At 43.9% G+C, this 129,158-nt stretch overlaps 2 protein-coding genes across 6 annotated transcripts; one reads left to right on the top strand and one right to left on the bottom strand.

Moving 5' to 3' along the window:
* Positions 1-17,917: 17,917 nt before the first annotated feature.
* armt1 (acidic residue methyltransferase 1) lies at positions 17,918-40,462 on the bottom strand. Of its 4 annotated transcripts, none has more exons than XM_067989362.1 (5): positions 40,338-40,462; positions 32,088-32,193; positions 25,742-25,983; positions 21,112-21,277; positions 17,918-19,054 (listed from the first exon to the last, which is right to left on the bottom strand). In XM_067989362.1, exons 1-5 carry the CDS (start codon positions 40,424-40,426, stop codon positions 18,278-18,280), a joined length of 1,380 nt encoding a protein of 459 aa, XP_067845463.1. In that variant the 5' UTR covers positions 40,427-40,462; the 3' UTR covers positions 17,918-18,277. The 4 variants fall into 4 exon arrangements, with proteins under 4 accessions (XP_067845463.1, XP_067845464.1, XP_067845466.1 ...); XM_067989363.1 differs by having other exon boundaries at positions 40,370-40,457; XM_067989365.1 differs by lacking the exon at positions 40,338-40,462 and adding an exon at positions 35,453-35,561 and having other exon boundaries at positions 25,742-25,892.
* Positions 40,463-40,494: 32 nt separating this feature from the next.
* On the top strand, positions 40,495-116,055 carry rmnd1 (required for meiotic nuclear division 1 homolog). Of its 2 annotated transcripts, XM_067989367.1 has the most exons (13): positions 40,495-40,655; positions 45,241-45,377; positions 47,080-47,508; positions 70,118-70,226; positions 72,121-72,196; positions 91,409-91,448; positions 92,444-92,544; positions 97,870-97,976; positions 98,840-98,904; positions 100,670-100,746; positions 102,090-102,210; positions 111,632-111,748; positions 114,822-116,055. In XM_067989367.1, exons 3-13 carry the CDS (start codon positions 47,098-47,100, stop codon positions 114,852-114,854), a joined length of 1,257 nt encoding a protein of 418 aa, XP_067845468.1. In that variant the 5' UTR covers positions 40,495-40,655; positions 45,241-45,377; positions 47,080-47,097; the 3' UTR covers positions 114,855-116,055. The 2 variants fall into 2 exon arrangements, with proteins under 2 accessions (XP_067845468.1, XP_067845467.1); XM_067989366.1 differs by lacking the exon at positions 45,241-45,377.
* The last annotated feature ends 13,103 nt before the right edge of the window (positions 116,056-129,158 follow it).

Here is a 129,158-nt window from a genome sequence, read left to right as displayed (position 1 = left end):
GCAATGAGGCTGACTTCCCATCCAGGGTATAGGAATCAGGAGTAGGCCATTCATCTCATTGAGCCTGTTCTGCCATTTTGATAGCCATGGAAGATTTATCTTTTTAATCACAGTTCCCTGCCTTTTCTCCATGGAGTGATTCCATAGTGTTCTTAGTTGGAAGCAACATTTGCAGAGAATGCATCAGAGGAAATCGTAAGTGCACAGTCTATAATTTTCTGCCTATCTTTAATGCAGCTGCATCCAGGTTCCAGCCATAATTACCCCTCATATTCCTTGAAGGCCGGTCCTGCAGTCTAAGCATATGGAGTTGTGCATAATTTCACAGATGCATCAGTAGCATTTAAGTTATCCAAATAGTAGTATTAATTTCATTCTATTGGGGTTTTTTTATTCATAGTTATTTGAAGAAAAGCTGGAGGACAAATGTCAAAAGCTTTATTCAGGCAAAATTTATTTGACTTTTTTAAAAATAGAGAGGCTGTGTGTGTATGTGTGTGTGTGAGAGAGAGAGAGAGAGAGAAAAAATATGACAGACTGTATAAGTTACAGATATATTTTAAGTAGGGAACATACCAATTAAAAGTGAGGAAGAGGCAAGAAAACTGCCACTGAGAAACTACTAAGGACTTGTGAAAACAGCCAAACCTGTATGAGCAGTCAGCAGAACCTACCAACAAAAATATAAAAGAAGTGAACCAATCAAGTCATTCATAGGATCATAGAAAATTTACGGCACAAGAGGAGGCCATTCGGCTCATCATGTCCGTGCCGGCCAAAAATGAGCCACCCAGCCTAATCCCACTTTCCAGCACTTGGTCCATAGCCATGTAGGTTACAGCACTTCAGGTGCACATCCAGGTACTTTTTCAATGAGTTGGGGATTTCTGTCTCTACCACCCTTTCAGGCAGTGAGTTCCAGACCCTCACCACCCTCTGGGTGAAAAAAATTGTCCTCAGCTCCCCTCTAATCCTTCTACCAATCACTTTAATCTATGCCCCCTGGTTATTGACCTCTCTGCTAAGGGAAATAGGTCCTTCCTATCCACTCTATCTAGGCCCCACATAATTTTGCACAGTTCAATTAAATCACCCCTCAGCCTCCTCTGTTCCGAGGAAAACAACCCCAGCCTATCCAATCTTTCTTCATAGCTAAAATTCTCTAGTCCTGACAATATCCTCGTAAATCTCCTCTGCACCCTCTCTAGTGCAATCACATTTTTCCTGTAATGTGGTGACCAGAACTGTACACAGTACTCAAGTTGCAGCCTAACTAGTGTTTTATACAGTTCCAGCATAGCCTCCCTGCTCTTATATTCTATGCCTCGGCTAATAAAGGAAAGTATTCCATATGCCTTCTTAACCACCTTGTCTATGTGTCCTGCTACCTTCAGCGATCTGTGGACTTTTTTTATTCGTTCATGGGATGTGGGCATCGCTCACAAGGCCAGCATTTATTACCCATCCCTAATTGCCCTTGAGAAGGTGGTGGCGAGCCATCTTCTTGAACTGCTGCAGTCCATGTGGTGAAGGTTCTCCCACAGTGCTGTTAGGTAGGGAGTTCCAGGATTTTGACCCAGCGACGATGTGAGGGAACGGTGATATATTTCCAAGTCGGGATGGTGTGTGACTTGGAGGAGAACGTGCAGGTGGTGTTGTTACCATGTGCCTGCTGCCCTTGTCCTTCTAAGTGGTAGAGGTCGTGGGTTTGGGAGGTGCTGTCAAAGAAACCGTGGCAAGTTGCTGCAGTGCATCTTGTGGATGATACACACTGCAGCCACGGTGCGCCACTGGTGAAGGCTGTGAATGTTTAGGGTGGTGGAGATGGTCATTGCCTGGCACTTGTCTGGCGCGAATGTTTGCCACTTATCAGCCCAAGCCTGGATGTTGTCCAGGTCTTGCTGCATGCAGGCACGGAATACTTCATTATTTGAGGAGTTGCGAATGGAACTGAACACTGCAATCATCAGCAAACATCCCCATTTTTGACCTTATGATGGAGGGAAGGTCACTGATGAAGCAGCTGAAGGTGGTTGGGCCTAGACACTGCCCTGAGGAACTCCTGCAGCAATGTCCTCGGGCTGAGATGATTGGCCTCCAACAGCCACTTGGACATGCACTCCAAGGTCCCTTTGTTCCTCTACACCTCTCAGTATCCTCCCATTTATTGTGTATTCCCTTACCATGTTTGCCTCCCCAAATGCATTACCTCACATTTCTCTGGATTGAATTCCATTTGCTACTTTTCTGCCCACCTGACCTGTTCGCTGCTATCTACAGTCTACAGCTTTCCTCCTCACTATCAAACACATGGCCAATTTTTGTATCATCTGCAAACTTCTTAATCATGCCCCCTACATTTAAGTCCAAATCATTAATATATACTACCAAAAGCAAGGGACCTGGTACTAGGCCCTGCGGAACCCCACTGGAACATCCTTCCAGTCACAAAAATACCCGTCGACCATTACCCTTTGCTTCCTGCCACTGAGCCAATTTTGGATCCAACTTGCCACTTTCCCTTGGATCCCATGGGCTTGTACTTTTTTGACCAGTCTGCCCTGTGGGACCTTGTCAAAAGCCTTGCTAAAATCCATGTAGACTACATGAAATGCACTACCCTCATCTACCCTCCTTGTTACCTCCTCAAAAAATTCAATCAAGTTAGTCAGACATGACTTTCCCTTAACAAATCTATGCTGACTATCCTTGATTAACCTGTGCCTTTTTAAGTGATGGTCCCTCAGAATTGATTCCAATAATTTGCCCACCACCGATGTTAGACTGACTGGCCTGTAATTACATGGTCTATCCTTCGCTCCCTTTTTAAACAACAGTAGAACGTTAGCAGTCCTCCAATCCTCCGGCATCACGCCTGCATCCAGTGAGGATTGGAAAATGATGCTCAGAGCCTCCTCTATTTCCTCCCTTGCTTCTTTTAATAGCCTGGGATTCATTTCATCCAGCCCTGGTGATTTATCTACTTTCAAAGATGCTAATCCACTTAATACTTCCTCTCTCACTATGTTTATCCCATCCAATATTTCACACTCCTCCTGCTTAACCATAATGTCTGCGTCGTCCCTCTCTTTTGGGAAAGCATTCAAAATGCTTTTTGAAAAAAAAAATTGACCGCAATTATTTTTCAGTAACTGAAATATCTGAAGTCCGACATAATAGTTTTAAACAAAATAAAAACATTAAAAAAGACATATTTCATAACATGATTAAATTTACCCATCAAATTATCTTTTGCATATTTTACTATCTTCGTTAAAGTTTTTACTTGAGGGCCTCAGCTTCTTCAAAAAGCTTGGGCATAGATTTCATGGGACAGGTTTTCTTCCCAAGTGGAAGTTCAGCAGGATAGGACTTCGTCCTGCCTCAGTGGTCCTCTCCTACTGATTTCCCAGAGTCAGGGTCATTTAAATATTTTAGGAATCCCATCTCCATGAGGTGCCCAGCTCTATGCGTTGCGGGAGGGGGGGGTGGGAGGAGACAATCTCTGCAGCAGCCTTGGGCACCAGCTGCAGTGATACTAGTCACCTGCCTCTGGGCAACTGAAGAAAGCCTCAAATTTAGCATAAAACTCACAAGGCTGAGGGAATGCAATTGATTACCCCACAATTAATTGCTCCCACTGGGGAGACTTTGGGCTCTATTTTAGCACCCGCTATCGGGTGCGTTCCTGGCGGGGGGGTTCCGAAAATCAGGGAATCCCGGAGCGGGTCGGGAGCCCGACTCCAACCCGCCCACTTCCGGGTTCCCCAGAAACGCGCTGACGTGCGCGCGCAGCCCCCGCATGTGGGACTCCCGCAGGCAATTAAAGCCAGTGGGGTGCCACTTGAGACTATTTACATTGCTATTTCAGGTCATTAATAGACCTGATTAAGGGAATATGTGAGGAGGAGTGGGATTTTAGAGATAACTGAGACTGTTTCCCATACTGGGGAAAACACTCCCAGTTGAAATGGACGTGTTGCAGCTGTCAGCCTGTGGCAGCTGCAAAGATCCATTTGACAGGTGGGGGGGGTGGGGGAGACCCTCACTCATTGCAGGAGGCCACTCTGTCACTTGGGACAAAGTTTGGCCTCCACCACCCTCCTCCTGACAATCAAATTCACCAACTTGCACACTTACCCCAGGGTCCAGAGACATGTACCTACCTTGCGGACCCCCTCAGATGTACATCTTCCGGATGGGGGCCGCCGTAGCTGCAGTCATGACCTCCTCGGAGGACGAACAGCATCACGAGCCTCACCGGCCAAGCCGTCCACCTCTGACACGTGGGGCTCCACAACACAGTGCTGTGACACATCCACCTGCACAGCAGGAGGGAGGGCAACCGCAGAGAGAGATGCGTCGCAGGGGGCACTACCCTCGCCACAGGGTCCACAGACCGAGGCTCAGCTTCCTGGACCTCTCTGAGCAGCAGTGCACACGGAGGCTCAGAGTCACTCGACATGTAGTCGTGGACATCTGCAGCCTCCTTCATGCCGAGCTGCTCCGGGCTGGCCCGAGCACCATCTTCTTACCTGTCGCTGTCAAAGTCACCACTGCCCTCAACAACTTCTCCTCCGCATCCTTCCAGGGTGCCACCGGGGACATCGCCGACGTCTCCACAAAAGAGCCCTGCAAATATACCTACACCACTCTGCAGTGACACAATGGGTGTCATCAGTTGTGGGTCTTCATTGTGATCCTCAGGAAAGGGCATTATTGCACAAACCAGACAAGATTCGCAAAGACGTGGCAGTAGTGGTGCCAATATAATATGTAATGTGAGTTGGTCAGAAATTCAATATAAGTAAAAACCATGACAAACCCTCAAACACCCTTGTGCACCCCCTTCATGCTCACGACACGTTTGCCTTACGCTGCCTACTGCACATATGTGATGCATGCCCTGTGGCTGCAGCACAGGTAGTGGCAGGTTGAGTGAGGCTGACTGTGAAAGAGATGCATGAGAGGGTGAGTATGAGATAGAGCCATGAGATTGTATGAGGATTGGGTTGAGTGGTAGTGGCGGGATGAGTACTGGCGAGGTGAGTAAGTGCAGGTAAGATGAGGATGAGGTTTGAGTGGGTGTGAAGGGTGATGTGACAGAGTAGTGTTGGCAGTGCAGAAGGAGATGTGGGGTGGGGGCGGTGATGTGGCAGACGGAGTGTAGGGGAATGAGTAAGTGTACTCACTTTGGCTGACCTACTTAGGTCATTGCAGCGCCTCCTGCACTGTATGCAGGTGGGCGATATGTTGGTGGTGCAGGTGACTTCCTCTGCCACCTCGAGCCAGGCCTTCCTGGTGGCAGAGGCAGGCCGCTTCTTCCCGCCCGCCGGGGAAAAGATCTCTGTCCTCCCCCTCCTCCTCACATTGTGGATGCCCTAACTATAATCTTTCAAAGTTCTCTAGATTCAGGAACTGTCCCTCTAGATTGGAAAATTGCACATGTCACTCCGCTTTTTAAGAAAGGAGAGAGAGGGAAACCGGGGAATTATAGACCAGTTAGCCTAACATCTGTTGTGGGGAAAATGCTGGAGTCTATAATTAAGGATAAGGTGACTGAACACCTCGAGAATTTTCAGTTAATCAGAGAGAGCCAGCATGGATTTGTGAAAGGTAGGTCGTGCCTGACAAACCTGATTGAATTTTTTGAAGAGGTGACTAAAGTAGTGGACAGGGGAATGTCAATGGATGTTATTTATATGGACTTCCAGAAGGCATTTGATAAGGTCCCACATAAGAGACTGTTAGCTAAGATAGAAGCCCATGGAATCGAGGGAAAAGTACGGACTTGGTTAGGAAGTTGGCTGAGCGAAAGGCAACAGAGAGTAGGGATAATGGGTAGGTACTCACATTGGCAGGATGTGACTAGTGGAGTCCTGCAGGGATCTGTCTTGGGGCCTCAATTATTCACAATATTTATTAACGACTTAGATGAAGGCATAGAAAGTCTCATATCTAAGTTTGCCGATGACACAAAGATTGGTGGCAATGTAAGCAGTGTAGATGTAAACATAAAATTACAAAGGGATATTGATAGATTAGGTGAATGGGCAAAACTGTGGCAAATGGAATTCAATGTAGACAAATGTGAGGTCATCCACTTTGGATCAAAAAAGGATAGAACAGGGTACTTTCTAAATGGTAAAAAGTTAAAAACAGTGGATGTCCAAAGGGATTTAGGGGTTCAGGTACATAGATCATTGAAATGTCATGAACAGGTGCATAAAATAATCAAGAAGGCAAATGGAATGTTGGCCTTTATATCGAGAGGACTGGAGTACAAGGGGGCAGAAGTTATGCTGCAGCGATACAAAACCCTGGTTAGACTGCACCTGGAGTACTGTGAGCAGTTCTGGGCACCGCACCTTCGGAAGGACATATTGGCCTTGGAGGGAGTGCAGTGTAGGTTTACTAGAATGATACCCGGACTTCAAGGGTTAAGTTACGAGGAGAGATTACACAAATTGGGGTTGTATTCTCTAGAGTTTCAAAGGTTAAGGGGTGATCTGATCGAAGTTTATAAGATATTAAGGGGAACAGATAGGGTGGATAGAGAGAAACTATTTCCGCTGGTTGAGGATTTTAGGAGTAGGGGGCACAGTCTAAAAATTAGAGCCAGACCTTTCAGGAGCGAGATTAGAAAACATTTCTACACACAAAGGGTTGTAGAAGTTTGGAACTCTCTTCCGCAAACGGCAATTGATACTAGCTCAATTGCTAAATTTAAATGTGAGATAGATAGCTTTTTGGCAACCAAAGGTATTAAGGGATATGGGCCAAAGGCAGGTATATGGAGTTAGATCAGAGATCAGCCATGATCTTATCAAATGGCGGAGCAGGCACGAGGGGCTGAATGGCCTACTCCTGTTCCTATGTCTTCCTATGTCTCACCCCATCTAATGATACCTGGAGTGAGGTGTCATTAAACCTGGGAGCAGCCTTTTCCCTGGGCTGCTCCATGCTGTATTTTTTCCTATTTGTTGCAGCATCTGTCAGTGGAGGACTGCCCCTCTAAATCGAGGTCCTCCAACTGACAGACCTTACTGCACATGTGCAGTCTGCCCGACGCGCAGATCAGCAGCGGGGAACCCAGAACAAGAGGTAAGTGGATCCAATTAGGCTGCAATCGCGCGCGGGGCAGACTGATTTCGCCGGGTGCCTTACCCACACGCCCAACAGCCCCCTCCCCGCCGCGAACCCGCAGCCCTGGCAATATCGTGCCCTTTATATCCCCTTCCCACCAATCCCATAACAACGATGTGCCCCAGGAACACCCGATGGCACAAATGACAAGAAATCCGTCTTTTCCTGCTCCCCACCCCAAGGTGACTTTGAGCCAATCATCAAAGCACAGCATTGAAATCATAACAGCAAACATTTTATATCACTGGAAGTAACTGTTACACAACAAGAAATGTGCACCATAGGTACATCCACAATGCAACATCAGGGCAACTGGTTTATGGTAACGGAATGTGTCAAATTCCATTTATATTTTATGGTATTCTGGGGTTTTTACATGTAGTTTGGAGATCAAATTTCACTGCGCTCCATTTATATAACGCTTTTAACATAGTAAAATTTCCAAAGGCACTTCACAGGAGCGTTTTCAGACAAAATTTGACACCGAGCCACATAAGGAGAGATTAGGACAGGTGACCAAAGGCTTGGTCAAAGAGGTAGGTTTTAAGGAGCGTCTTAAAGGAAGAGAGGTAGAGAGGCGGAGAGGTTTAGGGAAGGAATTCTAGAATTTAGGTCCTAGACAGCTGAAGGCACGGCTGCTAATGGAGGAGCAATGGAAATCGGGGATGTACAAGAGGCCAGAATTGGAGGAACACAGGGTTCTCAGGGTGATCTTGATTATTATTCTGTGTTCCTTTACCTATGTATGTGATTCTTACCTCTCACACTTTAAGACCCGCACAGGCACACAGGAAAAAGATATGCAACATGCTGCACATTGGACATGTGGAGTATGTAGGTATGTGGAGTTTAGCAGTAGTAGAGACTGGGTTGTGGGGTTTTGGATTCTTTATTAGAAGGTGGTTCTGAGGTAATTTTGAGGGGAAACCTGGGGTAGCAAATGCTGGATGATTGTTGGGTCCTGGAGTCTGGGAGCACCAGGAGGAAGTTCCTGGACTGAGGGAGCACTGTGGAATAGGATACTCGAGCCTAGGTGCACATAGGGTGCAGCAACACTAGTGGGGGCTGCAACCAAACTCTGGTAACATTGAGGTGGGATCTGGAGATCTATTGACTTTTTCAAAACCTTTCATAATTTTGAAAACCTCTAGTAGGTCTCTTAACTTTCTCTGTTGCATGAAAAAGCCCCAATTTTTCTAGCATTTTTTTCATGGCTCTGAAAACCTTCCTATAATGGGATGCCCAGAACTTCCAACCACAACTTAACCACCTGTCTACCCACTCCATTAATCTAAGGCCTACTGCAATCTTCCTCAGTTTGCCACACCCCTTAATTTGTATTAGCAAACCATAATAACATTTCTCTTCTTCCTTATATACATGGGGGAAAAAAAGAACTCCCAACAGAGATTGCTGGGGCATTCTACTCGCTATACCCTGCCATTCAAAAAGCATCCATTTATCCCTACTCTTTACTTTCAATCCCCGAGCCATCATTCAAAAATTAAGGCACGTAAAATTAAAGGGAAAGAAGTCTCTTATGTGGAATCTTATCAAACACCTTCTGAAAACCCTTATATAACATCCACTGCATTTCCCTTTATACATTTGAAGTTTCCACAAAAGTTTAAATTGTCAAGCACAACCTTGTGCTGAATGGCCCTTAAGTATTCATTAATTTCATCCCATACTATGGAAAGCAGAAATCTACCCCCAACAAACTAGCTTATAATTTCCTGACATCCCTTTTCTTGAACAGAGGTGCAACATTTTCCATCCTCCAGCTCTTTGGAATTGTTCCCATTTCCAAAGACTTTTTAGAAAACTACAGTAAGTGCTTTTGCGATCTTTTTTCCAGTCATTCTGCTATTCAGGGATGCATACCCACCTGGGGCTGACAGCTTTTCAATGTTTACTTCCATTAACAGGAACTTGATAAAACAAGTGCACTTAGGAGATAATAGTCTCACTCCTTAGTTAACCAATAGGATAGTCTCTGCAGGATTTATGTAGGCTCATATGTAGTCATATTTTGCCTCAGTGCGCTACTGCTGGACAAAACTGAACTAACTAAAAATCGACAGTACTGAAACATTTATGATCAAGATTTCTTTTTGATCTAAGAACACTCTCTGTCCTGATAAGATTTACAGGACACACTATTTACCAAAACAATCCAGATACCAGTCAAATAATAATCAAGACATGTTCTAGTCAGAGACTGTCATTTAACTTTTGCAATGTAAATCGAACATACTAAGGATTCATTATCCCCCTCAAAGGATTACTGTAGCTGTCGCCTCTCAAGCCAATAAGTTAGATTATTAATGAATGAATAACTTTTGAGTGTGGTATTTTGAAATCCTGTTTAATCTAAAGATGTCTCATCGAGTTGGACTCACCTCCTTGTTTACATTTAGCACTCAGCCATTCTGTCTGGCGTCGCCTCCATTCACTGTCAGCCTGTAGAATAGCTGCTGTCATTGTGCCTTGCATTCTCCCTGGTTTGCTTGCATGCAATCAAACCTGAAGTCTCTTGACCACGATCATATGTTTCACACATGACAACCGAACAAGTCAATGAGAATGATACCATAATAACAAACACACGCTCCTCCAATTCTGGCCTCTTGAACAAACCCGATTTCCTTCAGTCCACCATTGGCAGCCATGCCGTCAGCTGTCTAGGTGTCAAATTTTGTCTGATTACACTCCTGTGAAGTGCTTTAGGAGGTTTACAATGTTAAAGGCTTTATATAAATGCAAGTTGTTGTTGTTGTATCAAAATAACAACATTTGCATAAAAAAACATCTGCTATCCGAACATTGGGCTGGAGAGGCATTCATGGAGCCCTCAGGAACATTAGGAGACCAACAAATCATTCGGAGTTAGGAAAGAGATTAATAAGCAGGACCTCAAAGGTAGTAATCTCCGATTTACTCCCGGTGCCACGTGCTAGCAAGTATAGAAATAGGAGGAGAGAGCAGATGAATGCATGGCTAGAGAGATGGTGCAGGAGTGGGGGGGGGGGGGGGGGGGGCTTTAGATTCCTGGAGCTTTGGGACCAGTTCTGGGGGAGGTGGGACCTGTACAGGCCAGACGGGTTGCACCTCAACCGAGCTGGGACCAATGTCCTCCCGGGGAGGTTCGCTAGTGCTGTGGGGGTTAAACTAATTTGGCAGGGGAATGGGCACCAGAGTGAAGCACTGGAAAGGAGAAACAAGGGGCACAAAGGATCAAGAGAGAAAGCTAGCACTTGAGCAAGAAATAGTATGGTGTTAGATGGGATCAGACTAAGAGAGAGTACGAGAAAGTCTAAAACTGGTTTGCAGTGCATGTGTGTAAACGCACGAAGCGTGATAAACAAGGTTGTTGAGCTGCAGGCGCAAATAGCACATGGGAATACGATGTCCTGGCGATAATGGAGACCTGGCTCAAAAAAGGGCAGGATTGGGTACTAAATATTCCTGGATACAAGGTGTTTAGGAAAGATAGGGAAGGAAAGGAGGGGGGAGTGGCAGTATTGATTAAGGAGAATATTGCAGTGCTGGAAAGAGAGGATGTCCTGGAGGAGTCAAGGACAGAATCTATTTGGTTAGAGTTAAGAAACAATAGAGGTGCCATTACACTACTGGGTGTATTCTATAGGCCGCCAACTAGTGGGAAGGACATAGAGGAGCAAATTTGCAGGGAAATTACAGAGAGCTGCAAAAGCTATAGAGTAGTGATAACGGGGAACTTCAACTATCCTAATATAGACTAGGATAATAAGAATAATAAGGGGCAAAGAGGGGGAGGAATTTTTGAAGTGTGTTCAGGAGAACTTTCTTGACCAGTACATTTCCAGCCCAACGAGGAAGGAGGCATTGCTGGACTTGGTTCTGGGGAATGAGAAGGGCCAAGTGGAGCAAGTGTCAGTGGGGGAACATTTAGCGATCATAGTATCATAAGATTTAGAATAGCATCATAAGGTTTAGAATAGCTATGGAAAAGGACATGGACCACTCTAAAGTAAAAATACTCAATCGGAGGAGGGCCAATTTCAGTGGGATGAGAACAGATCTGGCCCAGGTAAATTGGAATCAAAGATTGGCAGGCAAAACTGTAATTGAAAAGTGGGCGGCCTTTAAAGAGGAGATCGTTCGGTAAGTCTAGGTATATTCCCACAAGGGAGAAAGGTAAGGCAACTAAAGCCAGAGCTCCCTGGATGACAGAAGAGTTAGAGAGTAAGATGAAGCGAAAAAAAGGAGCGTATGACAGATGTCAGGTTGATAACATAAGTGAGAACCAGGCAGAATATAGAAAGTTTAGAGGGGAAGTGAAAAAGGAAGTAAGAGGGGCAAAGAGAAAGTATGAGACTAGACTGGCGGAAAACATAAAAGAGAATCCAAAAGTCTTCTACAGGCATGTAAACAGTAAACGGGTAGTAAGAGGAGGGGTGGGCCAACTAGGGACCAGAAAGGAAATCTACTAATGGAAGCAGGGGGCCTGGCCAAAGTACTAAATGAGTACTTTGCATCTGTCTTTACCAAGGAAGAAAATGCTGCCAGAGTCTCAGTAAAGGAAGATATAGTTGAGATACTGAATGGACTAAAAATTGATGAAGAAGAGATACTAGAAAGAATAGCTGTATTTAAAGTAGATAAGTTGCTCGGTCCAGATGCGACGCATCCTGGGTTGCTGAGGGAAGTACGGGTGGAAATTGCGGAGGTACTGGCTATAATCTTCCAAACATCGTTAGATACAGGAATGGTGCCAGAGGACTGGAGAATTGCAAATCCCCTTGTTCAAAAAAAGGGTGCAAGGATAAACCCAGCAACTATAGGCCAGTCAGTTTAACCTCAGTGGCGGGGAAACATTTAGAAACAACAATCTGGGACAGAATTGAGAGTCACTTGGACGAGTGTGGATTGATTAGGGAAAGCCAGCATGGATTTGTCAAAGGCAAATCGTGTTTAACTAACCTGATAGAGTTTTTTGATTAGGCAACAGAGAGGGTAGATGAGGGCAATGCAGTTGATGTGGTGCATATGGACTTTCAAAAGGCGTTTGATAAAGTGCCGCATGGTAGGTTTGTCATCAAGATTGCGGCCCATGGAATAAAGGGGGCAGTAGTGACATGGATACAGAAGTGGCTACGGGACAGGAAACAGAGTAGTGGTGAACGGTTGTTTTTCAGAATGGAGGGAGGAATACAGTGGTGTTCCCCGGGGTCGGAGCTGGGACCACTGCTTTTCTTGATATATATTAATGACTTGGACTTGGGTGTACAGGCACAATTTCAAAATTTGCAGATGACACAAAACTTGGAAGGGTAGTGAACAGTGAGGAGCATAGACTTCAAGAGGATATAGACAGGCTGTGGCATGGGCGGACACATAGCAGATGAAATTTAACGCAGAAAGATGTGAAGTGATGCATTTTGGTCGGAAAAATTAGGAGAGGCAATACAAACTAAATGCCACAATTCTAAAAGGGGTAAAGGAACAGAGAGATTTGGGGGTATATGTACACAAATGATTGAAGGTGGCAGGGCAGGTTGAGAAAGCGGTTAAAAAAGCATACGGGATCCTGGGCTTTATAAATAGAGGCATAGAGTACAAAAGTAAGGAAGTCATGATGAACACCTTTATAAAATACTGGTTGAGCCACAACTGGAGTATTGTGTCCAGTTCTGGGCACCGCGCTTTAGGAAAGATGTGAAGGCTTTACAGAGGGTGCAGAAGAGATTTACTAGAATGATTCTAGGGATAAGGGACTTCAGTTACGTGGATAGACTGAACAGAGAAGGGTGTGAGGAGATTTGATAGAGGTATTCAAAATCATGAAGGGTCTAGACAGAGTAGGTAGAAATAATCTGTTCCCATTGGCAGAAGGGTCAAGAACCAGAGGGCATAGATTTAAGGTGATTGGCAAAAGAACCAAAGGTGACATGAGGAAAAACTTTTTTACACAGCAAGTGGTTAGGATCTGGAATGCACTGCCCTAGTGGGTGTTGGAGGCAGATTCAATCATAGCCTTCTAAAAGGAACTGGATTAAGTACTCAAAAGGAAAATAATTTCAGAGCTACGGGGATAGGGCGGGGGGAGTGGGACTAGCTGTATTGATCTTGCATAGAACAGGTGCAGACTCGATGGGCCAAATCACCTCCTTTCGTGCTGTAACCTTTCTATGATTCTATGATTGGAAGTCCAGAAATGCAGCAACATCGAAAGCTGAGACCCCTAAAACAGGGCCATATCCTGAAAATCTAAGTTCATTAAATTAACATTTAAAGAAAATGGGGGGAAAAACACAAGTGAACGTTTACCACTCTCCAGTTATTTGGCACAGTTCCCATTGCTAAAACATTTTTGGAAAATTAAGGCTAGTGCCTTTGCTATTTGGGGATGCATACCATCTGGGCCTAGCGTTTTTCAACTTTTAGTCCTATTAACAAGAATGTGAGAGAAAATCAGTGAATTTCAGAGACAGATAATATTCTGACTTCTTAGTGAACCAGGGTAGCCTGAGGGATTTACACTTAAGAGTCATGTTTAGCCTCCATGTCCCAGCACTGGACAAAACTGAACTAAAAGTTGGCAGTACTAGAAGATTTATGTTAGAAAATTATGAACGTATACATTATATGTGAAAATCTGTTCACTTTAAAATTATTAATTCAGGGAAGACAGCACAAAGCAAATAAAAAGGAAAGCTTTCCTTTGGAAATGAACAGCTAGAATTAATGTGTCAATTGCAGTTAACTCTCAGCTGATGACAGAATCCATTTTTAGGATCAAGTCCGACCCATTTTACACAGCAGAAATATGGGTTGGATCGGTCAGGTCAAAAAGCATGCAGGGATAAGTCAGGCTGGCAGGCATTTCTAAAAAAAAATCTGTGAATATCACTACCGTTGGCCTGGAATTTTGAAACAATGGGGCTCGATATGAAGTTGAAGGCTGTCCACTTTAAGCAGCCGATCCTTTTATCACTGAAGAATGAAAGTTATTTTAAATATTTTTACCAAGCTTAAAAATGGCAGCTAATTGCCACAGGCTTCAAACTCCTTGAGTCGTTAAAAGTGCTGAAATGCTCAGCTACAAGGATCCATGCTCTGGAAAAAGAACAGACCCCTGAGAGGGTGACAAACCTGTGTGTGCAAAAAGTATTTTAAGATGGAACAGGAGTGTTTATGTTACATTTTGAGATTTTTCTCAGAATTGTTGAGGGTTTTTTGCGTGTATTATGATATAAATTTATTTTTTAGGTCTATATAGTGGGGTGGATAGGAACCCAACAAGCCTACCAAAACAATTTTCTTTTTAAATTCAGCAATTTGTATGGATGCTGTTTCAGGGATCTGATTGGTTCCATTTTTCTGAATTCTTAATTTTGCCCTTTTCCAGAGGAACTGAAATGTTTTAAATAAGAGTCAACAATGATACTTCGTGCGACAGTTGAAGCCATTAATTAAAAACTCCGAGCAAACGGTATCTTTTGGGGGTGAGGTTTTGTTTGTGTTGCAGCAAGGGGACTCGTGTTAGTGCTGGGGCCAGAGGCAAATTTACAAGACACTTTAATGTCAGAGTCAGTCAGTTAGCCAGGTATGGACTTGTTCAAGGTCTAGGTCATTGAAGGCTTGAATGGTGGGTGCAGCCTTTGTGGTGCACTGCTACAACAATGAGTTTCAAGGAGTACTCATGTGCAGCAAGGAAGAAGAAAAAAATCTTCGATAATCATGTAAATAACTGAGAAAATGGTTTTGGGGAGGGAGGAGGGACAAAGTACTTGGGGGTAGAAATTGGTACAATTGTGCGATGATTCAGCCTGCGTCCAATCCACGCGGTGTTGGTCCCATTGCTAAATTCATGGAGCCCTTTTTTTAGGCATCCTGGGCGGACTCTTAAAACAGGCATTAGGCCCATTAATTATGTAAATTAGGGACCCAACCCCTGTTGAAGGACTCTATCCACAAATTAGTCGGCGATTAGCAGGGCAGGTGTCGGGCTGAAAATGGGCCCAGACCAAAATCTATCCTTTTGCATCCTAAGCAAATACTGCAAATGCACTGTGGGAGATAGAGCAAAATAAATGTATAATAATGTAAATAGCTGATGATTTTGTAGTTCTTCCTGAAAATCATTGGTGCAGCTATGCAGCAGCATGGTTTTCCTCACTTTCAAGACTCCAATGGCCAAGATCTGAACAGATAGTCTTCAGCTATGGGTCTGCCTACTGACTTGTGCTGCAATGTTCAGAAGGGAAAAACAAAAGTAATTCTACCATAAGCTAGTCTTGTAGTCAGTGAGTAGCTTTACAAATATTAGATCTGAGAGACCATGGGGGAAAAATTGGATAAGGATCCGTTTCGTGCGGGGGTAGCGCGATGCACTGGTACCCCGCGCCCGATGGACCCTTCACAGGCAGGACGCAAGTTTGGACTCACCCGAGGACTTACCTGCAATCAGCCTTCCTTTCCCGGCCTTGCATGTGGAATTACTGCAATTTGCACTTTCCACTACCAGAGGGAGCTCAATCTCTTAAAGGGAGGATGTTTCTTAGAAATCTTTTAACGGTAGCTGGTACCTGTTATTTGCTGAAAATAACAGTCTACTGTCTGCACAGAGATCAGATATCACACATGTAAAACACAGATGCAGGTCCCATCCCTATGTTTACACACTGATGAGTTATGTTTAAACAATGAATAAAGGTTGCGCACTACTAAATCCCACATCCTCCAATCTGCACGCCAGACTGGCTCACCAATCTGCTGATCTGAGTTGGTACCAGGCCTGCGAGAGTGCATGCACCAAGGTTCTCTGCTGATGCACTAGAGACCTTGGGTGCAAGAGGTGGACAGAAGGAGGGACATCCTATATCCGTGGAGGGTAGGAAGGGCAAGAGGCCCTCCAGTCATATACTCAAAAGGCAGTGCGAGGCAGCGGGGGACAAAGTCAATGCCAGGCGCACAGCATCATGGACATGGCTGCAGTGCAGGAAGAAGTTCAGTGCTTTGCATGAGTGGTCAAGGTGAATGAGATCAACTGTCAAGTGGCATCTCCTACCAACTGCACCACGCACTACACCCCCCCATCACCCACATACCAATAAACTCTTTCCATCAGTACTCAACTCTTCCTATCAGATGCTTCCTCTCACCCTTACACATTACCACTGTGTCAAGCCGCCCACCCACAAGTCACAGGCCACACACACTGGCAGCTATTCAACCATGACAGGCACATTACCCAGACACACGTCCTGCTTTCTTGCAGAAGGTGGCGCATATCAAGAGGCAGCAAGTGGCAGTGCCATTTAGCCCCTCGAGCCTGTTCTGCCATTCAATGAGATCATGGTGAACCTGTGACCTAACTCCATAAAACCATCTTAGCCCCATATCCCTTAATACCCTTGGTTCACAGAAATCTATCAATCTCAGATTTAACATTCACAATTGAGCTAGCATCAACTGCCGTCTGCAGATGAGCGTTCTAAACGTCTCCCACCCTTTGCGTGTAGAAGCATTTCCTAACTTCACTCCTGCACGTCCTGGCTCTAAATGTTAGGCTATGTCCCCGTGTCCTAGTATTCAAGTCTGGGAGACCTCCAAAAACAGTTATAAATGTCTCGCCAGCCAGAAGCAATAATCCAGCCACTAACCTGTAAATCCTGAACGGTCCCTTTAAATAGCGCTGGTGGGGGGTCCTCCAGGCACTCTAAGACACATTCAGATGGTCGGGATTAAGACTGTACGTTGAGTTGAGCGATAAGTCCCAAAATGGTGTCTATCAATTTAAATCAGCGTTGCGCACTGATTGAAGCCATTAATTCCCTACTTTACATGATTCCAGCGTTCGTTATCTTGCACCTGCGCTAACTCCTATACCAAGATGGTGTCTGGCGCATGTCACGCAGGAAACATGCGTGCGCATCCAAGACACCATCTTGGATGTCGGAGAGGCCATGTAGCACCGAAACAACGGGCGCTACACGGCCCAATTTAGCGCCCCATGTATCTTGCAATATCAGTAAGGTCTCATTTGACTTGTGCCAATCATGTGATATATTGCTTCGGTGAATTTGCTGTATTATAGTGATGGGTAAGCCACTGTCACGTTTAAATAGATATATTAAATAATTTAACACATGACCCGTGACCCAAACAATTCTCAGACCTTCAGCTTGGCACAAGCAGTGTGACAGAGTAATTTTAACCTAACTCACCCCATGAGTAACTGACATGATCAGATCAGCCACCTGTTTTACACACAGCCTGATTTTATTTTCCATTGAAGTCAGTAGAATTCCTTGGACTTAAGAGAGCGGAGATGAGGGCCATACCAGGTGAAACGACCAAGGTGAGAGAGACTAATGGTTTTAATGGGGGCAAGGACATTAAGCATGATTGAGCAAATCGTTAGCTGCATAAATGTCGAGTTAATGGAGGGCCAAAGGCTAAATAATTGGAAGTTTGAAAGTGCCGTTGTAAGTGACTTGGGGGAAGAGTTTTTTTTCCAGGAGTGGACACAGACAGAAGTGGAGTTGGGAGGGGGAGGGGGGATGTAAGTGGAGAGGGATACAAGGAAGTGATCAGGGATGGCCTTATCTGTAATTGACTCGATGGGAGTAGAGAGGCCATTTAGATAGCAAGGTCAAGGAGGAGGCTGTGAATATGGGTAGGGGAGTTTATATGGAGCTGGTACACATTTCACTCCAATATTATTTGGATAATTGCTAGTGAGCTGCAACTGCATCTGATAAAAAGGCTTGAATTGAAAGCATTAAGATATGTCAACCATTTTAATCATGAATGAACATGTAATTCACAAGTAACTGGTAATTGACATTAAGGTGATCCATTGTTAATTTTATATTAGCAACATTAGGGCAGCATTTCACTTTTACATAAAGATGTTTTGTTTTCTGCAGATTAATGTTCTGGTGGATTTTGCCATCATTTCCAACCAATATTCCTGCAACCAACCCCCCTCAAAAAAAATTATAGAAAGCTTAGACCATCAATCATGCTTAAGATCAGTATGTATTTTGTAAACATTAAAACAGCATGCTAACTGTTACAGAGGAGCCCCATAATCCAGCCAAATAGACTTGGCAATACCATGTAAGTAGATTTGTAATAGTTATTTTTGGTAGGGGTTACTAAACTGAATAATGGCATAACGTCCAATGGTCATCCATTCAGGATCAGAGACCGCCAGCTGCTCACCTTGTCCAGGCTTTAAGCCAACTTGAATATCAGCTTTTAGTGTTCGCAAGCTACAAAGTGGCGCAGGTTGAAACTCACGTAGAGCAGTATCAAAAGAAACAGTATAGCTCCACTTCCTGTCTCCTGTTAGTTTCCTATAGTTCAGGTCTCCCTTAAAAAAGATTAAGTTTGACTTCTGTAGTTCAGCATACAGATCATCTGCAACCAGAGGCATGTCACAAAACTCGTTGGGGAGGGTCCAGAAAGGGTGATCATGATAAATCCAAACACCTTTTTTCATATTCTTCTCCCACACCACACCACACCTGGACATTGGCATGTGATTGGCTGTCTGCATCTTCTTCAGTATCCAATCAAAATCTCTCTTGGTTGTATCAGAAACAAACCAAGGTATGCTCTTGCCATGAAAGTGAATCTCATCAGCTAGTCGAGAGGTTATGAGAAAATCTGCTAGTATCAAGTCGGTCACCAGCTCAAATCCAGAATTGTCAAGGACAATATCTACTCGGGTGCATGCAGTTTCTGAGTTTTTGTTTTTCTTATTATTAATGAGGAGTTCCCAAACAAATTCAGAATCATCTATCAAGATGAAAGGCTTCAATGATTCCAGGGAAACTAAAGGATTGAACTTCTGGGAGTTGTCCTGGCCAGCAGAAATGGACAGGTCACATCTGTTTCCCCACAATGCAACCTAGATTTTAAAAAATCATAAACTATCAAGATTATCTTTTCGCATCACAGGGAATTAAAATTTTGACAGAGGTCCAGAATGACTCCAGAAACCTTATTTTCCATATTGAGAAATATCTACTTCCTGCCCAAGATTATGAGAACAAATAGAAATAATACAGTGCAAGGCATTCACTCGATCCTTGATTTTATATATAGTGCAACTCAACAAAAGCAGTTGATGGATTTTATATCATGTGCTAAGTTTTTTTTAAATCTGAATTTTGCAATAAGAAAAGGTTCAGAAAAAACTCTCCATTTTGAACAATGCAGATTTGCTGCTGACTACTTATTGATGTGTAAATCATAAAACTGTATATGGGCATTCTACTTAGCCCAATCCTTTTGAAAAAATGATTATAACTGGACTTTGGAGACCTTAAAAGAGCATTGTTTGAAACTCTCCCCTACAGATAACATTCCCGAGTGACATAAAAACCAAAGCATTCCATAGAAGGGTGTCCAAACTGTAGCTGGTGGGTCACATGTGGCCCAAAAGCCATGGTAATCTGACTCTTGAAACCCAAGTAAATCAGTCATTTTTGTGTTTAGATTTCATATTTGCTGGTTTGTCCTGTTTGAATTTTCTGGACCTGGGGGTTTACAAAATGCTGCGTTAAGCACTGTTGGATAAACCCCAACTCAAAACACCAAGATCTGTAGTATCAGCAACTCCAGATACACATAAATTAATGGGAACATCGAGGCTCCTTGGAATGCACCAATGCAGGCCATGAAGACAAACTGCCACAGAGTATTTAATCAATTTTGATACTTACCTATACAGCTTTCAATCTCATTTGTAACACAATGTGTTATTCAACAAACATCTTTTAAGAAGGATCAATAGATACATCAACTATTCATGATTTCAAATGGAAATTAAAGGGTAAAATGTCTCTCGCTGAATTCCCACGTAATTCCCCCAAATTACAAAAGAAGATAGATGCCAGTATTGTGCATCTATAATTTATCCATTGTTAGTGTTTTAAACAACCAGGGAGCTGACATTTTGTGCGGAAATTTCCCGCTATCTGACAATATGAAGTTCAACTCCACAGACATCAGCAATAGGAACAATGGGCTGAAGGCCACAGTCTTCATTTGTCAAATGAGTGACTGCAATTGTCTTATGAAATACAAAGTGGATTTTTAAAATTTCAAATACAAACTAAAAATGATTCAGAACTTTTGGTGTAAAACATTTTAATTGCTGTAACTTGGTGTTTCCCCGTCTGTTTTCGCACTGTGGATATTTTTTCTCTTTTTTTGATCTGCCTGTACCATCCCTGACAGGCGACTTGAGCATTGAGGCAGGGGAGGTCTGTCTGATCCCTGCTAAGCAAGTGACCAGTAATACATTAATAATTACATAGTTACTGCGCACTAAGGAGATGTCTGTAAATGGATGTACACTGATGGACACAATCTTTATGATTGATAAAGACACATCTCCACTGTTTCCCTTCATCTCAGGAAACCAATAAGAATGACCCCAAGTGTACAAAGATTAGAGATACTGTAATCCAATGGGTAGCTGTAATGCCCCTGCAATTACACTAACGGTAACTTCACAAATACTCAAACACTAATATCATGGCTTCCCCTGAACAGCTGCTTCTGAGGACACAACTGCTCTTAATTCTTTTTGTGATATCTCCAATGCCCCAGTTACACTGCAGGCTTGGTGTCGGTGTAGTCCTGTTTATGACAACTGTGTATTAAAATGAAACTCAGAAGCTGATACAGGCGGGACATTTTACATTGGAACCATCTAGTGCATACTGAATGGAATCAAGGAAATACTAGAATATTTTTCTTCTGTATTGCTTAAAAAACTTCATCTTGCTTTTCTTGTGTGGCAATGAGCAACGATACCAGGGGCAGTAATCCCAAGTGAATTATGGGTCAACTGTTGTACTGTACAGTCTAATATCAGCACTTTTGCACAGCTAACTACAACCCTAATGGTAACCACACAAATATAAATGAGCACAGCACTTTTTTTTTAAGGCCTACCTGCATGAGCAGCAGAAACTCAGCTTTGAGTTGAGCATCATTAAAACCCTCTATTTTCTCATTTAGTTCCTGAAGGAAGGTGCAAATAGCAATAATAGCCTGCTGTGATGCGACAAAACTTTGGGTCTTTGCTTCACTAAATACATCAAAATCACACATGGGAGGACTGCAAATCAGAAAAGAGAAAATGAAATTAAGTTACAGAATTTACACTTTGAAGTCCAAAGATTCCTTGGTATTTAACATCACCGGTACTAGTTGATCTTTTGCAGTACTGTTCACAGCCGAAAATAAAAACTTACACTTATATAGCACCTTTAACGTAGAAAAATGTCCCACGGCGCTTCACAGAAACACAATCAGACAAAAATTAATACTGAGCCAAAGAAGGAGATATTAGAATGGGTGACTAAAAGTTTGGTCAAGGAGGTAGGTTTTAAGGGGGGGGTCTTAAAGGAGGGGCAATAGGTGAAGAGGCAGAAAGTTTAGGGAGGGAATTCCAGAGCCTAGACAACCGAAGACATGGACACCAATAGTGGGACACAGGGAGTGGGAGATGCACAAGAGGCCAAAGATGAAGGAACTCAAGAGTTCTCAGCGGGTTGTAGAGCTGGAAGAGATTTCAAAGATAAGAAGGGGAGAGGCCATGAAGGGATTTTAACACAAGGATGAGAATTTTGAATTGGAGGTTTTCATTATACTCGTGGATCTCCTGTGGCACTGCTCACAAAGAAAGAACTGCATTTATATGGCACCTTATCACATCCTCAGGACATTCTGGAGGGGGAGGGTGAACAGCCAGTTGTCGTGGTGCATATAGGCACCAACGATATAGGTAAAAAACAGGATGAGGTCCTACAAGCTGAATTTAGGGAGTTAGGAGTTAAACTAAAGAGTAGGACCTCAAAGGTAGTAATCTCAGGATTGCTACCAGTGCCACGGGCAAGTCAGAGTAGGAATGACAGGATAGCTAAGATGAATACGTGGCTTGAGAGATGGTGCAAGAGGGAGGGATTCAAATTCCTGGGCCATTGGAACCGGTTCTGGGGGAGGTGGGACCAGTACAAATTGGACGGTCTGCATCTGGGCAGGACTGGAACCAATGTCCTAGGGGGAGTGTTTGCCAGTGCTGTTGGGGAGGGTTTAAACTAATGTGGCAGGGGGATGGGATCCGATGCAGGAAGTCAGTGGGAAATAAAATGGTGACAGAAACAAAAGGCAGTAAGGGAGAGTGTACAGAACATGACCGGACAGATGGTCTGAGAAAGCAGGGCAAAGACCAAGGGAAGTCTAGATTAAACTGCATTTATTTCAATGCAAGAAGTCTGATGGGCAAGGCAGATGAACTCAGGGCATGGATGGGTACATGGGACTGGGATGTTATAGCTATTACTGAAACATGGATAAGGGAGGGGCAGGACTGGCAGCTCAATGTTCCAGGGTACAGATGCTATAGGAAAGATAGAGCAGGAGGTAAGAGAGGAGGGGGAGTTGCGTTCTTGATTAGGGAGAACATCACGGCAGTAGTGAGAGGGGATATATCCGAGGGTTCGCCCACTGAGTCTATATGGGTAGAACTGAAAAATAAGAAGGGAGAGATCACTTTGATAGGATTGTACTACAGACCCCCAAATAGTCAACGGGAAATTGAGGAGCAAATATGTAAGGAGATTACAGACAGCTGCAAGAAAAATAGGGTGGTAATAGTAGGGGACTTTAACTTTCCCAACATTGACTGGGACAGCCATAGCATTAGGGGCTTGGATGGAGAGAAATTTGTTGAGTGTATTCAGGAGGAATTTCTCATTCAGTATGTGGATAGCCCGACTAGAGAGGGGGCAAAACTTGACCTCCTCTTGGGAAATAAGGAAGGGCAGGTGACAGAAGTGTTGGTGAGGGATCACTTTGGGACAAGTGATCATAATTCCATTAGTTTTAAGATAGCTATGGAGAAGGATAGGTCTGGCCCAAAAGTTAAAATTCTAAATTGGGGAAAGGCCAATTTTGATGGTATTAGACAGGAACTTTCAGAAGTTGATTGGGAGAGTCTGTTGGCAGGCAAAGGGACGTCTGGTAAGTGGGAGGCTTTCAAAAGTGTGTTAACCAGGGTTCAGGGTAAGCACATTCCTTATAAAGTGAAGGGCAAGGCTGGTAGAAGTAGGGAACCTTGGATGACTCGGGAGATTGAGGCACTAGTCAAAAAGAAGAAGGAGGCATATGACATGCATAGGCAGCTGGGATCAAGTGGATCCCTTGAAGAGTATAGAGATTGCCGGAGTAGAGTTAAGAGAGAAATCAGGAGGGCAAAAAGGGGATATGAGATTGCTTTGGCAGATCAGGCAAAGGTGAATCCAAAGAGCTTCTACAAATACATAAAGGGCAAAAGGGTAACTAGGGAGAGAGTAGGGCCTCTTAAGGATCAACAAGGTCATCTATGTGCGGAACCACAAGAAATGGGTGAGATCCTGAATGAATATTTCACATCGGTATTTACGGTTGAGAAAGGCATGGATGTTAGGGAACTTGGGGAAATAAATAGTGATGTCTTGAGGAGTGTACATATTACAGAGAGGGAGGTGCTGGAAGTCTTAACGCGCATCAAGGTAGATAAATCTCCGGGACCTGATGAAATGTATCCCAGGACGTTATGGGAGGTTAGGGAGGAAATTGCGGGTCCCCTAGCAGAGATATTTGAATCATCCACCGCTACAGGTGAGGTGCCTGAAGATTGGAGGGTAGCAAATGTTGTGCCTTTGTTTAAGAAGGGCGGCAGGGAAAAGCCTGGGAACTACAGACCAGTGAGCCTGACATCTGTAGTGGGTAAGTTGTTAGAGGGTATTCTGAGGGACAGGATCTACAGGCATTTGGAGAGGCAGGGACTAATTAGGAACAGTCAGCATGGTTTTGTGAGAGGAAAATCATGTCTCACGAATTTGATTGAGTTTTTTGAAGGGGTAACCAAGAAGATAGATGAGGGCTGTGCAGTAGACGTGGTCTACATGGACTTCAGCAAAGCATTTGACAAGGTACCGCATGGTAGGTTGTTACATAAGGTTAAATCTCATGGGATCCAAGGTGAGGTAGCCAATTGGATACAAAATTGGCTTGACGACAGAAGACAGAGGGTGGTTGTAGAGGGTTGTTTTTCAAACTGGATGCCTGTGTCCAGCGGTGTGCCTCAGGGATCGGTGCTGGGTTCGCTGTTATTTGTTATTTATATTAATGATTTGGATGAGAATTTAGGAGGCATGGTTAGTAAGTTTGCAGATGACATCAAGATTGGTGGCATTGTGGACAGTGAAGAAGGTTATCTGGGATTGCAACGGGATCTTGATCAATTGGGCCAGTGGGCCGATGAATGGCAGATGGAGTTTAATTTAGATAAATGTGAGGTGATGCATTTTGGTAGATCGAATCGGGCCAGGACCTACTCCGTTAATGGTAGGGCGTTGGGGAGAGTTATAGAACAAAGAGATCAAGGAGTACAGATTCATAGCTCCTTGAAAGTGGAGTCACAGGTGGATAGGGTGGTGAAGAAGGCATTCGGCATGCTTGGTTTCATTGGTCAGAACATTGAATGCAGGAGTTGGGATGTCTTGTTGAAGTTGTACAGGGCATTGGTGAGGCCACACTTGGAGTACTGTGTACAGTTCTGGTCACCCTATTATAGAAAGGATATTATTAAACTAGAAAGAGTGCAGAAAAGATTTACTAGGATGCTACCGGGACTTGATGGTTTGACTTACAGGGAGAGGTTAGACAGACTGGGACTTTTTTCCCTGGAGAGTAGGAGGTTAAGGGGTGATCTTATAGAAGTCTATAAAATAATGAGGGGCATAGATAAGGTCGATAGTCAAAATCTTTTCCCAAAGGTAGGGGAGTCTATAACGAGGGGGCATAGATTTAAGGTGAGAGGGGAGAGATACAAAAGGGTCCAGAGGGGCAATTTTTTCACTCAAAGGGTGGTGAGTGCCTGGAACGAGCTGCCAGAGGCAGTAGAAGAGGCGGGTACAATTTTGTCTTTTAAAAAGCATTTGGACAGTTACATGGGTAAGATGGGTATAGAGGGATATGGGCCAAGTGCAGGAAATTGGGACTAGCCTAGTGGTATAAACTGGGCGACATGGACATGTTGGGCCGAAGGGCCTGTTTCCATGTTGTAACTTCTATGATTCTATGATTCTATGATCCCAAAGGTCTTCACAATCAATGAATTATAGGGGGCACAATATCAAAATTTGAAAATGGGGAGCATGGTTAAGAGAATGGGACATGACTTCAGGAGGCTATAGACAGGTTAGTAGATTGGGTAGATGGATGTCAGGTGAAATTTAATGCATAGAAAGGCAAGGTGATACATTTTGGGAAGAAAAGAGCACACAGACTCAATAGTAAAACTTTAAAAGAAGTAGAGGAGCAGGGAGACTTAGGGGTTCAGATACACAAACCTTTAAAAGTGGGAGGACAAGTTGATAAAACTATTTTTAAAAGTATTGCAAAGACATATAAATGCAAGTTCATTCTTCTAATATTTATATTCTAGACACAATTTCTTTCAATGCAAATTTATGATCCAATTAGACTTTTTTTAAAAGTTTTTAATTTCTTTTTAACAAATTGTTTCACTCACTTGAGCTGCAGTGATTCATGAATCCTACGGTACATGTAACACTCCATGTACAACCAGGGTGATTTAAACCAGCTGGGGTTTTCCTCTGTATCCAGTCGAGCCTGTTGCTGATCTAGGTACTTATTCCACTGGGCAGCATCAGGTAATCCATCTGTAAGAGGTAGTGCCGACTTGTCAGTTTGCAGCTCATTTCGTAACTTAGACATGAGGGAGATGGCTCTCTTTTCTGCCTCAACACCTTCCTAGAAAAATATGCAGCATCTTAGGTTTTTTCAGACAAAGTCATCACAAATTAACATGTTATTCTTTGTGAAATATATTATATATTTAACAAAATAAAAAAAATTCTAAATTTTGATGATACTTTAAAAACTTTAAAGCAATTAATACACATAATTTGTTCCCCATTTCTAGCAAAACCTGATCATTACACACAAAAATGAGGTGATAACTTAAGATGATGGTACATGGGTTCTACTGCTATAGGTAACCAGTTACAAATGAATCTCATAATATTGTAATAGAGAAACAACATTCAGCCCATCAAGTCTGTGTTGGTTTTTTTTTCTCAATGAGCCACGCAGTCTAATCTCACCGGTTTGCTTCCCATACCCTTCAATAGTCCTCTTTTTAAACCAATGAATTCCTTTTTTTTAAAACTTTACTTAAGTGCTGCATTAGTGCTCATCCATTATTCCTATTGGAATACTTAGGATTATTGGCTGCAGGGATTTCCTGATATTAGGGAAGGGCAAGTAAGAGACTTCTGTACCCAAAACCCACGATTCCACCTATTTAAAATGTCAGCTTGGCTCAGTGGTAACACCAACAGGAGTCAGGTGATGGGTTCAAGCCCCACTACAACAACTGAGCAAAAAACCTTGGCTGACCCCATAGTACAGTACTAAGGGAGTGCTGCAATGTTAGAGGTGCCATGTTGCAGAGGAGACATTAAACCGAGGGCCTGTCTGCTTGCTCAAATGGATGTAAAAAATCCCATGGCACTATTTAACAGCAGAGTATCCTGGCTAACATTCATAGAAACATAATAACAGGAGAGGTCATTCAGCCCCTCAAGTCCGTTCCACCATTCAATTAGATCATGGCTGACCTGTACCTCAACTCCATTTACCTGCCTTTCCTTCTTATACCTAACAAAAATTTATCAATCTTAGTCTTGAAAATTTCAATTGACCCAGCATCCACAGCCTTTTGGGAGAATCAAGTTCCAGATTTCCATTACCTTTTGTATGAAAAAGGGTGCAACCTGTCCTCTTAATTTGACCCTTTAAGCTCTGGTATCATTCTGGTGAATCTGTGCTGTAACCCTCCTAAGGCCAGTATATCTTTCCTGAGGTTCGGTGCCCAACACTGAATGTAGTACTCTGGATGGGACCTGACCATGGTTCTATACAACTGAAGCATCACTTCCACACTATTGAATTCCAATCCCCTTGAGATGAAGCCAACATTCCATTAGCCTTTTTGATTGCTTTTTATACCTGTGCACTAGCTTTTAGTGATTTATTTACATGGACACCTAAATCCCTTTGCTCCTCCACAGCTCCTAGATCATTAAGAAAATATTCTGATTTGTCTTTCTCAGATCCAAAGTGGATAACCTCACACTTCCCCTCATTGAACTCCATCTGCTATAGTTTTGCCCACTCACTTAGTCTGTCTATGTCCCTTTGTTACTTCCCCTCCCATCCACACAACTTACTGTGTCTTCTAACTTGGATGTACAACTCTCTATTCCTTCATCCAAGTCATTGATATATATGGTGAAAAGCTGAGGCCCCATTACAGATCCCTGGGGGACAACACTTGTCACATTTCACCAATCAGAGAAAGAATCCTTTATCCCTGCGCTCTGTCTCCTAACTGTCAACCAATTCATCTCAACCAAAACAGATAGTCTGGTCATTCATCTCTTTACAGGGTGGTGAGAATTTGGAACTCACTGCTACATGGAGTGGTTGAAGCAGATAGCATTGATGCATTTAAGGGGAGGTTTGATGCATACATGAGGGAGAAAGGAAGAGGGGTATGGGGGCAGGGTGGAAAAAGTAATCAGAGACGCTCATATGGAATATAAACACCAATATGGACCGAACGGCCTGATCCTGTGCTGTAGATTCTATGTAATCTCATTTTGCTGTTTGTAGGACCTTGCTGTGCATTGGAACATCCTTTACAAGGACACAAACCTGAATTGGTTTACATGTAACTACAAATGAAACATGGCTAAACAGATAGTCCTATGTTCAACTGTGGCCACAAACTGCCCGTGTGCATTTGTCCAGCGACTAACAGTAAAGCCTAATGCATCTTCCAGCTCCATGGTACACCTGCCCGATCCGGTCAAAGGCCCTTTCCTGTCCTATCGGTTTGGGTACAGGAAGCCCAGCCACAGCCTAATAATTTCCATGATGTGGAGATGCCGGTGATGGACTGGGGTGGACAAATGTAAGGAATCTTACAACACCAGGTTATAGTCCAACAAATTTATTTTAAAATCACAAGCTTTCGGAGATTATCTCCTTCGTCAGATGATTGAATGAAAAGGTTCTCAAATCGCATATCTTATACGATGTTGGGACAGCATCACACCAATCAAAAGGTGTCGTTGTTATTCAAACAGGCCAGTCACGGAGAACAGCACGTCCCAGTACACTCGATATACATTGTGTCTTTTACACAGGCAGGCAGAAAGAAACTTAAAATGGCAGAGAGAGAGAGAGAGAGAATTTTAAAAAACATATAAATTTTTTCCCCCTTTTTGCTGGTGGGGTTACGTGTAGCGTGACATGAACCCAAGATCCCGGTTGAGGCCGTCCTCATGGGTGCGGAACTTGGCTATCAACTTCTGCTCGACGATTTTGCGTTGTCGTGTGTCTCGAAGGCCGCCTTGGAGAACGCTTACCCGAAGATCGGTGGCTGAATGTCCTTGACTGCTAAAGTGTTCCCCGACTGGGCGGGAACCCTCCTGTTTGGCGATTGTTGCGCGGTGTCCGTTCATCCGTTGCCGCAGCGTCTGCATGGTCTCGCCAATGTACCATGCTCCGGGGCATCCTTTCCTGCAACGTATGAGGTAAACAACGTTGGCCGAGTCACAGGAGTATGAACCATGTACCTGGTGGGTGGTGTCCTCTCGTGTGATGGTGGTATCCGTGTCGATGATCTGGCATGTCTTGCAGAGGTTGCCGTGGCAGGGTTGTGTGGTGTCGTGGACGCTGTTCTCCTGAAAACTGGGTAACTTGCTGCGAACGATGGTCTGTTTGAGGTTGGGTGGCTGTTTAAAGGCGAGCAGTGGAGGCGTGGGGATGGCCTTAGCGAGGTGTTCGTCGTCATCGATGACATGTTGAAGGCTGCGGAGAACATGGTGTAGTTTCTCCGCTCCAGGGAAGTACTGGACGACGAAGGGTACTCTGTTGGTTGCGTCCCGTGTTTGTCTTCTGAGGAGGTCTATGCGATTCTTCGCTGTGGCCCGTCGGAACTGTCGATCGACAAGTCGAGCGTCATATCCCGTTCTTACGAGGGCGTCTTTCAGCGTCTGTAGGTGTCCATCGCGTTCCTCCTCGTCTGAGCAGATCCTGTGTATTCGTAGGGCCTGTCCATAGGGGATGGCCTCTTTGACGTGGTTGGGGTGGAAGCTGGAAAAGTGGAGCATCGTGAGGTTGTCCGTGGGCTTGCGGTAGAGTGAGGTGCTGAGGTGCCCGTCTTTGATGGAGATTTGTGTGTCCAAGAAAGAAACCGATTCTGAGGAGTAGTCCATGGTGAGTTTGATGGTGGGATGGAACTTGTTGATGTTATCGTGTAGTCTCTTCAGTGATTCTTCGCCGTGGGTCCATAGGAAGAAAATGTCGTCGATGTATCTGGTGTATAGTGTTGGTTGGAGGTCCTGTGCAGTGAAGAAGTCGTGCTCGAACTTGTGCATGAAAATGTTGGCGTATTGGGGTGCGAATTTGGTCCCCATGGCTGTTCCGTGTGTTTGGGTAAAGAACTGGTTATTGAAGGTGAAGACATTGTGATCCAGGATGAAGCGGATGAGTTGTAGGATGGCGTCTGGAGATTGGCTGTTGTTGGTGTTGAGTACTGAGGCTGTTGCAGCGATGCCGTCAGCGTGGGGGATACTGGTGTAGAGTGCTGAGACGTCCATCGTGGTGAGAAGTGTTCCTGGTTCAACTGGTCCGTGGGTGCTGAGTTTTTGTAGGAAGTCTGTAGTGTCGCGACAGAAGCTGGGGGTTCCCTGTACAATGGGTTTCAGGATGCCCTCGACGTATCCAGAGAGGTTCTCACACAGGGTTCCATTGCCTGATACGATAGGACGTCCGGGTGTGTTGGCTTTGTGTATCTTTGGGAGGCAGTAGAAGTCACCCACGCGGGGAGTACGTGGGATGAGAGTGCGTAGGATGCTTTGAAGGTCTGGATCGAAGGTCTTGATCAGTTTGTTGAGCTGGTGGGTGTGTTCTTTGGTCGGATCTGCGGGTAACCGTCTGTAGTGTTCCTGGTTGTCCAGTTGTCGGTATGCTTCTTTGCAATAGTCCATTCTGTTCTGTATGACAATGGCTCCTCCTTTGTCGCCTTTAAACAGCCACCCAACCTCAAACAGACCATCGTTCGCAGCAAGTTACCCAGTTTTCAGGAGAACAGCGTCCACGACACCACACAACCCTGCCACGGCAACCTCTGCAAGACATGCCAGATCATCGACACGGATACCACCATCACACGAGAGGACACCACCCACCAGGTACATGGTTCATACTCCTGTGACTCGGCCAACGTTGTTTACCTCATACGTTGCAGGAAAGGATGCCCCGGAGCATGGTACATTGGCGAGACCATGCAGACGCTGCGACAACGGATGAACGGACACCGCGCAACAATCGCCAAACAGGAGGGTTCCCTCCCAGTCGGGGAACACTTTAGCAGTCAAGGACATTCAGCCACCGATCTTCGGGTAAGCGTTCTCCAAGGCGGCCTTCGAGACACACGACAACGCAAAATCGTCGAGCAGAAGTTGATAGCCAAGTTCCGCACCCATGAGGACGGCCTCAACCGGGATCTTGGGTTCATGTCACGCTACACGTAACCCCACCAGCAAAAAGGGGGAAAAAATTTATATGTTTTTTAAAATTCTCTCTCTCTCTCTCTCTGCCATTTTAAGTTTCTTTCTGCCTGCCTGTGTAAAAGACACAATGTATATCGAGTGTACTGGGACGTGCTGTTCTCCGTGACTGGTCTGTTTGAATAACAACGACACCTTTTGATTGGTGTGATGCTGTCCCAACATCGTATAAGATATGCGATTTGAGAACCTTTTCATTCAATCATCTGACGAAGGAGATAATCTCCGAAAGCTTGTGATTTTAAAATAAATTTGTTGGACTATAACCTGGTGTTGTAAGATTCCTAATAATTTCCAGACAAGAGAATCTGCTAATCTACTCAAAGCTTGACCCAAGTCTTTGTAGAACTGTAACTTTAAAAAAAATAAAGCTAAAAAAACATAAAAATACATCAGGTTTCAGAACAGCACATTAAAGTAACTTGTCAGAAATAGAGTAATTCCCTGGACTTGCTATATCTGCAATTACATACTTTAATATCTTAATATTGAAATGTTTAAACTTGTTCTGTTTTACTTATTGGTACTACAAAGTTTTTGATTCAATACCACATGTGCCAGATCAACAACTCACTCTTAGGATTCACAAAATTTAGCAGGCTGATCTGAAAACATTGCAACCTGAAAGGTTATCATAAAATCGTACAGCACAGAAGGAGGCCATTCGGCCCATCGTGCCTGTGCCGGCTCTTTGAAGAGCTATCGAGTTAGTCTGACTCCTCTGCTCTTTCCCCATAGCCCTGCAAATTTCTCCTTTTCAAGTATATATCCAATTCCCTTTTGAAAGTTACTAATGAATCCACTTCCATTACCCTTTCAAGCAGTGCATTCCAGGTCATAACAACTGGCTGCGTAAACAAAATTCTCATCTCCCTCCTGGCTTTCTTGCCAACTATCTTAAATCTGTGTCCTCTGGTTACTGACCCTTCTGCCAGTGGAAACAGTTTCTCCCTATCTATTCTATCAAAACCCCTCATAAGTTTGAACACTTAAATCTCCCTTTAACCTTCTCTGTCTTGCTCCCTCCCTTTCCGCCTCCCTCTGCCCTGCTCTAAGGAAAACAATCTCAGCTTCTCTAGCCTGTCCACATAACTGAAATCCTTCATCCTTGGTAGCATTCTGGTAAATCTCCTCTGCACCCTCTCTAAGGTTATCTTTGAACACGTTAGTGAAGTTACATTTCAAACTCAGTGACTGCCAGTTTCAACTCACCTGTCCATGTTCCTGAAAAAATGTATCCTTATGTCGATGCACTGTATCAATAACCTTAGTCAGTATCTGTGGCAGCCTGTCTTTAACAGTGAAGTACGCAAATGACCTACAAAGAACAGTACTGCATGTCAGTAGGGATACACAGGTACAGAATATAAGAAGCTGATACAGGTTTCTCATTCAGTACAATATTAGGAGCACAGAGAAGCATTTCCTACAATTTTACCTTGACTGGCTGATCTCTCAAATAACTGAAATGTGATTTTGCTGGCAAAGCAGGTGGGACCTTGGAATGGTAGGATAGCCCTGTGGTGCGAAAGTGCAGACAGTGGAATAAAAATAATAAACCATGAATGAAGGATTTCAGTTATGTGAACAGACTAGAGAAGCTCGGATTGTTTTCCTTAGAGCAAGGCCAAGGGAGGCAGCAGGGCAGAGAAGGTTAAGGGGAGATTTAACAGCGTTCAAAAAATCAGAATGCTATATTTCATCCCAAATGAACCATGCTGCTGTTCAACAGGGAACACCTATAATGTGTAAGCTAGGGATGGCATGAGATTGCAAAAATGAATACATTCCATTAATTGAGCAAATTTTGAAATTTCTGTTTACTGTATACAAAATTGCAAGAACCGCTGGGACGTCAGTTCAAGTCCAGCCCTGAATGAAGGGATGAAATTTTTCTTTGTCTACTTGCTGTACGGGCCCTTTGTAAAATTAATTTGGGCAGTCTTATTCCAGTTTTACGAAACTGTCTCTAATTTGGGAATAACAGGCAACCTCACTCAGGGAGCCCATGGGATAACTGGTGTGGGAAATGGTGCATTAGGGGGCACTCGTGAGGTTGGGATTGACACAGCTGAATTCTACATCTGGGAGTGCCGGATGGAGAAAGAGAGCCCAAAATGGGAATAGTTCCATTCCCCAGCACTAACATCCCTCATTTTGACAAGCACAATTTTTTTTTAAATTGCTTTCCCAATGTATTCCAATTGCCTTTCCAACCCACTTAGATCATAACCATGCATACTGAATGTTTGGGTTTGTACTTGCTGCTGTATTTTATGATTCAAGTACCTTACTCAGCTTACAACTTGTTTCAGATCACCAATATCAATAGTTGCCACAGTCTGCCATTGTTCTAGATGGAGTCAGTCTGAGCGCAGTGTTTGAGCATGGCTGAGCTGTATAAATCTTCCCCATAACATCAGGGGAAGGCTGCAGCCAGAAAATTAGTCATAGTTGTGACTTCAACAGGCGTCAGCCTTGGTTCAGTGGTAGTACTCTTGCCTCCAAGTCAGAAAGTCGTGGGTTCAAGTCCCACTCCAGAGACTTGAACACATAATCTAGGCTGATACTCTAGTCCAGTACTGAGGTAGTGCTGCACTATCTGAGGTGCTGTCTTTTGGATGAGACGTTAAACCGAGGCTCCGTCTGCCCTCTCAGCTATACGTAAAAGATCCCAATGCACTATTCGAAGAGCAGGGGAGCCCTGGCTAATAGTTATCCCTCAACCAACATCACTAGAAGAGATTATCTGATCATCAACACATTGCTGTTTGTGGCACCATGCTGTGCACAAATTGGCCGTCGCTTTTCCTACACTACAACAGTGACTATGCTTCAAAAAGTACTTCATTGGCTGTAAAGCGCTTTGGGACGTCCTGAGGTCACAGAAGGTGCTATATAAATGCAAGTCCTTTATTCTTTCAACAACTGTAGATGCACAATTGTTTAAAGTGCTCTGAAATCCATCTGAATTCCAGGGTACCACCAGCCTTAGCAAATTGCAGAAATACTGCAGACTATGGGCCTGAAAATACTTAATTACCCCAGATCTGAGTGAAATGGTCAACCAAAATTGCCAATACTGGAATGCCAGCTTGTCTCAGTTGGCATCATTCTTGCCTCAGAGTTAGAAGCTTGTGGGTTCAAGCCCCACTGCAGAACTTAAGCAAATTACACAGGCTGACCCTTGTGTAGTACTGAGGGAGTCCTGCATTGTTGGAGCTGGCATCTTTGATATATGTTAAACAAAGACCCCGTTCAGTTAGATGTAAATGATCACTATTTGAATAGCAGAGTTTTCTCCTGGTGCCCTGGTAAACATTCTCTCACAATCAACACCACCAAAAACAGATTAGCTGCTTATTCATCTCATTGGTGTTGCAAGATCTTCCTGTGAGCCTACATAACAATTATTGCACTTTAAAAGGTCATTCATTACATGGATTCATCATCACCTCTTTTCAGACTTTTCTGACAGAGGCGATAAGGCGCTATATAAATGCAACTGTAACAATTGTAAAATCTCACTAAATATTTCATTTGAAAAGCAAAATCAGACCCAGTTAATTAGCCTGAGCATTCTGTTGTGCATACTGACAAAGAAATCTGTGCTGGAGTTACTCTCTCCTGTTAGATACATTCAGATTCATTTTCAAGCAAGTGATGGTAAGTTGATACAGTATGCACACATAACCCCATGGAAATTATTTTAATTCAGAAGCAATAATGCAATTTACATTCCTATTTCTCATAACAATGTTGCTTCTTTCAGACTCGATAACCCTTCGTGAAATCATGGGTCTCCAAAGTTTACAATTTTTGAACTTTCGTTATCAATATAACACCAATAAGATTTGTAAAAATCCCAAGAGTGAAAGATTAAGTATTTAAAAATTAGGGGTAGATTTCCATGCATTCATAGTCAATGGGTGGAACATATAGCCTTGGTGGCTACGTGTTTTTTTTGGAAAATTATGGCAATGCATTTCTGAAATGGCTTTAAAATTTCAAGATGTTAGTCTTAGGAGATTACTAAAAGGTGCCAGTTTTTTTGTCCCCTTTGTAGCTATTCTAGTAGAATTAATTATTCAAAATAGAGGCTTGGAACAGGGCTGCCAGTAAACAGTTGCATGTGTAACTTGGGTCAGTCTGGAAAATGACAGAACACAATGTGCTGACTAAACTCTATTTTGTTGAAGTCATTCGAAGACAGATGGTTGGATCTACACTGTGGGAACATAACCTCACAGAGTATAACAGTTGAAAGGTCATCCATTTTCTCAGTAATTGAATGCAGCAAGCCAGGACAGCACTACCTCCAATAATGATGAAAACTTTCCAAGAATTCCACCTGCAAATCTGTCTTCCTTCAAAAATAATTGTTTCCCTTCCTTTATTCTTTTTCTTTCCTCAGATGATTTTAAAGGAGCAGTTTGCCTTAATTAATGTAATTGGCAGCAAAATCACCTCTACTGCAATTTTGACAACCTGCCAAACAAAATTATAATTTCTTTTTAATAATTTAAAAACCAGTATCAGCACTCAGTACCCTACAGTAGCTACTATTTCAAAGTTACCTGGGCTGAAGGGATCTCGGGAGTACATTCCCATCTACCTAGAACCTGACCTCATACCTCAGGAAGCATGTGGTACATAACAGAATCACTTCTGAGTTTACCACTGTACCTAATAGAGAGATGAGAGTGAAAGGAGACAGTAGTCACAATATATGGGGTGCAATAACAATGGAATGTTACATATCCATCAATGCCAATCATCAACTTTAGGCTTTTATAAATAAAAGTATATTAAGTGAAGTAATAGGATGTGACCAGACACAAGTATGATGAAAGCAGATGTCTACTGATTTGACCTTGGTACCAGTGGGGAAGTCACAGATCTTCTATAGCCTAATGCAAGCTCCAGCAACCCTGAGTGAATACTAGCAGTCAGCACTGTATCTGAATTAGTGCATAAAAGGAACAAAGCTCAGAAGACACCAGCTGAGAGAGTTTCAAGGCCAGGAGCAGCATGTGTGAAGCTTCACCACCAGATTTCTGTGCAGAGAAACCATTATACTTTTAGAATCTCGTGAATTCTCTTGGAAATTTCAATTGCAGAAATAATGATAAAACTGCTCAGCAGTGGTGTTTTTTAAAAAATAAAAGCATACCATTAATTTAAACATTGTTAAAGCTCTACCTTATCCACTGGTCTAGTGTGCCAATATTCCAGTAAAGTCGGTGCCCTTTAATTGAAAAAGTGTTCAAGAAATCTTTTTCATTCATTTCACAAACGCACAATGCAATCTGCATTGAGGCATCTTGTTGCATTATAAAAAATGTAACACCTAAGTGTTGACTTTTCTTCCTCCCCAGCAACAAATATTGCCCTTTTAGAGCAAATACATTTCAGTAGTAGTTAGTATAGCCATTTCTGAATAACAATACTGCATGTTGGAGTTCTCATGCTGCATTTAGTATCACAAAAGGAGAATTTGCTAGTGTTTAGTAGAATTTATTTTCTAATTTAACATCCTTGCACCTATCAACTCTGAAAATCATTGAATCCAAGGATATTACTTTGCAGCTGAAAGGAGAAGGAAATATCCAAGTCAGGATGGAGTGAGACTTGAAGGTGATGGTGTTCCATGCACTCGGCGATGGTAATGCCACTGAATGTCAAGGGGAAGTGGTTAGGCTCTCTTTTGTTGAAGAAGGTCATTACCTGGCACTTGTGTGACATGAGTATTACTTGCCACTTATCTGCCCAAGCCTGGATATTATCCAGGTCTTCCTGCATGCAGCCATGGGCTGCTTTGTTATCTGAGGATTTGCAAATGGAGCTGAACACTCTGCGATCATCAGCGAACAGTCTCACTTCTGACCTTATGATGGAGGGTTGGTCACTGTTAAAGCAGTTGATGGTAGTTGGGCCTAGGATGCTGCTTTGAGCAACTCTATCCTAGAGGCCTGGACTAATAATCCAGAGACATAAGTTCAAATCCCGCCACGGCAACTGGGGAATTTAAATGCAGTTAATTAAAAATAAAAAAATCTGGAATAAAAAGCTAGTATCATTAATGGTGACCATGAAACTACCAGATTATCGTAAAAACCCATCTAATGTCCTTTAGGGAAGGAAACCTGCTGTCCTTACCCAGTCAGGCCTATATGTGACTCCAGGTCCACAGCAATGTGGCTGATTCTTAACTGCCCTCTGAAATCGCCTAGTAAACCACTCATTTGCAAGGCAGCGGCTCACCACCACCTTCTCAAGGGCAATTATGGATGGGCAATAAATGCTGGCCTTGCCAGCGATGCCTACAATTCATGAATGAATTAAAAAGAACTCTTGCAGCAATGTCCTGGAGCTGAGATGATTGGCCTCCAACGACCACAACAATCTTCCTTTGTGCTAGGTATGACTTCAGCCACTAGAGAGTTTTTGCCCTGATCCCCATTGACTTCAGTTTTGCTAAGGCTCCTCGGTACCACAGTCAATCAAATGCTGCCCTGATGTTAGATGTAGTAATAGGATGTGACCTAGACACAACCTATGTTCAGACAAAGGTAATGAGGTCAGGAGCCGAATGGTCTTGGTGGAACCCAAACCGAGCATCGGTGAGCAGGTTATGGGTAAGTGCCACTTAATAGCGCTATTGATGACTCCTTCCATCACTTTGCTGATGATTGGAAAAGGCTGATGAGGCGCTAATTGGCGGGGTTGGATTTGTCCTGCTTCCTGTGGACAGGACATCCTTGGGCAATTTTCCACTTTGTCGGGTAGATGCCAGTGCTATAGCTCTGGAGCACAGGTCTTCAGCACTGCAGCTAGGATGTCAAGGCCTGTAGCTTTTGCTGTGTCCAGTGCACTCGGTTGTTTCTTTATGTCATGTGAAATGAATCGAATTGGCTGAAGACCGGAATCTGTGATAGTGGGGACTGCTAGATCAGTTCTTAATCTATCCCACACAGCACAGTGGCAGTGCCACATGACACTGCCACTGTGCTGTGTGGGATTGATTAAGAATGGAAGGTGCCCTCAGTGTGGTATACCACTGTGCTACATGGGATAGATTAATTGGCTGTAAAGCACTTTGGAGCGTCCTGAGGTTGTGAAAGGTGCTACATAAATGAAAATTCTTTCCTTTGTAGAGCGGTCCCGTCTGAGCAAGCACAAACCCATATCAAAAATAGTGGGGAACCAAAGGGTAAATGAGAGTGAGGAACGTAAAGCAATTAAGATTACTAGAGAAAAAGTACTGGACAAACTAATGGGTCTAAAAGCCGACAAATCCCCTGGACCTGATGGCCTACATCCTAGGGTTCTAAAAGAGGTGGCTGAAGAGATAGCGGATGTATTGGTTGTGATCTTCCAAAATCCTCTAGATTCTGGAACAGTCCCAGTGGACTGGAAGGTAGCAAATGTAACCCGCTATTCAAGAAGGGAGGGAAGAGAGAATCCAGGGAACTACAGGCCAGTTAGCCTGACATCCGTCGTTGGGAAAATGCTGGAATCCATCATTAAGGAAGTGGTAACAGGGCACTTAGATAATCATAATATGATTAGGCAGAGTCAACATGGTTTTATGAAAGGGGAATTGTGTTTGACAAATCTATTAAGAGTTTTCTGAGGATGTAACTAGCAGGGTAGATAAAGGAGAGCCAGTGGATGAAATATATTTGGATTTTCAAATTGCATTCAATAAGGTGCCACATAAAAGGTTGTTACACAAGGTAAGAGCTCATGGGGTTGGGGGTAATATATTAGCATGAATAGAGGATTGGTTAATGGACAGAAAACAGAGAGTAGGGATAAACGGGTCATTCTCAGGTTGGCAGGCTGTAACTAGTGGGGTGCCGCAAGGATCGGTGCTTGGGCCTCAGCTATTTACAATCTATATTAATGACTTAGATGAAGGGATTGAGTGTAATGTATCCAAGTTTGCTGATAATACAAAGCTAGGTGGGAAAGTAAGCTGTGAGGAGGACACAAAGAGTCTGGCAAAGGATATAGACAGGTTAAGTGAGTGGGCAAAAAGATGGCAGATGGAGTATAATGTAGGGAGATGTGAGGTTATTCAATTTGGTAGGAAGAATAGAAAAACAGAATATTTTTTAAACGGTGGGAAACTATTAAATGTTGGTGTTGAGAGAGACTTGGGTGTCCTCATACAAGAAACACAAAAAGTTAGTACGCAGGTAATTAAGAAAGCAAATGGCATGTTGGCCTTTATTGCAAGGGGGTTGGAATACAAGAGTAAGGAAGTCTTCCTACAGTTGTACAGGGCTTTAGTGAGACCTCACCTGGAGTACTGCATACAGTTTTGGCCTCCTTATCTAAGCAAGGATATACTTGCCTTGGAGGCGGCGCAACGTAGCTTCACTAGATTAATTTCTGGGATGAGAGGTTTATCCTATGAAGAGAGGTTGAGTAGAATGGACCTATACTCTCTGGTGTTTAGAAGATAAGAGGTAATCTCGTTGAAACATATAAGATTGTGAGGGGGCTTGACAGGGTAGATGCTGATTGTTTCCACTGGCTAGAGAGTCTAGAACCAGGGGGCAGAGTCGTAGATCAGCCATTCAAGACTGAGCTAAGGAGGAATTTTTTCACGCAAAGCGTTGTGAATCTTTGGAATTCTCGACCTCCGAGGGCTGTGGATGCTGAGATTGAATATATTCAAGGCTGAGATAGATAGATTTTTGGACTCTAGGAGAATCAAGGGATATGGGGATTGGGTGAGAAAGTGGAGTTGAGGTCAAAGATCAGCCATGATCTTACTGAATGGCGGAGCAGGCTCAATGGGCCGTATGGCCTACTCCTGCTATTTCTTATGTTCTTAACCAGGGAATATCTCAGTTGCTTGGTTTGTAGGTTCTTGCACATGTTAAGATACCTGGCTAACCCAAAAATATATACACACCTTCGTGCTGCAGAGGGAAAATTCTCAACTATAAAAAGCCAGTTTAAAAGTCTTTTTAAACCTAGACTGACCTGCTCCCTGCACAGTAGCCAAAAATAAGGGGAGCAAACTGAGTGAGTAGGCGGGAAGATGATCCTGCTTTCCCCTTCTTGCCCCTCCTCATTCGCTACAAACCTTCTATAGGTACAAAGATACCGAATTTGAAAGGAAATTCTGCCAAAGCCACTTTCTTTTGCAAAGTGAAGGAAGGCAACTGCACAAACACCGCTGGAAACCTGGTGCGATGGCACCAAATTCTCCTGTTCCATGAGAATTTTTTCTCTTTGTAAACTTTTAATATTTTTGACATTTGACTTTGTGTGTTGTTTTGTTTAAATGATGTTTACAGCCTGTGACATTAACAGCAGCGCTGCTCGGTTGCTTTTGATCTCCGTCAGCACTGCGCGCTCGGTGAATGAATGTGACCGAGGGAAGGGGAGGTCGGTGGCGCGCGCTCACACGGAAACCGCACGTGCTGTCCCTTTACTACAGACCCGGTGTATTTTGCCGAAAGCGAGTCCGGTACCTCCGGCCGATCATCCTCCTCCACTACTATCGTCGTCTTTCTCCTCCTCACCGCCATCTTCTCTCACAGCGTACGGGAGGGAGGCATAAACAGGAAGTGACGCCATCAGCCCCAATTATATCGGCGACGCAGCGTGAGCTTGGATTCGAACTCAACGGCCAGTGCGCGCGCTCGGATTCGAACTCAACAGCGAGTTCCTTCGCGGATTGGGGAAGGGGCCCGTTGAACAGACAGACAGACGGCATGAGGATGGCAGTAGGGTCTGAGTAAGAGTCCGGCTATTAAGGTGCGTGAATTATGAACGGTGCCGCTGAAAAACTGTGGATGAGGCAGCGTGCTTGTGCAGAAACCGCTGCTGAACCTTGCAATCGAGGCCGTCACCTGACGGATCCTTCACCTCTGACCCACTGCGCGTGCGCAACAGGATTCTGGCTCACCTGAGCCAACTCATTAGGTGCATTAAGGCGTTAGCCTTGGCTCAGTGATGGTGCTCTCACCTCGTGAGTCAGAAGGGTTCAAACCCATAAGCTAAGCTGACACTTCAGTGCATTACTGAAGGAGTGCTGCACTGTCAGATAAGATATTACCGAGGCCCTGTCCACCCTCTCCCATGGAACTACTTGAAGAAGAACACGGGAGTTCTTCCGGTGTCCAGGCCAACATTCATCACTCATCAAACATCACCAAAAAACAGATGATCTGGTCATTTATCTTATTGCAGTGTGCAAATTGGCTGCTGTGTACAAGAGTGTCTACACTTCAAAAGTACTTCATATTGGCAGCGAAGCACTTTGGAATGTTGTGAGGTCGTGGAAGGCACTATATAAATGAAAGTTTTTTTTTCAATACCAACAACTGACAAAAGTGTGGTCTGTCAATGTTGTGAAAGCTGAGCATATACTTACTGCACTTTACACAGTGGCTCACAAATGTATGTTTGAAATGTTTTGCAAGAAACCTAAACTAGCTTCCCATGTGTGGGAACCCAATGAGAACATATTATGGTAGTATAATGTATTTGGTGATCTTTAGTCCAAATCATCTGTTGTTTTCAACCAACCACAAAATTAGTCCTAAATCTTACTGATCTACTCTCTTCAGTTTTTTTAAACTACTTGGGGGAAAAAAAAGGGTGAATTTTCCATTTTATCATGGTGAAGGATGTCCGTGCTAAGAAAACTGTTCAACTCTTGGCACCAATTGTCAAAATCAAGCATTTCCAGATAAAATGAATGTGGACTAGGATAGAGCAGGAGAAGAAAACACAATTATAAGCTCAAGAAGCCATGAATAATTACAGTTGGACTTCTAGAATATTGAGTTGGTGGGCACATTGCCTTGTATTGGTCTTTTCACCATGTTGAAAGCAGACATTCATTATTAGCTGACAAGGACACTCTGACGTGGGATGACTGCTGCTGGATGGTATTATGTGAAGGCCTGATATGAAAACAAGTGCTCATCTATCCAGGACTCAGTTGCTACCACAATTGGCTTGGAGAGGCCAACAGTTGCTGTTTAAGATCTGCACATTCAATTGATAAAACCATCAATCAGTGGAGAATAATGCATGTCCATGCAGTGCTCCTAAGGATATTAGCAATGACATAGAATTACATAGAGTCTACAGCACAGACACAGGCCATTCGGTCCAACTGGTCCATGCCAGCATTTATGCTCCACACGAACCTCCTCCCACCCCTCTTCATCTAAGCCTATCAGCATTTCCTTCTATCCCTTCTTCCCTCGTATTTATCTGGCTTCCCACATGTGGGAACCCAGTGAGAGCACTGACATATTTATAGCAGTTGGGTTACTCACCTTGCTGCTCATGCGAAGCTCCTGGTACCTGCTGTCCACCTAGATAGAACTCAAAGCCATGGTTACCAGTTGTCCAATATCCAAATAGTGATTATTCCCAGGAGTGGAGGGGGAGATATTAGATAAGTGGTGTCTTTTTGGCATAAAAGTGACTCCAGGATGACATGCTTGACAATAAAAGAGCTAACCCTCTCTTACATTTATGTAGTGCCTTTAACAGAGAAAAAATCCCATGGCACTTCACACTTGCATATGAATTAATTTTTTAATGTGTTAAAATATTTTAATACTTTTTAATGACTTTCCTATTTGAAGATTTCAACCAATGAAGAGGGGGAACACAAAACATAGCCTAGTAATGAGGTGATTGCTGTGCTTTAATGAGAATGCAAAATCTTTTGAGCACTGTAGTAATTTGTTTCCATATATTTTACATAATATATCTGATACAAGTTTCAGGTCTTAGTCTCTTGGTTAAAGCAATGCTAGTCACTCTATAAGCAGCCTGAGAGTATTGCATTTAGGGATATGCCCATACTCTCTAATAACTAACTAAATGATAACATAACCCAGGGGTGTAACAATAGTATAACCTTGTGATCAGAACCACATAGTCTTGTCTTGCGCATGTGTGCTTCAATTTCTTTAAAGGCAGACTGAGAAAATACTTAGTAAGACGAGGCCAGCTATGAATCGTTGAGCTTTTTATTTCACAGCAAGTGCACATAAATAGCAACAGATGATCAGACACACCAAGTTCAATCAATACAACTTGTCTTCGCATAATTATACAAAATAATGAACACACCATGCTTTCTCACATCAGCAAGTCATGTTACTTCACTTGAACACTCCTCCCTGTCCTTTGTTAATGACCACAATGTATCTCCTCTAATCTCTTCCACGCCTCTGTAACCTAAGTTCCCTCTTTGTCCATTTGCATGCGCACTTTAGGTGCCCCCCCAAAGCCAAGCCCACTACTTCTACCTCCCTTATTCTTCTCTCAGCCCCTCTCTCCTCCTCTTTCTGTCACTTGGTCATTGCCACATTTCATTTCTCCCCTCTCAGGTACTTTGCCCCCTCCCTCAATTCCTATCAAGCCCAACATCAGAGATAGTTCATTTGCATTTTAACCACCTATAGTCTCAGTACTTTTTTTAACTTTGTGTGAGTGCACTTTGCTTTAAAAACCAACATTTAAAAGTAACTAGTTTTCCAAATCCTTTTTATGCATATGGCTTTTTAAATTTCCTTGTAGCTTCTTATCTCCTTCAGCTAGTAGGACAGGATGGTGTGGGTCATTGTCAATTCCATGACTACAGTCTGTTTCACTCTAATCAGTTGATAAGAGGTGGATTTAGAGTGGGGGCCTAAAGTTTTTTTGCTTTGGCTATGAATGTGGTGTCTGACTGGCTATGCTTTTCTTTCCTTTTGACGGTGACTATTCATTTGTATGTCCATATTGATGCTTCTTCCAGTGGCTTTGCCAAGAACTGAGGAAACTCACTACCAATAACACCATTCCTGGGACTTGAGATTATGGGTACAGGCTGCCATGTTCTGTAATGCTATATAAAACTTTATATTTAGCTAGTTTTGAGGAAAGAAAAATAGACCAAAAAGAAGTTATGTTAGAGTAACTACTACAGTATAGAATCTTACAGCCCAGAAGGAGGCTATTCAGCCTGTCATTCCTTTGCTGGCTCTTTGAAAGAGCTGTCCTATTTAGTCCCACACCCCAGCTTTTGCCCCATAACCTGCAAATTAGTCCTCTTCAAGTACATGTCTAATTGACTTTTGAAAGTTCCCATGGAATCTGATTCCACCATCCTTTCAGGTAGTGCTTTCCAGATCTTAACAACACTATGTGAAAAAATTTCTCCGCATTTCCACTCTATTTCTTTTGCCAATTATTTTAAATCTATGACCTCTGGTTACTGACCCACTTGCCAGAGGAAACAGTTTCTCCCTACTTACTCTATCAAAACCCCTCATTTTTGAATACCTCGATTAGGTCTCGCCTTATCCTTCTCAGCTCTAAGGAGAACAATCCCAGCTTCTCCGATCTCTCCACATAACTGAAGTCCCTCATCCCTGGTATCATTCTGGTAAACCTCCTCCGTACCCTGTCCAAAGCCCTGACATCCTTCCTGTGCTGCCCATAATTGTACACAACACTCCAGCTGAGGCCTAACCAGTGATTTGTATAGGTTTAGCATAACTTCCTTGTTTTTGTATTCAATGCCCCTATTTACAAAGCCAAATATTCCATACACTTTCTTAACCACCTTATCAACTTGCCCTGCCACCTTCAAAATGTCTGAATATACACTCCCACGTCCCTCTGCTCTTGCACCCCCCTCAAAATAGTGCTGTTTAGATTATACTGCCTTTCCATGTTGTTCCTCCCAAAGTGCATCACTTCACACTTATCTGTATTAAATTACATCTGCCATGCGTCTGCCCATTTCACCAGTCTGTCTATGTCCTCCTGAAGTCTGCTACTATCCTGCTCACTATTTACTACGTTGTCAAATTTTGTATCATCCTCAAACTTCGAAATTATACTCCCTATACCCAAGCCCAGGTCATTTATATATAACAAGAAAAGCAATGGTCCTAATACCAACCCCCAGGGGACCTCACTGCATACTTCTGTCCAGTCAGAAAAACATCCGTTAACCACTATTCTCTGCCTCCCATCCTTTAGCCAACTACGTACCCAAGTTACCACCATCCCTTTAATACCATGTGCTTCTGTTTTCCAAATGTCTGTTACGTGGTACTTTATCAAATGCCTTTTGAAAGTTGATATATACAACACCTACTACACTACCTTCATCAACCCTCTCTGTTACTTCATCAAAGAACTCAATCAAGTTAGTCAGACACGATTTGCCTTTAACAAATCCATGCTGGCTGTCCCTTATTAACCCATGCTTCTCCAAATGAGAATTAATTTTGTCCTTGACAAAGGTCTGTAGTACTTTTTTCAACTGAGAAGTTAGTCTGTAGTTACCAGGTTTATCCCTCTCCCCTTTTTTGAACAGGGGTGCAACATTTGCAATCCTCCAGTCCTCTGGCACCATTCCCATCTCCAAGGAGGATTGAAAGACTGTGGTCAGAGCTTCTGCTATTTCCACCCTAGCTTCCCTCAGCAACCTAGGATGCATCCCATCCAGACCAGGTGACTTATTAACTTTGAGTGATGCCAACCTATTTAGCACCTCCTTTCTATCTATTTTTATCCTATCCAATATCTCTACTCCCCCCCCCCCCCCCCCCCCCCCCCCTCCTCTACTGCGACATTAACTTCATCATCTTTTGGGAATGATGTGGAGATGCCGGTGATGGACTGGGGTGGACAAATGTAAGGAATCTTACAACACCAGGTTATAGTCCAACAAATTTATTTTAAAATCACAAGCTTTCGGAGATTATCTCCTTCGTCAGATGATTTTAAAATAAATTTGTTGGACTATAACCTGGTGTTGTAAGATTCCTTACATCTTTTGGGAAGACAGATGCAAAGTACTCATTCAGTACCTCAGTCATGTCCTCTGTCTCCACAAGAAGAATTACTTTTTTGTTTCTAATCGGCCCCACTATTCCTTCAACTATCCTTTTACTTTTTATATGCTTATAAAAAAGATTTTTGGGTTCCCTTTTATGTTACCCACTGATCTTTTCTCGTACTCTCTCTTTGCTCTTAAATCCTTTTTTAATTTCCCCCTGCACTCTCTGTATTCTGTACCTGACATTTGTCATAAACCTCCCTTTTCTGTTTTATTTTAACCTCTATTTCCTTTGTCATCCATCTAACTTTGGATGCCTCATCTTTTCTCCTTATGGGAATATGCTTGGTTTGTACCCGAACTATCTCTGCCTCAAAAGCCTGCCATTGCTCATTTACTGTTTTCCTGGCCAATCTTTGTTTACAGTCCACCTGTGCTAGATCCCTTCTCAAATCACTTAGCTTCTATTACATAACAAGTTAGACTAATACCAGTTCCTAGTGAAGCTACTGTAGTTCCAGTTACTTTCTGTCTCCCTGTTTTCCCTTTCCACCTTTTTTTATCACATCGACAAGTGTGGATTGATTAGGGAATGCCAGCACGGATTTGTTAAAGGCAAATCACGTTTAACTAACTTGATAGAATTTTTTGATGAGGTAACAGAGGGTAGATGAGGGCAATGCCGTTCATGTGGTGTATATGGACTTTCAAAAGGCGTTTGATGAAGTGCCGCATAATAGGCTTGTCATCAAGATTGAAGCTCGTGGAATAAAGGGGGCAGTAGCAACATGGACACAAAATTGGCTAAGGGACAGGAAGCAGAGAGTAGTGGTGAATGGTTGTTTTTCGGACTGGAGGGAGGTGTACACTGGTGTTCCCCAGGGGTCGGTACTAGAACCACTGTTTTTCTTGATATATGTTAATGACTTTGACTTGGGTGTACAGGGCACAATTTCCAAATTTGCAGATGACACAAAACTTGGAAGTGAAGTGAAAGTGAGGAGGATAGTGATCGACTTCAAGAGGATATAGACAGGCTGATGAAATGGGTGGACATGTGGCTATGGATCTGGAATGTACTGCCAAGGGGGTGGTTGAGGCAGATTCAATCATTGCTTTCAAAAGGGAACTTGATAAGTACTTGGAAGGAAAAAATTTTTTAGGGCTACGGGGATAGGGTGGCGGAGTGGGACTAGCTGGATTGCTCTTGCAAAGAAGCTGGCACGGACTCCATGGGTCGAATGGCCTTCCTTCTGTAACCTTTCTATGATGAGTGATTGGAACTTGTGTGATGGAAGCAATAACAAACAATAATACCTGGTTCCATTGTGATAAATATGAGTTCTCAAAAAATATATATTTTTCTCCCTTTAGATTGATCGTCCATTAGCCATGGCAGTGAGATTGCGCAGTGTCTTGGAACAATCTTCATACTTAATAGAAAGAACTTTCTGTTTGAAATTCCCTTTTGGATACGTTCAGCTGCCCAGGTTCAGGCTATATAGCTATTATCGAAGACATGTTCTGTGCAGACTATCGAAAAGCCAAGGTGGAAGATCACCAGACTATCGGTTGGCACCATGCTATCTAACACGGAAAGAGACAGTTCGTGTGCAACTGGTACATTACCAATCTCTACACTATATACAATTTGCAAATATAAGGAGACGGTTTTATTCCACTGCAACAAGCAGCAGTAAAGTGGCTCCCAAACAGACAGCACTGTCAGCCAAAAGACCACTTAAAGGGCCTCGGACCAAACAGCCATCAAGGACCAATCAGCCAGCACTTGCAGATGTGCAGGTAAATAAAATGTTTTAGATTATCTTGTTTACAGGTTGCTCCTTAGATTTTGTCTATCATATGGTCAGTAAAATTAAAACACCATGGGCCTGATTTTACCAGGGGTGCAGGTTGTCGGCGGGTAGGCCAGGTGAAATTAGTGGGTTGCCCGCGCGATCGTAGCAGGCAACACACTAATTGGATCCACTTACCTGCTCCTCCGGGTTTCCCGATGCTGATCTGCGCGTCGGGCGGGCTGCGCATGCGCAGTAAGATCTGTCAGCTGGAGGCGCTCTATTTAAAGGGGCAGTCCTCCACTGACAGATGCTGCCACAAACAGCAAAAATTACAGCATGGAGCAGCCCAGGGGGAAGGCTGCTCCCAGTTTAATAATGCCTCACCCCAGGTATCATTAGATGGGGTGGGGAGGACAGAGATCTTCCCCTCCGGTGGGCGGGAGGAAGCGGCCTGCCTCTGCCACCAAGAAGGCCTGGCTCAAGGTGACAGAGGGGGGTCACCTGCGCCACCAACATATCGCCCACCTGCATACAGTGCAGGAGGCGCTCCAATGACCTCAGTAGGTCAGCCACAGTGAGAACACGTAGTCTTTCCCCTACACTCCGTCTGCCACAACACTGCCCCCACCCCACACCTCCTTCGGCACTGCCAACACTACTCTGTCACATCACCCCTCATACCCACTCAAACCTCATCCTCATCTTACCTGCACCTACTCACCTCGCGAGTACTCACCCCGCCACTACCACTCAACCCAATCCTCATACAATCTCATGGCTCTATCCCATACCCACCCTCTCGTGCATCTCTCTCACGGCCAGCCTCACTCAACCTGCCACCACCTGTGCTGCAGCCACAGGGCATGCATCACATATGTGCAGTAGGAAGCGTAAGGCAAACGTGTCGTGAGCATGAAGGGGATGCACAAGGGTGTTTGAGGGTTTGTCATGGTTCTTACTTCTATTGAATTAAAGAACAACTCACATCACACATTATATTGGCACCACTACTGCCATGTCTTCGCGAGTCCTGTCCGGTTTGTGCAATAATGCCCGCTCCTGGGTATCCCTATGAGGACCCACCACTGATGCCACCCAGTGTGTCACTGCAGAGTGGGTGTAGATGTATTTGCAGGGCTCTTCTGCGCAGACGACTGAGAGACATCGGGGATGTCCCCGGTTGCAGCCTGGAAGGCTGTGGAGCAGAAGTTCGGGAGGGCAGTGGTGACTCTGACAGCGACAGGTAGGAAGATGGTGCACGGGCCAGCCAGGAGCAGCTCGGCATGAGAGAGGCTGCAGATGTCCACGGCTACATGTCGACTGACTCTGAGCCTCCGTGTGCACTGCTGCTCAGAGAGGTCCAGGAAGCTGAGCCTCGGTCTGTGGACCCTGTGGCGAGGGTAGTGCCCTCTGCGACGCATCTCTCTGCGGTAGCCCTCCCTCCTGCTGTACAGGTGGATGTGTCACAGCACTCTGTTGTGGAGCTCCACGTGTCCGAGGTGGACGGCGAGGCTGGTGATGCTGTTCGCCCTCCGAGGAGGTCATGACTGCAGCTACGGCGGCCCCCATCCGCAAGATGTACATCTGAGGGGGTCTGCAAGGTAGGTACATGTCTCCGGACCCCGGGGTAAGTGTGCAGGTTGGTGACTTCGACCATCAGGAGGAGGGTGGTGGCGGCCAAACTTTGTCCCAAGTGACAGAGCGGCCTCCTGCAATGGCTGAGGGTCTCCCCCCGCCCCCGCCCCCCCCTCCCCCCACCCCAACCTGTCTAATGGACCTTTACAGCTGCCACAGGCTGACGGCTGCAACACGTCCATTTCAACTGGGACTGTTTCCCCCAGTGTGTGAAACAGTCCCATGTTTATCCAAAATCACACACAGTCCCTTAATCAGGTCAGTTAATGACCTGAACAAGCAAAGTAAATACACTCAAGTGGCATCCCGCTGGCTTTAATTGCCTGCGGGATTCCCACCAGCGGGGGCTGCGCACGCACCCCCGCACGTCAGCGCGGAACCTGGAAGTGGGCGGGATCAAGTCGCGATCCAGTCCCGCACCTGGATTTCGGGATTTTCGGGCCCCCCCCCGCCGAGAACGCACCCGGTAGCGGGTGCTAAAACCGGGCCCCATATCCCAATAGCAATTGTGTTTGATGTCTAACCCAAGAGCAATAAGCTTGACTTCTGGGCCTAAATTTTAACGAGGTGGGATCTCAGCAGGAGGATCAATAAGCGGGTGGGAAACCCGGAAAAAATTTTCTTGCATGTTCCCGAGTGATCGCGACTCAATTCAAGCCACTTAATTCAACTTCCAGATTTTGCATCCTCAAGCTGCGCAGCAGGCGTACTGCGCACTCGTATGATGCAATTTAAAGCCCACTCTTTAAAAGGCCAATGCAACAATGCATTTTGAAGGAGAAAGGAGTAAGAAGCAGAGTGGAAAGGCAGCACCGAGGTTCTCGGACACCGCCCTGGAGATACTACTGGCTGCTGTGAGAAGCTGGAGGGAGTTGTTATACCCACCTGACAGGAGGAAGAAGTCTGGTTCTGCCGCCAAGAAGGTGTGGCTGGAGGTGGCAGAACTGGTCAGAAGCAGGAGCACGGTGCCCTGGTCATGGCTGGAATGCAGGAAGCGATTTAATGACCGAACCATGTCACGAAAAGTGAGTACAGTTACTGATTCACCTGCATTCTGTGGTGAACATTTCTCCCACACCCCCCCCTCCGCCCAGCAAAGCCTACTCCATCACATCATTCCTCACACCCACTTATGGCTCAATGTTAAGTTACCTTCACTTTCTGTGCACCTCTTCACTCCCCCCTCCCCCCCCACATTTGTGTACCCACCTCTCCCACTCACCACAATCCTGATGCAATGTGATCAGTCTGTCTGATAGTCACCCTCTGATGCATCTCATTCATTGTCAGCGTGACCCAGAGCAATGCATCCATCAGGTGACCATGTCACCCTCACTCACTCACACGTCTGTACTTTCTCCCCTTGTAGGAGAAGAGAGTGCAAAATGCAGGGGAGAAGAGTTGGATTGGAGGGGGGCCTTCATAAATCGTGACCCTTACCGAGGCAGAGAAGGCAGCCCTGGAAATTAGCTGAACGGTGGAGTGCCTGGCCGTCGGGGATGTGGAAATTGGCACCCTGCAAACGTCTGGTGACAGAACTTTAACATCCCTCACACACAACATGAATTGATGTTATCAACGATTGACCTGTTGCACACCTCAGTATGCTTATCACAACATTACTTCTGCGATGAATCTTAATATTGCTGTATGTTCTCTTCCAGGGCCATCAAGGAGTGAAGATGTGGACATGGGCGATTCCTCAGAGGAGCTCCCTGCCTCTGAGGGCGCACCTTCACATCTTAGTGAGCCATGTACCAGTGCAGATACTCACACCTTGGTGGGTCCTATTAGAGAGGTAGTTGGGTTGTCACCTGGTGAGTCACCACACAAAAGTGAGCAAGAGCAGACACTGGTGGCAGGGGCAGCGGTGGAGAGTCCGTGTAGGTGGGCACACTCCTCTCCAAGCTCTGCTCAGCTTGGCACAGATGCTGAACCCCGGGGGCCATCCTTGAATAGGTGAATGATAGAGGTACAGACACACCTTTGTGATGTCATGGAAGACTTGCCACGCCCAGTCTCCACGTTGATGCAGAGGATGGAGGAGTCCACCTCCAGCATTAGTGGACTGGTGGTAAAGGTAAGTGCGGGAATGTCTGCGATGGAGGGAATGGCAGCCTCCATTGCGCTTCATGCACGGCTGACAAGTGAGTCCATTCAGGCCCTGGCAACAGCCGTACGGACTCGAGGTGAATAACATGCTGCCGCCTTAAACAGGCAAACAGAAACATTAGCACTAGCCTTACAAGGCATCACACATGTCCTCCAAACTGTTGTCCAGCAGAGTGGCTGGAGTGATGTGGCCCTGGACCGGGAGAGGGATAATGGCAAAATGGGACATGGAAGTGGGTACTCCACTCAAATCGCCTTCACGGCTCACCCGGTGCCCCCTCTTCAATCGGTACCCACGATGCTGCCTCCCCTCCAGATGGCCGAGCCTGCCCCTGCACAGGTGCAGGTGGAGCAGTCTTTGGCGGGGCCCTCACGGGCTCCAAAACCCAGAGGTAGTAGGCCGAAAGCATCTAAGCTGTCCGGGCATGATTCTGAGCAACTTGCCACTACCTCGGCTGCAGCCGCAGGGGATGCACCATGTAGAAGCGGTAGGATGAGGAAGTCTATCGTTTTGTAATCAAGGGAATGCACGAGGGAGTCTGACTGAATGTCATGTTTTTCATTTATATTTGGTTTTGATTAAATGCACATTAAATGTTATGATTCTCACCACCACTGCCACGTCTTGCCCATTCTTGAGCCCCTTTTATGAAAACGCCCTTTCATGTGCTTCATCATCAGTGGTGAGATTTGATGCCACCCATTGGGTGTGATTACAGTGGGTGTATGTCTGGTTGTAGGACTGTTTTGTGCAACCTGGGGAGGGGGTTGTGGGTGCTGGTGTTGGTGGTCGTTCCAGTTGGTCTGAGTCCTTGACTATCGTCACTTTGCAGATCTCCCTATGAGAATCTATCAAATATGAGTGATTCCCTGGCATCACGAGCAGCCAGGTGAGATGCTGCTCTGCCGATGGTTCGCACATCACCCCCCCCCCCACTTCTCGTCTTCTTCAATGTTGATGGCAGGTGCGGCTGCTTCATGAGCGTATGGGACTTCAACCACCGGTAACTCTCTCTGTTGAGCGATGTTGTGCAGGACTTAGCACACAACTATTATTCTACACTCCCTCACTGGTGTGTACTAAAGGGCTGCACCAGAAGCACACCTTCAGCATTCCTACGGCTTGTTCATGACAGACCTAGTGGTGATGTGACTCTCGTTGTACCGCTGCTATGCCTCGCTAGTGGGATTCCTCACAGGTGTCATGAGCCACATCTGCAGGGAGTATCCCATGTCTCCAAGGAGCCAACCCTTAAATCTGCCTTGTGAGTGGAAGAGGGCCGGGATGTTAGATTCGCGCAGAATGAAGGAATCATGGCAGCTGCCAGGGAATTTGGCACACACCTGCAGAAACCTCTTCCAGTGGTCGCAAACCAGCTGCGCATTGATGGAGTGATATTCTTTTTGGTTGATAAACAGTCCTAGCTCATGTGCAGGTCCACGGATTGCAACGTGTGCAATCAATTGCGCCCTTTATCCATGGGAAGCCAGCTAGAGAGTGGAAACCCGCTGCCCTCTCAGTATGGCTGATGTCGTCGATGGGGAAGTTGACGTAGTCAGATGCCCTGGCAAACAAACCATCCGTGACCTGTCGTAAAATCTTATGAGCAGACGACTGAGAGATCCTGGTGATGTCACCGGTGGCACCCTGGAAGCTTCCAGAGGCGAAGAAGTGAAGGGCAGTGGTGACTTTAACTGCGACGGGCAATGCATGGCCACCAGGCCCATCCAGGAGCAGCTTTGCATGAAGGAGCTTGCAGATGTCTGCGACCACCTGGCAACTCAATCTGAGCCTTCATAGGCACTGCTCCTCAGAGAGGTCCAGGAAGCTCAGCCTCTGCCTGTAAACTCACTCATGAGGGTAATGCCTCCTGCGACCTCGGCCCCTCCTTTGGTCCCCTTCCTGCTCTTCTGCGGGTCCTTGTGACGCACCTCTGTGTTGTGGAGCTGCAACTCCCAGAACTGCACGCTGTGCCTGCCATGGATACTGATGTGCCTTCTCCTCAGATACATTCGTTGCACCCCCCCATCCTGACGGTGTCAATTTGAGGGGGTCCAAAATGTAAGTAAATACGTGTGAACAAAGAAATCTCAATCTAAACACACAGAACTCCCAGCCAAAGGTTTTTCTGAGAGAACTGATTGCCCAGCTGCAAAAACTCACCTTTTCTTCACGTGTCAATCACTGGTTTCAGGATCCAAACAGCTGCCGGCTGCTACTTGCCTCCGTTTCCAAGGCCATGGCAGACATGTTCAGGTAGAGTTAAAATCGTTTGTCTGCCTCAGTACACTATAATTTAATTCAAATACCTTAATTGCCCCTAAAGCTGGCAGGACTTCCAGGTTTCTGAAGCGCACACACCCAGATGCGTCTGGGTGAAACGCAGAAGTCGGCGGGTTGGAGCCGGGATTCGTTCCTGCTCCAAACGTTTAAAATTTTTACTGCCACCCACCCATTCTTCGGGGTTAAAATTTATTCCCTGGTATCAGTTGAAATTGTAACTCATCTGCACTGATTGGGTGAATTTCACCAGTTCTTGGTTGAGCCACAAGATGGAGCATTTCTCTGCAGTGAATGCATTTCAATTTGGAGAATGAATGAAGAACTGCAGACTAGACCTACTTTGCAAGTAGCACTGGCTGTTCAGATGGTGAGTGTTCATGCAATAATGTTGACTGTTGGAAAAGAGAGGGCCATGGTCCAGATTGTTTTGCTCCTGTATGAAGGAGAAATTGGTGGCAAATGACAGGATTTGGGGATCTGAAGGGGGAAGAAATATGAATAAAAAGACCAGTGAGAAATTGTTACCAACAAAAAAGGAAAAGAATAGTGTTCTCAGACATGTTCAATCACAAAGTTCAGTTGCTATTTTAATTTTTTTTTAAATGTCACTTTTTCAGTTTTCTTTACATGATTTACTTAAGGACTTTGTATTGAGTTGTTCTAAAATAAGAAATCAAATTCTGGGTTAATATTTTGATTCCTCATTGAAAACCTGAAACTGAAAATGAAAATGTCTAATTTTCTCAGCTGAAAGATTGTACTGTATTGGGTGGCTTGATCAATGATGGATGAATCAGTGCAGCTGATGCTCTGAATTTTGGCACAGGTGCAGAAAATGGCCTTTTCTGAGGGGATGAAGCCTTATGGTTGATCCACAGTGAAGATCTTAGTCTTGTTCAGATGAAAAGGGCTGGGTTGTTTATCAAGCTCCGAGTACATTTAAAAAAAACAAGCAGGAAGCTCTCATTAAACAAATCTCATTGTAAGGATTTTTATAGTCATATATTATGGGTAAAATTTTCTTTATTAGACTGAACCAATAATTGTATAAACCAAGTCAATAGCATAATTAGAAGCCAATATTCACCCAACATGTATGACATTGTTGACCGGAGGTTGCCTGTATGTATCAGCAGCTGACATCTCAGGTTACTGCAGCCCCTGGCCAACAACATTAATGTTACAAACTGGACAAAACCATACTCTTTTCCACTCTGGATGAACTCTGCACCCCCACCATTCTTCCTTTACGTTCCCAATTTCCAGAAGGGTGAATTCAAATTCAGCCCCTAATTGACATGCTGGAAAGAGGGAGTGGATTAGTCTTCTCTCTGCATTCCTCTCTTGCTTGCTCTCGCAAACTCTCTCATATCACACCCAAATCCATTGTAGAATCACATCTTTCCTTCTCTTTTGAGGCTGGGTTCACCCAATGAGATATGTGAGTGGATCCCTCAATTGCTACACCAGAATACTTTACGACTTGTGATGTTGATTTTGGGTAAACGTTGTGGACCTTTAACCTCCAGCAGGAGTCCCAATGAACATACCTTTGGATCATTATCAATGGCAGTTGCTGACACCTAAAAGCAAGTGGTACTGGGGGGGGGGGTAGTGGTACTGAATGTGAAGAATGGTACCCTTCTCTGATTTACGATGCCATTGCTTACCCTCAGTGAGTAGGTCAATTTAACCAGTGTATGCACAATATAATGGAATCAGTGGAAGAGCTTCAGTTGAATTGACATCATTTGAACATTACTGGAGGATAAATATGCATTTTACAAATTGCCGGCCAATTGAATGTGTGAGTTCAATGCTGAGCTCCTTCTCTGGGATCTTCTGTGTTTTGTCAATTACACCTGCAGATCTCCAGTGATTTTGCTCGCTGTGAGCTGCAGCATTACACTATTTTATAATGAATGGAGCATTACACCATGTAACACAATGTATTGTAATATAGTTGATCTCCCATGGCATTGCATGGATTAAAAAAAACTCCCTGTAACTATCTTTTTGCTTTTCATTTTGTATTTCTCACTCTCACTCTCACTTACATTCACATTCTCACTATCTCTTCCTCTGAAGTAAAAAAACACTTAAAAATAGTTACCTGAGAAAATGTTCTAAAGTTCATTGTCCAACTTGTTTTGAAACAATTTGGCAAAATAAAGCCACACATTGTTATAGCCTGAGGAAAGAGGCACTTCCAGTTTGGACTGCGTATTGCACCAGAGCATGCTGGGAGATCATCCACACACTACACATGCTCAAACTGGCATGCTGAGAATTGTAGGCACAGATATAGTTTATATTCCCTTCAGTTGACAGAGTGATAGCTCTGGCAAGAATATCAACTGCAAGCTCAGGATTTTGAGGGACTGAGGCTAAGTAAAAATGTTACTGAAGGTATGCAAGGATACTCGACCATTTTATAGTTAAACTAAATGATATTGTGAAGAACTCAGCTTGTTTTTGTTATATTAGAAACCTTATTTCATGTCTTTCATATTTGAATTTCTGAAGAAGAAAAACATTTTGAGCAATTTGATCCTGTTTTTTACTCAACATTTAAAAACAGGGGTGTTATTCCAAGTAGTATCAGGGACACTGATTTATCAAATTGAAGTTTGTTGATTAATCTGAAGGATTTAAAAACTACTTAATGTCCCAAGAGTTAATGCCCTTCTGAATGCATAGAATCTTATAGTACAGAAGGAAGCCATTCGACCCATTGTCCCTGTGCCAGCCTATCCAATTAGTCCCACTCCACTGCACTTTCCCCTTAACCCTGTAATTTCCTCCCCTTCAAGTATTTATCCAATTCCCTTTTGAAAGTTACTAATGAATCTGTTTCCACTATCTTTTCAGGCAGTGCATTCCAGATCATAATAACTAGCTACCTTTTTTAAAAAAAAAAAATTCTCCTCATCTCACCTCTGGCTCTTTTGCCAATTACCTTAAATCTGTGTCCTGTGGTTACCGTCCCTTCTGCCTGTGAAAATGGTTTCTCCTTATTTACTCTATCAAAACCCTTCATGATTTTGAACGCCTCTATTAAACCTCTCTTTAATCTTCTCTGCCCTATGGGGAACAATTCCAGTTTCTCTAGTCTCCCCACGTAATTGAAGCCCCTCATCCTTGGTACAATTGCAAAAATATATAAAATTGTTCAATAACAGCTTGAATTTTTGATCTAACTTTTTAATTATTTGAGCTTTATATTCCCCCAACACATCAAACAACTGCCTTTTCCCTAAAAGTTGTTCTTTGTAAATAATGATTTCAGTGAGGATCAACGTTTTATAATTTTTGATAAATCAAAATCTGAGGGAATTGTAATTTTAAACAATCACTTTTTTTGAGGTGAGTGATTACGTAAATAATTTTACCAAAATGTTTGTTGTATCCAGCATGGTAACAGACTGCAAGACTGTCACAATGCTCCTTCAATGACATTAAACAACATATATTCAATTAGAACTTCAGAAAAAACAGTTGTTAAGTAGTAAACTAGCTGTTTCTTTTTGGATCTGGATTCTCTTCCTTCCGCCTACCAAGAGAGTCCAACATGAAATTGAAATTTAGGTAGTCTCAGTGCCCTTAATGTGGCACTATTTGGCACTAAATTAGTAATGTCACTCACAAAGATCAGAGGATGGATGTTGTCAGAAATAGAAAAATTGAGAATGGTGCAGTTGATGGTGATGGGGCTAAGGCAAATTGTTGAGTTAATGTGGGGGAGGTTCTTGGCAGCAAGTGCTTGAATTGGGTGAAAAAGATTGAAAATAATTTATTCCCATGAATGTGAATGCAAAAAAAAAAATTCTGTCCCATTCCAAATACAGCTGTCAGATATAGAATTATTGAAAATATCATGGGCTCCACAGACTGTCATCAGCACAGCTTGATACATCTACTTGTGGAAGTGTCTCCTGGATAGTGTTATTAACTGCAACTCTCTCCCTTTGTATGTGGAAATTCAAAGGCAGGGTTAACTATTACTGGCTGAACTAGTTAAAACATGCAACAGGTCATGAAAAAGTTCTGCCTTGCCTGTTGGCTCCCAATTATAACTTCAGATAGTGTTCTGGGCTTATTGCAGGGCTTTTCTTGCACCATACTGCTACACTTAGTCATATTGATTTTTTTTTTTAAATGCCTTAACTCCATCATGCATAGTGACATTTTCATTTCCCACACCAGCCATCATTGTTATTTTGCTGATGAAGTTACAAATGGGAGCATCAGATCATGGTCACTCTTGTGCTTTCAATTTGGGGCCTCTTGGAAATGGGTTGAGAATACCGAAACTCTTGCAGTTAATGGCAAGCTACGGAACTTGCCCCAGTTAGCTTAAACTGAATTTAAATCCAAGTTCCAAAGGTAAAAGGCCATTGCCGCCTCCCCTAACCTGCCCGCATTTTAGCAAATTTCCCTACCCCTCCACCATTTTAGCCTATTCCCCTACCCTGCCACCATTTTAGCCTGTTCTCCTAGCCCACCATCATTTTAGCCTATTCCCCTGTACTACACACTATTTTTCTTGACTAAAGGGACAGGCAGGCATATTATTTCAGATTTTTGACAAGGCACCTGCTGAGTGCCAGTTGCTTGAAGGTCCAGTGCACAGGACTGGCATGGGTTGAATCACCCTATCAATGATTTTTGTTTTCCTTCCTCTGGGGAAGTCTGTCCTCTAGACACTGGACTGCCATCATTGCAGATTACCTAAACTTACAAAAAATGCTAGTTTATCTTGCTGCTGCTTTGCTTCCTTAAATGTAGAACTGGGAGAATAAAGGGAAAACCCTACCCTTTTTAGTCAACTGATCTAAATAAACGGGAGAAAATTGTAAGCATTGCTGTACAAAACCTTGTTAGTGACAGATGTAGATATCAGTTTGCACAGATTGCAACATTGAAACAAATGAGCACTATTTGTTTATATGCCACTGATTCCACAAATCCATGAACATCTGGGTAACAGCCACTGAATTAATAACATAAGTTTTATATGCTTATAACAGGCTCCTTTAGCTTAAAAAGAAATGGGGAATCCCCCACACTAATGGAAAACTATTAGAATAGATTTATGATGCATAAATGTTAACAGATGCAACTCTTGAAATACCAGTTGGAGTCCTCATATTGTTATTGTAATTGAAGCTAAACTATAACAACTTTACAACTGAGCAAATTAAACAACACAGGAGATTACTCACTTGACATAATAAACATAAAATCATAGAATGGTTACAGCACGGAAGAAGGCCATTCGGCTTGTCGGGCCTGTGCCCGCTCTCCGCAAGAGCAATCCAGTTAGTCCCACTCCCCTGTCCTTTCCCCATAGCCCTGCAGATTTTTTCCCTTCCAGTACTTATCCAATTCCCTTCTGAAAGCCACGATCAAATCTGCCTCCACCACCCTTTCAGGCAGTGCATTCCAGATCATAACCACTCGCTGCATAAAAAAGTTTTTCCGGCTCTATTTTTCTTCCTATATTTAAATGTTTAAAAGCATTTGTAAATACTGTACATTGTGTATGTTACTTTTAAATACTTCCTTGGTAAAAATAAACCCATACTTGGATTTCTTTCAACTTTATTTTTGAATAGAATTTCTGTCTAACTGTCTCACGCCAGCCGTGGGAATTTTCTACACACTCTGACAACTATTACTCAGCATTTCCTCTCACATGTGCACTGAGCTGCTTTCTTCCAGGTCTAAGAGTGTAGCCTTTAACTTTGTAAATATGCCAAACTTTACACACTTTCAGTTTATCTTACTTTTTTAAATTTGTTCTCTGGATGTATGCGGCACTAGCAAGGTTGCATTTATTGCCTCTTCCTGGCAGGTGGTGGTGAGCCTTCTCCAGAGACGAGACGAGATGAAAATTTTTTTATGCAGCGAGTTATGATCTGGAATGCACTGCCTGAAAGGGTGGTGGAAGCCAAATTCAATAATAACTTTCAAAAGGGAATTGGATAAATACTTGAAGGGGAAAATTTTGCAAGGCTGTGGAGAAAGGGCAGAGGAGTGGAACTAATTGGATAACTCTTTCAAAGAGCTGGCAGAGGCACTATGGTCGAATGGCTGCCTCCTGTGTTATATCATTCTATGATTCTATGAAAACAGAACTGGAAGGGATGAGAGGAAAGAGAGAGAGACACTTGCAGATTTACTGGAACCATGCTGAAGGATTGGAAGAAGCTTTGAGAATCTTTTTTGTGAAGTTTGCCCTGAAAAGTCTGGGAAGCATTGTTTAAGACTTTGCAAGCCATGGACAAGGATCTTTCAGACTAAGAGGCAAAGGGATTTCCCATTATTTTGTTTCCCCGAAGGAGCAGGAGGTTTGTACATGCGAGTTACTACAGTCTCCTGTAGCTTGCATTATTGCATTTAGAGGTCAGAGAGCAATTCCCAGTGTTTTTTCCTAAATTGGCCTACGGTTATTTTCCTCTGTTTCTTTGCCTATCTTAGGCGATTGTGTGACTGCAAGGGGGTGGGGGGGTTGCATTTGCAACAGGTCCAGATGGATCAGACTTGATAGGCCAGTTGGTCTTTTCCAGCCCTTTTTCATATGTTCATACTTATCTGTACAAATACATTTTTTGGATGGATTTCAGGAATGCCAGTGAGTGAATTACAAGTGGGTATAACTTGCCTTACTTGCAGAAGGATAGACCTTACCCGAAGTTCCTCCAAAAAATTCACAGATTCCCCTCGGATAATGAAGCAGACTGTGCCCACATGCAGCAAGACATGGATAACATCCAGGCTTGGGCTGATAAGTGGCGAGTAACATTCACGCCACACAAATGCCAGGCAATGACCATCTCCAACAAGAGAGGGTTTAACCACCTCCCCTTGACATTCAGTGGCATTACCATCACCGAATCCCCCACCATCAACATCCTAGGCGTCACCATTGACCAGAAACTTAACTAGACCAGCCACATAAATACTGTGGCTACAACAGCAGATCAGAGGCTGGGTATTCTGCGGCAAGTGACTCACCACCTGACTCCCCAAAGCCTTTCCACCGTCTACAAGGCACAAGTCAGGAGTGTGATGGAATACTCTCCACTTGCCTGGATGAGTGCAGCTCCAACAACACTCAAGAAGCTCGACACCATCCAGGACAAAGCAGCCCGCTTGATTGGCACCCCATCCACCACTCTAAACATTTACTCCCTTCACCACTGGCGCACCGTGGCTGCAATGTGTACCATCTACACGATCCATTGCAGCAACTCGCCAAGGCTTCTTCGACGGCACCTCCCAAACCCGTGACCTCTACCACCTAGAAGGACAAGGACAAGGGCAGCAGGCACATGGGAACAACATAACCTGCACGTTCTCCTCCAAGTCACACACCATCCCGACTTGGAAATATATTGCCGTTCCTTCATCGTCGCTGAGTCAAAATTCTGGAACTCCTCACCTAAAAGCGCTGTGGGAGAACCTTCACCACATGGACTGCAGCGGTTCAAGAAAGCGGCTCACCACCACCTTCTCAAGGACAATTAGAGATGGGCAATAAATGCTGGCCTTGCCAGCATTGCCCACATCCCATGAATAAATTTTTAAAAATTGATGTCAACAAGCTTTTCTTTATTGTTTTCAACCAAGTCCTGAGGCATTCGAAGCAAAGTCTTGTTCCATAGTCTGGATGCTTCGAGCCCATGGAACTAAAGATTTTTATAAATCTAGGCAGCCGTTTATGTCCCTCCAGGAACAAAGCACTGCTTGAACCTACTATTGAGCATTATCCTACAAAATGGTTAATAGAATGCATCATTCTGTGTTATTAGTTAGGCAGGCAGTTCTCTCGTAGGATTAAAGCTCAGTTCATTAGGCACATGGCTACATCACAGGATACATTTTAGACCAGCCTTGGATATCATCTGTGTGGCAGTCCCAAATTCATTCAACATTATTATTTGGGCCTTTTTTCGAAAAACTGTGTGGTTTTGAGAGATCAGTCATGGATGCAGACCTTACTCAAAGATTAAACTTGCCTCCCAGTGTGCAGAACTGTGTTAATATCCTTTGGTATGTGGCGAATAACTGAATGAGGGAGAGCGATTGCATGCCTTGCATTGCATTTCATGCATACGTACTGAAGTAGGGCTGTTCTCATTCTTTGAATGCAAATCATCGTTCACATACCAAGCTTCCATTATCCAGAGCCTTTTTTCTCTTTCTGACCTGGAATACACCAGAAAATGTTATGGTGGACTATATTCACATAATGTTTCCATTGCTATCTTGGGTGCCAAGAATTGTAGAATAACCCATGAATACAGTGCTCATTTTTACTGCATTAACAGTCTTAAAGAAGCTATACCTGTCACATTTCTCTTCTCATCTGATGTTCCCAAGAATGACTAGGCTAAACCTTTAGAATATCAAGGATATCCATAAATCTACACTGAAACAAGGTAATACTGTTTCCTCTTGTAACAGTAGGTTGCAAAAACCTCAACCTGAGAGATCAGAGTGGGATGGGGAATTAAAATGGCAAGCGACCGGCAGGTCGGGGCATGCTTGCAGACTGAGCGGAGGTGTTTAGCAAAGCGATCACCCAATCTGCATTTGGTCTCCCCAATGTAGAGGAGACTGCGTTATAAGCAACGAATACAGTATACTAACTTTAAAGAAGTACAAGTAAATTGCTGTTTCACCTGGAAGGAGTGTTTGAGGTCCTGGACAGTGGGAAGGGAAGAGGCGAAAGGGCAGGTGTTGCATCTCCTGCACTTGCACGGGAAGCTGCCGTGGGGAGGAGAGCGGGTGATGGAAAAGTGGACCAGGGTGTCGCAGAAAGAGCGGTCCCTTCGGAATGCTGAAAGGGGAGAGGAGGGGAAGATTTGTTTGGTGGTGGCATCGCACTGGAGGTGGCGGAAATGGTGGCGGATGATACATTGAATGTGGAGGCTGGTGCGGTGGAAGCTGAGGATAAGAGGGACCCTTATCATGGTTCTGGGAGGGAGGGGAAGGGGTGAGGGCATATCGGAAGCACCGGTGTGGATGGTGGCATCGTCAGAACAGATGTGACAGAGACGGAGAAAGGAGTGGACTCCTTACTGGAAGCGGGTGTAACCAAGGTAACTATGAGTGTCGGTGAGCTTATAGTAGATATTGGTTGATAGCCTATCCCCAGAAATGGAGATAGAGAAGTCGAGGAAGGGAAGGGAAGAGTCGGAGATGGACCATGTGAAGGGTGGAAATTGGAAACAAAGTTGATGAAATTTTCCCGTTTGGGGCAAGGGCAGGAAACGGCATCGATACAATCGTCAATGTACCAGAAAAAGAGGTGAGGGAGGGTACTTTCCCCTCCCCTTTTCAGCATTCCAAAGGGACCGCTACCTCCACGACACCTTGGTCCACTCTTCCATCACCACCAACACCCGCTGTCCTCCCCACGGCACCTTCCTGTGCAAGCGCAGGAGATGCAACACCTGCCCTTTTACCTCCTCCCTTCCCACCGTCCAGGGCCCCAAACACTCCTTCCAGGTGAAACAGCAATTTACTTGTACTTCTTTCAATTTAGTGTACTGTATTTGTTGCTCATAACGCGGTCTCCTCCACATTGGGGAGACCAAATGCAGATCGGATGATCGCTTTGCTGAACACCTCCGCTCAGTCTGCAAGCGTGCCCCGACCTGCTGGTCACTGGCCATTTTAATTCCCTGTCCCACTCCCACTCTGACCTCTCTGTCCTCAGTCCCCTCCCTCACCGCTTTTTCTGGTACAATGATGACTGTATCGGTGCCGTTACCTGCTCTCACCCCGATCTGGAAAATTTCATCAACTTTGCTTCCAATTTCCACCCTTCTCTTGCCTTCACGTGGTCCATCTTCGACTCTTCCCTCCCCTTCCTCGACTTCTCTATCTCCATTTCTGGGGATAGGCTATCAACCGATATGTACTATAAGCCCACCGACTCCCACAGCTACCTTGATTACACTTCCTCCCACCCCGCTTCCTGTAAGGACTCTATTCCCTTCTCCCAGTTTCTCCATTTCTGTCGCATCTGCTCTGACAATGTCACCTTCCACACCAGTGCTTCCGATATGTCTTCCTTTTTCCTCAACTGTGGGTTCCCCTCCACTGTAGTTGACTGGGCCCTCATCCGTGTCCGTCCCATTTCCCGCACTTCTGCCCTTCCTCTCCCTCCCAGAGCCATGATGGGGTCCCCCTTGTCCTCACCTTCCACCCCACCAGCCTCCACATAGAAACATAGAAAATAGGAACAGGAGTTGGCCATTTGGCCCTTCGAGCCTGCTCCGCCATTCAGTATGATCATGGCTGATCATCTATCTCAATACCATATTCCCGCTCTCTCTCCCCATACCCCTTAAAGCCTTTTGTGTCTAGAAATCTATCTAGCTCTTTCTTAAATATATTCAGTGATTTGGCCTCCACAGCCTTCTGTGGTAGAGAATTCCACAGGTTCACCACCCTCTGAGTGAAGAAATTTCTCCTCATCTCAGTCCTAAATGTCCTACCCCGTATCCTGAGACTGTGACCCCTCGTTCTGGACACCCTAGCCAGGGGAAACATCCTCTCTGCATCCAGTCTGTCTAGCCCTGTCAGAATTTTATTTGTTTCAATGAGATCCCCTCTCATTCTTCTAAACTCTAGTGAACACAGGCTGAGTCGACCCAATCTCTCCTCATATGACAGTCCTGCCAACCCAGGGATCAGTCTGGTGAACCTTCGCTGCACTCCCTCTATGGCAAGTATATCCTTTCTTAGGTAAGGAGACCCAAACTGCACACAATACTCCAGGTGTGGTCTCACCAAGGCCCTGTATAACTGCAGTGAGACATCCTTGCTCCTATACTCAAATCTTTTTGCAATGAAGGCCAACATACCATTTGCCTTCCTAACTGCTTGCTGCACCTGCATGTTTGCTTTCAGTGACTGGTGTACAAGGACATCCAGGTCCCTTTGTACATCAACATTCCCCAATCTATCACCATTTAAATAATACTCTGCCTTTCTGTTTTTCCTTCCGAAGTGGATAACTTCACATTTATCCACATTATACTGCATCTGCCATGTATTTGCCCACTCACTCAACTTGTCTAAATCGCCTTGAAGCCTCTTTGCATCCTCCTCACAACTCACGATCCCATCTAGTGTTGTCAGCAAACTTGGAAATATTACATTTGGTTCCCTCATCCAAATCATTGATATATATTGTGAATAGCTGGGGCCCAAGCACTGATCCCTGCAGTATCCCACATGTCACTGCTTGCCACCCCGAAAAAGACCCATTTATTCCTACTCTCTGTTTCCTGTCTGTTAACCAATTTTCAATCCATGCCAGTATATTACCATGTTCTTTAATTTTGCACACTAACCTCTTATGTGGGACTTTATCAAAGACCTTCTGAAAATCCAAATAAGTCACTTCCACTGGTTCTCCCTTATCTATTCTACCAGTTACATCCTCAAAAACCTCCAGTAGGTTTGTCAAACATGATTTCCTTTTCATAAATCCATGTTGACTTTGTCTAATCCTGTTGATATTTTCTAACTGTCATGTTATCACATCCTTTATAATAGACCCTAGCATTTTCCCTACTACATTCAATGTATCATCCTGCACCACCTCCAGCGCGATGCCACTACCAAACACATCTTCCCCTCTCCACCCCTTTCAGCATTCCGAAGGGACTGCTCCCTCCATGACACCCTGGACCGTCACCCCCAACACGAGCTCTCCTCCTCATGGCACCTTTCCATGCAAGTGCAGGAGATGTCACACCTTCCCTTTCACCTCCCCCCTTCCTACCATCCAGGGCCCCAACACTCCTTCCAGGTGAAACAGCGATTTACTTGTACTTCTTTCAATTTACATTACTGTAGTCGCTGCTTACAATGCAGTTTCTTCTACATTGGGAACACCTCCAGTCAGTTCGCAAGCGTGACCCTGACCTGCTGCTCACTTGCCATTTTAGTTCCCCGTCCCACTCCCACACTGACCTCTCTGTCCTCGGCCTCTTACACTGTTCCAATGAAGCTGAACGGAAGCTCAAGGAACTGCACTTCATCTTTCAATTAGGTACTTTACAAACTTCTGGACTCCACATTGATTTCAATAATTTCAGATCATAACCATTTCTCCCATTTTTTTCGGACAGCAGCTGTTGGTAATGGTTCTGATGTTCCCACTTACAGCTCTTCTAGACTCATCTTTTGTTTCATTACTTGACCCATTACCACCCTCCTTGCCTTGCACCATCATCCCCTTTGTCATTTAATCACTCCTGCCCTCCACCTTATCAGAGACCTTCCCTTTTGTACTTTCCTCCCCTCCCCTGCCTCCGCCCCCCCCCCCCGACCTTTCCCTGGCTCTGTACTTGCTTAAAAACTGTTTAATCTTCAGCTTCTTCCAGTTCTGACGAAGGGTCATCTGTTTCTTTCTCTACAGATGCTTCCTGACTTGCTGAGTGTTTCCAGCATTTTCTGTTTTTATTATTAAAGCATGTTTGTGTCTGGCATGTTCTCTACAAATAACCACTCACCCATAGTGCTGATAAGTTTGTCATTGACAATACTCACTGACTGGACATATGATAATATTGGAATAAATTATGCACTTAGATGGGGAAATTATTTTAAGTGGGAAATTGTTTTTTAATCTCCCATGTTATTTGCAATAAATTGTATTCAAGTGTTACTTCAGAATAAACGAGTAGTCAAGCTCTGATGTAGTGACATTACTATACTGCAGCTATCCCCAATTACATTCAGTCTCATTCATCCAACTTACTGAAGTCCAGAAGGGACTGTACCTCAATCTTTGTTTTATAGGGTCAATACAAATCTCTCTTTGTTACACTCTCCCCATGCCTCTGTTAAGTCCCCCTTTCTTTCTGGTTTTGTTACTCTCTATCATTGTCCCCCTTTCTCTCTGCTCTTTCTGTTACTTTTTACAACTGCTTGGTACTTTTTCCTCCTCCAAGTATCTTTCCAACTGCTGCTTCTCACTCCAGTGGAGCAAGATATCATGACTGACTTGGGGTAAGAATATTAGAAACTTAATGATACAAAAAAATACAGGCCACTGATATTTGTAATACCGTCTACCAGATGGATTTACGAAACCAGCTTTAGATGCAAGTAACTTTGTTCTTTAGTTATTTATGTTATAACATATTTATTGTTTGGCTCTGTTTCCACAGTGGATTTGTAGTATTTGATCTGTGCAGTGCATGTCCACCGATCCCTGAAGGTAGCAGGATGGGTAGATAAGGTGGTTAAAAAGGCATACGGGATACTTTCCTTTATTAGCCGAGGCATAGAATATAAGAGCAGAGTGCTTATGCTAGAACTGTATAAAACATTGGTTAGGCCACAGCTTGAGTACTGTGTACAGTTCTGGTCACCACATTACAGGAAAGATGTGATTGCACTGGAAAGGGTGCAGAGGAGATTTACGAGGATGATGGCAGGACTGGAGAATTTTAGCTATGAGGAAAGATTGGATAGGCTGGGTTGTTTTAATTGGAACAAAGGAGGCTAAGGGGTGATTTAATTAAGGTGTATAAAATTATGAGGGGCCTAGATAGAGTGGATAGGGAGGACCTATTTCCCTTAGCAGAGGGGTCAGTGACCAGGGGGCATAGATTTAAAGTAATTGGTAGAAGGATTAGAGGGGAGCTGAGGAGAAATCTTTTCACCCAGAGGGTGGTGGGGGTCTGGAACTCACTGCCTGAAAGGGTGGGTAAATGCAGAAACCCTCAACTCATTTAAAAAGTGCTTGGATGTGCACTTGAAGTGCCATAACTGACAGGGCTATGGACCAAGAGCTGGAAAGTGGGATTAAACTGGATAGCTCTTTTTCGGCCGGCACGGACACGATGTGCCGAATGGCCTCCTTCTGTGCTGTAACATTCTATGATTAAGGAGCAAGTATTTTTTGTTTATCCTTCCCTCCCAAAATATTCCTTTTTTTTCTCAATTATTTACATTAAAGGATTTTTCTTTCTTTCCCTTACTTCCTACTATGGATTTGCAACTCGTGCTGCAACTTTCATTTGCCCCGGGATGTTTTTGGCCACCAGTTGAACAGGTGATCATTTGCCATGTTCGGGGCCTGGCTGGCTGATCCTATCTGCAATGCCTGAGATCATCACCAAAGTGCTTGAAAAGGATTCCCCTTTGGCCCTATGCAGGCAATAGTTTCCCTCAGTGATGCAAAAAAAAATCATCCTAAATAGTGTAGACTCAGAATTTTTATTTAATACTATTCAGTTTAAAACGTTGGAAAAAAATAAAATCTTATTTTAAATTTTTTACTTATTTATTTTTTAAAGTTTAGTTTTTCGCCAGCCCGTATCTTGTTTAAAGGAAGTGTGAGACCTCAAGGGAATTCTCAAATCATGCTGTTGTGAGTGGAGAATTGAATCCACTTTACAATTCAGAGGAAACATTGAGGTAAATCAGACACATGAAATTGACCAGTCCAGCAGAGGAACAGTCTTCTGTACACTTTCTTTCAGCCATGATTGATTGGGCAAGAGCAGTATATGGCAAGTCCTAATTACTTGTTTCTTTATATTTTGTGTAAAAAAGACTGACAGCTTTAGCAGATAGTATGTGGGTTCTTGGTTGTGATTGTCCTGCTAGCAGTAATTGATCTCCACTTTGCCATCGTAAGGAGCAACCTTGCAGAGGTTGGGAGATCCCTGGAGCAGGGAAGGGAAACATCAGTTGGCAGCACTGTTGTGTATCCTGTAGCAACTGCTACAGAACAGGGGCACTGGATGCTCAGACCTCTTTTCCCCCTCCCTCCAGCATACACACCACGGTACCACAGGACTTTTAAAGGAAAAAGATGGTGTTGAGTTATAATGGATGTCACCTATCTAATTTCCAGAGGGAACGTTCTGTATTATTAGTCCCTGATCCCCAGAAGTAATTGGGTAAAACTTTTGATATTTATTAACCCTTATGTCTTTAGTATTCAACCTTGGCCTGTTGCTCTCCACAGGCAACAAACTCCTTGCAATGACTCAGCAGCCTAGAAACTATAGTCACATGCAATATTTGATCATCACAACCTGTATCAGTCCATATAACCTTTAATCCCATACCTAACCAGATATTTTCCAGTTTTTTTTTCCAAAGACATCAATTGCTTTTGCTGGAAATCTGTTCTACATATCTACGAGATGGAGAACGAAAGAGAAATTCTTCCGATCGCTAAGCTTTTCTTGACGCTTATTAATTGTGTGTCCTTTTTTTTCAGTCTGTGCTCACAGTTCTCAACACATAACCTGCTTACATCTGATGAAAAGTCATCAACCTGAAACGTTAACTCTCTTTCTCTCTCCACAGACGCTGCCTGACCTGCTGAGTATTTCTAGCATTTTCTGTTTTTATTTCAGATTTCCAGCATCAACAGTATTTTGCTTCTGCTTACATCTACATCATCTGTAGCTTCAGCATTTTAAACACTTGGATCATATTCTCCTCATTGTAATCTAATGAAAACAAATCGAGCTCTGTCAGCTTCTCTTCACACATTGGAGTCCTGCACCACTGAATAACTCATCATTCTTTTCTGATCCTTCCCCGACTTTTTAAATATAATTTCTTGAAGGTAGAGGTTGCCAGAAAATGATAGAAATGTACATTAGGTTTGTCATCAGCTGAAAAGAGAGCACACAGGTTAACACTTTGAGTTGAGATCTTTCCAGTCTGTATTGTTCCAGATATTGGAGGACTTGCTGTGTATTTCCAGCATTTTCTATTTCTATTTCAGATTTCCAGCACTAAGTCTTTCTTTTTATTCTAAATACAGCTCACTTCAAGGTAGAATAGTTTAAAGTTAATGTCGAAAGCCCTCAGATAGGGTAGATAGAGAGAAACTATTTCCTCCTGTGGGGTCCAAAACTAGGGAGCATAACCTTGAAATTAGAGCTAGGCCGTTCAGGGGTGATATCGGGAAGCACTTCTTCACACAAAGGGTGGTAGAAATCTGGAACTCTCTTGCCCCAAAAAGCTGTTGAGGCTAGGTCAATTGAAAAATTAAAAACTGAGATTGATAGATTTTTTTCAGGTAAGGATGTTAAGGGATATGGAGCCAAGGCGGGTAAATGGAGTTAAGGTATAGATCAGCCATGATCTAATTGAATGGCGGAACAGGCTCCAGGGGCTGAATGGCCTAATCCTATTCCTACGAATGGCTGCCTGTGGAACTCTACCTCAGCATACTCAATTGTTTAAGGAGAGAAGAAGTAAGGATGCAAACCTGAGGAAAATCAGGAGCAAGAAATTATTTTAATAATTGCCATCAGGTAGAAAATTATCATGATGGGTGTTTGCAGCAAATCTTCACCCTTAATTTTTGTCAGCATATACGATAAGATCAGGCACTAAATTCCTTCTCAGAGTAGTATTGGGGAGCTTTTGGAGCAAATGCAATTTTTCATGTGCCTTAAAGTAGAACTGCATTTGTCATTATTACAACAGGGAAGATGGATCCCTTAAATTTTATTTGAGGTAAGTGCTCTGTTGAACTGTGCATGCTATCTAACTGATTTGCCTCTGTGTCTAGGATCTAATGAAGTGTACTGCCTTCGCAACAGCAGATGAGTATCATCTGGAGAATCTTTGCCATGATCTGATGTCAAGTGGTTATCATGAAATAACAGACCTGCCCAGAGGTGAGAGTAACCATTACACTGTATATCAATGAGACTTTTAACACTCCCAAAGCCATTCACTATAAACTCCCACATAAGAGATTTCATCATACAACGAATACAGCCCTATAAGGCTCAAAGGAAAAATATGTCATGCAACATAATGGCCCAGAATTTGCTGGAGCAAGGCAACACGGTGTGTGCTGTAAGTTGGATTTTTTTTCCTCGCCTTTCAGTTCCAAATAATTTTGCGCCGCGAGATCTTGGAGCCTTGGTGAGCGATGGGTCCAATAGTCTATCTCCTTCACCAATGAGATTTAAGGATTGAGAAAGAAACAGAGAAACAACAGAGAAGGGTGAATTATAGTCAAATTAGATATGGAAAGAAATAAAGAGAAGGAAAGAAAGATTGGATTAAGAGAGAGAGAAAAAAGAGACAAAGAAAAAATAAGAAAAACATTTAATAAACCTCTAGGAACAATTTACTACCTGCAGGAGTGAGACTTCACAGTTTCGGTTGTTCCCTTTCTGGGCCTCTGAGATTGAGTGGCATGTCAGGAGCATAAATCTCATCATTGACAGGGTTCTTATGTCGTAAAGCACCAGCCCTAACTTTCTGCGGCGAGTTTAAGTGGCATTTACAGCACACATGCAGCAATTTCTTGAAACTCACGGGGAGGTTGACAGCAAGCTCCGGTTTTTGTGAGGCTAACGGCGGAGTGGCACAAATTGTCCATCAATTTGTGGCAATTCGCAACTCACTGCCTCACCACAAATTGCTGGATTTTTTATACACTAAAAACTCTGTGTGCCTTTAACTTGCCTGTTGCTGCTTGTCAAAGAGAAAATAAGGAAAACATTATATTTTGAAGAGGTTGTTTTTCAAAAGGTGCTTTGTCTCTCCGATCTACAGATCACCTCATCAAACAGTTGTTATATTGTATAAATAAGAATTGTGGTCAGCACATATACTTTCAACAGTTTCACCAATGGACTTTGCCTTGCAGTAATTCCAAATTTGATTCCTCAAGGAGAGTATAATGACGTGATCTCTATCATCAAACTATCGGAAAGCTTTGCATCATGGCTCGGCTATTAGTAATAAAGAAAAACTGGAAGGTAATATTCTCTGCTCCATCAATGCTCTTGTTGAGCATTGATGGAGCAGAGAATATTAAAGAAGCATTTCATAATAGAGGCTTTGCAATTTATGGCAGTTACAATGTTTGCTTTAGATTCTGTTTAGAAGAGCTAAGATTCCAAAAATGATCCTTCTGTACTTCATCGGAGCGTAATTTAATGTAGCTTATCTTCAAATAATGGATTCCTATTTAGCCTATGATTTCTGGGCTCAGGTTCAGTGATAGATACAATAAGATTCAATAGTCTTTTGACACTGAACCAAACTTCTTGTGGGGAGAATGATTGACATCGCTGTAAACCCCATCAATCCAAGCCTTGCTCACCCATGGACAAAAGTAAGCAGTGGAGCTCTTCTGTGCAAAGAAAAATAAATTCAAAACGTAATATTTTCTAATTATGCAACATTATAGCATAAACATCGCCATATCATGAAAATCAAGTTTTAATAGTCTTGATACTGGATAAATGATGACTGCATGTTGCTCCATTTAGTTACTCAAGTGAAAATTGATGAAACTCATGTGCTCAAATGTTTATTGACCCCGGAAATCAAACATTTTTCAAATCTTCTGTACTGTTTAGTTGCTATTCACCCTCCCTCTCTGGAGGCTGAGCACTTTATTAACAAAAGGTAAAGTGCTTACATTTTCTGTTGTTTTATTGTATCACCTGTTTAAACTTTTTTTCTATTTTTTTTTTGTTTGTTTAGCATTACCATTGTATTAAGTCCTTTACAAATCTCACTATTTGTTTCTCAATGTTTTTTCCTCAGATGCCTCAAACGTGTTGGTAATTGGAACTGATATGTTGGCTAAGCCAAATGATTATGGATTCATTTTCTTATTCAGGTTGGTTTGCATAACATTTCTACACCCACTACCTTTTCTGTAGATAGTGCAACGGTTGGTGCACTCTAGTGTGCAAGTTGCACTTTAATGTATTGTGCTCTCCCAATACAAGAATATGACTTGTACAGTAGTGCAACTGTACAGGTTTTTACTGAATTGACCACCATTAAACAGATGCAGCTTATGCAAAGGATTTTTACAATCATTTTCCATTATTCTAACAGTTGCAACCTTTTTATTAAACTGCAACTTTACTGAAGCAATAATAAATGAAAAGGGATACATTTAGATAGGTTTTAGCAATCTTTTGGCATGAATAGAAGTAGACTGCTAAACCTAGATAAAGCCACGTCATTACCATTCAATTTTGTATTTGTTTTCTCAGAACAAATTTCCAGAGCTGTCACAGCTGTGGAACAGTGAAACATTCTGAGATTTGGTAAAAGCTTGTGTCTCATCATAAATTTTCAATTCTTTGGTAATTAGAATTTATTTCAGTCTGCCAGTAATCTCATTCGGTCATTGCATGTGAGAAAATGTTCACTTTTTGTTGGATTTAAGACACCAAGGACAGTCTTGGCACAAGTTAGGTGTTAAAACAGAACTCGTGTATCAGTCACTAGATAAATTTCACGTTCTTTGTTTGGACACATAAGCCCCGATTTTAACCTTACCCACCCGGAGGGAACAGGGCAGGTTCAGGTCGAATGCCCGTTTTTCACTCCGTCCGATCATGGTGCTTTGACTTCAGTGGAGCATAAAATTGGTTGGGGTGTAAAACATTATTGGCCTGAACCCGCCCCGTTCCCCCTGTTTGGGTAAGGTTAAAATCGGGGCTTTAGAGCCTGAGTTGACCTGAATTGGTCTTTTTTGGGTCAATTTGCGCAAAACCAGAGTTTTGCCCAATCGTATCATTTTAGGTTCAGATTGGCCTTTCCCTTTAAAAATTACTCTACACGTGTGGTCACGGTGTATCTTGCCATTGGTTTCCTACTGTTACAATGTTTCCTGTCTGCTGTGAGAACTATCAATAAAAATGGGTATTTTATTTATTTCCAAGTGTTAATTACTTGGTATCACACATCTGATTCTTGGCAATATATTGGTGCTTGGGGGAGGGAGGAGTGCATCTGCTTCCCCTGGCGAACTGATGAGGGAAGTCTGTGTCTGATTCCTGCCAATGCAGAGCTGCCAGTTTTCCTTGCTATGTAGGGAGGCTCGTACAACTGCAAGTGAGAACAGATCTTTGGCTTTGCGAACCTCCAAATTTTAGGACCTCCAAAAAATAAATCTAATTCTTAAAGAAACTTGTGTGTTTCTGGCTTTTTTTTTTGAATGCTTAAAGGACAGAATATATTCATTGCTATCTGTGATTATATTTAACTGCAGCTTTGATGCAGAACAATTAAAATTTCGAAGGCTGAATAAAACCACGGATCTCTCTCCACTGCAGAAACCCTAATCTATGCCATTATCATCTCTAGAATTGAATTCTCGAATGCCCTCCTCACCTGCATCTCCTTCACCCTTTACAAACTTTAGTTAATCCAAGACTTTTGTTGCCTGAGCCTTCTCTTGGACAGGGTTCTCATCACTCCTGTGCTCTCCAAGCTCTACTGGATCCCTGTCCACCAATGCCTCAAGGCTCTCATCCTCTCTTTCAATTTCCTGCGCAGCCTCACCCCACCTTACCTGAGAGACCATCTCCAGCCCTGTGTCCCAACTTTCACTCTCTGTTGCTCTGAGTCTGGCTTACTGCTTTTCCTCTGCTCCACCATCAGAGGCTCTTCCATTAGTCGCTACATCTCAACCATTTAGAATTCTCTCACGAAACCACTCCAACTCATTACCTTTCCTCACTTCAAAAACTTCTTTAAAACTTACCCCCTGACCATGCATTTGGTTCCCTACCTTTTAATCTTCCTTGTCTCTCTCCTCAGAACCTGTGCACCCTTTTGTAAAGTGAGTTGAGATATTCCTCTACATGAAGGGTGATATAAAATGCAAGTTGTTGACCATTAAATGTTTTCCGAAAGTGGGTTCACACTGGCTGTTAATATTGATGTTATACCTCTCTTCCTCTCTTGCATAAGGAAATCTCAATGCACTGGGATTATATTAATGCCTTTTGATGCATAGTTTGCTGGGGAGAATAATTTGAGGAAATGCCTCCAAGAGTCATTAAGCAATATTGCTAGTTGAGCAGCTGCTTGGTATATGTACCTTCTGGGAGGAAACTCAGTGGCCCAGAAAAAGGTTATTCTACCGGTTGCATGGCTGCTACTTAGGCAACCTTCAAAGTGGTGTCCGTTGATAGTACGTGGAAACCTGTTACACGGAGTATCCCCCATACATTTAACAATCACTTTTTAAACTTAATCATGAATGGTAGGTCTGTCCTGGCAACTCAGGTCTTAGCCCCTTCATAGAAATCCGCTTGCTCCTCATCATAGGTCCTACTGGGTTAGCTTTGAGAGAGGTGTAGGGTTTTATTCATTCTTCAAACTGATATATCCTTCACCTGCTGCTTGCCCACTTAGGCTTTTCAAGGGGCATATGTATTAATATTTTATTAGTCTCTTTTAAACTGCAATTCAGAATGAACTGCCATTCTGATGCACACGCAGGTCCTTTATACAGAGTGGAGAGGGATACTATATGGACCGGCATAGTGCAACATCGCTTAGTGCATTCCAATTTTCTAACATCACAGTAGAGCATTGCCCACCACATTACATCCCTCGAACATTGTGACGTATAGCCTAGCTCCAGTAGTGTGTGGAGGATGCATTATTTTGAAGAATGAAGATCCTTTTTGTTCTTAGATACATTGGGGTCGATTTTAGGATGGCCAAGTGGGGGCTGGGGGGGGGGGGGGGGGGGGGGGGGGCTCGTAAAATCAGGGAATCCCGGAGCGGGTCCAGACCCCGGCTCCAACCCACCCACTTCCGGGTTCCCCAGTGACGTGTTCGGGTGTGCGCGCAGCTCCCGCATGCGGAACTCCTACCGGCAATTAAAGCCGGCGGGATTACAATTTAAATACTTACTTACCTAGTTGAGGTCCTTGACAGACCTCATGACAGGAGATTTTGGCAGGGGTGGAATTTTCAAGTCTTCTCAGCGTGTTTCCCGTGCTGTGGGAAACACTCCCTGTTCAAGCAGACATGTTTCAGCCAGCAGCCAGTGGGAGATGCAAAGGTGTATTTGGGTGCTGTTGGGGAAGGATTAAACTAGAGTGGCAGGGGGATGGGAACCTGAGCGGGGAGTCAGAAGAGAATAAAGTTGAGAGCAGCAAGAGAGGGGAAGACCCAGGGGAAATCTACAATACAAATAGTACAAACAGTTGTTCAAGAACAAGTGAAAGGGAAAAGCGTAGAGCAGCGGAAAGAAAGTGTACTTTAGGCACGACAGAAAAAATAAAAACTAGAAGGCGTAAGGCGATTAACCCAGCATCAAAGCTGTGGCAGGGGGTTGGGAACCTGAGCAGGGAGACAGAGGAAAGCGTGTCAGGAAGGGACAGAAGGTATGGAGTAAAAGGTAAAGTGTTAAAAAAGGAAAAAGCAGGAACTAAGTGTCACAAAACATATTTGAAAGTTCTTTATCTGAATGCACGCAGCATTCGTAACAAAATGGACGAGTTAACGGCACAAATAACTACGTATGGGTATGATCTTGTGGCCATTACAGAAACATGGCTGCAGGGTGACAACAACTGGGAATTAAATATGCCAGGGTATTTAACAATCAGGAAGGACAGGCAGGAAGGAAGGGGAGGTGGGGTGGCTATGTTAATAAAGGAAGGAATCACTGTAATACAGAGAAATGATATTGGGACAAAGGATCAGGACAATGAAACAGTTTGGGTAGAGCTAAGGAATAATAAGGGGAAGAAAACACTAGTGGGCGTAGTATATAGGCCTCCTAATAGTTGCAACTCTGCTGGAAGAAGTATTAATCAGGAAATAGTCGGGGTATGTAACAAGGGAACAGCTATAATTATGGGGGATTTTAACTATCATATTAACTGGACAAATCAAATTGGGCAGGGCAGCCTTGAGGAAGAGTTTATTGAGTGTATTAGGGATGGATTTCTTGAGCAGTATGTAACTGATCCTACAAGGGGGCAAGCAACCTTGGACCTGGTCCTGTGTAATGAGCCAGGATTAATTAATAATGTCCTAGTTAAGGATCCCCTTGGAATGAGTGACCATAACATGATTACATTCCATACCCAATTAGAGGGTGAGAAGGTTGGTTCTCAAACAAGCGTACTGAGCTTGAATAAAGGAGACTATGATGGTATGAGAGCGGAATTGATTAAAGTGGACTGGGAAAATAGATTAAAGGGTAAGACGGTACATGAGCAGTGGTGTTCATTTAAGGAGTTATTTTACAACTTTCAAAAAATATATATTCCACTGAGGAAAAAAGGGTGTAAAAGAAATGACAGCCATCCGTGGCTAAGTAAAGAAATTAAGGATAGTATCCGACTAAAAACAAGGACATATAAGGTAGCCAAACTTAGTGGGAGGATAGAAGATTGGGAAGTCTTCAAAAGTCAGCAAAAAGTAACTAAAGGATTGATTAAGAAAGGGAAGATAAATTATGAAAATAAATTAGCCTAAAATATAAAAACAGATAACATGAGTTTCTATAGTTATATAAAAAGAAGAAGGGTGGCAAAGGCAAACGTAGGTCCCTTAGAGGATGAGACCGGGAAATTAATGGTGGGAAACATGGAGATGGCAAAAATGCTGAACAAATATTTTGTTTCAGTCTTTACGGTAGAGGACACTAAGAATATCCCAACACTGGACAAACAGGGGGCTCTAGGGGGGGAGGAGCTAAATACGATTAAAATCACTAAGGAATTGGTACTCAGTAAATTAATGGGACTCAAGGCGGATAAATCCCCTGGACCTGATGGCTTACATCCTAGGGTCTTGAGGGAAGTGGCAGTAGGGATTGTGGATGCTTTGGTACTAATTTTCCAAAATTCTCTGGACTCGGCAAAGGTCCCGGCAGATTGGAAAACTGCTAATGTAACACCCTTATTTAAAAAGGGTAGTAGGCAGAAGGCTGGAAATTATAGACCAGTTAGCCTAACATCTGTGGTGGGTAAAATTTTGGAGTCTATTATTAAGGAGACAGTAGCGGAACATTTGGATAAACATAATTTAATAGGACAAAGTCAGCATGGCTTTATGAAGGGGAAGTCATGTCTGACAAATTTGCTTGAGTTCTTTGAGGACATAACGTACAGGGTGGATAAAGGGGAACCAGTGGACGTGGTGTATTTAGACTTCCAGAAGGCATTCGACAAGGTGCCACATAAAAGTTATTGCTCAAGATAAAGAATCACTGGATTGGGGGTAATATTCTGGCATGGGTGGAGGATTGGTTATCTAACAGGAAGCAGAGAGTTGGGATAAATGGTTCATTCTCGGACTGGCAACCAGTAGCCAGTGGTGTTCCGCAGGGGTCGGTGCTGGGTCCCCAACTCTTTACAACCTATATTAACGATTTGGAGGAGGGGGGACCGAGTAACATATCAAAGTTTGCAGATGATACAAAGATGGGAGGGAAAGTAGAGAGTGAGGAGGACATAAAAAAACCTACAAGGGGATATAGACAGGCTGGGTGAGTGGGCGGAGATTTGGCAGATGCAATACAATATTGGAAAATGTGAGGTTATGCACTTTGGCAGGAAAAATCAGAGAGCAAGTTATTATCTTAATGGCAAGAAACTGGAAAGTACTGCAGTACAAAGGGATCTGGGGGTCCTAGTGTAAGAAAATCAAAAAGTTAGTATGCAGGTACAGCAGGTGATCAAGAAGGCCAACGGAATGTTGGCTTTTATTGCTAGGGGGATAGAATATAAAAACAGGGAGGTATTGCTGCAGTTATATAAGGTATTGGTGAGACCGCACCTGGAATACTGCATACAGTTTTGGTGTCCATACTTAAGAAAAGACATACTTGCTCTCGAGGCAGTACAAAGAAGGTTCACTCGGTTAATCCCGGGGATGAGGGGGCGGATGTATGAGGAGAGGTTGAGTAGATTGGGACTCTACTCATTGGAGCTCAGAAGAATGAGAGGCGATCTTATTGAAACATATAAGATTGTGAAGGGGCTTGATCGGGTGGATGCGGTAAGGATGTTCCCAAGGATGGGTGAAACTAGAACTAGGGGGCATAATCTTAGAATAAGGGGCTGCTCTTTCAAAACTGAGATGAGGAGGAACTTCTTCACTCAGAGGGTAGTAGGTCTGTGGAATTTGCTGCCCCAGGAAGCTGTGGAAGCTACATCATTAAATAAATTTAAAACAGAAATCGACAGTTTCCTAGAAGTAAAGGGAATTAGGGGTTACGGGGAGCGGGCAGGAAATTGGACATGAATTTAGATTTGAGGTTAGGATCAGATCAGCCATGATCTTATTGAATGGCGGAGCAGGCTCGAGGGGCCGATTGGCCTACTCCTGCTCCTATTTCTTATGTTCTTATGTATTTAACAGGTGGGGGGGGAAACCTCATTTATTGCAGCAGGGCACTCTGTCACTTCAGACAAAGTTTTGGCTGCAACACCTTTGTCTTTCCACTCAAAATTATTAATTTATACCCTAAACTCTGCTGTGCAAACACACTTACCTACTTTGTGCACCCCCTCAAACCCACACCGTCAGGATGGCGGGCGCCATGGCTGCATTCATCACTTCATCCGAGGACGAGCAACATCACCAGCCTTGCCAGGCACACCGTCCACCTCTACCACATGGAGCTCCACATCACAGTGTTGCGCCACAGGTACCTGCACAAAATAGTCGTGCAACTACACATACACCCACTGTAGGGTGACCCAATGGGTGTCATCAAGTATGGATGTTCACAGTGAACCTCATGAAAGGGACTATTGCACAAGCCAGTCAAGAATGGGCAAGACGTGGCAGTAGTGGTGATAATAATAAGATTGATTGTGAATGGAAAACAAAACAAATATAAATACAAAAACATGACAAACCGTCAAACACCCTTGTGCATCCCTCTTGTGCTCACAAAATCTTTGGCTTACGCTTCCTACTACTCCTACATGGTGCGTCCCCAGTGGCTGCAGCAGAGGTAGTGGCTGGTTGCTCTTTTTCATGCCCTGATGTTTTGGGCCTACGCCCTCTGGGTTTTGGTACCCTTGAGGGCCCCTCCAAAGACTGCTCCACCTGCACCTGTGCAGGGGCAGTCTCGACCACCTGGAGAGGAGGCAGCATTGCGGGTACTGGTTGAGAGGGGGGCAACGGGTGAGACATAGAAGCACTTTGAGTGGCGTCCCCACTTCCATGTCCCCTTTCGCCATCATCCCTCTCCTGGGCAAGGCCCACATCACTCCTACCACTCTGCTGGACGATAGTTTGGAGGACATGCGTGACGTCTTGTAAGGCCAGTGCTAGTGTATCTGCCTGCCTGTTTAAGGCGGCAGAAAGTTGCTCACCCTGAGTCCAAACGGCCGTTGTCAGGGCCGCAATGGCCTCGTTGTTGAACCATGCTTGAAGCTCGATGGAGGCTAGCCTTCCGTCCATCGCAGATATTCCCACATTTACCCACGACACTATCTCAGAGATGCCTTCACATCCCTGTGACAGTATCTCAGAGATTCCCTCCCGTATCTGCGCCGCCATTCCTCTCGTGCAGGAGTTGGACGACTCTATCCTCTGCGCGATTGTGGAGAGTGCGCGTGGCACCTGTTCCAGCACCTCGCAAATGTGCTGCTGCCCCTCGATCATTCTCCTTTTAATGGATGGCCCCCAGGGTTCAGCATCTGTGTCCAGCTGAGCAGAGCCTGGAGAAGAATGCTCCGACCGATGCGGACTCTCCACAGCTGCCCCTGCCACCAGTGTCTGCTCGTGCTCACTTGTGTGTGGTGACTCACCGGGTGCAACCCCAACTAAGTGACGACAGGGACCCACCGAGGTGTGTGTATCTGCGCTGGTGGATGGCTCACTCAGATGTGACGGTGCCCCCTCAGAGGCCGGCAGGTCCTCTGAGGAATCGACCTCCACTGTCACGGCAATCGCTGAAGGCCCTGTAAGAGAACGGAAGGCAACATTAAGCATGATGACAGATGTTGAGGTGCTGAAGATGGCAAGGCATATTAACATCATTTGCTGTTGTGAGTGCTGAATGTTAAAGTTCTGTCACCAGTCGTTTGTTGGGTGCCAGTCTCGGCGTCCCCCACGGACAGGCACTTGAGGGTGCGGCTCAATTCGAGAGCCTCCTGCTCCGCGTCCGTGAGGACCACCAGATGTTGCGGCCCCCCTCCGGTCTTCGCCCTCTCCCTATAAGGGGAGAAAGTAGAGAGGCATAAGTGAGTGATGGTGACATGGCCTTGGTTTGGGTGAGGGTGACCGTGAAAGAGATGCATCAGAGGGTGAGTATGAGACAGAGCCATGGCATTGCATGAGGATTGGGTTGAGTGGTAGTGGTGGGATGAGTACTGGGGAGGTGAGTAAGTGCAAGTAAGTTGAGGATGAGGTTTGAATGGGTGTAAGGAGTGATGTGATAGAGTAGTGTTGGCAGTGCAGAAGGAGTTGTGGGGTGGGGGCGGTGATGTGGAAGACGGAGTGTAGGAGAATGAGTAAGTATACTCACTTTGGCTGACCTAGTTAGGTCATTGAAGCGCTTCCTGCACTGTATCCACGTGCGCAAGATGTTGCTGGTGCTGCTGACCTCCTTTGCCACCTCGAGCCAGGCCTTCTTGGTGGCAAAGGGAGGACACTTCCTTCCATCGGCCGGATAGAAGATGTCCCTCGTCCTCCTCACCCCATCCAGTAAGACCTGGAGTGAGGCATCACTAAACCTGGGAGCAACCTTTCCCCTGGACTGCTTCATGCTGCTGTTTTGGTTCTTGGCTCCAGGAGCAGCATTGGAGGACTGCCCCTTTAAATAGGGCTCATCCAGCTGACAGCCTGTGATGCGGGTGAGCAGTCCGCCCACTGCGCAGGTTTCTAACGGGAAACCTGGAAGCCAAGGAAAGTGGCTTCAATTTACTTGCGATCGCGTGGGGAACCCACCAATTTTACTGGGCAGGTTACCCATGCGCCCAGTCGACCCCCCGCTGCCAACCCGCCTCCCTGGTAATATCGGGGCCATTAATTATCTTTTTGAGCCTTTTGAAAACTTGCAAGTTTAATTTTTGTGAAAACATGTTATGTTTCTAGCTTCGGTCTCAGTTTGGTAAGTTAGTGATTGCAGATGACACTACGTTAGGAGGCACAGTAAGTTGTGTGGATGGGAGGAGGAAGTTACAAAGGGACACAGACAGACAAAGTGAGTGGGCAAAACTATGACAGATGGAATTCAATGTGGGGAAGTGTGAGGTCGTCCACTTTCGATCTGAGAAAGACAAATCAGATTATTTACTTAATGGGGAGAGACTATGGGGGGAAAAAATTGGATAAGGCCTATTATCGGACGTAGATAGCCCGATCTGCTATTGACCCGCACCTGATGGCCCCTACGCAGGCAGCATGTGAATTTTGAGCTGCCTGCTAATTAGCATGATAGCTCTGTGCAGCCAGCACTACTCGTGCTGCTGAGAGGCTGCACGGAGAATGAAGAAGTCCGAAATGGGGCGTGCTCAGCGCACGTCATTGGCAGCCTGCACCTCTTAAAGGTGCAAGTGCACATTTTAAATGGGGATGCACAGTCCACCGGGAGGAGGGAAAGATGGCCGGAGGGATGGTGGGACCGGTGCGAGAGCGGACACCCTGCTTCTCTGATGATGCACTGGAGGCCCTGGTGGAGGGGGTGGACGAAAGGAGGGCCAACATGTACCAGCAGGGTGGCAGGAGATCCTCCAACTCCAGCTCCGCAGACATTGTGAGGCTGTGGCCCAGGAAGTGAACGCCAGGAGCACTGCACCACGCGCATGGGTGCAGTGCCGAAAGAAGTTCAATGATTTGACACGATTGGTCAAGGTGAGTGGATGCATGTGTCAAGTGGCACATCCTACCAACTGCACCACTTCTCCACGCATCACACACCACCCACCCACCAACAAACACTGCCCATCCATATACAATGCTGCACTCGGCATGCTGCATCTCACCCGTACATAGTACCACACTTGCAGGCCACACAACCACCATTCATAGGTGTCACACACTGGCAGCTATTCGACCGTGACAGGCACATCACCCAGACACCTTGCAGAATACTCATTGACACACTGCCCTCTGTCTTGCAGGAGAAGGTGGCGCATAACAGCTGGCAGCAGGAGAGACCTGAGGGAGAACTGGCATACCTACACGTCCTCACCCCCTTGGAGGAGACTGTGCTTCAGATCATTGTCCGGGCCGTCACTGCAGCCGTGACCACATGCCACGCTGGAGGTCCCGATGAAGGGGGTCTCTGCATATCTAATGCTCCTTCTCATTTCCCACACCTCCCTCCTCCCATAATCTTTTCTGACTCACGTGCTGCAAATGCTGTCAGCACGCACATCTTACTTGCTCCTCTCCCCACTCCACAACTCAACCTGTTTCCCTTTGTCATTGCAGAAACCCAAGGAGGAAGACACTGAAGCCACACCGTCACTCGATCTGACACTCTGCTCCACCAGCTCAGAGACTGACAGTGCGCGTCCTTTAGAGGTTAGGTTAGAGGAGGGATCTGCACGTGGTGAGACACCGGGCACAAGTGCACAGGAGCTGGGACCGAGGGAACGGATACCACGGGTGCCAGCTCTAGAGGGTAGGGTCGCTCACAAGTTTTGCTGCAGAGGAGTCAGGTGAGGACTTTGATGGGCCAGGCTATAGAAGACAGCTGATGGGTGTACACCACCAAATGCTTAGGGCACTGGATAGCTTGACAGAAAGCCTGCGCACAATGACAAGGGGCATGGAGGAGTCCAGCTCCAACTTGGCACAGGGCTTTGCGCAGAGCTTGGAGCCCATCCTTTCCAACATATAACAGGTGGTCACCTCCATCAGCGCACCTGTGGAACCCACCATGATGCAGCGCCTGATGGCTGATGTCGCGGCTTCCATTGCAGCACAGACTGATGTCATCAGAGGTCATCAAGCTACTGTTGTAACTCAGACTGCTGCTATCGTGTCTCTGGGGACTGTTGTGGAACGGGGCTTCCAGGGCGTGTCAGCGTTCCAGCGATCCGTTCTCCAGCTGAACACCAGGATTGCTGAGGCACCACCCCAGGAGAATGGCAGTGGTGCCATGGCAGTTGGACCTGCTGTCCTCTCTCAGGACGACAGCATTCCTGCACCCACCCCTGCCACTCTGCCAGTGCCCTTGTTGTTGCTTATCAGCCAGCCAGGCCAGTCTGCTGCAGCCCATGCTGAGATGGTGCAGTCTGAAGCCAGGCTCTCCCAGCCCAGAGCTGCTCGAGGTCGTCCTCCAAGGCTATCTACACGCTCCTCAATTGAAGGCCAGCAGCCTTCCACCACCCATGCTCCAGCCACTGGGGATGCACCTTGTAGGAGCACTATGATAGGTAAAGGCACACGAACAACAGGTACTACGGCAATGCACAAGGGTGAATAGTTCTGTTCTGTTTCCATAATTTTATTTGTTAATTGATAAATGTGACTTTGAATTTGTATTTAGCGATGGTTTTTGTTTGAGCTGAGGGGGAAACAAATGTGTAATCAGATGGAGGGGATTTGATAGTCATGTGGGTGCGGACAGGTGGGGAAGCAGTTGACATTATTGATAGCAGGCACGAATCAGGTGAGCATGCAGAGCCTTTGCAGACAATGCATGCGTTCCCTGTTGCACCCTTGCGTCTTCGTCCACTTGCTCCTCCCCCTCCTCCTCCTCCTCCTCAGCCTCTTCCTCCTCCATCTCTGGCTCACGGTCTTCTCCGATCATCGGTGGCAAGGGCTGGTCCCTCATGATGGCGAGGTTATGCAGCAAGCAGCATACCACCACGAATCTTCCCACCCACTCAGCGGAGTACTGCAGGGCTCCTCCAGAACAGTCCAGGCAGCGGAAGCGTTGTTTCAGGAGGCCTATGGTGTGCTCCACAACATTGCGTGTGGCAGCATGGCTATCATTGTAGGCCTGCTCTGCACCTGTGCGTGGGTTCCTGCCAGGAGTCATGAGACACTGCGTGAGGGGGTGGCCCTTGTCACCCAGTAGCCAGCCTTTGACTTGCCGAGCCGGGTGAAAGATAGCTGGCACATTGGATTGCCGCATAACAAAGGCGTCATGACTGCTCCCAGGGTAGCAGGCATCGACCTCCATGATTCGATGCGGGTGGTCGCAAGCCAGCTGCATGCTCGGAGTGAAAGTCCTGTCAGTTGACGAAGACGGCCGAGTTGATAATGCAGGACTTGCAGGGCAATGTGCGTGCATTCAATGACACCCTGCAACATGGAGAAGCCAGCAATGCGAGCAAACCCCCCTGCTCGCTCATTCTGCTTGTCCCTGTCAAGAGGGAATGTGATGAACCTGTTCCTCATCTCGTACAGTGCGTCTACGACCTCCCTTATGTAGCAGTGCACTGCATACTGCGAGATGTGGGACATGTCGCCAACAGAGGCCTGAAATGATCCTGAGCCGTAGAAGTTCAGCGCCACGGTTACCTTCACAGCCACAGGCAATGCTGTCCTTGCCCAGCCCTGAGGCTGCAGTTGCGGTCGCACCAATTGACAGATCTCCGTCACGGCCTCCTTGGTGAACCTCAGCCGTTGGATGCAATGCTCCTTGCTCATGTTGAGGTAAGAGAATTGGTCCCAGAGGACTTTCATTGGATATGGCCTCCTGCTCAGTGCCATGCACCTCCTCCTCCTCCCTCCTCGCAGCTTGATCTGCTGTGCATGGCCTCTCTGCATGCTCCCAGTCATGCTCAATGCCCAGCGGGAACCCTAGCAAACCGCCCATGGTTGCCAGGAACGTTGTTCAACCACAGTTGTAACTTTCCGAACCGTAAGACAGTACCTGCCAAACCACTCTCAAATGTACTGTAGCAACTCTCAGTAAGTATAGGGAGCTTCAAAAAACACTTCCTATTCCACCAGCAGCCAGAAGCAATAATCCAGCAACTAACCTGCACAGTCCCTTTAAATAGCGCTGGTGGGAGGTCCTCGAGGCACATGTTCAGATGTGCTTGGTTAAGACTGTGCGTTGAGTTGAACGTTAAGGTCCAGATGGTGTCTATCACTTTAAATCAGAGTTGCAAACTGATTTTACACATTTTCATAGAATCATAGAAGTTACAACATGGAAACAGGCCCTTCGGCCCAACATGTCCATGTCGCCCAGTTTATACCACTAAGCTAGTCCCAATTGCCTGCACTTGGCCCATATCCCTCTATACCCATCTTACCCATGTAACTGTCCAAATGCTTTTTAAAAGACAAAATTGTACCCGCCTCTACTACTGCCTCTGGCAGCTCGTTCCAGACACTCACCACCCTTTGAGTGAACAAATTACCCCTCTGGACCCTTTTGTATCTCTCCCCTCTCACCTTAAATCTATGCCCCCTCGTTATAGACTCCCCTACCTTTGGGAAAAGATTTTGACTATCGACCTTATCTATGCCCCTCATTATTTTATAGACTTCTATAAGATCACCCCTTAACCTCCTACTCTCCAGGGAAAAAAGTCCCAGTCTGTCTAACCTCTCCCTGTAAGTCAAACCATCAAGTCCCGGTAGCATCCTAGTAAATCTTTTCTGCACTCTTTCTAGTTTAATAATATCCTTTCTATAATAGGGTGACCAGAACTGTACACAGTACTCCAAGTGTGGCCTCACCAATGCCCTGTACAACTTCAACAAGACATCCCAACTCCTGCATTCAATGTTCTGACCAATGAAACCAAGCATGCCGAATGCCTTCTTCACCACCATATCCACCTGTGACTCCACTTTCAAGGAGCTATGAATCTGTACTCCCAGATCTCTTTGTTCTATAACTCTCCCCAACGCCCTACCATTAACGGAGTAGGTCCTGGCCCGATTCGATCTACCAAAATGCATCACCTCACATTTATTTAAATTAAACTCCATCTGCCATTCATCGGCCCACTGGCCCAATTTATCAAGATCCCGTTGCAATCCTAGATAACCTTCTTCACTGTCCACAATGCCACCAATCTTGGTGTCATCTGCAAACTTACTAACCATGCCTCCTAAATTCTCATCCAAATCATTAATATAAATAACAAATAACAGTGGACCCAGCACCGATCCCTGAGGCACACCGCTGGACACAGGCATCCAGTTTGAAAAACAACCCTCTACAACCACCCTCTGTCTTCTGTCATCAAGCCAATTTTGTATCCAATTGGCTACCTCACCTTGGATCCCATGAGATTTAACCTTATGTAACAACCTACCATGCGGTACCTTGTCAAATGCTTTGCTGAAGTCCATGTAGACCACATCTACTGCACAGCCCTCATCTATCTTCTTGGTTACCCCTTCAAAAAACTCAATCAAATTCGTGAGACATGATTTTCCTCTCACAAAACCATGCTGACTGTTCCTAATTAGTCCCTGCCTCTCCAAATGCCTGTAGATCCTGTCCCTCAGAATACCCTCTAACAACTTACCCACTACAGATGTCAGGCTCACTGGTCTGTAGTTCCCAGGCTTTTCCCTGCCGCCCTTCTTAAACAAAGGCACAACATTTGCTACCCTCCAATCTTCAGGCACCTCACCTGTAGCGGTGGATGATTCAAATATCTCTGCTAGGGGACCCGCAATTTCCTCCCTAACCTCCCATAACGTCCTGGGATACATTTCATCAGGTCCCGGAGATTTATCTACCTTGATGCGCGTTAAGACTTCCAGCACCTCCCTCTCTGTAATATGTACACTCCTCAAGACATCACTATTTATTTCCCCAAGTTCCCTAACATCCATGCCTTTCTCAACCGTAAATACCGATGTGAAATATTCATTCAGGATCTCACCCATCTCTTGTGGTTTCGCACATAGATGACCTTGTTGATCCTTAAGAGGCCCTACTCTCTCCCTAGTTACCCTTTTGCCCTTTATGTATTTGTAGAAGCTCTTTGGATTCACCTTTGCCTGATCTGCCAAAGCAATCTCATATCCCCTTTTTGCCCTCCTGATTTCTCTCTTAACTCTACTCCGGCAATCTCTATACTCTTCAAGGGATCCACTTGATCCCAGCTGCCTATGCATGTCATATGCCTCCTTCTTCTTTTTGACTAGTGCCTCAATCTCCCGAGTCATCCAAGGTTCCCTACTTCTACCAGCCTTGCCCTTCACTTTATAAGGAATGTGCTTACCCTGAACCCTGGTTAACACACTTTTGAAAGCCTCCCACTTACCAGACGTCCCTTTGCCTGCCAACAGACTCTCCCAATCAACTTCTGAAAGTTCCTGTCTAATACCATCAAAATTGGCCTTTCCCCAATTTAGAATTTTAACTTTTGGGCCAGACCTATCCTTCTCCATAGCTATCTTAAAACTAATGGAATTGTGATCACTGGTCCCAAAGTGATCCCTCACTAAAACTTCTGTCACCTGCCCTTCCTTATTTCCCAAGAGGAGGTCAAGTTTTGCCCCCTCTCTAGTCGGGCCATCCACATACTGAATGAGAAATTCCTCCTGAATACACTCAACAAATTTCTCTCCATCCAAGCCCCTAATGCTATGGCTGTCCCAGTCAATGTTGGGAAAGTTAAAGTCCCCTACTATTACCACCCTATTTTTCTTGCAGCTGTCTGTAATCTCCTTACATATTTGCTCCTCAATTTCCCGTTGACTATTTGGGGGTCTGTAGTACAATCCTATCAAAGTGATCTCTCCCTTCTTATTTTTCAGTTCTACCCATATAGACTCAGTGGGCGAACCCTCGGATATATCCCCTCTCACTACTGCCGTGATGTTCTCCCTAATCAAGAACGCAACTCCCCCTCCTCTCTTACCTCCTGCTCTATCTTTCCTATAGCATCTGTACCCTGGAACATTGAGCTGCCAGTCCTGCCCCTCCCTTAGCCATGTTTCAGTAATAGCTATAACATCCCAGTCCCATGTACCCATCCATGCCCTGAGTTCATCTGCCTTGCCCATCAGACTTCTTGCATTGAAATAAATGCAGTTTAATCTAGACTTCCCTTGGTCTTTGCCCTGCTTTCTCAGACCATCTGTCCGGTCATGTTTTGTACACTCTCCCTTACTGCCTTTTGTTTCTGTCACCACTTTATTTCCCACTGACTTCCTGCATCGGTTCCCATCCCCCTGCCACATTAGTTTAAACCCTCCCCAACAGCACTGGCAAACACTCCCCCTAGGACATTGGTTCCAGTCCTGCCCAGATGCAGACCGTCCAATTTGTACTGGTCCCACCTCCCCCAGAACCGGTTCCAATGGCCCAGGAATTTGAATCCCTCCCTCTTGCACCATCTCTCAAGCCACGTATTCATCTTAGCTATCCTGTCATTCCTACTCTGACTAACCCGTGGCACTGGTAGCAATCCTGAGATTACTACCTTTGAGGTCCTACTCTTTAGTTTAACTCCTAACTCCCTAAATTCAGCTTGTAGGACCTCATCCTGTTTTTTACCTATATCGTTGGTGCCTATATGCACCACGACAACTGGCTGTTCACCCTCCCCCTCCCCCTCCAGAATATCCTGCAGCCGCTCCGAGACATCCTTGACCCTTGCACCAGGGAGGCAACATACCATCCTGGAGTCTCGGTTGCGTCCGCAGAAACGCCTGTCTATTCCCCTTACAATCGAGTCCCCTATCAATATAGCTCTGCCACACTTTTTCCTGCCCTCCTGTGCAGCAGAGCCTGCCACGGTGTCATGAACCTGGCCACTGCCACCTTCCCCTGGTGAGCCATCTCCCCCAACAGTATCCAAAACGGTATACCTGTTTTGGAGGGAGATGACCGCAGGGGACCCCTGCACTGCCTTCCTACTCTTCCTCTGTCTGTTGGTCACCCATTCACTATCTCCCTCAGTAATTTTTATCTGCGGTGTGACCAACTCACTGAACGTGCTATCCACGACTTTCTCAGCATCGCGGATGCTCCAAAGTGAGTCCATCCGCAGCTCCAGAGCCGTCAAGCGGTCAAACAATAGCTGCAGCTGGACACACTTCCCGCAGGTGAAGGAATCAGGGATACAGGAAGGAGCCCTGAATTCCCACATCCCACAAGAGGAACATGACACGGCCCTGGGATCTCCTGCCATGACTTAACCCTTAAATTAGCTTAAGAACAACTACAATGTCAAGAGAAAAAAAAAGGAAAGAAAAACTACTTACCACTCCCTTTAAGGAGTTTACTCCTTTAAATTGTTCTCAATTTAGAGAATGTTAACTACACTAGGGACCTTGATTCACTAAAAAATAAACGCTACTTCCTATAAGACCTGCAGACCTTCCCTTTCCTTTTACTTTAGTTACTGTAGATAAGTAGAAATACTCACCTGAACCTACTCACCAATCAGGTGCCTCCCCTGTGTCGCGTCCCGATCTGATTCCTGACGTCACTTCGAACTCGGTCGCAGCTCCGCTCCGCTCGGCTCCTCTCAGCTGTTCTCAGCGCTCTGAAATCCCGCCTTTTATCGGACGCTCCCTCCGCTCCGCTCGGCTCCTCTCAGCTGTTCTCAGCGCTCTGAAATCCCGCCTTTTATCGGACGCTCCCTCCGCTCCGCTCGGCTCCTCTCAGCTGTTCTCAGCGCTCTGAAATCCCGCCTTTTATCGGACGCTCCCTCCGCTCGGCTCGGCTCCTCTCAGCTGTTCTCAGCGCTCTGAAATCCCGCCTTTTATCGGACGCTCCCTCCGCTCGGCTCGGCTCCTCTCAGCTGTTCTCAGCGCTCTGAAATCCCGCCTTTTATCGGACGCTCCCTCCGCTCGGCTCGGCTCCTCTCAGCTGTTCTTAGCGCTCTGAAATCCCGCCTTTTATCGGACGCTCCCTCCGCTCGGCTCGGCTCCTCTCAGCTGTTCTCAGCGCTCTGAAATCCCGCCTTTTATCGGACGCTCCCTCCGCTCCGCTCGGCTCCTCTCAGCTGTTCTCAGCGCTCTGAAATCCCGCCTTTTATCGGACGCTCCCTCCGCTCGGCTCGGCTCCTCTCAGCTGTTCTCAGCGCTCTGAAATCCCGCCTTTTATCGGACGCTCCCTCCGCTCCGCTCGGCTCCTCTCACTACTTTACACGCTGCCGGCGTTTGGTATTTGCGCATGTGCTAATACCTATACCAAGATGGCGTCCGGCGCACGTCACGCTGGAAACATGCATGCGCAGCCAAGACGCCATCTTGGCACTTTGGGAGGCCAGATAGCACCAAAACAATGGGCGCTACATGGCCCAATCTCTAGCCCAGAGAGTTTTGGAGGCGCAAAGGGATTTAGGCATCCATGTGCACAAATCACTAAAAGCTAGCGCACAGGTACAAAAAGAATCAATAAGGCTAATGGAATGTTGGCTTTATCTCAAGGGGATTGGAATTCAAAAGTGAGAAAGTCATTCTTCGGTTGTACAGAGCCTTAGTCATACCCCATCTGGTGTACTGCATTCAGTTTTTGGTACCAAACCTCTGGAAAGATAGATTGGCCTTGGAAGGGGGTGCAGAGCAGACTGGACTTAAAGGGTTAAATTATGAGGACAGGTAGCATAAACTTGGCTTGTATTCTCTTGAGTTTAAACATTTATGGGGTGATCTAATCAAGGTATTTAAAATGATTAATGGATTCGAAAGAGTAGATACAGGGAAACTATTTCCTCTGAAGAATAAATCCAGAACAAGAGGACATAATCTTAAAATTAGAACTAGGCCATTCAGGAGTGAAATCAGGAAGCACTAGTCACACACAGGGTGGTAGAAATCTGGAACTCATTCCCCCAAAAGTCTGTGGATGCTGAGTCAATTGAAATTTTCAAGACTGGGACTCATTGTCTTGGGAACCTTGGGAAAGAGAAGTATGGGACATTTTTTAAATGCAAAAGAAGTGGTTTCATGAAGAATATTCACCAAAATACGTTATTTCACCAAACGTTACCATTTTGTAGTAAACCTATCATTTCTAGTATTAAATGTATTAAGAACTGTTAATAATTTGAGAAAAATAAATTTGTTTTTTGCATTTAATGGACGTGATTCAGTCATAGGCTGTGAAATGATATTCTATCCAATCTATTATCTGGCTCTTAAAAGATAACAGATGGTCCTCTCCATGACCTTCTGCAACACTAACAATTTTTGTTTCTTCCACGCACAGGGAGGGCTCTGTTGTCTTTTGGAATGTGGAAGATAAAACAGTAAGTTGAATCATACTAAATGTATCCAGGGTATAGTTTAGTCTTCCTATCCCCTTTTTAACTTTGTTATCCCCACCCCCCCCAACCTTTTAACTGTGTGTTACTCTTTCCTCCCCCCCCCCCATTTTTAACTGTGTGTTGGTATGAAACATTCTTTCTCATGCCAGCCTATGGGACCTGCTGCCCACTGGTGTCGCACAATCCTCATTCTGGCAACTCATTCGACCTCATTCTATGAGATTTGCTGTCTACTGGGGTATCTGACAGCTCTGATTCTACCAGTCAGTGGGAATAACCGCCCATTTCTATCATATAAACATCCTGCAAAACCTGGGGACTTGCTGCCCACTAGTATCATGCAGTGAATCCTTTTAATGCTCACCAGTAATCAGGAACAGCTTCTTGTCACTTGCTGTCAGCATTATTCAGTATTCTCTATTCAAAACGTGTATGATATTGCATTATTACTGCAGTGGAAGTTAATTTATTTACAAGGTTTTTAATTATGCACATCCTAATTTCACCAAAAAGGGTTTCATCATAAATAAAAGGGTTTCAAGTAAATAAAGCTAATCCTAGAGGTTCAACTAAACATTTTCAAAACAGATTGGAATGTTAAAACTGCCCCGGTCCTGTGCACCCAGTGAGGTATAGAGGTAGAGATGAACGCATTTATTGAGTGAGTGGCAAGAGTTGATGCAATATATTCATGATGTAATAACTCTAACCAGGCCTAGACTTTCTGATTGTGTTATTTTAATTGGGACAATAAACCATTGGGTTACCTTGGGAATTAAAATTATGCTGATAGGAAAATCTAGGCTCCAGTATGCTATGCAGATTGTATTTCATTGTTTTTCTAATCTTTTTTTGTAATTTGATGGGTTTTTATAGAAGGTGCTTATGAAAGTAACCATAACTATTTTTACTTTCATAAGCATGAACTATTTTTCTAGTGCTTCATTTATAATGGCCTTCCAATGCTCTGCCTTTAGGTGAAACGCATTATGCAAATCTTGGAGCCACATGAGATCCAACCGTATGAAGTTGCTTTGGTTCATTGGGAAAATGAGGAAGTTAACTATCGGATTTCAGAGTAAGCACAGGCTATCATTTTAATTGATTAGAATGTTTTCAATGTGTAGTGGAAACCTGAAAGCCTACAAAAGAAATGCTTGTGCAAAACAGCCTTTATGAGTTGTTCAGTATCATTTAGTCAATGTGCAAAGTAATCTAGATATAACTAGAAAAGTAGAGTTCAGACAGCCTGTTTCTGTTACATCCCAAAAGGACAAGCATATTAATTTTAATTGGGCAGCTTGCACCATATATACTGTTAAAGTACTATTTCATATTTATGTGTGCTTCTGTGCTTGTTAAATGGTAGTGGTGAGAAACAGAATATTTAACCACTCCATATTAGTCGAAGTCAGCCCAGTTCCCCAGTGGAGAGAATGTTGAGGGTGATAACCCTGTACTGTTTTTGATATTATGATGGCAGAGCCTTTGACCCTTTGGCTTGTGTGACCCTTTCCTATGTTGTATATAAAGCCCTTTTCTCTTGCTTGTTGTAAGTTCTTTTTGCTGTTATCAGCTTCACGCCACAGTAATACAGATATCATTGTATCATGTGTTTGCCAAGACCAACATATCTCAAAATGTGGGGGGGAAACGTATTGAAACAATATACCTTTAAAGGCTCTTTGATGTTCAGGTGCTTGCCACGTGCCCTGCTCTTGCACCAATGTAACACAAAAGGGCATGAACCCTCACCACAGAACACTAATTAATTAGTTTTCCAGAAACGGTAAAAACATTGGTCTCCGAATATTCAAGATGCATCCAAGACTTGAGTTCCTCTCCACTGTGTATTAACATCTTACGAAATGTTCAGAGACACCAGGGCTGATTTTAACTTGCTCCACCCAGTGAGAACGGGGCGGTAGCATCCTGAAAATCGTGGTATTGTATTTACTGCCCTGTTGCCGTCCACATCCATTTTGCTCTTGGGCAACCTTTTAACTCTGTGTTACCCACCCCCCCCCCCCCCCCCATTTTTAACTGTGTGTTGGTATGAAACATTCTTTCTCATGCCAACCTATAGGACCTGCTGCCCACTGGTGTCGCACAATCCTTATTCTGGCAACTCATTCAACCTCATTCTATGAGATTTGCTGTCTACTGGGGTATCTGACAGCTCTGATTCTACCAGTCAGTGGGAATAACTGCCCATTTCTATCATATAAACATCCTGCAAAACCTGGGGACTTGCTGCCCACTAGTATCATGCAGTGAATCCTTTTACTAAGGCAGCCCAGGTGCCTGCATCAACTAGGCGAGAGCCTCATTAAAGTATTTAAATCAGAGTCCTATCATGTTAATAGGACTCTAATGCCATTTTCTTAAGCAAATGTGGAAGTGCTGGATCCGCCCAGTACTACTACTCTGACATGCTATCTATTCCACCCGGGGTGCTGATTTCAGTATTGCTGCTTGCTAGTGCTGATGCTTCTTCGGGAGGGTTGTCTCCCACCCAGTCATGTCCTGTAGAATCCAGGTCTTCAGATCAACCTAGAAAAAGGGGAGAGGGACAAGGGTCCACAGGGTACGGAAGGGCTAGGCAGTAACAGATGATTACCAACGTTGTGCAGCACGCTGCCTGTATGTGTAATTGCTTGAGGAAAAGGAAAAGGTGCAAGTAATAGGCAGACACCCTGCTGAACGTGGCCTCCAGCCTCACCATCGCCAACGCCCCTTGATCTGCCTGCTCCAGTGATTTCCATGACTTACTCCTCCAACTGGGTGAGAGCCTGGATGGAAGGTTCTGGTCCACTCATGGTTATTGTGAACCAGATTGTCTTGCAGAAACAGAGGGAGCGAGTTAGTGTGTGGTTGTTGTAAAGGGTTGTGTAGATTTGTGAGGCAGCTTCATATAGCTTGCATGCTGAGTGAAAGAAGCAGCAAGATGCGAGCAGGATGGGGAGGTGGTCAAGTGCAAGAAAGTGGCTCCGGTGTGAAATGTGAAAGCAGTTAGCAACAGTTAGCAAAATGCTGTTTGTGTCTGTTGTGAGGGCTGCAGCAACAGATGAATGTGTGATTGGATTGAGATTAGTACAGTGTCCTCTTGTGATTGGTGGAGAAACAAGTGGAGCAGGGGAGAGAAGTGTTTGGACTGCTGGGCGGGGAGGGAAGTGCAGAGAAATGGAGATAGGAAGACATCATTCTCACCCTTGCTGTCCGGTCAGCTCGTTGAAGTGCTTGTGATACTGAACCCATGTCCTTGGCCGTTGATATTGTCTGCCACTTCTCTCCAACCCTGCTGCAGCATCTGCTTTGGCACCTTCCTGCCATCTAAGGGTGACAATGCCCTCACCTACTCCACAAGCAGCTCCACCACTATGTCAGAGCTTGAGGTGATCTTGCCTGTGACGTGTTGCTCCCTAACAGCTTCCCAAGTAGCAACCCAGATTTGCACAGAGTTGATGCCTTGCTTTATAAAGTGCATTCACTCTTTAAATTGATGCTGAGCCCTCGGGAGTTCTCGCCCTCCAATTGGGCGGGGTGCCCATCACCGCTGGAAATGCGTGGGCAGCCCGCCAATGAAATATTGTGTTCGTCAGACTGATGACATTGGGCGGGCAACCCGAAAGGCCTGCCAACCGCCCGCTCAAAAACTGCCCTCAGTAAAAATTGACCCCACCATCTTCTTCTTTAGAAAGGGAATTTGACCTCTGCCTGTACTTACTATACTGCCACTGAGTACTGGACTTCAGCAAGATGAGGCAACCAACCCCAGCTAGCCAAGTTTCACAGGCTTCTGAGTCACCATTTCTTGAACCTATACCAACTTGGTAGCAACCAGTATATATGTTGTCCTCTGTCTTTGAAGCATATAAGATCTCAACTAAAGCATTTGGTATCAGCCAATACAGAAGATGCCACTGTTCTGAAACAGTTGAAATTGAAGTCCTCAGTATTAGCAACAAAATATTCTTCCTGGCATCAAGCATCTTCAGTCCTGAGCATCACTCAGGAGTCATCACTGACATCAGTTAATGACTCAACATTAGTAATGAGAAGCCATTACTGGCCTCGTACTGAAAGTCCATTAATTCTCTTGTTTTTGTCTATGTTCTTAACTGTGACACTTTAGCTGATGTCTGCTACTGGATCAGTGATGAGTCTGTATTCGCCGTGATAGGGTAAAACTATTTTAATTTTATCAAAAAAAGTTGGTGTGAGTATAATACTTGATTTCCTAAAGCTTGATTTCCTAAAGCATTTGAAGCTCCTGTCAAGAGGGTGATTAGGTGCTGCACATTCCCTAGACCATTGAGAGCATTCTTATGATTCCCTGCACCAGCCACCCTGTGGACTACAGCACAAGATCTATGAATAGACCAAGTCTGATTTTTCAAACACTGTCAAAAGTGAACAGCATTACGAATGCAGCCTAAATGTCCTGAATGTTATGGCCATGCCTGACTCTTAGTGATATTCTGTACTCAGCTTAAATTTAGGAATATGTCATTACAGGATATTACTAATGATCCTCACGCAAGTAATACAAACAGTTAAACCCTTCAGAAGAAATACAGTACTGTTACTGAATTCACTGGATAAGGTTTTCACATCACAGGGTGACACAAATTAAGTCAGTGATACAGATGGCATAGTCTTCCATGAGCAATCTTTCGTTCCCTTGGGTCAAAAATAAACCACTGACTGTTTTAATAGAGCAGCAGGGTGCAGTTTACGCCCTAGACTGAGGAGCACAGTTTGCTGCATTTGGTATTTTCTTTGGCACCATTCTTGGATTTACATTTCTGGTCTGCTGGCAGATTTGCAGACCAAGATGTTTGAGATGTCCTTTATTTGCAAGGGCCTGTGTGGGGAGCAGGTGAAGGAGCTGCTGGAGTTTAAATTTTTTGACATGGTCAGATAAGCTAGCCTAATCCCAAGTGAGCAGGCAACCTCCTGGTCTACAGGTTGGGAGAAAATCTTTATTAGTCTCAGTTGCAGTCATTTGGCACAGCTGTCGCTTCCTTTCCCCCATCCCACCCCTTCAAAAACACAGGGGTTTAAGTGGAAGCTTCATCCTGATGACGGCCCACTTCATCCTCCCAACAGTGACTCCTTTCCTCCAATCTTATTTCTTGTATCACAAGAGATCTCTGGAGGTTAGAGAGTGCCACAGTTAGATGTATTACCAATGAAGGAACATTGTGGATGCTTGGATCAAAGAAGAAATCCTTTACACTTCCAGTAACAATTTTCTAAATTATGTGTATTGTCTATTTTAATCATTTAGTAAAAGTAATATGGAAGATTTTCTAAAAGTGCAGGAACCAACACTACAATATTCTTGCTATTTAGTTCACAGTCAGTCCTATTAATGAGTTCCACCTAAATGCTCCTGGGAGCTGGAATTCTAGGAGAACTAAACAATAAAATCTCTGGGCGAGCAGGCTTCCTGGGATTGCTAACACATCTGCTACAGAGCAGAAAAACATAAGTGGAGAAAAAGCAAAAACATCTGTGAAATTGAAGAAAACACAGGAGAATGTTCTCTCTCTAATTTGAAGAAACTCTACTGAGACACAGCCTGAAATGGTGACAGGACCATGTACTGTGATATACCAAGCATACTTAGCTGCTTTGAGGGATGTAGCTTCTATAATTTGTGGTGTTAAAATCATGTTCATTATTATTCAAAAGCCAATTATGAAGAACTCACAACTAAAGCCTTCATTGGATATTATGTTCATAAGATTTCATTTATGGACAGTACTGGGATTAATCTCCCTACTCCAGATAATCCAGAAAGAGAATTGGTGCTTTGTCCTCTATTGACAAGTCCCAACAGAACATTTACTGCACGTTCTAGGTCCAATAGCTGCGGTCACTGCAGCAATATTAGTTCAACTCACTTGACTGCACAAACACAACTACATCTCTGAATTGTCTCCCAAGCAGATATGAATGCCGCACTGTGTGCAAATAAACTAAAGCTTTGCTTTGATCTTTTGCTAGTGGACTTGAGAACAGATTTTTTTGATGTAAGGTAAAGTTCCCATCACCACTTGCTCTCAGCTTTGTGTGTCCCTAACAGGATGGGGGAAGCCCATTTACAGAGCAGTTGGACTGTTTACACTTCAGACAAGTCTCCATATCAAGGGGTGTTTATGTGATCGTTCAGCAGTTTCAGAACCTATTCTACAACCAATACATATTTTAATGGAAGGACAACGCAAGAGTGGTTCATTTCATTGTTTGTACTTATGTTTGTTAATGCAAAAGTAGTCCCTTATGGTGTATGGGAAGATCAATTTGGGCAAGTGTTAGGATATTGGCAAGAGTGTGCAAAATAAGCAAGTGTACGTTATTATCTCTAACACATGATTTTTTTTACTTTCCACAGAGGGCAATCTAAGCTGCATCGGGGAGAGATTTTGTTGAATTCTGATCTGGAACCAGATGAATCTATTTTGGAGAAGTTTGCATTTTCTAATGCACTTTCCCTGTCAGGTGAGACACACAAAGATGTACACTTCTGATCCTATACTTTTTGCTCATTACATCTTGGAGATTATTGTGAATAAAATAACCATTTACAATACAATCACTGATATCCCTGAATATATATTATTCAATCCATTTTCAAACTGAATTGCCGTTAAGCCATCCATATTGACTATCTTCTTCAGAAGTACTATTTTGCGTAGTCTCCCCTTGCCAAGATTGTGCTGCTTTTTAAAATGAAAATCATTTTATATTATCTGTGTGTTTTGATATCTATTTTGATATCGAGAGAGAAATTGCAGCCCATTTATAGAGCAGCTGGACCCTTTATACTCAGTCTCAATAGCAATGGGATGTTTATGTAGCCAACTGCGTGGGTTGGTAACAGTGTCGCTTTTAATATGGGGGAAGGGGGTCCCAAGATCATGGCTGGGAGGAATTTGTTGAAAGGGTTTCTCCAGCATTGGTGAAACCAGCTGAGTTAATCACATAGTACGGGACTGGAGTCACATGTAGGCCAGAGCGGGTAGGAGGTGACAAGTTTCCTTTTCTGAAGGACATTAGGGAATCAGTCGGGTTTTAATGACAATCCGACAGCTTCATGGTCATTTTCTGGGGCTAGCCCTCAAATTACCAGATTTATTGAATTCATTACTTGCCATTTTGTAGCCTTAAAGGAACACATTCCTGCTTTAACAGTGGAAGAGTACATTGACATGGTATAATGCTGATGCCGTTATAGAACAGCGTAAAATGCAATTCACAATGACCAATTCACAGGAAGTCTATTTACAAGGTAGCTTTATATGCAAATTGTTGAAATCTTCGTCAGTTTTGAAAGTTTGTAATGGCTTCATCTTTGGTTGCAGTAAAACTTGCCATCTGGGAGGTGTCATTAGATAACTTTGTTGAATCCATTCAGTCCATTCCTGAGGTGAGTAATGTAACAGTTTTTTGCTTCAGCTTGATAAACAGAATGAACATCTAACTTGGGGCCTGAATTTAAAATAAATATATAGACATTAAATATTTAGAAATTACCTGACCCCCATCTCCATTAAAATAATTGTGTTAACAACGACAATATGAAGACTGAATATTGGGATAATGCCTGAAGTTGGAAATGTTTTGAGAAAATTTGCTTATGATTGAAATATTAACAACTGAAGCATTTATGAAAATCAGTCGGCTACCATGGTTTGTATCTTGATTTGCTGACATTAAATTTTAATAACTCTCTTTATCTTTGTTAGAAAGTCACAGCCTCCTCAGTGATTCAATGGGAAAGTGTACAATGTGATGTAATACAGAACCACGAGGAAGGTCCCAGATTGAACTCTTGGTCAATGCTGAGTTAGCTGATCTCAACTCAGGAGGTGGTGGGAGAGTTACAATTGGTCATGATGTGTGGATGGCTGATGAGGACAGGATTAAACATAGGCTTGTTTTGCACGTTGGGCGAGAGTGAGATCGAGGTGACCCCGTCGGAGCAGAGGGAGGCCATGAGTCAGTCCAGGGGAGAGAGGAACCTGTGGCGGCAGCAGCATAGAAGTTAGGAGTGGGAGTGATTGGCAATCGGCAGCCCATGATGCAGTGCAATGAGAGATGAAAAATGGAAGACGAGGGGATGGTGTTAATTGTATCGTGATTTATATCAATTAGTGTTAATTGTATTCAGGTGGTATCTGTCAATTGGGGACTCTCTTGTATCCTTTTTATTTGAGAGCTTATCTAGGGTCTGGTGTATGTGTGTGTAAGAGAGAGCTCTGTGAATAAAGGCTTGGAAGCAACTGAAGACCAGGCTCTAGTATTCTATCCTTCACCACTTGGCTATCCAATTTATAACAGATGGGTCAGAGAATGAGGAAGTAGATGGAGAGAGAGCCATAATCCACCTGGATTCCACCAGGAACAGGCCACAGCAATACAGGTGACTTCAGCACACAGTTATGTATGTAGGGAAGATGGGTGTATTTTGACCTACTCAATGAGCAAGGCACCCTTGCACCACATGGCATGAGGACAGAGTGGTACTCCATTCACCATCTAAATCCTCAAAGGCATTCTTTAGAAATCGTTTATGAATTCATTACATTTAGTACACAGGAAAGCTTCTTCATTCGTGCCAGAATTCACGTTATTCAACAAAATCACCATCCTATTTATCTTCCTTCCTTTGCATAAATGTAAGAAGGAATGTAGGTCCACCACCTAGACCTGAGAAGGATTGTCTTCCCAACAATGAGAAACAGCCCATTCCCCTTCTTTAATTCTGTTTGGTTCATCTCTAGCTCATTTCCACTATTGTATGGAAGACAGGTCAAATCATTAGGGTTATTATAGGATAGGCATTAGTTTAAGAGACACCTTGCCTCAGCTCCAGATTTCTTGACTGGTTTCTGATCTAACTCTAGATCTAAATCTAACTCTGTCAATTTAAATGAAATTTGAACACTATCAAATAAATTTAGATACAACCCAGTTCCATCCAACATATTAAGTCAGCACAAGTTCAGCTTTAACTAACATTTCTTATTGAAATATATATATATATATATATATATAGTGCTATATAAGCTTAAGTGTTTCTGACAGTCAGATTTGTACCATCCAATGTTCACATAGCTTCACAGCAAGTTACTGGGATTTAGGATCTGTCACAATATGCTTGCATTTGCCTTTTACTCCATTCTATTCAGATGCTGAAAGCAGGAAAACAAGTGAAACTTTCGCGATCTGAAGTCATGCAGAAAATTGGTGAACTGTTTGCCTTGAGGTAAAAATGTAAAGCAAAAACTTCTTGTTTATTTGAGGAGTGCTGCCAGTAAATAGGTATGAGCTGCATTTCTCATTCTTTATTTGTAAGTAATTTTTGGGGGATCCAAAGGTCATTAAGACTACACAAAACGTTCTACAGCTAATTGTATAACCTGACATATCCACAGAAACATTTAGTGGCCATGTTCATGTGGGTGAACATAAGCAATACTTATCCTCAATGTGCACACCACTTCAAATTTGTCCACAGGGCATAATATGTTTGGGCAGCAGTAATTGTCACTTGCTCCCAGCTTTTCACATTTAAATTTGGAGTGGCATAACGGGTAATTTAAAACCATCCTTTTTTAAAGAATCTTTACAAAGAAATGCTTGGAGTCTTGGCCTCGAGTGTAGCAGGACTCTAGCTGTACGTTTACTTGCAATCACAAACTTGAGATTTTTTCTTCTCTTTAAGCAGAAACTGCCTGGTGCAACTCACCACCTTGGGCCAAATGCTTACAGATTTTGCCTTCACCACAAGCGCTGATGGTAAATTTAAGCAAATGGCTCCCAACATCCAGAAGGAAATAGCCTTGGTAAAGCTAGACTAATTTCAATAATGGTGAGGACTTGCATCCACCCTGTAGAAAATTATCCAGTTGCTATTTTCATAATGGCCATATTACTAACCATTACTAGTAAGATCTCCGTAAATATTTTGATATCCATTGATTCTAAATGCAGGAAACCTATAGTTACATGATGGATAAGAAGCATGCTGACTGCAAGATGCAGCGTGACTTCATTGGGTGGTGTGGTTATCTGTGTGTTGTGTCTAAGTAGTTACTATTAAGAATCAACTCTTTCAATTGATGCTGATATCTCAGAGCAATGTTACAGGAGAGTAAACTGATAAGAGAAATCCTTTAGATTGGACTTTGAACCAAAATCTCATCCAAACATCCTACAGTCATGACAACAAAAAACCAAGCCATTCCATTATCATGAAGAGCATTTTCAGGTGCTTGGAGAGAGTACAGCTTTTAGGGATGCTGGGAATCCAGTATGTGGTACACTATTTACGACAACTGCCTGTATTCCATATACCGAAACATAAATACAAATGATAGAATTTATTGTGTAATCTTTTTTTAATTAGAGAAAACTATAATATCAAAAGGTTTAAAACTCTAGAAAAATGAAGGTCTTTTTCATGATGGAATTCCTTAATTCTCACTTTTTTTCTACATATTTTCTTTGTATATTATAGATAACTTTACTGAATTGTTTTGTAAATATTAATGTAAGAAATCAGTGGCTCACACAGCTCTGAACTGCTTGCTGTTTGTTCTCTTTCAGACATCGTATAAACTTGAGTTCTGATCTTCTGATGACCCCTGATTTTTACTGGGACAGAGAGAACCTAGAGCAGCTCTATGACAAAACCTGTCAGTTTCTGAACATTAACCGACGTGTAAAGGTGTGTGTTGTCCTGAGAAATGTGGAGAAGCTAAAATCTACCACTCTTTGTAGTTATGTAGAAAGAATAGGGTTAACTCTGTGCTGCCAGTGGGGAAGCTGCACGGATAGGGAAAGCGGGTCGGAGGTAGGGCTACAATGTTGTAGTCTCAATTCTCCACACTTTCAACAATCACAGTTTCTTGCTGAGATTGCATAAGTGTGGAATTAGCCCTAATGAGCATGCATAGTTTTTGATGAAAGGAGATAGTGGAATTGCTTCACAAGTCACTCTAAGTGTCATGATTATGCTACTGATTTTCCAAAATTGCATATGCATTTGTCAGGAGTATTCACTCAAAGGTACGTAGTCAAACATAAGCTACGTTTTCACGCAAAAAATATCTTCTTTGAAAATGTTCCATTTTACATATGTAATAATAATACTTATTAGCATATGATATTTGTGCTAGGTAAACCATTGTACCTGCATAAAGATCTTACAGGGAAATCAAGGCCAAATGTATAGAAAAGAAAGTGTAATCTCCAAGCAAAGTCTGATCATGATCCAGGAAAGTTGAATTTGCCATTTGAATTCTGTTGAGGCCTTTGTGAAAAGGGAAAGTCCATCTCACTTTATGTGCAGCACATAGTGTTTGCATCTCATGCACACAATTGTAGAAGAAACCAACCTAGACTGATATATACAATACCTTGGTCTTTGGCTCAAAGTTTTGCTACATATAATGTAGAATTCTTACTGCAACCTCGTTCATGGATTGCAATAAATATTATCACCATTAAGCAAAATTTCACATTGCACATAGGAAAAATATAGATATGGCACATACCAGAGAATATCTGTTATTTTCTGTCAGTTTTGCTTTCCATTTATTTCAATAGGATGAACTGCAACTGAAAGCCAGTACAAAACAATCGTTTAGAAAGTTGCTTAGAATTTCAGCTCATTTTATAACATTCATTTTCATAAATATTCAAAAAGTTAATATTCTAATTTTAAAGACTGTAGTACTCCTTTTAAGAATCAATCTGTTTCATTGAATTGTTAATCTTTTTATTTTTGAACCAATTTTTTACATAGAATTTACAGTACAGAAACAGGCCGGTGTTTATGCTGATGTTTGTTGTTTTTTTGATCTATCCTCGAGAACCTGTCTTGGGTGAATTTCTATGTCTGTCAGTGTAACATACATAATTGTAAAGATGGTAAAGCATCCTAGGATAACACTAATCCTGAGTCCTTTGCTATCTTGAATGACCTTGTCATTTACTCTATGAACACCCCCCACTATCTTCTCAAGGGCAACTAGGGATGGATAATAAATGCCGGCCTTGCCAGTGACGCTCACATCCTGAGAAGGAATTTTTAAAACCCCTACGAATATCTCTGGTAACTCAGAAAATCTCTATTGATTCTAGTCCCTTGACAGATCACACTGTCATAACTTCTGTGAATCCTCCTTTCCACCTTGCCTGTCCTGATGGCACAGTCCCTAACATTCATATTCAGAGTTCATGGGCTTCATTTTAGCACCCGCTATCGGGTGCATTCCTGGCGGGGGGGATCCAAAAATCGGGGAATCCCGGAGCGGGTCCGGAGCCCGGCTCCAACCCGCCCACTTCCGGGTTCCCCACAGACGCACCGACGAGCGCGCGCAGCCCCTGCATGTGGGACTCCTGCAGGCAATTAAAGCCAGCGGGGTGCCACTTGAGACTATTTACATTGCTATTTCAGGTCATTAATAGACCTGATTAAGGGAATATGTGAGGAGGGGTGGGATTTTAGAGATAACTGAGACTGTTTCCCATACTGGGGAAAACACTCCGAGTTGAAATGGACGTGTTGCAGCTGTCAGCCTGTGGCAGCTGCAAAGATCCATTTGACTGGTGGGGGGGGTGGGGGAGACCCTCACTCATTGCAGGAGGCCACTCTGTCACTTGGGACAAAGTTTGGCGTCCACCACCCTCCTCCTGACAATCAAATTCACCAACTTGCACACTTACCCTGGGGTCCAGAGACATGTACCTACCTTGCGGACCCCCTCAGATGTACATCTTCCGGATGGGGGCCGCCGTAGCTGCAGTCATGACCTCCTCGGAGGGCGAACAGCATCACCAGCCTCGCCGGCCACGCCGTCCACCTCTGACACGTGGAGCTCAACAACAGAGTGCTGTGACACATCCACCTGCACAGCAGGAGGGAGGGCAACCGCAGAGAGAGATGCGTCGCAGAGGGCACTACCCTCGCCACAGGGTCCACAGACCGAGGCTCAGCTTCCTGGACCTCTCTGAGCAGCAGTGCACACGGAGGCTCAGAGTCAATCGACATGTAGTTGTGAACATCTGCAGCCTCCTTCATGCCGAGCTGCTCCCGGATGGCCCGAGCACCATCTTCTTACCTGTCGCTGTCAAAGTCACCACTGCCCTCAACAACTTCTCCTCCGCATCCTTCCAGGGTGCCACTGGGGACATCGCCGACGTCTCTCAGTTGTCTGCACAAAAGAGCCCTGCAAATACACCTACACCTACTCTGCAGTGACACAATGGGTGTCATCAGTTGTGGGTCTTCATTGTGATCCTCAGGAAAGGGCATTACTGCACAAACCAGACAAGATTCGCAAAGACGTGGCAGTAGTGGTGCCAATACAATATGTAATGTGAGTTGGTCAGAAATTCAATATAAGTAAAAACCATGACAAACCCTCAAATACCCTTGTGCATCCCCTTCATGCTCACGACACGTTTGCCTTACGCTTCCTACTGCACATATGTGATGCATGCCCTGTGGCTGCAGCACAGGTAGTGGCAGGTTGAGTGAGGCTGACTGTGAAAGAGATGCATGAGAGGGTGAGTATGAGATAGAGCCATGAGATTGTATGAGGATTGGGTTGAGTGGTAGTGGCGGGATGAGTACTGGCGAGGTGAGTAAGTGCAGGTAAGATGAGGATGAGGTTTGAGTGGGTATGAGGGGTGATGTGACAGAGTAGTGTTGGCAGTGCAGAAGGAGATGTGGGGTGGGGGCGGTGATGTGGCAGACGGAGTGTAGGGGAATGAGTAAGTGTACTCACTTTGGCTGACCTACTTAGGTCATTGCAGCGCCTCCTGCACTGTATGCAGGTGGGCGATATGTTGGTGGTGCAGGTGATGTCCTCTGCCACCTCGAGCCAGGCCTTCCTGGTGGCAGAGGCAGGCCGCTTCCTCCCGCCCGCCGGGGGGAAGATCTCTGTCCTCCCCCTCCCCCTCCTCCTCACCCCATCTAATGATACCTGGAGTGAGGCATCATTAAACTGGGAGCAGCCTTCCCCCTGGGCTGCTCCATGCTGTAATTTTTGCTATTTGTTGCAGCATCTGTCAGTGGAGGACTGTCCCTTTAAATAGAGCTCCTCCAGCTGACAGAGCTTACTGCGCATGCGCAGTCCGCCCGACGCGCAGATCAGCAGTGGGGAACCCGGAAGACCAGGTAAGTGAATCCAATTAGGCTGCGATCACGTGGGGGTCAGACTGATTTCGCCGGGCGCGTTACCCACGCATCCAATAGCCCCCCTGCCGCGAACCCGCAGCCCTGGTAACATCGAGCCCCATACCTCTTGCAAATTTATACAACATGCTGCCATCTCTTAGTTTTGATGGCTCCACCCTTAGTCTTCAATCAGCGTTCTCGGTCTTACTACCTCCTCTGTCTTCAAATGGATGGAAAAGGGGCGTGAAGCTGGAGACCTCTCCCAAGCTCAGGGCTAGTACCACCCGCTCTTGTTTCGTCTTGCACCTTTCTCACTCACTCACTCATACGGACATACACAGAGGCACACAAACGTTACACACATTGGAAGGTGTGTCCTGGAGCCAGCATTCTAACATTTGTTCCTTTTTCTGGCCATTGTAGGCCTGGAAAAGCAGTCTGTCAACTGTGCAGTGTCCCAGAACAAGAAAGTGCCTCACAACGCCCTGCATCCATCTCACCAACATTTGCAAGCACCAGCACAGCTACACATGTCCCAGAGGATGCAGTTAATTAGCTTGAGAAGGTAGCACTGGTGATTCAAGATACACAATTGAGGAGGAGTAAGTGGTGGTACTGGAGAAGGAGGAAGTACATGCTGGCTGAATAACCACATGGAATTGGGCAGCGGTGTCATGTCCTTGTTGCTATTCAGTGGAAGAAGATAAAAATGCTGACCAATAAATGTAATCGTGGGAAGCACATTGGATGATACTGCAGATGATTCCTGTGCTAGCCTGGAAGGATAAGTTGACGGCAGTGGTTACCTTGATTGCCAGTGCCGACCTCCTGTGCTGTAGCTTGGCCTTGCAGCAGATGGCACAGTTCAGCACTAACCTGAACTCTGTGGAAGCAGTCATTGCCAGATAGATTGCCAGGGTCTGCTGATATAGTTGGTGGCATAATGGGCTCAGGAAGTCCAGCTCTGATACCTGCTAATCTGCATGGCAAGCCTTTCATCTTATACCACTTCAACCATGAAACATTGTACGTGAGGCACTCTTAAAACAACCTCCATCATTAATTTTACCTTTTCTTGCCATGGGATTCTAGCTTGCAACTAATTGTCTTGTTCACTAAGCTGCAGTGACAGTTTGTATTGTAAGAGCCTCTTTTCATATTCCCTCATTTATGCTGTTCCTATTTTGCTGAACTCTTATAAATGCTTCAGTTGATAATTTCATCCTGGTAATTTTGCAGACAATATTTGCCTGTTTTTATTTCTACATACATCATTCCCACTTGTTCTGATGCCAAACAAATATTAAAAAGCCACTGAAAAAAATGAAAATGTAAAAAATGACCAAAAAGCCTCTTTAAGAGCACCTTTGCACACGGAGTTGCCCTTTCGCCCATTCTGGGTGAGTGATTGGAGCACAAAGCATGATCCTAATGGAGCGCAACTCACGCTGGGGTCATTACCATCTATCTGCCCCTTACTCTTTACAGCCTTGGCACAGTAAGTCTTGGCTTCCCAATGTAAAACAAACTGGACTTATTGAGGATGGCTCATTCTGTGCCATCAAAACTCACTCTATAACATCAAAGAAGTGTGGTTAATTTAACCGGAGCAGCACTATAAGAGTTCCCATTGCTTATGCCAGGAACGGAAGAGATAGAGATACTGCAACTGCAACGCAGATTCTATTTCAATACCTAATACTAACTGTAATGCTTCAGGCACTACATTTCTTGACTGAGGATCTTCATCCTATGTTTGGAATTCTGTCCCTTCTAAGCAGAGGTTAAATGCAGAATTAACTATCATTTCCACAGGTTAGAAGCAGCGTAAAACTTCCCCCACTGTACATCAACAGTTGACTTTAACTTTGACCTCAGAAGAACACCTCTACTGCAGCAGTGCAACATTTTTATTTCTCACACCAGCCATCCTTGTCACCCCTGTGAGTGAAGTTGCCAATTAGTGCCAAGTTAAGCACAGTTTTGTGCTGCAGACTCACATCATCCAGAAGCCTGCTTGAAAAGGTGATTCCAGGTCAGATCCATACAGCCAGCAGACAGAGGAGGCTTTCATTCCATATATTTGTGCAGGATTTAAACCCTGGAGCCAGAGGTGAAAGGACAGACTGCTGACCTGTTTTGCCACTCAGTTCACAGAACTGACATTTCTATTTATTTTCAAAGTGCCCGTATCAGCACATTTTAGAGAGACAGTACTGAATCCCTAGTAGTAATTACAATGGGATAATCTGGTTGAGGAGCTCAGATTATGTCATAAACTACAAGGGTGACAAAGTTTACAATCATCTGAATCCCAAATCACACCATGCTTAATGTTTACAATGTTTATATGCAGTTTTAATTGTAATGGGTAATTTTATTTCCTTTGAAGCCCATGTTTGCACAAGTGATGCCAATCATATTGGATAGGAATTACTAGATTGCTCCATGCCATTGATACATGGCAATGCCTATACTGTATAATTGTTACTAAATGCTTAGTGAGAAATAATCTTATTTTCTATAGTAAAAATGGTAAAGTCAGGATGCACTATAGAAGCTGAAACAGGCTAGCTGTACATGCAAAAAACATGTGTTAACAAAATGAAAGCAAAATACTGCAGATGCTTGAAATCTGAAATAAAAACAGAAAATGCTGGAAACACTCAGCAGCACTGTTCCCTCTAAGCTGCGTGCATGCTCAGTCGCGCAGCAGTCTGTTGATTGCCCCGCACTTATTCATTCCAACCGTGCACCAAACTTGGGCCATGAGGTCATCATAAATCACATCTGGATGACTGTAAATAAATGATCTTGTTGTGTCTGGTGGGTCTTCATATCCGGCGGAGCGGATGCGCTGGAGTTTGGAATTGGCGCAGGCACTGGTTGTCCTCGTACTTTGTGTCTGCAGCTGCTCCCGGACTTGCTGCATGTGCTCGGATCTGGCTCTTTGCGCACCCATGACCATGGAGAATCAGTTTGAGGTGGGTGTTTGGGGTTGGGGGTGGGTGCGTCGGGTGTGTAAACAACTAGGTTCTGTAGATCAAGATCCTTTCAGGCTCAATCCCCTCTTTGGCTGAGTTAGCCAATGGTGGGGACACTACATTTACCTTCCGTGTTACTGGACTAGGGAGGGGGAGAAAGGTTCCATATTTGCTCCAGACCTAAATCCAGCGATCCCTCCTGAAAAGTGTGTGTTCATTCAGATAAGGTAATTTCTGAATTTCATCTGCGTTTCCCCTATGATCAAATAGCCATAGGCAAACACAGCACTGCACAGGCCAAACCAGGGATTGGACCTGGGATTGGAACCACTACTGCCACGTCTTTGTGAATCTTGTCTGGTTTGTGCAATAATGCCCTTTCCTGAGGATCACAATGAAGACCCACAACTGATGACACCCATTGTGTCACTGCAGAGTGGTGTAGGTGTATTTGCAGGGCTCTTTTGTGGAGACGTCGGCGATGTCCCCGGTGGCACCCTGGAAGGATGCGGAGGAGAAGTTGTTGAGGGCAGCGGTGACTTTGACAGCGACAGGTAAGAAGATGGTGCTCGGGCCAACCGGGAGCAGCTCGGCATGAAGGAGGCTGCAGATGTCCACGACTACATGTCGATTGACTCTGAACCTCCGTGTGCACTGCTGCTCAGAGAGGTCCAGGAAGCTGAGCCTCGGTCTGTAGACCCTGTGGCGAGGGTAGTGCCCTCTGGGACGCATTTCTCTCTGCGGTTGCCCTCCCTCCTGCTGTGCAGGTGGATGTGTCACAGCACTGTGTTGTGGAGCTCCACGTGTCAGAGGTAGACGGCGAGGCTGGTGATGCTGTTCGCCCTCCGAGGAGGTCATGTCTGCAGTTACGGCGGCCCCCATCCGGAAGATGTACATCTGAGGGGGTCCGCAAGGTAGGTACATGTGTCTGGACCCCAGGGTAAGTGTGCAAGTTGGTGAATTTTGTTGTTAGGAGGAGGGTGGTGGAGGCCAAACTTTGTCCAAAGTAACAGAGTGGCCTCCTGCAATGAGTGAGGGTCTCGCCCCCCTACCTGTCAAATGGACCTTTGCAGCTGCCACAGGCTGATGGCTGCAACACGTCCATTTGAACTGGGAGTGTTTCCCCCAGTACGGGAAACAGTCCCAGTTGTTTGTAATATCCCAACCCTCCTGAAATATCTCATTAATCATGTCTTTAAATGACCTGAAATACCTAAATAAATACTTTAAGAGGCACCCCGCCGGCTTTAATTGCCTGCGGGAGTCTCACATGAGGGGGCTGCGCGCGCATGTCAGCGCATCTGTGGGAAACCTGGAAGTGGGCAGGTTGGAGCCGGGCTCCCGACCTGCCCCGGGAATCCCCGATTTTCAGAGCCCCCCCCCCCCGCCAGGAACGCACCTGATCGCGGGTGCTAAAATCGACCCCAGGGTCTCAATCAGGATGTTCCATTCCTCTGGTGGCATTGTTTACTTCTGAAATTTCTATAACCAGTTTTGTTTAATTAAAAATCCTTGACTGCTTGCCTTGTCACAATTATCCATTATTTTGTACATTTGTTCTGTTTGTTATATACCCTGAATAATGCTTTCTAAAAAGATGTTCTATTCAATGTTGACATCTTTTTTTACGGTGGCGCACACAGCCTTTATATCGTTGCACAAACCCAAATTAATTCCGCACATGGCCTCAAAAAATTAGAGGGAACATTGCTCAGCAGGTCAGGCAGCGTCTGTGGAGAAAGAAACAGAGTTAACGTTTCAGGTCAATGACCTCTTCATTGGAACTGGAAGAAGTTAAAGGTGTAACAGTTTTTAAGTAAGTACAGAGTCAGGGTATGGGTGGGGGTTGGGGGGCAAGAGGAGAATAAAGGGCAAGGTCTGTAGGGGGCAGGAGTGATTAAATGACAAAAGGGATGATGGGGCCAGAGGTGTAAATGGTTATAGCAGAACTATTACCAGCACCTGCTGTCTGAGAAAATGGGAACAGTGGTTATGATCTAAAGTTGTTGAACTCCATGTTGAGGCCAGAAGGCTGTAAAATGCCTAATCGAAAGAGGCGCTATTCCTCGAGCTTGCATTGTGCTTCAATGGAACAGTGTAGGAGGCCATGGACAGGGAGGTCAGAGTGGGAGTAGGATAGTGAATTAAAGTGGCAAGCGACCGGAAGTTCATGGTCACACTTGTGGATTGAACGGAGGTGTTCCGCAAAGCAATCACCCAATCTGCGTTTGGTCTCCCCAATGCAGAGGAGACCGCATCCTAAGCAGCAAATACAATATACTAAGTTGGAAGATGTACAAGTAAATTGCTGTTCCACCTGGAAGGAGTGTTTGGGGCCCTGGACGCTGCTGAATGTTTCCAGTATTTTCTGCTGTTTTATGATGTTAACTAATGTTATTTGAATTGAAGAAGTTGCTGAAAGGCTTACCCACAGCATTAACCAGCAGGCATTCTTTCTTTTATCAATTTTGCAAATCTAAGTATGATGGAAACCAAATCCTCTGTGGTGGAATGTTAAGCCTGCATCTTCTAGTGTTCTGTATAGTACATCGTCCATAATAATAAATATTACAAGGCTCTATTCCGGCGCAGAACTCAGATTGGAAAATCAATCTATGAGGTCAAAGTGGCCAATTCAAGATGCTCCCAATTTTCCAGTGCTTAATTTAAATAACAGCAGAATATTAGTAACGTTAAGAAATGCTGACTTCTATGCCCAATTATGCAATCTATGCTCCGGTTGAACCAGGAACGTCCCCTTGCAAAATGTTGGCCTACATATTTATCTGCATGTGAGCATGCTTGTATGCAACTGTAATTGTTGCAGAATGAGTTAAACAAGCAACTTATATGAATTATTGCCTGACTAGTAGTAACTTAATATTATACTTGCATTTATACTGTGCTGAATTAGAACTATAGTGTACCTTGGACAGATGAATAGAGCATTCAGAGTGTTAACTTTTTGAACCCTACAGGTAATTAATGAAAAGCTGCAGCATTGCACAGAGCTAACAGACTTGATGAGAAACCATCTAAGCGAGAAGCATGGACTGCGCCTCGAGTGGATGATTGTGATCCTCATTTCTATTGAAGTAGGTCTTGCAACTGCTGGGACCAATCACGTTATCCCATGGTTCAGGCTTTAAAATATTGTTTCTTATTTGGATTTCTATACGGCAGAAAAAGGTCTAAACAACCCAAAGTAAACTACTCATTGGAGAACCTGCACTATTAGCTATAACTCTTAACTTTACACTTTCTGTTTTGGTTTGCTCTTACTAAAGTGAGGGTTAGGACTGAGGAGTGGAAAACTTTTGACCTTAGGCCCCTGCGTCAGCATCAAGCATTCCCATGTCAAGCACAAGCCAAACAGAGTTCTTTTCACTCTGGCCCTACAATGAGCCTTTGCACCAAACTCGGAGGAGTACTCTCTATTGCACCAGTGTGAATTTTTCTGTTTCCCACACCAGCTGTCCTCCAGGCTTCCAAGAGCGAGCTTCAGTTAGTGCCAAATTCTGAGCAGACCCACGAATAGTTTGAGATCAGCCAAACCCATTTCACATAATCCCTTACAGTCAAACTTGACTTCACTACAACATTCAGCGTAGTACAGCCAGAGAGGAGATTTTCATTCCATCAGTCTGGGCTGAATTTGAAACCTGGTTACAGAGTGTTAAAAGAACTCATTCACATCTTGCCATAATTCTTACTGGAAAACTAGGCTACTGTGTGCCTTCAAATTACAAATTTAGCAATGATGATACCTTGTACTAACATGCATAAGCTTCCCTTTGCATAATAGTCAAACATTCAGATTTGATGTGCTTTTATTTTAAACGTTTATATGCGCATAAGCCTGTTTTAAGTTGTCTATTTTATTTTTTACTTACAGTGTTGAATGTCCTTTGTAATGTGCATGGCTTCAAAGCCATTATTGGCTAAAACAAAAATTATAAAATACTAAAGCATGGATATGATAAAATTAAATCTCAGAAATGCATACACTCATAGCATGTTTCCTAACTGACATTCTCTGGAAAAAACAAAATGTATTGTTACAATCTTGTTCTATTTTTGAGGTGGAAATGCTACTACAGTCTTCAAGTCGTCATGGTAAATCCTCAACTAAATCATAAATAATGTGGAGTCATGCTCATTTTTATTGCAGATTATGGAATCGGGCAAGTGAGGTCAGTATGCCCTCGATTTTCCAGCCAGTAAAATCGATGGTCTACAGTCTGTTTTTTAAAAAAAATTACTCCCGTGAACACATATATTTAATTTTATCAGTTACATTGCATTCCACCACACTCGAGGAGCTGATGATGTCATGGGTTGAATCTCAGCATCATCCAATGGAACAGTTTATTTTTTAAAAGTGAAGAAACATAAGGGGGATTCACAATCCCATGTGTGCTCACAGCGGCAGAGAATTAGAGGCTACAATGTTATCTCCAATCCTTGCTCCTTTTGACTGTGGCTTCCCCACTGGGAGTGGAGGATTGGAGGATCACTCCTATAACCTAATAGGTATATTTTCATAGCTGTATTTGATCAAATCATCACCAGTCAGCAAAAATCAAGGGCGAGGGGAAATTGAAGTGCTTTTCCACTCTACTTCGCAGAATTTTATGGGGACTGGCCATTTGGATTGCAGTGCTCCTTTTTGGTCCTGTAAATTCCTGTGTTTCTACTTTATGAATTTGATAACATCTTTGTTGAGTTGAGGGTCGAAAAGCTAATTTTTATTAAATTTGTTAATATCAATATAAATGTACAGGAGGGTATGTCAACTCTCCTGTAAATGGTATTCAATTAATTTACATGATCTGAGTAATGCTTAAAAGTAGTCAATATAATTTAATTGATAAGCATAGGGACAGAAGTATGTGCTAGCTGCTACACTTACGAGCAGGTTAATTATTAGCAATATCATTTTCAAAGCATATTACCCCAATGTACAAATTTGTGATTAACAACAATGGATAAGTGAAAGGTTGAGTAATTTCAGTTACGGTTAAGTCATTGGAGAATCTTATTTGCTCCCAAGAGCAATTAACTTACTAAGTTATTTTCCTGCAGAATTAATGATACAGTTTTTATTGTCCCTCAGTGGATCATATATAGCTGTATCTAGTAAAGTGATATAATCATTGAAATTAAATACAAGGGCTGAAGTCACGAATTTCAAAAGAATTATAGCTCTGTAAGGTTGCTTGTGACTTGCAATTTTCAACTGGCACTTGTAGAGGTTTTTAACCAGGAACAGGAGTATTTACCCCATCAAATCTGCACCACCATTTTGTCAGCTCTTTATCTTTTTAATCCCAGCTCCCCACCCTTTCTCCATTGGGGAGTTCAGTATTCCTTCACAAATATGGCTTGGAGATAAAGCTACAACATTGTAGCTCTGATTCTCTGACCCACAGTCCCTTTAAATGTGGTTCCCCATTAGAAGTGCAGGATTGCGGAATTTATTCCCATATCCATTCTTATGCTTCTTTCCAAGTAAAAATGTCAAGACACAAGGAAGACATTCAGACTATGGAGGCTGTGCAGAGAAGGGGCATGAGGCTGATCCCTAGTGCCAAAGCACTGAGTTGTGAGGAAAGATTGGAAAAACTTTACAACAGTGACTTCACTTCTAAAGTACTTCATTGGCTATAAAGCATTTTGGGATGTCCTGAGGGCATGAAAGGTGCTATATAAATGTAAGTTCTTAACAGCCTTGCAGGAAGGCAATACAGAGGAAACCTTGTAGAGCTATTTAAGATATGAGAGTAAAGAAAAGGTGAATCGAGAACACTGCTTCAAACTAAACCATGACCGTAGGACAAGAGGGCAGAAGTCAAAAGCTAGTGAAAGACAAACTTAGCAGTGATGTTAAGAAGTTCTTCTTCACACAAAGGATGGGAGGCACATGGAATGGGCTTCTGGATATGGTAGTGGGGGCAAAAACTTGGAATTATTTAAGAAACAGCTGGATCCTGTGACGGGGCGGACAGCAGGGTCTTTCTGAATGGATGAGCTAAGATAGGCCAAATGGACTTTCTCGTCCATATCTACCTTGTGATATGAATTGCACAAGCAATGTGATTTACAGGATATAATAAGATTTTGCAGTAGTCAAGACAGCCAATCTATTTTTTTTTCTTTCTTATCTAGGTGTTGTTTGAACTTGCACGTGTTATTTTCTAAATCAGATTGGAAGTAGTTTGGAAGACAGTGGCCAACGATTGTATCTTCAGGTGGGGCATAAAGAATATCCTCCTGATGGCTTCTGTACTGATCTCCAGATCCTTGTGGAATGTCTGAGTGTGTGCAATTCAATTCTCATCCAAACTATTCTGTTTATTCACACAAACACACTGCATCCATAATTTTTTTTAACTCTCAATTATTGATACATTTGACTTTGCTTCTTTGTAGAATATCTATGTATAATGGAAAATGAGGAAAACTCCTTTCTTTATTAGATTCTTTTAATCATGCTGGAGCCAAGACTGAATAAATTTGAATTTGTAGCAGCTTCTTATAGCAAAGGTTTGAGACTAGTATGTAATGGAACAAATTCACTTTTTAGGCCTGTTGTGCCTGTGGAAGCAGGGTAACCAATACATTCTAGTACATTCTTTGCGGAAGGGGGTACAACACACGGACTGTTTTAGAGCTTGGGGATTGTATACTAGTCACTACTACACCCACAGCTGATATAAGTGACATTCATATAATTTAACAAGTACTTGAATATTGTTTAGATCATTAGTTAGTGAAATCATTAGGAAGCAAATCCTGAACCAACTTGAATTATTTGTTACAACGGAAAATTTATATTTTTATCATATTGGACTTGAAATCATTTAAATGAAAACACAAAAATTCATATTTTTTCACACCTTTCAACTTAGGTTTCCTCTTCAGACAAACAGAAATATGTGACAAATTATACACATTACAGGAAATTTGATCACTTTTTACTTTTTATTTATACTTCCCACATCAGTCTTGCTATCAAAACTAATATCACACTTTTCAATGCCACCAGAGCTATTTGCTTGAATAGATTCTGAAAGAGTTTTCCTCCCATGCAGAAGAATCTACAGACACCTTGTTAACTTTGCTACTTCATCACCAGTGATTATAGCTTGAGGCTGAATATTTGCAAGTCACAAGCTGTGATACTGCCGAGGGACAGGAACATCTTTCATAAGAGGCTCAAGACCCTCTTGTATCAGATAGTAAAGTTATATATGAACTGGAATCTACTGTCTACTCTTAATTTGAACTATTGTAGTAGTGACTAGTATACAATCCCCAATTCCATTACTTTATCCTACACCCATCCTGAAACACAATTCATGAGCAGATAACCATGGAAATAAATAAATACATAACATAACCATGTATATGAAAAGTTTATTATTAACCTTGGATGAGCATCAGATACTTGATGGGCACAATCATGGCTGCAAGACAGACTGTCAGTAACTACTTCAGTGCTGCTAAAGACGGGTTTAGCCAGAAAGCCATCAAGAAAGCCATTACAAGTCACTAGCTACTAAGACAGCAGAATCATTGATTTTGCTCTACTACAGAACTTCTTTGCATGAAAAGCTTTTCTGTGTTGGGATTATTAATGTACTTTGCCCATTTACTTGGGTAAAGAATCAAAGAGATAGCACTGTGCTCACCTTGCCTTCTATAAAACTTTCCATGCCAACTTTCCCAACACTAGGATTCCATAAGGGAATCTGCTATTTCTGGTGAAAGGAAAACATCAGAGCCAAGGTTAGTAAAGGTTTCTGCATCATCTTCATCTACCAAACTAACTTTTTAAGGTGTTAGAATGGTAATTAACATTTGAACATCCTCTTCATCTCTCTGCTTTCTTCTCAGTACTTCCTAAAGTGCTTCATCATAGTCACTCGTACCATACACTTTATAGCTGCGGAAAGCTCTATTGCATTGTGATACGTACAAAATCACCAATCATCTGCATTTTGTTGCATTGAGAACCCAATGATTTATTTGGTTTGATTGTGGCAGTTCACAGTCCATTCCAATGTCATATTTGTCCACATTGACTGAAAGATTTGTTACATGTAAGGCGGTTCTCACATGTCAGCTGGTCAATTGTGAGCCATGGAGCATAGTTGATGCTGTCAAAGGTGAAGGAAAAGGAATCATGACTGCCGCTGGATCAAGATGAAGATGCCACAGACCACTTCTCTCTGCTCTGATGGACCATTAGCATGTAGTGCAATATGTCAATATAGTTATCCTAGAACTGGCATAATTTGGCTTGCTCGTGATTTTTCTTACGAAATTAACTAGGAGGTTTGGTAAACTGTCATAAGGTATACTAAGTTCTGCAGGCATTTTGACATCTGCTATATTGTCAAAGATTTTTCTGCAACATTAGGTTAAACATCATTTGCTTTATTTCAATCAGTGTCAAAATATATTGACCTTGAATGTTTAGCCATTGGTAGAAAACCTACCATCTTGGTTTTTACAGTCGTCAGTATATGCGCCCTCAGCCCTGTGTTCCATAGTTTGCCTCTCAATAGGGAGACTGCAATGTTGCTGCAATAGACATCTGATTCAAATAGAAGATCATACAACTCGTTGTCTGCATATACACCCACCTACCCCCTCCACCCGCCCCCCCCCCCCCCCCACGCCCAATTACAGCCCAAAAAATTCAAAGTTATGTGAAAGTCACCAAGATGAAATACCATGCCCTTCTGGTCGTTGCCAGTATACCTCCTCAGTTTTTCAATGAATGGTTGTGTTTGACCAAGTGTCTCCATCATACCTTGCTTGGCTGGATGTCTTCTCTTCCTTATGGCACTATCATAGAGAAAAAAGGGTAGGTCCTTATGTCCAACAAGTGCTCATTTGTCAGCTTTAGTCCAGGGAACTCGTTTATGTGAGCATAAATATATCATTTCCCCAATTCATCGATTCAGTTGAAGTTGGCATCTGAGCTTTAACTTCCTATGGACTCCAGTAGCTAAATACTGGCTTTCACACTTTCTTGACCCATATCACCCATCAGACATGTTTTTGCTTCCAAAATCTAATGAACACATGGGTGAATTTCCATGGAGGTTTTCTGGCTTGTCTGCTGTAATTTTGGTATAAATCTACTACAAGAGTGCAAAATAAGTTCTGAAGGGACGCAACTTCAGAAGTTGTACCCTTCTCCAACTCCGACCAACCTGTTTTCTTTACCATTGAGACTAACTCATGCTGCATTATATAGAAAGGGGAGGGAGGCAGGGGAGGTCATTTAATTTACGTAGACACTTCTTAAAAGTTGACTGCTGGACTATCGTTTATTATATAATACTGAAGACAGTATCTTGGTGAAATTCATCAAAATTTTACTCTTTGTCAGCTGTTGCTGATGGAATTCAGTATTAAACAAGAAGCTAAATGTGATGACTTGTAGAAACTTTCAAAGTATTGAAATGAAAGTAAAGTTGAGGACTAACTAAATGGTTGGAATTGATTACTGTGAATATTTTAAAAATTGATTGTTCGCTTAGAAAATCAGTCATGAAAGTTTGAATTATGCTGCCATTTCTTGAATCTTGCACATTATACCCTTTAGAATGCATATTTCCAACCCCAAGTTGTTTCAACTAATAATAAAATACTATACATTGTTTGCCTCTACCGCTGCATGCCATTTTACACACTGCAACTTGTACATTTTCTTTCCTCCAATTGATCCTTCTGAAATTACTTAGTCTTTGGGTCATCTTGAACTGCTTTGATTGTGAACTAAATAATGACTACACTTCTAAAGTACTTCACTGGCTGTAAATCACTTTTGAACGTCCTGAGGTCGTGAAAGGCACTATATAAATGCAAGTTCTTTCTTTAAATACATGAATCTTCTTTGAAGTTGGTTTATGGGCAGCAGAGCTTCAGCTTCTGAGTCCTTTAGTGACTAACAGCAACTTACATTTACATAGCAAAGTGTCCCAAAGTACTCCACAATTAAGGGGTCTGAGAGCAGGAGATGTAGGGAGGTGGCTGAAGGCATGGAAGAGGTAGGTTTTAATAAGGCTTTTGAAGTTGGGGAGGGAGTAACAATAGGGAGGAGTTTAGGGAGGGAGTTCCAAAATGTGGGGCACAGATAGCTGAAGGTTCCGCCACCGATAGAATGGAGCAGTAGAACTGAGTTGAAAAAGTGGAGGATGAAAGCAGGGATGTAGGGATGGAGGATATTGCAGAGGTAGGTAGAAGTGAGGCTGTAGAGGGAGTGGAAGATGAAGACAAGGATTTTGACATTAATGCATGAAGAGGAAAGAACCAATGGAGATCAACAAGGATGTCAGAAGAGTTCTGGAGAAGTTGATATTGCTGTTCGGTGGAGCTCCTGTGGCCAGCGAGGTGGACGTTGGAAAAGTAAAGTCTGGAGATGACAAAGACATGGTTGAGGGTTTCGGCAGCAGTGAAAGTAAGGTAGAGACAGAGATGGGTGATGTTTTGGAGGTGAAAATAGGTAGTCTTGTTGATGGACTGGAAGTGAGGTTTTGAAGCTTGGCTCAGGGTCAAGGGGGACACTGAAGTTGCACACAATCAGATTGAGCTTGAGCAGGCATACAGGAAGAGAGATGGGACCAGGGCAGGGCCTTGGAGTTTCTAGTAGGGTTGAGCATATAATTATATATTGGACAGTATCTTGCCAATGTTAAGCTACAGGTAGTCCTGACATCCATGACTTGATGTCAGACAGCATGCAATAATCATGAAATCAAGGTTGGCAGTGAGACATAAAACTGGGCATCATTGGCATACATATGAAAACTGACCCTATGTTTACAGATAATATCACTGAGGTGCAACATATAGATGAAGAATAGGAGGGGGGCAAGATTGCATCAGGGCTGGAGGAGTGAAGTGGAGCAACCATTGCTCTTCCCAGTTAACTCTCCCTCCGGACTCCAGTCCAGGAGTCCATTGCTGCTTTTAAAATCTAAACGGCCTAGCAGAGTAGGTGCAGAGAGAAGAGAATAATCGGCTAAAAGCAGCTCCCTGTTCTTCTGACGTGGTGCCGTCCAGCGACCTGGGCACCAATGCGAATAGTCTTGAAATAATTACCACAGTTCCTGCAGAACATCTGGTTTAAAGAATCATCTAGTGTACCACAGGCAGTATACAATGGCCAGTAGTAGTGTACTCCCAAACCTGATTGACCCAACAGCAGAAAGGCAGCCAATAATCTGCAGTGCGTGGAGAGCCCCTACTGCCAACTCCAGTAGCTCCTGCCGCCCGCTCTCCAGACCCCTTCAGCTGCCTGCTTCCCCCCATTCGTTTAGCCTCCCCACACAAACAAAAAAAAAATCAAGAGACCAAAACTAAAAGACATCAACGCTGCTGGAACTACAGCGGGAGATTGGCGGAAATCACATTTATATGGTCTATCTGGGGATTCTGCCTACCAGGACAATCAGGAGAAAGCTCCCCCACACCATATCTGTGCAGTCCATCATGGAGTGCATAACAACTCCAGTGCCATCTGCACCTTTGCTCCGACTAGCAGAAATCCTTTACACAGTGGGAGTATCACTAATGAATGTTCACACTGCTGTTATGAAAATCCTGGGCTCCAGCATACTGGAGGTTCTTTTCTCCAACTTCAACATGCTGTGGATCAAATGGAAAGAACCATTACACAGTGCTTAAATGCTCTCATTGTTGCCCAGAGATCTGCTCCTATGAAAGGAAGTGCCCAGAAGCATGCTAAAGTATGCACAGATGAAGCTGCTTTAAGGGTGTTTCCACATCCAACTCATCCAATTCTTTCCTCCCCCATTCAGCTCCAATGATAGTAGATGTGCCAGATGGCGGCAGGACCACGGGTGTCGACAAACATATACAACTTATGCAGTTGTGTAAATTCGTTTTTCAGGGGTGCCTTGATCTCAACAGGGATGTCACAACATACCCTCACAAACGTACATTACTTTGACCAGACTTTTTCTGTCAATTCTAAATTCGGCAATCCATGATTGATCATTGCAAACATGAGCAGCAGAGCTCACTGCTGACACATATAGCCGGTGTCACGGCATGGAGACATGCATGTCATACGCAGATGTCACATTTAGGGATTTTTTTCATCATTTTTTCCACAGAAAGGATTTGGAAAAAAGAGTTACATTTAAATATGTCTTAAAACAAAATGTATTCATGCAAGTTTTTTTAAAGGTCACTGAGATGAAAGGTGGTTAAAAGGCTTTGAAGTTGTTTCGTCAAAGACTATAAACAATATGCAATTTGTTAGCTTGTCTCAATAATTGATACACACCTCACAACCATTGTGTTGGGAAATCCCTGGTCTCGGGTTCTCATTAGAGGGCTCTCCCTGGGATTGTGAACTGAGAGAGATTTTTAAAAAAGAATCAGGCACGCTTATGGTCAGTCAGGTTTTCAAACAGAAAGCTGCAAAAGCAAGCTTTTGCCAGACGCCGAAGGTTAGGATGCAGGATGATGGTTAGAAATTATTTTGTTTAGGCCAAGCAAATCGGCTCACTGATATGGGTAAGTGTAACGTTTTCATTGTTTTGTATTATTATGCAAAGACAAGTTGTACTGCTTGAAGTAGTCAGAGAATAACTATTGCTCTGTATGTTTACTTGCTGCCTGTTAAATAAAGCGGCTTAACAATTCGTATCTGGCTTCATCTTACCAAGTGTTTTCTTGGTCTGTCTTCAAAAAGAATCAAACACGAGGGCATGTGCAAAAGACATGATATCCAGTTTGTAAGTCAAAAGGGACACATTGTTACATCACCTAGCTTACGCTACCATGCAAGTAAATATTCGGCAGTGTGTGAGTTAACTCTGACACGTGGGGGCTTGGGATCCGCTAATAGAAGTGAGTGACTGGTGCCACTGAGGCCAAGGAGGCATCTACAGCAAGACCCAAACTTGTAACAGTGGACCATACACTGTTGAGTACTTGCCCACATGAAGAAGTCAAAACTATGCAGCTGGGATATTTTAAAGTCACAAGGAGCGGCCTGTCGATCTGGAAGAGATATTAATTTTATTTGCCAACCTTGCATATGTTTTTAATTATATGGAGTGAGCTAAGGGGGGCTGCAACTGGTCATGCATGTACAAGTTGAGCAGTAGCATTGAGGATTTCTCTAAAATATTGTTGTGCATCCACCCTTGGGCAGACAGTTATGCAGCAGCAGACCATCCTAACACAAGGGGGTACAGGTTCATCCCCACTTGCTCCTGGCACTGGGGCAGCATCTTAAAGGAGTATAAGGTTAGATTCTAAAGCACGTGTCTCACATTGATATCAAGGCAAATTACCAGACTAAAACCCTCTCAAACTGTGGCCGGCTCTGCCAAAGCCTTTGGCCATCGTGTCACACTCTGCAATTTTCCTCTTAAATGCCTTCATCTTGCCACATCTCTCCTCAAAGGGTCTTCAGTCACCCCATCCAACTCTCCTCCCAACTCCTGCTTGATGTCTGATTCCTCATTGTGAAACACCTTGGGATGTTCCATGACATCTGAGATGCTGTATTAACACAAGTTGTTGTTAATTGTCATTGAATTAATGCCTTTTCTCTCAACACCTACCAGTGCTGCATTAAACAGTCTCCTAGGATGCAGTCAGCATGTTGGGAGAGAGCATGCTGAGGAGTGGGTCTACAATGGCCTATAATTGACATATTCTTGAAAGCAGGGAGGCTTTATTTGGGGCATGATAAAATATGTGCCTTGGCACGTTTTGCGAAGAACGGTTGCAGTGTAGTTAAACAGGGAGCCGTACAGAGATGTTTATGGCTGTTCTATGTGGGTCATTATCAAACAAGAACTGGAAAGCAGTGTCCCAGCAGTCAGGGTGGAGAGAGTTTTTGGTGGATAAATCCTTAGTAATGTTGACCTTAATGTTATAAGAGGATATGGGAGGGGGATGGGTAGAATTTTGGCAATCATATTTTATGTGGATGAAAAATCATGGCAAGCACGCCCACAATTTCCCAATATGTGCTTCCAGAAGGCATAGCTCCACGCCAGTAGCACACATATGTAAAGTCAGCCCTTATAATTTGAAATAGAATTGGATGAATTTTGAAAATGAAGACTAGAAAAAGACACGAGGAAAGAGCGGGGAACTGTGATTAGAGTAAAAAAGAAAGAACTGGGAGTGACAGCTTAGATTATGTGCTCAAGTCTCTGGAGTGGGACTTGAAACCACGACCTGAGTCAGAGGCAAGAGTGCTACCCACTGAGCACAGCTGACACTGTGGATAGTTGCACTGTAGTAGCACTGACACAGGCGGAATGAGACAACTGGCCTCCTGTGATGTAAGGGTCATTTTCAGCTTCACCGCCTGGGCAGAGTAAATCGCCCGCCCAATTTTCATCCTATTGATTTCAATAGGATATAAACCGGGCGGGTTCTATAATGGGGTGATGATCCATTCGCCCAGATTACCACTCAGGCATCTCCCCCACCCCCCCACCCCCCACTTTTTAAAAAATTAACTTTCCCTTTTTTCTCCAGCATCGTACACTATTCCCAAGCAGAGAGAGTTAGCAGGCACCAAGGCAGTGTTACTTGAATCAGCCGCTGGCAAGTGCACAAGAGCAGCATGAATGAGACCCCCTGGGATTTTTTTTCTTTCAGTGCATTCCCCATGATAGCACAACTAATACCAGGGATGGGCTGTGAGTATTGATGTATATTCCACGGCTATGTGTGGTGCAGCATGTTAGCTTAGTAATGCGCTGCACTGCGCTAAATATTCATTTTCTTAAGCAATGGACAGTTGATGCTGTGAGAGCAGTATTGAGAAACATTGAGAGAAGAGAGTTGCTTATATTGCAGAGAAAGTAGTAAGGGCAGATCGACAGGCTGAGAGCATTGGAAAATACAGGTTACTGAAGAGTCAGTAAATGAACACTTCTCGGATTTGTTCATAACTTGAAAGGAAGCTAATGCTTACGAGCTGGTCCCAGTATTTATTATTACATTGTACTTCCTGATCTTGATTTGTGTGCCTATATAGGCATGTATACCTCTTTGTACAGCTCCTGACTGGACATTTACCTTAGTTTGCTTATTCTGTCAAAAACTAAACACAACTACGAACATTTATATCAATATTGCAATTATGCTGCGGGGTCACTAAAAAAAATCTAATCCTTTTATAAGAATTTGTCATTCATAAGAGCATAAGAAATAGGAGCAGGAGTAGGCCATACGGCCCCTCAAGCCTGCTCCACCATTCAGTAAGATCATGGTGATCTTCTACCTCAACTCTACTTTCCCGCCCCATCCCCATAGCTCTTGATTCTCTGAGTGTCCAAAAATCTATCCATCTCAGTCTTAAATATACTCACTGACTAAGTATCCACAGCCCACTGGGGTAGAGAATTCCAAAGATTATGACCCCTAATTCTAGACTCTCCAGCCAGAGGAAACAACCTCTCAGCATCTACCCTGTCAAGCCCTCTAAGAATTTTATACGTTTCAATGAGATCACTTGTCACTCTTCTAAACTCCAGAGAACATAGACCCATTCTACTCAATCCCTCCTCGTTGCACCCCCTCTAAGGCAAGTATATCCTTTCTTAAGTAAGGAGACCAAAACTGTACACAGGTGTGGTCTCACCAGAGCCTTATATAATTGCAGCAAGACCTCCTTACTCTTATACTCCAACCACCTTGCAATTAAGGCTAACATACCATTTGCCTTCCTAATTGTTTGCTGTACCTGCATGTAAACTAGCGGTTATTCTTGACAAGGGACACCCAAATCCCTCTGACTACCAACAGTTCTTAGTCTCTCACCTTTTAAAAAATATTCTGCTTTTCTATTCTTTCTACCAAAGTGGATAATTTCACATTTCCCCACATTATACTCCATCTGCCACTTCTCGCCCATTCACTTAACCTGTCTATATTCCCTTTGCAGCCTCTTTGTGTCCTCCTCACAGCTTACTTTCCCACCTAGCTTTGTATTGTCAGCAAACTTGGATACATTACACTCGGTCCCCTCATCTAAGTCATTGATAAATATTGTAAACAGCTGAGGTCCAAGCACTGATCCCTGCAGCACCCCACAGGTTACAACCTGCCAACCCGAAAATGACCTGTTTATCCCTACTCTGTTTTCTTTCCGTTAACCAATCCTCAATCCATTACTTATAATAATATATTACCCTCAATCCCATGAGCCCTAATCTTGTGTAACAACCTCATGTATGGCACCTTATCAAATGCCTTTTGAAAATCCAAATATACTACATCCACTGGTTCCCCCTTATCTACCCTGCTAGTTACACACTCAAAAAACTCTAATAGATTTGTCAAACACGATTTCCGTTTCATAAAACTGTGTTGACTCTGCCTAATCAAATTATGATTTTCTAAGTGCCCTGTTACTACATCCTTAATAATAGATTCTAGCATTTTCCCTACTACTGATGTCAGGCTAACTGGCCTATAGTTCCCTGTTTTCTCTCTCCCTCCTTACTTGAATAGCGGGGTTACACTTGCTACGTTCCAATCCATGGGACCGTTCTAGAATCTAGGGAATTCTGGAAGATCAAAACCAATGCATCCACTATCTTTGCAGCCACCTCTTTTAAAACCTTAGGATGTAGGCCATCAGGTCCAGGGGATTTGTTGGCTTTTAGTCCCATTTATTTCTTCAGTACTTTTTCTTTACTAATCTTAATTACATTAAGTTCCTCACTCTCATTAGACCCTTTGTTCCCCACTATTTCCGATATTTTTTTTGTCTTCTACTGTGAAGACAGATACAAAATATTTGTTTAACGTCTCTGCAATTTCCTTATTCCTCATTAAAATTTCTCCTGTCTCTGCCTCTAAGGGACCCACGTTCACTTTCACTAATCTCTTCCTTTTTGTATACTTCTAGAAGCTCTTACAATCTGTTTTTATATTTCTTGCTAGTTTACTGTCATATTCAATTTTCTCTCTATCAATTTCTTGGTCATCCTTTACTGATTTCTAAAATCCTCCCAATCCTCAGGCTTACTACTCTTTTTAGCAACATTGTAAGCCTCTTTTAAATCTAATACTACCCTTAACTTCTCTAGCTAGCCACGGTAAGATCACTTTTCCCGTGGATTTTTTATTCCTCAAGGGAATCTATATCCTTTGAGAATTATAAATTATTTCTTTAAATGTTTTCCACTGCTTATCTACCATCATATCTTTTAATCTAATTTCCCAATTTAGCATAGCCAATTTTCCCCTCATACCTACGTAATTGGCTTTGATTAAATTTAAGACCGTCGTTTCAGACTTAACTACATCACTCTCAAACTCAATATGAAATTCTATCATATTATGATCACTCTCCCCCAAAACGATCCTTAACTATAAGATTACTAATTAACCCTGTCTCATTACACAATACTAGATCTAAAATAGCCTGTTCCCTAGTTGGTTCCTCGACATATTGTTCTAGAAAACTGTCTCGAATGCATTCCATGAACTCATCCTCCAAACTACTTTTGCCAATTTGATTTGCCCAGTCTATATGAAGATTAAAGTCCCCCACGATTATTGCATTACCCTTGTTACATGCTCCTCTAATTTCTTGATTTATACTCTGTCCAACACTATGACTACTGTTAGGGGGCCTATAAACTACTCCCACCAGTGTTTTCTGCCCCTTGTTATTTCTTAGCTCCACCCATACTGATTCTACATCCTGATTTTCTGAGCTAAGATCCTTTCTCACTACTGCCTTCATCTCATGCTTTTTTATCAGGGCTACCCCCACCCCCCACAACTCCTTTTCCATTTTGCCTATCTTTTCTAAAAGTCAGGTACCTTGGAATGTTTAGTTCCCAACCTTGGTCACCCTGCAACCACGTCTCTGTAATTGCTACTAGATCAATCCCATTTATCTCTATTTATGCCATTAATCCATCTATCTTGTTATGAATGCTTCGTGCATTCAGATATAGCACATTTAATTTTAACTTTTAACTATTTTTCCCTGATGACCTTATTCATTAATACCCTATTACGTTTGTTAAACTCTCTGTCCCTTCCTGACACACTCTGCTTGTTTTTACCCAAATCGCTACTCTGCTCTACAGGTTTGATTTTTCTCTTTAGACTTATAAATTTACCCTTACCCGAACTATCTCCTCCTCTTATTAGTTTAAAGCCCTATCTACCACCCTAGTTATTCGATTTGCCAGGATGCTGGTCCCAGCCAGGTTTATGTGGAGCCCGTCCCAACGGAACAGTTCCCTCCTTCCCCAGTACTGGTGCCAGTGCCCCATGAATTGAAACCCCTGCTTCCCACACCACCCTTTCAGCCATGCATTTAGCCATCTAATCTGTTTGTCCCTATGCCAATTTGCGCATGGCTTAGGTAGTAATCCGGAGACTATTACCTTTGAGGTTCTGCTTTTTAATTCGGACCCTAATTCCTCAAACTCCCTCAGCAGAACCACATTCCTAGTTCTACTTATGTCGTTGGTTCCTACTTGGGCCACGACAACTGGATCCTCCCCTTTCTGCTTCAAGTTCTTCTCCAGCCGCGAGGAGATGTCCTTAACCCTGGCACCAGGCAGGCAACATAGCCTTTGGGACTCCTGGTCGTGGCTGCAGATAACTGTATCTATCCCCCTGACTATACTATCCCCTAACACTACCACATTCCTTTTCGCTCCCCCCACTTGAATGGCCTCCTGTACCACGGTGCCATGGTCAATTTGCCCATCATCTCTGCAGTCTTTGTTCTCATCCACACAGGTGGCAAGTCCCTCGTATCTGTTGGACAAGGACAAAAGCTGAGGCTCTTCCCCCACTGCATCTGGGGCCCCCTTACCTGCCTCACTCGCAGTCACATCTTCCTGTCCCTGACCACTAACCAAATCTAAACCACTACCTAACCCAAGGGGTGTGACTGCCTCCTGGGTCAAAGTGTCCAGGTAACATTCCCCCTCCCTGATGCATCGCAATATCTGCACTTCAGACTCCAGCTCAACAACTCTTGAGCTGAAGTTCCTCGAATTGCAGATACTTACTGCAGTTAATGTAACACAAGAGTATTGTGTCCAATTCTGGGCATTTCACTTTAGGAAGGATGTCAAAGCCTTGGACAGGGTGCAGAGGAGATTTACTAGAATGATACCAGGAATGAGGGACTTCAGTTATGTGAAGAGACTAGAGAAGCTGGGATTGTTCTTCATAGAGCAGAGAAGGGGAAATGTAATAATAGTGTTCAAAATTATGCCGGGTAAATAAGGAGAAACTGCTCATGATGGAGATTTGCTGTGAATACAATGTAGATGTAACCTAAATATTAATTGGAGGTTTTTCTTTTTTTAAATGTTAGAGCTAAATTTCCAACCCTCTTTGAAATGTTGACTCCTTGCTGGAGTATTTTTCCACATGTGCCCTCCAGTATTTTGCTAAAGTGACTATTAATCCATTTATGAGACTTGGCAGTGATTGTTCAATCTCAGGGAACATCACAGCCAATCCCGATCCTGTCCTCACCTGCAATCCGCGTGAAACTTCACTACTGATCGCTGGCTAGTGATCAGAAGCAGGAACCTTGGCCAATATTTCCCGCCCTAACACAGGGGGCAACTAGTACCCCTATTGCCCAGCAACATTGAGGCTAACTATCGTGCCCTTATTGTTGCCCCATTAAGATTAGCTTTTTCAGCAAAGACTGGGAATTACATTTGCTCCTTCTGTGGTGCTCACTTTCTTGGCTACGTTGAAAGCCTCTGCTCCCATTCCATGCCAGAACCATGCTGTGGAAGTTCCTAGTCATCTCCCAATTCTGGGCTGAAGTACCCAGAGTTAGCAATAATGTTTGGAAAACCAAATTTGCCAGCTGCTAAATTGGCACGTTGTGGCATTAATGAAGTTCAAATGAGAGAATGCTAACCCTTAGCAATTGGGTTAATCTCCTGTTTGTTACAAAAAGGTACAGCATATCTGAGGCACAGTAAGGGAACAATTATGCACAATATTAAATCAGAACATCATGACTTATAAAGAGTAATTTTGCAAGACTCTCTCCTGGCTTGGAGCCTTGCTAGGCAGGGTTATGGGTCACAGAATTGGTCTTACAGTGTTATAGCCCTGCACTCATGACTGTAGTGTCTCGCCTTTGAGTCAGAAGGTTGTGGGTTCAAGTCCCACTCCAGAGACTTGAGCATCTAATCTAGGCTGACACTCCCAGTGCGGAACCAAGGGATTGCTTCATGTCTGAGGTGCCGTCTTTGGGATGAGACATTAAACTGAGGCCTCGTCTGCCCTCTCAGGTGGATGTAAAATTACAAAGAATGTACAGCACAGAAACAGGCCATTTGGCCCAACGGGTCAATGCCGGTGTTTATGCTCCACGTGAGTCTCCTCCCACCCTTCTTCATCTAACCCTATCAACGTATCCTTCTATTTCCTTCTCCCTCATGATGTGGAGATGCCGGTGATGGACTGGGGTTG

The sequence above is a fragment of the Heptranchias perlo genome, chromosome 8 (genome assembly GCF_035084215.1).
Source record: "Heptranchias perlo isolate sHepPer1 chromosome 8, sHepPer1.hap1, whole genome shotgun sequence".
Classification (NCBI taxonomy): Eukaryota; Metazoa; Chordata; class Chondrichthyes; order Hexanchiformes; family Hexanchidae; genus Heptranchias; species Heptranchias perlo.
This window is presented reverse-complemented; position numbering and strand designations above follow the sequence as displayed.

Excerpts from the sequence above, each read along its gene's own strand:
- armt1 (XM_067989362.1), bottom strand. The coding sequence starts at position 40,426 with ATGGCGGTGAGGAGGAGAAAGACGACGATAGTAGTGGAGGAGGATGAT. Across the intron at positions 32,194-40,337 it reads CTTTCGGCAAAATACACCGG|GTCATTTGCGTACTTCACTG; the intron begins GTCTGTAGTAAA and ends TGTTCTTTGTAG. Across the intron at positions 21,278-25,741 it reads CATGAATCACTGCAGCTCAA|TCCTCCCATGTGTGATTTTG; the intron begins GTGAGTGAAACA and ends TCTGATTTGCAG.
- rmnd1 (XM_067989366.1), top strand. The coding sequence starts at position 47,098 with ATGGCAGTGAGATTGCGCAGTGTCTTGGAACAATCTTCATACTTAATA. Across the intron at positions 91,449-92,443 it reads GGAATGTGGAAGATAAAACA|GTGAAACGCATTATGCAAAT; the intron begins GTAAGTTGAATC and ends CTCTGCCTTTAG. Across the intron at positions 98,905-100,669 it reads CCATTCAGTCCATTCCTGAG|ATGCTGAAAGCAGGAAAACA; the intron begins GTGAGTAATGTA and ends CATTCTATTCAG.